General features: G+C 41.7%; 1 pseudogene; it reads right to left on the bottom strand.

Moving 5' to 3' along the window:
* Positions 1–79,914: 79,914 nt before the first annotated feature.
* On the bottom strand, positions 79,915–143,912 carry LOC102393756 (annotated as a pseudogene).
* Positions 143,913–144,179: the final 267 nt, after the last annotated feature.

Genomic DNA, 144,179 nt, shown 5'->3' with positions numbered 1-144,179 from the left:
GCAACTAGAAATTCAAGAAGAAAAATGGAATAGACCTCACAATTGCCAGGGCAAAACTATCTGCTGGGCACAGAAGGTATTTTCAGGCACAGAAATTCTTCCAGTGTGAATGCTAGACAAGTCTCCATTTGAAAATATATATATATATATAAACTATAGCTTGAACCTCAGCAAAAAAAGAAATTCATCTGAAAAGGAGAGAATGGAACACTGAAAACTATGATGAAGAAAGAACTCCATAAACATATTGGAAAATCCAAATATGTATTAAATAATAACATTAAAGACTGATCTGGATAGATTTTTAAAAGGTGGTAAATCTAAAATATTAGGAAGCAGTAACTATAGAAGATGACAAGACTTTATAGGGAACAAAGTCTGAGAGTCTTATATTCTGTGGGACCAGAACTGAGATATCTATTGTGTTAAATAATCAAGTTAAACAGTAAAAAAATAATCTCTCAAAGAATAGAAATGGGATATATAGCTTCCAAAGCAGCTGGAATAATATGGGAACAAATAAAAGTTATTAATAAAATGGAAAATGGGGAAGGAGATGGGCAAGGGAGTCAAGAAGATGTTGGTGAGTAAACATGTAACAATCATGCCAGGTGAGCAACAGCAAGGACAGGTGTGGGATGGGGGAGGCTGTCTCATACAGTACCTAGGTAAATTCCAGTTCAGTGTAATATGGTGGTCCTGGAGCCTCACGGAAGGGCAGAAAGGAAAGGCCCAGGTGACACAGCAATGTGCAGATGCATTGGCCCATCACATGAGTTTGATTCACATCTCCTCTCAATACAACCGTCCTTTCTTCCAGCTCTTGTCCTTTTTTCCAACCAGCACATTGCCTCTGGGCATCTCTGCAGACCCTTCAGGGTCCAGTCTATTATTGCTGGGTCCACAATCAGTTTAGATTGATGGATAATTAAGCCAGTCTGACCCAAGACAGCATGGTATGTTTTCCATTTTTCAGAGGAGATGAGCCACAGACAACATAAATTGACTGTCTATTCTCTGTTCATCTCTGATTTCTGGGGGCTGTACCACCCATGAAGTTTTAGAAATGTATGCCAAATGTGGACGAAAAGCAAAGAACTATAGAGCCTTTGGTGAGAGAGGCCTGTGAGAGAAATGGATTCCTTTCTGCTCACATTTTCAAGTAGTTATAGAATTTAAAAAATGTTTTTAAACACATGAACTCTATAACCCAGATAAGGTACAATCTGTTCCTATTTTAGGATGCCATTTGAAATCTATTCCATCCTGGGTCCATTTCATCTTATCTATTTGTTTCTTTCCTTTGAAAAGAGCCAAAACAGAGGCTGAAATAAGCACTTCTCTGCCTGACCCTCTTTTCTTGCCTTGCAGAAGATAGGTCCTGCAGCCTGGTGTGAAAAGAAAAGAAACTCAACCTTCAGTGGAAAGAAGTTAGACTCCTGGGGAGAACTCTGAGGTGGATTTAAAGAGACAGCCTTGACAAACCTCTGTAGGTTCTGAGTGATCCACCACAGTGACTGAAGGCACACAGCACTGGGGGTACGTGGTAATTAATGCCCTGGAGGAGGCTCTACATGTCAGCTCCCTTTCAGCATTTCCATATGAGCCCCACTGGCCTTCCCTGTGCTCCTGCCTGACTGGAGGACTCAGCAATTTGCTCTTTCCCCAGAGACAAACTACAAGCTTCTCCGTCATAAACCTTAAATTTCTCTCTTGCATGCCCTTGTTCTCTCCCTCCTTTCCTCCCTCCCTTCCTTCCTTTAAATTGTATTTTATCGTGGTAAAAACAGTTAACATGGGATTTCCCTTTTAATGCGCTTTCCACTGTACAATATAGTCGCTGTCTCAGGCATGAAGCTGTGCAGCCCGTCTCCAGAACTCATTCATCCTGCTTTCCTGAAACTTTATGCCTCTTGCTTAGAGATTCCCCATTCCCCCCACCAGCACCCAAGGGCCTGGCAGCCACCCATTCCACTCTTTGATTCTATGAATTTGACTACTTTAGATCCCTCATGTAAGTAGAACATGCAACATTTGTCCTTCTGTAACTGGCTTATTTCACTAAGCATAGTGTCCTCAAGTTTCATCCTTGTGGTTACATATTGCAGAATTGCCTTACTTTTTCAGACTGGATAATACTCCATGTATCTATATACCATGTTTTCTTTATCTACCCATCTGCTGATGGACATTTAGGTTGTTTCCACACTGTGGCTGTTGCGAACAGTGCTGCAGTGAACATGGTGTGTAGAAATCTCTTCAACATCCTATGGAGAGGGACTTCTCTGGTGGTCCAGTGGTTAAGAGTCTACCTTGTAATGCAGGGGACACAGATTTGATTCCTGGTTGGGGAACTAAGATCCCACATGCTTACGATCAACTAAGCCTGCAAGCCTTAATTACTGGGCCCGCAAGCCACAACGAGAGCATCAGTGTGCTGCAACAAAAGCTCCTCATAATGTAGCAAAAGATTCCACATGCTGCAACTAAGACCTGATGCAGCCAAGTAAATATTAAAAAAAAAAAAAAAAAAAAAGGCCCTGTTTAGAACAGTATGGGGGTTCCTCACAGGATTCAAAATAGAACTACCATGTGATCCAGCAATCCCACTTCTGGGTATTTAATCCTCTTCATTTTTTGTGTTTAAGCACATTTTCAAAATATCTTCATTTTTTTCCCCATAAGAAATGCCTCATACTTAATTCTCGTTTAGTATTATGAATGTTTTCCGAGCTCCTACTTAACATCTTCATAATACAGCCTCAGCTGGGAGCTTGTGAGGAACTGAGGAACACAGCACCCAGCCAGCCCACCCTGACAAAGTCTACATTTTCACATTCATTTCACTGAATCTACCTCTAAGAATGAAACCTCTCAGATCTAAAATAGTTGGCTGGTGCTTATTAAGCTACCACTGCTTTCCATTTGTTTTTAAAGGGACCTAGAAATTCCTGAACTGTTTTCTTTTTGATTTGTGGTCTTTCTTCTAGCTGTTTAGGAAGGAGCTGGCCATAGGCACTTTGCTTGCATATTGGCCAATTAGTTCCCCATCCTCCACATTATGCTCCTGATTTCCTCAAGGCAATCATGCCATTAGCCTCCACACAGTCAATAAAAAATAACATCAGGCCATTGAATAGAGAGGGTGAGCAGGAAACGCCTCTCCACAGGGCTGTCTTCATTTCCCTGCAGAAAAGTGTCAACATGTTTACAGAGCTGGCTGTGCATTACAAAGCACATCTGCTGACTTGAGTTCTTTTGTCCCTTCTGAATTCTACGGGTATTCAGAGGACATAGTGTGAATTATACAGGACTTTTTCCCTTTTGGACTAGAGTGCTTACAGAAAATTTGCCAGCTCCATTGCTGGCAATAAAAGCACATTTTTCTCTGTGTAGGTCGCAAATGATACAGTCTGAAATTCTGTCCTAAGCGCCAAAAATAGAGAGAACAGGCCAAGCCAAGATAAGCAGATGTCTTTCCCCCAAATCCCAAACAACGTACTGAAACTCTGGAACTTAACACAAAGTGTGTGATGGCTAGAGTATTACTCCTGTCAGATTCTCTGTTTATAGACCTGGGCAGGGGACATATACCCCTTATTGCATGTGATATATGCACACCTTAAATACTGTTTTTTTAATTTAAATGTTTGCCATTAAGTTATTTTGCAAATGCGGAGCTTGTTATTGAAATAAATCTTATGATAACATCTCTTTATAAAGCAATACATCTTTTATGTTTATTTGACTGTAAAATCAATATAAGAAAATTTTGGGAAGTGTCAAAATGATAAAAACTAATCATCTGCCGTCTCCTAATTCAGATGGGACTCATCTCAGTTATGCTTTTTTCCCTAGCTTCTGTGTACTAGATGTACATATTTTACTTAACTGAAATGATGCAATTGACTAGTATCAGGTTTTTCTTTTCCCCACTGCATTTCATTATATCGCAAATGGCATCCATTTTTTTCACTATTATACGTCGACCTTGTTCTGTGGGAGTAAGTGTGATGAAGAATTTGAACCCCCCCAGCCTTCCTCACCTATAATTAGTTCCCAACAGAAGCAATGGGTCAGCATGGTCATTTCATGCACATACTGACAACACCCAGCAGGGCACCAGGAAATATTTGGCTGCAAATGAAAAGACCTCCCATCCTTTTTAAGTCTTCTGTAAAATAAGCTTCTTAAATTCCCAAGAGAATTATGCTAGGCCAGAGAATTCCTTTATTGTTATTACTGCACAATATCTCATGTCCTATCTGAATGTTTGTAATTTTTATATTTTGAGTTTATTTCAATGGGCCAGTGGCTGTGGCATAATGCTTTCTAGTTCCTGTTTGTACGCCTTCCTCTGTTTCATAAGAATGGCCTCTTATGAACCTTCCCACTTGGTATCTTCTATGTGGAATGTGCATGAGTCAGGTAATTTTCACAGAGCAGGGATTTTAGAAACCAATGTGGCAAACACGGTGCAGTTACTATTTTGTTGCTAAATTGAGGTTTAAGCGCTGATTTCCTGTAAAAGATCCCAAAGTGGAAAGAAAAATTCCAAGAGCTTCTCTGGTGGCTCAGTGGTTAAAAGTCCTGTGGGTTTGATCCCTGGTCTGGGAGGATCCCACATGCCATGGGGCAGCTGAAGAAGGAATTCATAGGGCCTGGATTCCATCTTAGGCCTGTTCATGCTGATCATGCTCAGCCACCTTTCCAATGGACTCTGAACTCTGTGTTTAGTCTCAGTGAAAACAACAACCAAAGGATAAGACCCCCTCCAGACAGGGGAACCTTGCAAATCATATCTAGGTTACTCATCGCCTAAGAGAAAACATACACTAATCACCCCTTCCTCCAGACAGGCCATAAATTTTTCCATATCAATTGGAGTGTAACCTCGGGTTTATTGATTATTGGCTAATCATTTGACTGTTTGAGCACATGAGCACATAGCACGTGAATGATGGGGTTATTGGGATTGTATTTTCCTTGGTTTATGTAAGTCTCAAGGAATTTGGAGTGGTGGGTTCAGACATGTACACATGGGGTAGAAAAGATTTTCACAAATGCTGGTCAGGGTCCTTGGCTAAGAGGAGACTCTGCCTTGGGCCCGCTGGTGTAATAAACTACACTCCACTATCTGCATTGTCTTTCTGAGTGAGTTTGTTTCCTGGAACGCTAGGCTACAACACAGCTAAGCCTGTGAGTCAGAACTACTGAGCCAGTGCTTCAGAGCCCCTGAGCCTCAACAAAAGAAACCTCATTGCTTGGGCAACGAGTAGCCCGAGCACCACAACTCAGAGTAGCCCCCAACTGCCACAGCTAGAGAAAGCCCCCATACAGCACAAAGACCCAGTACAGCCAATAAATAAATAAGTAAATGAAAATATCCACACTCTTGCATTGGCCATTGGGAGTTAATGTGTGAGGGGCACTTCAACCTGATTTCCTACAGAGGGGAGCCAATTAAAAACAGAAAGACAAGACTCTGGATCTTCTTTGTTGTTGTTTAGTCACTCAGTCATTCCAACTCCTTGCGACCCCAAGGACTGCAGCACACCAGGTTTCCCTGTCTATCACCTGCTCTACATGTCTATCGAGTTGGTGATGCCATACAACCATCTCATCCTCTGTCGTTCCCTTCTCCTCCTGCCTACAATCTTCCCCAGCATCAGGGTCTTTTCCAATGAGTCAGCTCTTCACATAAGGTGGCCAAAGTATTGGAGCTTCAACTTCAACATGGGTCCTTCCAATGAATATTCAGGACTGATTTCCTTTAGGATTGACTGGTTTGATTTCCTTGCCATCCAAGGGACACTCAAGAGTCTTCTCCAACACAGCAGTTCAAAAACATCAATTCTTTGGTGCTCACCCTTCTTTATGGTTCAACTGTCCCATCCATACATGACCACTGGAAAAACCATAGCTTTGACTACATGTATCTTTGTTGGCAAAGTAATGTCTCTGCCTTTTAATACACTGTCTAGGCTTGTCATGGTTTTTCTTCCAAGGAGCAAGTGTCTTTTAATTTCATGGCTGCAGTGACCTTTAGCAGTAATTTTGGAGTCCAAGAAAATAAAGTCTGTCACTGTGTCCATTGAATAGCATCACCGACTCAATGAACATGAATTTGAGCAAGCATGATTTTTGTTTTTTGAATGTTGAGATTTTTTTTCCCCCTCCATGGGAGAGAAATTCTTTTTTTTTAACTTAAATTTATTTATTTTAATTAGAGGCTAATTACTTTACAGTGTTGTATTGGTTTTGCCATACATCAACATGAACCTGCCACGGGTGTACACATATTCCCCATCCGGAAACCCCCTCCCACCTCCCTCCCCATACCATTCCTCTGGGTCATCCCAGTGCACCAGCCCCAAGCACCCTGTATCCTGCATCGAACCTGGACTGGCGATTCGTTTCTTATATGATATTATACATGTTTCAATGCCATTCTTCCAAATCATCCCCCCCTCCCTCTCCCACAGAGTCCAAAAGACTGTTCTATACATCTGTGTCTCTTTTGCTGTCTCGCATACAGGGTTATTGTTACCATCTTTCTAAATTCCATATATATGCATTAGTATACTGTATTGGTGTTTTTCTTTCTGGCTTACTTCACTCTGTATAATAGGCTCCAGTTTCATCCACCTCAATAGAACTGATTCAAATGTATTCTTTTTAATGGCTGAGTAACACTCCATTGTGTATATGTACCACAGCTTTCTTATCCATTCATCTGCTGATGGACATTTAGGTTGCTTCCAGTCCTGGCTATTATAAACAGTGCTGCGATGAACATTGGGATACACATGTGTCTTTCAATTCTGATTTCCTCGGTGTGTATGCCCAGCAGTGGGATTGATGGGTCATAAGGCAGTTCTATTTCCAGTTTTTTAAGGAATCGCCACACTGTTCTCCATAGTGGTTGTACTAGTTTGCATTCTCACCAACAGTGTAAGAGGGTTCCCTTTTCTCCACATCCTCTCCAGCATTTATTGCTTGTAGACTTTTGGATTGCAGCCATTCTGACTGGCGTGAAATGGTACCTCATTGTGGTTTTGATTTGCATTTCTCTGATAATGAGTGATGTTGAGCATCTTTTCATGTGTTTGTTAGCCATCTGTATGTCTTCTTTGGAGAAATGTCTGTTTAGTTCTTTGGCCCATTTTTTTATTGGGTCACTTATTTTTCTGGAATTGAGCTGTAGGAGTTGCTTGTATATTTTTGAGATTAGTGGTTGGTCAGTTGCTTCATTTGCTATTATTTTCTCCCATTCTGAAGGCTGTCTTTTCACCTTGCTTAGAGTTTCTTTTGTTTTGCAGAAGATTTTAATTTTAATTAGGTCCCATTTGTTTATTTTTGCTTTTATTTCCAATATTCTGGGAGGTGAGTCATAGAGGATCCTGTTGTGATGTATGTCGGAAAGTGTTTTGCCTATGTTCTCCTCTAAGAGTTTTATAGTTTCTGGCCTTATGTTTAGATCTTTAATGCATTTTGAGTTTATTTTTCTGTATGGTGTTAGAAAGTGTTCTAGTTTCATTCTTTTACAAGTGGTTGACCAGTTTTCCCAGAATCATTTGTTAAAGAGATTGTCTTTTCTCCATTGTATATTCTTGCCTCCTTTGTCAAAGATAAGGTGTCCATAGGTGTGTGGGTTTATCTCTGGGCTTCCTTTTTTTTCCATTGATGTACATTTCTGTCTTTGTGCCAGTACCATACTGTCTTGATGACTGTGGCTTTGTAGTAGAGCTTGAAGTCAGGCAGGTTGATTCTTGCAGTTTCATTCTTCTTTCTCAAGATTGTTTTGGCTATTTGAGGTTTTTTGTATTTCCATAGAAATTGTGAAATTATTTGTTCTAGCTCTGTGAAAAATACTGTTGGTAGCTTGATAGGGATTGCATTTAATCTATAGATTTCTTTGGGTAGTATACTCATTTTCACTATATTGATTCTTCCAATCCATTAACATGGTATATTTCTCCATCTATTAGTGTCCTCTTTGATTTCTTTCACCAGTGTTTTATAGTTTTCTATATATAGGTCTTTAGTTTCTTTAGGTTGATATATTCCTAAGTATTTTATTCTTTTCGTTGCAATGGTGAATGGGATTGTTTCCTTAATTTCTCTTTCTATTTTCTCATTAGTGTATAGGAATGCAAGGGATTTCTGGGTGTTGATTTTATATCCTGCAACTTTACTATAGTCATTGATTAGCTCTAGTAGTTTTCTGGTGGAGTCTTTAGGGTTTTCTATGTAGAGCATCATGTCATCTGCAAACAGGGAGAGTTTTATTTCTTATTTTCCAATCTGGATTCCTTTTATTTCTTTTTCTGCTCTGATTGCTGTGGCCAAAACTTCCAAAACTATGTTGAATGGTAGTGGTGAAAGTGGGCACCCTTGTCTTGTTCCTGACTTTAGGGGAAATGCTTTCAATTGTTCACCATTGAGGATAATGTTTGTTGTGGGCTTGTCATATATAGCTTTTATTATGTTGAGGTGTGTTCTTTCTATTCCTGCTTTCTGGAGAGTTTTTATCATAAATGGATGTTGAATTTTGTCAATGGCTTTCTCTGCATCTATTGAGATAATCATATGGTTTTTATTTTTCAATTTGTTAATGTGGTATATTAAATTGATTTGTGGATATTGAAGAATCCTTGTATCCCTGGGATAAAGCCCACTTGGTCATGAGGTATGAACTTTTTAATGTGTTGTTGGATTCTGATTACTAGAATTTTGTTAAGGATTTTTGCATCAGTGTTCATCAGTGATATTGGCCTGTAGTTTTCTTTTTTTGTGGGATCTTTGTCAGGTTTTGGTATTAGGGTGATGGTGGCCTCATAGAATGAGTTTGGAAGTTTACCTTCCTCTGCAATTTTCTGGAAGAGTTTGAGTAGGATAGGTGTTAGCGCTTCTCTAAATTTTTGGTAGAATTCAGCTGTGAAGCCGTCTGGCCCTGGGCTTTTGTTTGCTGGAAGATTTCTGATTACAGTTTCAATTTCCGTGCTTGTGATGGGTCTGTTAAGATTTTCTATTTATTCCTGGTTCAGTTTTGGAAAGTGTACTTTTCTAAGAATTTGTCCATTTCTTCCACGTTGTCCATTTTATTGGCATATAATTGCTGATAGTAGTCTCTTATGATCCTTTGTATTTCTGTGTTGTCTGTTGTGATCTCTCCATTTTCATTTCTGATTTTATTGATTTGATTTTTCTCCCTTTGTTTCTTGATGAGTCTGGCTAATGGTTTGTCAATTTTATTTATCCTTTCAAAGAACCAGCTTTGGCTTTGTTGATTTTTGCTATGGTCTCCTTTGTTTCTTTTGCATTTATTTCTGCCCTAATTTTTAAGATTTCTTTCTTTCTACTAACCCTGGGGTTCTTCATTTCTTCCTTTTCTAGTTGCTTTAGGTGTAGAGTTAGGTTATTTATTTGACTTTTTTCTTGTTTCTTGAGGTATGCCTGTATTGCTATGAACACTCCCCTTAGCACCACTTTTACAGTGTCCCATAGGTTTTGATTTGTTGTGTTTTCATTTTCATTCATTTCTATGCATATTTTGATTTCTTTTTTGATTTCTTCTCTGATTTGTTGGTTATTCAGCAGAGTGTTGTTCAGCCTCCATATGCTGGAATCTTTGATAGTTTTTCTCCTGTAATTGAGATATAATCTTACTGCATTGTGGTCAGAAAAGATGCTTAGTATGATTTCAATTTTTTTTGAATTTATCAAGGCTAGATTTATGGCCCAGGATGTCATCTATCCTGGAGAAGGTTCCGTGTGCACTTGAGAAAAAGGTGAAATTCATTGTTTTGGGGTGAAATGTCCTATAGATATCAATTAGGTCTAACTGGTCTATTGTATCATTTAAAGTTTGTGTTTCCTTGTTAATTTTCTGTTTAGTTGGTCTATCCATAGGTGTGAGTGGGGTAGTAAAGTCTCCCACTATTATTGTATTATTAATTTCCCCTTTCATACTTGTTAGCATTTGTCTTACATATTGTGCTCCTATGTTGGGTGCATATATATTTATAATTGTTGTATCTTCTTGGATTGATCCTTTGATCATTATGTAGTGATCTTCTTTGTCTCTTTTCACAGCCTTTGTTTTAAAGTCTTTTTTATCTGATATGAGTATTGCTACTCCTGCTTTCTTTTGATCTCTATTTGCATGGAATATCTTTTTCCAGCCCTTCACTTTCAGTCAGTATGTGTACCCTGTTTTGAGGTGGGTCTCTTGTAGACAACATATGTAGGGGTCTTGTTTTTGTATCCATTCAACCAGTCTTTGTCTTTTGGTTGGGGCATTCAACCCATTTATGTTTAAGGTAATTATTGATAAGTATGATCCCATTGCCATTTACTTTATTGTTTTGGGTTCGAGTTTATACACCGTTTTTGTGTCTCCTGTCTAGAGAATCTCCTTTAGCATTTGTTGGAGAGCTGGTTTTGTGGTGCTGAATTCTCTCAGCTTTTGCTTGTCTGTAAAGCTTTTGATTTCTCCTTCATATTTGAATGAGATCCTTTCTGGGTACAGTAATCTGGGCTGTAGATTATTTTCTTTCATCACTTTAAGTATGTCTTGCCATTCCCTCCTGGCCTGAAGAGTTTCTGTTGAAAGATCAGCTGTTATCCTTATGGGAATCCCCTTGTGTGTTATTTGTTGTTTTTCCCTTGCTGCTTTTAATATTTGTTCTTTGTGTTTGATCTTTGTTAATTTGATTAATATGTGTCTTGGGGTGTTTCACCTTGGGTTTATCCTGTTTGGGACTCTCTGGGTTTCTTGGACTTGGGTGATTATTTCCTTCCCCGTTTTAGGGAAGTTTTCAACTATTATCTCCTCTAGTATTTTCTGATGGTCTTTCTTCTTCTTCTGGGACTCCTATGATTCAAATGTTGGAGCGTTTAATATTGTCCTGGCGGTCTCTGAGATTGTCCTCATTTCTTTTAATTCGTTTTTCTTTTTTCCTCTTTGATTCATTTATTTCTACCATTCTATCTTCTACTTCACTAATCCTATCTTCTGCCTCCGTTATTCTACTATTTGTTGCCTCCAGAGTGTTTTTGATCTCATTTATTGCATTATTCATCTTATATTGACTCTTTTTTTGTTTCTTCTAGGTCCTTGTTAAACCTTTCTTGCATTTTCTCAATCCTTGTCTCTAGGCTATTTATCTGTGATTCCATTTTTATTTCAAGATTTTGGATCATTTTCACTATTATTATTTAGAATTCTTTATCAGGTAGATTCCCTATCTCTTCCTCTTTTGTTTGGTTTGGTGGGCATTTATCCTGTTCCTTTACCTGCTGGGTATTCCTCTGTCTCTTCATCTTTTTTATATTGCTGAGTTTGGGGTGGCCTTTCTGTATTCTGGCAGTTTGTGGAGTTCTCTTTATTATGGAGTTTCCTCACTGTAGATGGGGTTGTATCGGTGGCTTGTCAAGGTTTCTTAGTTAGGGAAGCTTGTGTCGGTGTTCTGGTGGGTGGAGCTGGATTTCTTCTCTCTGGAGTGCAATGAAGTGTCTCATAACGAGTTATGAGATGTCAGTGGATTTGGAGTAACTTTGGGCAGCCTGTATATTGAAGCTCAGGGCTGTGTTCCTGTGTTGCTGGAGAATTTGAGTGGTATGTCTTGCTTTGGAACTTGTTGGCCCTTGGGTGGTGCTTGGTTTCAGTGTAGGTTTGGAGGCGTTTGATGAGCTCCTATCGATTAATGTTCCCTGGAGTCAGGAGTTCTCTGATGTTCTCAGGATTTGGACTTAAGCCTCCTGCTTCTGGTTTTCAGTCTTATTTTTACAGTAGTCTCAAGACTTCTCCTTCTATACAACACCGTTGATAAAACATCTAGGTTAAAGATGAAAAGTTTCTCCACAGTGAGGGACACCCAGAGAGGTTCACAGCATTATATGGAGAAGAGAAGAGGGAGGAGGGAGTCAGAGGTGGCATCATAAGAGGAGAGAGCAAGCTAGCCAGTAATCTCTTCCTTATGTGCGCTCCACAGTCTGGATCACTCAGAGATGTTCATGGAGTTATACAGAGAAGAGGAAGGAAGGAGACACAGGTGGCCATGAGGATAAAAGGGGGGAAATGAAAAGGAGAGAGACAGATCCAGCCAGTAATCAGTTCCCTAAGTGTTCTCCACCATCTGGAACACACAGAAATTCAGAGAGTTGGGTAGAGAAGAGAAGGAGGAGGGAGGAGACAGAGGCGACCTGGTGGAGAAAAAGGAGAGTCCAAAGGGGGAGAGTCAAGCCAGTAATCTCGCTCCCAAGTAAAAATGGGTACTGAAGATTGGGTTCTTAAAGGTACAAAATTAATAACAAATACCAAAAAGCAAGATTAAAATTCTAGAGTAGAGGTTGGATTTTAAAACATATAATATTAAAGAAAAGAAGAAGGAAAAAAAAAAACAGTCACAAAAATTATTAAAAAAATATATATATGAAGTTTGCTTTAAAAAATACTTTTTTTTTGAAAAGTAATAGTAGGTTATAAAAATGAAAATTAAAGGAGTAATAGAGGACTTAAAATTTTAAAAAGTTAAAAAAAAGAAAAGAATGATCGTAAAAATAGTAAAAATATATCTAGGACTTTCTCTGGTGTTGTTGTGGGCAGAGTGGGGTCAGTTCATTTTCAGATAGTTCCTTGGTCTGGCTTATATTTCTCAAGATCTATAGGCCCCTTTCGGAGAAGGCAATGGCACCCCACTCCAGTACTCTTGCCTGGAAAATCCCATGGATGGAGGAGTCTGGTAAGTTGCTGTCCATGGGGTTGCTAAGGGTCGGACACGACTGAGCGACTTCACTTTCACTTTTCACTTTTATGCATTGGAGAAGGAAATGGCAACCCACTCCAGTATTCTTGCCTGGAGAATCCCAGGGATGAGGTAGCCTGGTGGGCTGCCGTCTATGGGGTCGCACAGAGTTGGACAGGACTGAAGTGACTTAACAGCAGCATAGGCCCCTTTCTATGTAGTTGGTACTAACTACAGGGTTTTAATCTATTGCACCTGTCACTTCCAAGGTGGTTCCCTCGGTTTTAGCTTCTTCTGTTTGCTAGTCTCTTCAGTGTCTGATTTCCGCCCTGACACAAGGAGGGTGGTGGTGGACCGTTTTTTTTTTTTTCTTAGGCTCACTTGTTCAGTCGCGCTGTGGGGAGGAGGGACGCTGCAAACAAATAACACTGGCATGTGCTCACAGTGTCTCAGCCGCAATGTGCATGCACCCTCCCTGCCCACACAGCTCAGGCTCTAGGTTGCTCTGCCTGGAACCGTCCGAGGCCGGCCCTGGGCTGCATGCACTTCCCAGGTCTAAGCCTCTCAGGTTCAGGCACTCGGGTAGTCCTCAGAGGCGCAGACTCCGTTGGGCCTGCGTTTTGTGCCCTTCCCAGCTCCAAGCAGCTTGGGTAATGAGGTGTTTGGCGAGCACAGTCACTACAACTTATCGCCTTTCCCATCCCTGCCACTCGGTTTTCTGGGTGTACAACCGGCGCACCTTCTGAGGTGGATGATGACTCTCCAGAACCCCAAGAAGTCTTAGTTAGCAAAGAAGCCTGCTTGCAGTTTGGTAGATAATGTCTCTTTGGGGCTGTGCTTGCCCTCTTCTGGCTCTGGCTGCCTGTCACCAGAGGGGGATGGTCTGCAGCCGGCTAGTTCTGTTCAGCCCTTTGTTCTGTGTGCGGGCCTGGCGGTGTCTTAGGGCTTTTTGTGTGGTAGCTATCCCACAGTCTGGTTTGCTAGCTCAAATTAATTGGCTTTGATTACCCTCGGGGCATTCAGGTCCGATCCTTACTCTAAGCGATGCAGCTCACGCCTCCCTGCCCAGCTCCTGCTTGCTAGTGGCGGGTGCAGGCATCTGCACTGCTTCTCCACTGGGGGAGTTACCACTGGGCTCATAATCTGTGGGTTTTAATTATTTACTTATTTTCATCCCTATTATGTTGCCCTCTGTGCTTCCAAGGCTCACCACAGACTCGGCAGTGAGAGTGTTTCCTGGTGTTTGGAAACTTCTCTCTTTTTAAGACTCCCTTCCCTGGACGGAGCTCCGTCCCTCCCTCTTTTGTCTCTTTTTTTGTCTTTTATATTTTTCCTACCTCCTTTTAAAGACAATGGGCTGCTTTTCTGGGCACCTGATGTCCTCTGCTGGCATTCAGAAGTTGTTTTGTGGAATTTACTCAGTGTTTAAATGTTCTTTTGGTGAATTTGTGGGGGAGAAAGTGGTCTCCCTGTCCTATTCCTCCACCATCTTAAAATATAATCTCTGAATGTTGAGTTTTAAGCCAGCTTTTTCACTCTCCTGTTTCAATTTCATCAAGAGACTCTTTAGTTCCTGTTGACTTTCTGCCATAAGGGTGCTGTCATCTGCATATCTAAGGCAAATGATATTTCTCCTGGTAATCTTGATTCCAGCTTGTGCTTCATCCAACCCAACATTTCTCATGATGCATTCCATATATAAGTTAAATAAATAGGGTGACATTATACAGCCTTGACATACTTCTTTCCCAGTTTGGAACCAGTCCGTTGTTCCATGTCCGGTTTTAAATGTTGCTTCTTGACCTGCATACAGGTTTCTCAGGAGGCAAGTGAGATGGTCTAGTATTCCCATCTCTTTAAGAGTTTTCTGCAGTTTGTTGTGATCCACACAAAGGCTTTAGCATAGTCAATGAAACAGAAGTAGATGTTTTTCTGGAATTCTCTTGCTTTTTCTATGATTCAACAGATGTTGGCAGTTTGATCTCTGGTACCTCTGACTTTTCTAAATCCAGCTTGAACATCTGGAAATTTTCAGATCACATGCTATTGAAGTCTGGCTTGGAGAATTTTCAGCATTACTTTGCTAGCATGTGAAATGAGTGCAATTATTCGGCAGTTCGAGCATTCTTTGGCACTGCCTTTCTTTGGGATTGGAATGAAAACTGATCTTTTCCAGTCCTGTGGCCACTGCTGAGTTTTCCAAATTTGCTGGCGTATTGAGTGCAGCACTTTAACAAAATTATCTGGACCTTCTTATGAGGTAGTCATTTGCTGGAGGCGCTGAAGTGAGGCATCCACACTCTTCTATCTATGAGGCAGGTTTGAGCTCCTTTCATCTAATTTAAATCCTTGAGGAAACTGTGTCTTCCTAGGCATGGAATATATGCCTCAGGCAGTGAGCCTCTTGTGGCAGTGGCTCTGAATATCTTGCCTCTTTTCCTCATTAAGTAGTGGAGTGTTTGTGTGTATGTGTGTGTGTGAGAGAGAGAGAGAGACAGAGAGACAGAGATAACACACTTGGAAAAAAGCACACACAAAACAAATGTAGGATTCAACAAAAATTTCTCTGCTGCTGCTGCTAAGTCACTTCAGTCGTGCCCGACTCTGCGACCCCATAGGCGGCAGCCCACCAGGCTCCCCCATCCCTGGGATTGTCCAGGCAAGAACACTGGAGTGGGTTGCCATTGCCTTCTCCAATGCATGAAAGTGAAAATTGAAAGTGAAGTCGCTCAGTCATGTCCGACTCTTCGCGACCCCATGGACTGCAGTCCACCAGGCTCCTCCATCCATGGGATTTTCCAGGCAAAAGTACTGGAGTGGGGTGCCATCGCTTTCTACTAAAAATTTCTCAGGAGCACGTAAATCCAAAAATAGAATGCTTCCACAACACCCCAAACCTCCTTCCAGTACCTTCCCTCCTTCAGAAATGATGCTTTACTTAGTTTTCTATTGCTATTATAACAGATCATAACAAACACAGTGGCTTGAAATAGCATGTTTGTTATCTTATAGTTATGAAGCTCAGAAGTCCTAAAATCACGGTGTTGGGAGAACGACCTTCCTGTCTGGAGGCTCTAGGCGAGGATCCATTTCTTTCCTGTTCCAACTTCTAGAGGCCACTTGCATTCCTTGGGTCATAGCTCCTTCTTCATATGTAAAGCCATTGCCATGTTCAGTTGAGTATTTTTCACATGACATCATTCTGACTCTTTCTGTTGCAACCTCTTTGATTCTGACTCAGTTGCCTCATTTTTTTCACGTTTAGGACCCTTGCAATTATATTGGGCCTGTGGAATAATTCAGGACAATATCCCCACCTGGGGCTCCTTAACCTTAACCACATCCACAGCGTCCCTTTAGCCATATTTATATATGCACAGATGTTGGAACTTTAGGGCATGGACATCCTTGGGGAGCTGTGGTTCTGCCAACTGCATTAACACTATCCTAACTTTTTTGCATTATAGTTTGTGTTGTCTGAAATTACACTGTAAGCTCTTTTTTGTGTCTGCATTTTCCCCCCTCAACATGATGTGAGATTCATTCTGTAACTCTAGTTCATTGATTCATTATTATAGTATTCTACTGTGTAAATACACCACGATTAATGTATACATTCTAAGTGGACGGATGTCTGAGTTGTACCCAGTTCTGTGCTTTTATTTGCACTGCACGTTTTGAGCCTGTGTTTTGATGTTTCTATGAGTGGCATTACTAGAGAATGTGGTGAGAGAAAACATCACAACTGATGTGCACATACACCCTGATTTACCTGGGACAGTCCTGACTTATGCCTGCTGTCCTGACATCCTACCTGGTTAGAGCCTCCATTTGCTCTCCAAAATATTCACTAGCTATAGTGAATACTTATTTCCAGCTCAAAGAAATGATGCCAGATAGTTTCCAATTTGATGATAATTTATGCTCCATATCCTCCCCAACACTTATGATCAACCTCTTTTCTATAAATTTACACTTCCCTGGTTACTAATAGAGTTGAGAACCTTTTCATACATTACTGTCCATTTGGAACAATACATCTTTTGGGAAATCCCAGTGTGAATCACTTGACTATTTTTCACTTGACTCATCTGTCTTCTTATTGATTTGTTAGGAGTGCTTTTGATATTCTGGGTATGATTATTTTGTGGGCTACATGAATTACAAATATCTTCTCTCAGTCTTTAGCTTGCTTTTTCACTCAATCTGAATGTACTTTGAATTATCAATCTTTTCTTGTATGATTAGCCCTTTTTGTGTCCTATTTAGGAAATATTATCCCACCCCCAAGTTCATGAAAAAGTCTTCTTTTATTACTTTCTTGATGATTTATTGTTTTGCCTTCTCTACTTAGGTCTACAATATACTGAAACTTGATTTTTGTGTTAGGAGGGTCAACTTTAATTTTTTTTTTCTTCTAAAGGATATGTAGTTGACAGCACCATTTATTTAAAATATTATCCTTTTTTCATTGTTTTGTATACCAGGTTTTCAAAAATCAAGTGTTACAATATGCACTGGTTTATTTCTCGGCTGTCTATTCTGCTTCATTAGTTTATTTATCCTCTGTCTTAACTACTGCAGCTTTATAATAAATTAAGAGTTGACTCATTGGAAAAGACTCTGATGCTGGGAGGGATTGGGGGCAGGAGGAGAAGGGGATGACAGAGGATGAGATGGCTGGATGACATCACAGACTCAATGGACGTGAGTCTGAGTGAACTCCGGGAGTTGGTGATGGACAGGGAGGCCTGGCATGCTGCGATTCATGGGGTGGCAAAGAGTCAGACCGACTGATCGACTGAACTGAACTGAACTGAACTAAATGTGCAAAAGGAAAGTCTCCCTCATTTTTTTGTTTGTTTTTAGAGTGTCCTAACTGTTCTTGACTCTTCATTTCCATTTAGATTTCAGAATTATATTATCAATGACCTTCAGGAAATTTGCTGGGATTTTAATTGAGACTTCATAAATGAGTTTAGGAAGAAATTACAAATGTAAGTATTTTTCCAGTATGAGGTTTTTTTGAAATAAAGGGAAAAATGTCAGTAATATCTAAAATACTCCAATTCTGAATCACTAAAAGAAATCCTGACTTTTCACACAAATCCATGAATGTCATGATATTGGTATTTAATGCTTGGAAGTCTAGTTTAAGAGTGACTGTACTAAGCCATTTACAGAGCATTGCCCTTAACATTTTTTTAAACAAATTAAGAATATATATATTTTTTTCTCAATGAAAAAGGAATCTGGAAGTAGACAGCTGCTGGCAATGGTTCAGAATTTCCAGGTCACAGTTTGTGTCTCTGTCATTCTCTTGGTTTTTCTCTCATGGTCACAAGAGTGTTGCCAGGCTCTATGCATCTCAGCTGCATGGCAGGAAGGACAAAGAGGGGGAAAAGGTGGCACCAGCAATGTCTGCTCTGTTAATAGGGATGCTTTTCTCCACCCATACTATCTGCAACAGGTAAACATGTTCCTCTGCCAGAAAAGTTGTCCTTTTGTAGTAGTGGTGGATGAGTGAGACTGTAGTGGGGAGATGATGTTGAGTGAGCCTCTCCACAGAGTCAGTCTCAACTTTTAAGATTTGGGCCAGGTCTCTGGTAGACACCACAAAGAAACATGATATTAGAATGAGTGGTAGTGCTATGATCACTGAAAACTATCATTTCCTTTTAAGTCTTTTCAAAAAATTTTAGACTCTTTTACCAGAAGTGAAAAGTTAAAAGTTTCTTGGTTCTTTATTTAAATTTAATTTGATCCACCAGAAATTTGCATTTGGAATTTGCTTCTGATACTCCAAAAACAGAGAACTTCTTATATTTATCTGTTATTCACCACAAAATCAGCATAACAGAGTCCTAGATAGAAGAGAGAATCAGTAAACATTTATTGATTTGCATTGATATAGAAGTAGGGCAAGGAAATGATGCCTTTGATAATGACATTGGATAAAAATGGCCAATGGGAAGCATAAAAACTATATAAAGTGGCAAACAAAATGTAGATCAACTAGTTTCTCAGTGCTCAGGTAATTGATCATCAGCATAGCACTTCCCATCTTTTCTCCCCACCTCTCATTTCAATCAAGGATTTGGTCTCATGAGTAGCATCTACTTCAAAGAATAAATCTTCCCTCCACAGAGCAGGGTATAAACAGGCAGGACTGGAGTGGGACTGGGGTTCACACTGAGTTTTCAACATGTTTTTCACGCCAGCTTCTGGAGCACAAGGATGATTTAGATTGCATATTCCACAACAACACTGAGAGGGAGTGTTTGCCTGGTGGTAACATGGAGTCAAGTGTGATATCTCAAAATTCTCTGAGTTTTTTCATGAAGTGGATAAATTGATGGTGGTGATTTTAAACTGAGCATGAGTTTGTGATGAGACAGAATTGATTAATTTTAAAAAGAAGAGAAAGGCCACAAGGGAAGAAGGAGGAAAGGAAGGAAAAGAGGGAAGGATGGAAGAAAGGCAGAAAGAAAGAAAGGAAAAGGGAAAAAATCATAGCTTAGAATTGAGGACCTTGACTTCCTTTTCCACTTTCATCAGTAACTGTAAAAACTTTAGGTTGACTTTCCACCTCCCAATGCCTGAGTTGAAGCAGGAGCAGGAGCACTTCTTTCTGAATTTATTCAAAGAAAGCAATGCCATGAACTACTTGAAGGATACAGATTTATTGAATGACTGACTGCATATCCCTATTGTTTTTGCTTTGTATCCCTCTAGTTTAGCCAGATCCTCAGATGTGTTCTACGGCTGCAGGCTGTATTGCTTTATCAAAGATGACCTATTTCTAAGATCTGGGCTATGAGCCAGGGTTCAGTAAAATGTAACTCAAGGGGAAGAGTCTCATTCCTCCTCTTTGTTTCATTTGGGTCAGGCTGTAAGTGGCATCTAAGGCAAAGAGAACACATTTATCTGCTGTGCTGCTAGCCTTGGAAATAGAACTAATGAGGAACCCTAGTCTACTTAGGAGCCAATGGGACATTTCCATTATGCAGTCACTCACTGGTTTCTTCCTAAACCACCCATCTGATTTTTTATTTTCCTTGGCCCCATATCCCCTTATGGCAGAAAGTGAAGAACTAAAGAGCCTCTTGATAAACGTCAAAGAGGAGAGTGAAAAAGCTGGCTTAAAACTCAACATTCAAAAATCGAAGATCATGGCATCTGGTCCCATCACTTCATGTCAAGTAGATGGGGAAACAATGGAAACAGTGACAGACTTTATTTTCTTGGACTCCAAAATGACTGCAGATGGTGACTGTAGCCATGAAATTAAAAGATGCTTGCTCCTTGGAAAAAAAAGCTATGACCAACTGAGACAGCATATTAAAAAGTAGAGATGTTACTTTTCTGTCAAAGGTCCATCTAGTCAAAGCTATGGTTTTTCCAGTAGTCATGCATGGATGTAAGAGTTGGACTATAAAGAAAGGTGAGCACCGAAGAATTGATGCTTTTGAGTGGTGGTGTTGGAGAAGACTCTTGAGAGTCCCTTGGACTGAAAGGAGATCAAACCAGTTCTCCTAAAGGAAAACCAGTCTTGAATGTTCATTGGAAGGACTGATACTGAAGCTGAAACTCTAATACTTTGGCCACCTGATGCGAAGAAGTGACTCCTTGGGAAAGACCCTGATGCTGGGAAAGACTGAAGGCAGGAGGAGAAGGGGACGACAGAAGATGAGATGGTTGGATGGCATCACCTACTCAAAGGACATGCATTTGAGCAAGCTCCAGGAGTTGGTGATGAACAGGGAAGCCTGGCTTGCTGCAGTCGATGGGGTCACAAAGAGTCAGAAAAGACTGAGCAACTGAACTGAAGTGAACAGGCCCCATATCAAATTTCAACTTCTCATCCTTCAAGCATCCTTCTCATCCTGTTTTTACCTTTTCTTTCCTCTTCCCATCAATCTCTTGAGTTCAGTGCCCCCTTTTCCCCTGTCTTTGGTCTTTTTTTCCTTCCCCTTCTTCCTCATGGCCCTTACTCTTGGTTCTCTGTTTTTCTCATTTGCTGTTTGATCTCTGTTTGTGTCTTACAGCAGCTAGTATCTTTCATGAACTTTAAAGGAAATGTGGAATCTCAGAATCATCAGAGACCTCTGGAAACATTTAAATCAGCCTCTACCTGGTGCTATGGAACAAGAACCAAAAGATCATGAAGCTCAGACAAGCATCATGAAGACAGGCCACTGGAAGGATTATAATAATGAATCAAAGTTGTGATTCATGAATTTGTTCATTAATTCCCCTTACTAAATACTGATTGAGTCCTGCTTCTTCCAGACTCTGTACCAGGCACTGGAATACAGAAATGAAGAGATCATTTCTTTTGGAAGGGTGTTAAGTTTGTTGTTAATGTGGCATTTTTCTGAGAGTTATCCAGTTAATTCTCATGCTTTTTAAATAAAGAAAGGCAATAGGTGTGGGATGTAACATTGACAAATATGGTCATTAAATGATTTCAGCAAATGCCCAATGATTTGATCATTATCACAAGCAACAAGAAACAATTCTAAGCCAGAAAGTTTGTAATTAAATTAGGATAGAGGAGATCTAGGAGGGATACCAATTGAATTATATTCTCTCACAAGTGACCTGAGGTCACCTTCAGAATTTTACATAGAATTCTTTATATGACTTTTTAAATAATGAGTTAAGACTTTCTACAAGTCATTAAATATACTCATATGATATAGCCTTTATCCATCTTTTGAAATCTTTAGAAAGGTCTGAAATGAACCTGGACTCAGATGGTCCTACTATTGTTCCAGAGAAAGTAACTTTTTTTCTTTCTTTTTTTTTAATTGAAGAATAGCTGTTTTTTTTTTTTTTAATTGAAATATAGATCTGATAGAGTGCCTGAATAACTATGGATGGAGGTTTGTAACAGTGTATAGGAGGCAGGGATCAAGACCATCCCCAAGAAAAAGAAGTGCAAAAAGGCAAAATGGTTGTCTGAGGAGAAAAGAAGAGAAGTGAAAAGCAAAGGAGAAAAAGGAAGATATACCCATTTGAATGCAGAATTCCAAAGAATAGCAAGGAGAGATAAGAAAGCCTTCCTCAGTGATCAGTACAAAGAAATAGAGGAAAACAATAGAATGGGAAAGACTAGAGATATCTTCAAGAAAATTAGAGATACCAAGGGAACATTTCATGCAAAGATGGGCAAAATAAAGGTCAGAAATGGTATGGACCTAACAGAAGCAGAAGATATTAAGAAGAGGTGGCAAGAATACATAGAAGACCTATACAAAAAAGATCTTCATGACCCAGATACTCACGATGGTGTGATCACTCACCTGGAGCCAAACATCCTGAATTGTGAAGTCAAGTGGGCCTTAGGAAGCATCACTACGAACAAAGCTAGTAGAGGTGATGGAATTCCAGCTGAGCTGTTTCAAATCCTAAAAGATGATGCTGTGAAAGTGCTGCACTCAATATGCCAGAAATTTGGAAAACTCAGCAGTGGCCACATAACTGGAAAAGGTCAGTTTTCATTCCAATCCCAAAGAAAGGCAATGCCAAAGAGTGCTCAAACTACCACACGATTGCACTCATCTCACATGCTAGTAAAGTAATGCTCAAAATTCTTCAGGCCAGGCTTCAACAATACATGAAGTATGAACTTCCAGATGTTCAAGCTGGATTTAGAAAAGGCAGAGAAACCAGAGGTCAAATTGCCAACATCTGCTGGATCATCAAAAAAGTGAGAGAGTTCTAGAAAAACATCTATTTCTGCTTTATTGACTATGCCAAAAGCCTTTGAGTATGTGGATCACAACAAACTGTGGAAAATTCTGAAAGAGATGGAAATACCAGACCACCTGACCTGCCTCTGAGAAATCTGTATGCAGGTCAGGACACAACAGCTAGAACTGGACATGGAACAACAGACTGGTTCCAAATAGGGAAAAGAATACATCAAGGCTGTATATTGTCACCCTGCTTATTTAACTTACATGCAGAGTACATCATGACAAATGCTGGGCTGGATGAAGCACAAGCTGGAATCAAGATTGCCAGGAGAAATATCAATAACCTCAGATATGCAGATGACACCACCCTTATGGCAGAAACTGAAGAAGAACTAAAGAGCCTTTTGATGGAGGTGAAAGAGGAGAGTTCAAGCTCAACATTCAGAAAACTAAAATCATGGCATCTGGTCCCATCACTTCATGGCAAATAGATGGGGAAACAGTGAAAACAGTGGCAGACTTTATTTTCTTGGGCTCCAAAATCACTGCAGGTGACTGCAGCCATGAAATGAAAAGACACTCCTATGAAGGAAAGCTATGACAAACTTAGACAGCATATTAAAAAGCAAACTCATTTGGTTTTTTAGAACAGATATTCATGGGCCGATGAGTCACTGTCCTTCCTCCCACATGCTGCTGTTTTCTGTGGTTTCAAAGGGCATCTGTACATCCATCTGATGCTTCACTAGGAAGTAGAGGACAGCCAAGAGAGGACAACACAAAAAAAAGAAGAATGAATTGTATGGTACAAAAGGCTATATGTCAGTGAATAAGATATTAGCACCATTTTGTAAGGTTAAATGTTATTTGTTTAAAGTCTACTGTGACAAGCATGTGGAAAATAGATGAAGAATGAGTAATTTAAAAGGATTTCAAGACAAGCCCCAATAGAACCTAGCAGCATAGATGTGGAAATGGAAAGAAAAATGAAGATGAGGATTTAAGGAAGTTAAGTCAGCAGAAAGGAATTAAAAGTGAGAAAAAGGAAACATAAGTTCTTAAATTAAAATGATTTAATAAAAGACTAAGTCCTAACAGTGATGTTTTGCTTACTCTGTGACTCCTATTATAAACCAATATAATGAATGAGCTCTCACTGACATAGTTGTTTCAGCTTTGATGTAGTATCTGTGGTATTCAGAACACTCTGTCAGATCCCACAAAAAGGAAAGGAAAATACATTCTTCTTGTACTTTACTGAATCTCCAATATGGAGAGAGAGGGGAAGAAGAAGCAGAGGAAGAGGAGAATGAAAATCAAAAGAGGCATGAAACATTTAGTGTTTTTGCATGTTGTCACATTTTAATCCTCAGCCCAAACACACAACTAACTATGTTATAGTTGGCATTATTGAGGTATAATAAACTGATATTAAGCTGCACAAATTTAAATTGTACAAATTGATGAGGCTGATAAAACAAGCTAAATTTATATTATGAGCATATCCATCCACAGAAATTTCTTCATGTTTCTTGGTAAACCTCCTCTTGCCTCTTCTAGCAATAAATTCCCCCTTTCCCATGAAGGCAACTTCACCTTCATTTTGTCTTATGGATGCACCATTATTTTATCTGTTCACCTCTTGATGGGCATTTGGGCTATTTCAAGTTTAGGTCTATTATAAATAAGCTTCTATGAATGTTTCTGCATTTTTTTTTATGTGAGCATTTGCTTTCATTCTTCTTGGGTAAATGTCCAGGAGTTGAATTTTTGGGTCATAGGGATCGGGCATATTGACGTTTTTAATAAATAGCCAGAATCTCTTCCAAAGTAGTTATTTCATTTTTCATTCTAATCAGCAATGTATGAGGAGTTTCTGGTTGCTTCACAGCCTGCCTACACTTGCTGTAATCAGTTCCCTCTATTTTTGCACTTATAGTGAGTATGTAGTACTATCTTTGTGTGATATTTATTTGCTTTTCCCTATGATTTATGATGCTGAGCATCTTTCCATGTGCATGTTGGCCATTTGTGTATCTTCCTTGGTGAAGTATTTGCTCAAATATTTTGCTCACTTTTAATTGGGATGTCTTCTCTTATTAGGTTATGAGTTCTGCATATATTAAATAAAAGATTTTTAGATACAAGTTCTGTGAACTTGGATGAACTTTTCATTTTTTGACTGTATCTTTGAAGAGCAAAAATTTTAAAAAACTTTGAATAAAAACAACTTACTGATTTTTTTCTTTTATCATTTGGACTTTTGTATTGTATCCACTAAATCTCAAATTCACAGTTACTAAAATATTCTCCACTCTAGTGGCAGAAAGTGAAGAGGAACTAAAGAGCCTCTTGATGAGGGTGAAGGAGAAGAGTGAAAAAGCTGGCTTAAAACTCAACATTCAAAAAAAAAAAAAAGATCATGACATCTGGTCCCATCACTTCATGGCAAATGGAAGGGGGAAAAGTGGAAGCAGTGACAGATTTTATTTTCTTTGGCTCCAAAATCAACTGTGGATGGTGACTGCAATCAGGAAATTAAAAGATGCTTTCTCCTTGGAAGGAAAGCTATGACAAACTTAGACAGCATATTAAAAAGCAAAACATCATTTTTCTGACAAAGGTACATATAGTCAAATCTATAGTTTTTCCAGTAGTCATGTATGGATGTGAGAGATGGGCCATAAAGAAGGATGAATGCCAAAGAACTGATGCTTTTGAATTGTGGTGCTGGATAAGACTCTTGAGAGTCCTTTGGACTGCAGGGACAGTCAGTCCTAAAGGAAATAAGTCCTGAATATTCATTGGAAAGACTTATGCTGAAACTAAAGTTCCAATACTTTGGCGACCTGATGCAAAGAGTGGACTCATTGGAAAAGATACCGATCGTGGGAAAGATTGAAGGCAATAGGAGAAGATGGTGGCAGAGGATGAGATGGTTAGATAGCATCACTGACTATCAATGGGCATGAGTCTGATCAAACTCCAGGAGATAGCGAAGGACAGGGAAGCCTGGCAAGCTGCAATCCATGGGGTCTCAAAGAGCTGGACATGACTTAGCAACTGAACACCACCACCAACAACAACATGATATTGTCTTTTTTTTCTTCAGGAAATATTGTAATTTGAGCTCTTAAATTTGAGTCTAATGTCAATTTTGAGTTAATTTTTGTATACAGTGTTGTAAGGGCCAAAGTTTAGTTTTTATTTTGATGTCCATTTTTTCCAGCACCATTTACTGGAAAGATTATCTTTTCCCTATTGAATTACCTTGGTATTTTTGGTCAGTCAATCTCAATCAGTTGATGATTTCCATCTCTTGAATGATGGGACAGATAAATGTTTCTGTATTTCTTTTTCTAAGCACAGCTTAAAACTCAGCAAAGGTAACATGATAGTTAGTTACTTGAGTTTTATTTTTGCCTCATATATCCCAGACTAAAAACTAGAGATGCTGGAAACCCAGAAACACCAACTGTCACAGAAAAACCATGAAAGAAAACTTTATTTCTAGGCAAAGAATTAGAACCTTGCCAGAACAAAAACTTTGAGAAAATAAACACTCTACTGTGGCCACACACTACAAAATTAAAAAAAAAGAAAAAAAAAGTGAGGCCCCAACCCCTCCATCACCAGCAAATATAGAATGAAGAGTCTAGGTCTCCTCACTTGCATTCCAACTACTCTTCCCCTACCAGAGTGGTGTCAGGACGGCCAAGCAGGGATCCAGCTCGCCACTCCCCCACAGTGTCAGTGGAGACCATACAGAGAGCCTAGACTTCCACTTTGCCTCATCCAGTGCTGAGGAAGCAACTCTACCCCTCCACACGGGGCTAGCATCAGAAACAGCCTAGATAAAAGTCAGAACTTTCACAGATGTTCAGTGGTATGAAGGCCACATCCACACATAGTTTCAGTGGAGGTCACAGGAGAGTCAGTAACAAGATGTCCCTCTCCTTCCCAGCTAGGGATGTATGAGTAGAAGCCTGAAGGCCTCTGGTACTCCCACAAATAGCCTACAATAAGGGGTAGTCATTTCCTTAGGCATCAGTGGAGTCCAGGTAATAAATCTGGATTTTTCTCCAATCTGACAGGAATAAGGTGGCTGCCCTTCTTCCCTTGCAAAAGTGATGTTAAAGAAAGCTAGTTAAAATAGAAAGTTTAAATAAGATCCACAGTTTCATGATAACCAAAATATCCAAGTTTCAATAAACAAATCACTTATACCAAAAACCAGGAATATCCCAATAGCAGAGTAAGAAGGAGACAGAAAAGAATCAATGAACTTGATGACAGAAGAGAAGAAATTAACAGTACAAACAATATAGGGAAAAACAGATTGAAAAAATAAAAATAAAGCCTCATGGACATTTGAGACTATAAGAAAAATAATTTCAATCTTTGTGTCTTTAGAGTCCCAGAAGAATATAATGTGGGTGGGAGAATTAATATCTGAAAATTTTGTAAACATTGAACACTATAAACATTGAGATTCATTAAATGGAGAGAACCTTAAGCAGGATAAACCCAAATTAGTCTATGCCAAGTCATACCACAGTGAAACAATAGAAACTGAAAAACAAGGAAAAAATCTTGAAAGCAATCAGAGAAAAATGATGCATATGTGTAGGGGAAAGCAATTCAAATGTTCAAAGATTTCATTTCATATCGGAAACCACAGAGGCCAGGAGGAAGTGGTGCAACATTTTTCCAGTACTAAAAGAAAAATGTTTTAAACCCAGAGTTGTATATCCAGTGAAAATATTCTGAAATGAAGGGAAAACCATTCTCATAAGCATGAAAGAAGCCATCTCCATAATATAAAGTGTGAACCACTAAGTTGTGATATAGAAGCTGCAGCAAGTTATCCAGAAGATCTAGCTAAGATAATTAATGAAGGTGGCAACACTACACAACTGATTTTCAACGTAGGTGAAACAGCCATCTAATGGAAGAAGATGTCATCTAAAATTCATAGTTAGAGAGGAGAAGCCAATGCCCGACTTCCAAGCTCCAAAGGACAGACTGACTCTCTTGTTAGGGGCTAAAGTATCTGGTGACTTAAACTCAAAGCCAATGTTCATTTATCATTCTGGAAGTCCTGGGACCCTTAAGAATTATGCTGAATCTACTCTGCTAACTTGGCCTATGTGCTCTAAATGGGACAACATAACCCAGATAACAACACATCTGTTTACAACATGGTTTACTGAATATTTTAAGCCCACTGCTGAGATTTACTGTTCAGTAAAAAAGATCCCTTTCAAAATATTACTGCTCATCAACAGTGCACCTAGTCACCCAAGAATGCTGGTGGAGATGTACAATGAGATGAATGTTGTTTTCATGCCTGCTAACACAATATCTATTCTGCAGCCCATTAATCAAAAAGTAATTTCAACTTTCAAGTCTTATTACTTAAGAAATACATCGCATAATGCTGTAGCTGCCGTAGACAGTGGATCTGGGCAAAGTCTATTGAAAATCTTCTAGAAAGGACTCATCATTCTAAATGCCATTAAGAATATTTGTGATTCATTGGAAGAGGTCAAAATATCAACATTAACAGGAGTTTGGAAGAAGTTGATTCCTACCCTCATGGAAGACTTTGAGGGGATCAAGACCTCAGGGGAGGAAGTAACTGCAGAGGTGGTGGAAAATAAAAGAACTAGAATTAGAAGTGGCATCTGAAGATGTGACTGAATTGCTGCAATCTAAAGATAAAATTTTAATTTTCTTTTTATGGATGAGCAAAGAAAGTTATTTCTTGAAATAGAATTTCCTTCTGATGAGGATGCTGTGAAGTCAACGGAATGACAACAAAAGCTTTAGAATATTAACTAAAATTAGTTGACAAAACAGCAACAGATGTTGAGATGACTGACTCCAATTTTGAAAGAAGTCCTATTGTGGATAAAATGTGATCAAACTGTATGAAGTGAAGTGAAGTGAAGTCGCTCAGTCGTGTCCGACTCTTTGCAACCCCATGGACTGTAGCCTACCAGGCTCCTGTGTCCATGGGGTTTTCCAGGCAATAGTACTGGAGTGGATTGCCATTTCCATCTCCAGGAGATCGTCCCACCCCAGGGATCGAACCTGGGTCTCCCTCATTGTAGACAGACGCTTTACCATGCTGCAAAGAAATCATTTGTGCAGCAGACTTCACTATTATCTTATTTTAAGAAATTGTCACAGCTACCCAAACCTTCAGCTGCCACCACCCTGATCAGTCTGCAGCCATCAACATCAAGGTAAGATCCTCCACCATTAAAAAGATTATGACTTGCTTAAGGCTCAGATAGTTAGTACACTTTAGCAATACAATATTTTTAAATTTGTATATATACATATATATATATTTTAGACATAATGCTATTGTGCACTTAAGTGACTGCAGAATAGCATAAGCACAACTTTTGTGTGTACTGGGAAAACAGAAACATTCATATGACTACCTTTTCTGCAATACTGGTTTTATTTTGGTGGTCTGCACCTGAAGTGTAGCTGTGTGGTTTTTGACCACAAGAGAAAGGAACTATAAATCAATAACAGAGAGGTAACAGGAAAACCTCAAGTCATAGAAAAAACTAGCACACTCCTCAATATTCTGCTGGCTAAAGAGGAAATTTCAGACTTCCCTGAAGTTGTGACTGAATTGCTATAATATAAAGATAAAATTTTAATTTTCTTCTTATGGATGAGCAAAGAAAGTGATTTCTTGAAATAGAATTTACTTTTGATGAGGATGCTGTGAAGTCAATAGAATGACAACAAAAGCTTTAGACTATTACCTAAAATTAGTTGACAAAACAGCAACAGATGTTGAGACGATTGGTCCAGTGGATCAGAACCTGCCTGCCAATGCATAGGTTGGTTTCCTGGTCTGGGAAGATTTCACATGCTGTGGGGCAACTAAGCCTGTACGCCACGACTACTGAGCCCACGTGCCCTAGAGCCAGTGCTCTACAACAAGAGAAGCCACCACAATGAGAAACCCACGCACCACAACTACAGAGTAGCCCCTATTTGCTGGGTGCAACTAGAGAAAAGCCTGTATGCAGCAATGAAGACCCAGTGCAGCCAAAAATAAATAAATAAATATTTTATAAAAGAAGAAATTTTATAGATATTTTAGAAATACATTGAACTTAATATAAACGTTGGAGAAGGAAATGGCAACCCACTCCAGTATTCTTGCCTGGAGAATCCCAGGCAATCCCCTCTGGACAGAGGAGCCTGGTGGTCTACAGTCCATGGGGTCGCAAGGGTTGTACATGCCTTAGCAACTAAATGAAATGAATAGAAGTGAAAATAGAACACATCAGAATTTGTGAAACTCAGCTATTCAGCAAGAAGAGAGAAATTTATATCACTAAATACTTTGAGAAGAGGAAAAGTCAAATTAATAATGTAACCTTCCACTTTAAGAAATCACGTTTGTGATTTCTTAAAATAAGCTCAAAGTAAGCAGAGGTATTGTTCACGGGGTTCTCAAGGCAAGAATACTGAATTTCTTTGCCATTCCCTTCTCCAATGAACCACGTTCTGTCAGACTTCACCACCATGACCTGTCTGTCTTGGGTGGCCCCACATGGCATGACTTAGTTTCATTGAGTTAGACAAGGCTGTGGTCCGTGTGGTCAAATTGGCTAGTTGTCTGTGATTGTGGTTTCAGTCTGTCTGCCCTCTGATGCCCTCTCAGTGCCTGCCGTCTTACTTGGGTTTCTCTTATCTTGGACGTGGGGTATGTCTTCATGGCTGCTCCAGCAAAGCGCAGCCACTGCTCCTTACCTTAGATGAGGGGTATCTCTGCTCGGCCGCTGCCCCTGAAATTTGGAAAACTCAGCAGTGGCCATGGAAAAGGTCAGTTTTCATTCCAATCCCAAGAAAGGCAATGCCAAAGAATGCTCAAACTGACGCACAATTGCACTCATCTCACATGCTACTAAAGTAAGGCTCAAAATTTTCCAAGCCAGGCTTCAGCAATACGTGAACCATGAACTTCCAGATGTTCAAGCTGGTTTTAGAAAAATCAGGAGAACCAGAGATCAAATTGCCAACATCCCCTGGATCGTTGAAAAAGCAAGAGAGTTCCAGAAAAACATCTATTTCTGCTTTATTGACTATGCCAAAGCCTTTGACTGTGTGGATCACAACAAACTGTGGAAAATTCTGAAAGAGATGTGAATAACAGACCACCTGACCTGCCTCTTGAGAAATCTGTATGCAGGTCAAGAAGCAACAGTGTGAACTGGACCTGGAAGAACAGACTGGTTCCAAATAGGAAAAGAAGTATGTCAAGGCTGTATATTGTCACCCTGCTTATTTAACTTCTATGCAGAGTACATCATGAGAAACACTGGGCTGGAAGAAGCACAAGCTGGATTCAAGATTGCCAGGAGAAATATCAATAACTTCAGATATGCAATGACACTACCCTTATGGCAGAAAGTGAAGAAGAACTAAAGAGCCTCTTGATGAAGAGAAGAGGAGAGTGAAAAAGTTGGCTTAAAGCTCAACATTCAGAAAACTAAGATAATGGCATCTGGTCCCATCACTTCATGGCAAATAGATGGGGAAACAGTGGAAACAGTGTCAGACTGTATCTTTTTGGGCTCCAAAATCACTGTAGATGGTGACTGCAGCCATGAACTTAAAAGACGCTTACTCCTTGGAAGGAAAGTTATGACCAACATAGATAGCATATTGAAAAGCAGAGACATTACTTTGCCAACAAAGGTCCGTTTAGTCAAGGCTATGGTTTTTCCACTGGTCATGTATGGATAAGAGAGTTGGACTGTGAAGAAAGCTGAGCACCGAAGAATTGCTGCTTTTGAACTGTGGTGTTGGAGAAGATTCTTGAGAGTCCCTTGGACTGCAAGGAGATCCAACCAGTCCACTCTAAAGGAGATCAGCCCTGAGTGTTCTTTGGAAGGAATGATGCTAAAGCTGAAACTCCAGTACTTTGGCCACCTCATGCGAAGAGTTGACTCATTGGAAAAGACTCTGATGCTGGGAGGGATTGGGGGCAGGAAGAGAAGGGGACGACAGAGGATGAGATGGCTGGATGGCATCACTGACTCGATAGACGTGAGTTTGAGTGAACTCCAGGAGATGGTGATGGACAGGGAGGCCTGGCGTGCTGCGATTCATGGGGTCGCAAAGAGTCAGACACGACTGAGCGACTGAACTGAACTGAACTGAACTGACTCCTTGGGAGGAAAGTTATGACCACCCTAGACAGCATATTAAAAAGCAGAGACATTACTTTGCCAACAAAGGTCCATCTAGTCAAGGCTATAGTTTTTCCAGTAGTCATGTATGGATGTGAGAGTTGGACTGTAAAGAAGGCTGAGCGCTGAAGAACTGATGCTTTTGAACTGTGCATTGGAGAAGACTCTTGAGAGTCCCTTGGACTGCAAGGAGTTCCAACCAGTCCATCCTAAAGGAGACTAGTCCTGGGTGTTCATTGGAAGGACTGATGTTGTAGCTGAAACTCCAATACTTTGGCCACCTGATGCTTTGGTGAGCATCAAAGAGGTGACTCATTTGAAAAGACCCTGATTCTGGGAAGGGTTGAGGGCAGGAGGAGAAGGGGACAGCAGAGGATGAGATGGTTGGATGGCATCACCAACTCAATGGACATGGGTTTGGGAGGACTCCAGGAGTTGATGATGGGCAGGGTAATCTGGCGTGCTGCGGTTCATGGGGTCGAAAAGAGCAGGACACGACTGAGCAACTGAACTAAACTTAAGCAGAAGTAGAAAATAATAAAGATAAAAAAAGATATCAATAAAATTAAAACAGAAAAACTGGGAGAACCAAAAGAACCAAAATCTGATACAGACCGTATGAAACTACCACAACTTACCCAAAGTGAGGTAATTATTTGAATAGCCTTATTACAGAGTCAGACATGACTGAAGCGACTTAGCATGGATGCATGCATTGGAGAAGGAAATGGAGAGGAGCCTGGTGGGCCTCCATCTATGGAGTCATACAGAGTCAGACACGACTGAGGCGACTTAGCAGCAGCAGCATTGCTATTAAGAAAAATAAGCATAATTTTCAGTTCAGTTCAGTTGCTCAGTCGTGTCTGACTCTTTGTGACCCCGTAGACTGCAGCATCCCAGGCTTCTCTGTCCATCACTACCTCCTGGAATTTGCCCAAACCCATGTGCATCAAGTCGTTGATGCCATCCAGCCATCTCATCCTTTGTTGTCCCCTTCTGTTCCTGCCCCCAGTCCCTCCCAGCATCAGGGTCTTTCCCAAGGAGTCAGTTCTTTGAATCAGGTGGCCAAAGTATTGGAGCTTCAGCTTCAGCATCAGTCCTTCCAATGAACATTCACGACTGGTTTCCTTTAGGATGAACTGGTTGGATCTCCTTGCAGTCCAAGGGACTCTCAAGTCTTCTCCAGCACCACAGTTCAAAAGCGTCAATCCTTTGGCACTTAGCTTTCTTTATAGTCCAACTCTCACATCCATACATGACTACTGGAAAAACCATAGCCTTGACTAGACGGACCTTTGTTGACAAAGTAATGTCTCTTCTTTTTAATATGCTGTCTCTGTTGGTCATAGCTTTTCTTCCAAGGAGCAAGCATCTTTTAATTTCATGGCTGCAGTCACCATCTACAGTGATTTTGGAGCCCAAGAAAATAAAGACTGTCACTCTTTTGCCATCTATTTGCCATGAAGTGATGGGACCTGATGCCATGATCTTTGTGTTTTGAATGTTGAGTTTTAAGCCAGCTTTTTCACTCTCCTCTTTCCCTTTCATCAAGAGGCTCTTTAGTTCTTCTTCAATTTCTGCCATAAGGGTGGTGTCATCTGCCTATCTGAGGTTATTGATATTTCTCCAAGTAATCTTGATTCCAGCTTGTGCTTCATCCAGCCTGGCATTTCACATGATGTACTCTGCATATAAGTTAAATAAGCAGGTGACAATATACAGTCTTGATGTACTCCTTTTCCTATTTGGAACCTGTTGTTGGACATGTCCAAATAGGACATGGAACAACCATGTCCAGTTCTAATTGCTGCTTCTTGACCTGCATACAGATTTCTCAGGAGACAGGTAAGGTGGTCTGGTATTCCTATCTCTTGAAGAATTTTCCATAGTTTGTTGTGATCTACACAGTCAAAGGCTTTAGTGTAATCAATAAAGCAGAAGTAGATGTTTTTCTGGAATTCTCTTGCTTTTTCTCATAACTTTAAACATCCCCAAAACAAATTTCTAGGTACAGATTATTTCACTGCAGAATTCTACTGAAAACTTGATGAAGAAATAATACCAATTCTACACAATATTTTTTAGAAACTTTGTTAGCTTATATTATAAAGCCAGTGTTGTCTTGCTACCAAAACCAAGCAAACACAGCTCAAAAAGAAAGTTATGGGCCTATATCCTTCATGAATATAGATATAAAAATTCTTTTAAAATTATCAAATGTATTTCAGCAATATATAAAAGCATTATAAGCTATAACCAAGAGGGAGTTATTCCAGTGATGCAAGGTTTGTTCAATATTTGAAAATTATCATATCAATAAGCTAAAGAAGAAAAATCACATGATCATGTCATATCAGGCAAAAAAGCATCTGACAAAATTCAATACACTTGTTACAAATCATCAGAAATATAGGAATAGAGGGGAACTTCTTCAACTTATTAAAAATCATCTACAAAATGTTGCAAGTAATATCATCTTTAATGATGAATACTGAATTCTTTTTCTAAGGTTGAGAACAAAGCAAAGATGTTCACTCTTGCCACTGCTGTTCAACATAGTACTCAAAGTTCTAGCCAGCTCAATAAAGCAAGAATAAGAAATTAAGGCTATGTACTTCAGAAAGGGAGAAATAAAACTGTTCTACTTGTGTAAGACATTGTCTATATTGTAAATCTCAGAGAATATACTACACAGTCCTAGAACTGAGTTCAGTGAAGTTGTAGGGCATTGCAAACATAAATTGATGAATAGAAATTCTTAAAATTTATTTATTTTTAAATCTGGGAAATACCTTGTTAAAAATATGAGAAGGTGAAGTAAAGACTGGAGAATGTATTCCCAAATCATGTATATGACAAGAGAATCATATCTAGAATATTTAAAATGCAATACTTAAAGATAAAGAAACCAGTCAGGAAATGAGCAAAAGACCTGAAGAGACGTTTCACTTAAAAAGATATTCAAATTATATATAGATGGCAAATAAGCACATAAGATGTTCAACATCATAAACTATTAGGAGCTTCCCTGATTGCTCAGCTGGTAAAGAATCCGCCCACAATACAGGAGACCCCAGTTCAATTCCTGGGTCAGAAAGATCTGCTGGAGAAGGAATAGGCTACCCACTCCAGCATTCTTGGGCTCCCCTTGTGGAGCACCTGGTAAAGAATCTGCCTGCAATGCAGCAGACCTGGTTTCGATCCCTGGATTGGAAAGATCCCCTGGGCAAGGGAAAGTTTACCCACTCCAGTATTCTGGCTTGGAGAATTCAGTCCATGGGGGTCACAAAGAGTCAGACACGGCTGAGCGACTTTCACTTTCATCATAAGCTATTAGGGAAATGAAAATTAAGATCACAATTAGATATCAAATACATACTTATTGGGCTTCCCAGGTGGCAGTAGTGGTAAAGAACCTGTCTGCCAATGCAGGATACACAGGAGAGGTGGGTTTGATCCTTGGGTTGGGAAGATCCCTGGAGGAGGGCATAGCAGCCCACTGCAGTATTCTTGCCTGGTGAGTCCCATGGACAGAACAGCCTGGTGAGCTAGGGTAGCAAAGAGCTGGACATAACTGAAGCAGCTTAGCATGCATGCACATACATACCTATTAGAACATCTAAAGTAAGAAAAAAAAAGTGACAATACCAAACCCTGCAATTCATGCAGAGAAACTGAATTTCTCATATGTTGCTGGTAGAAATGCAAGATAGTACAACTACTATGGAAAACACTTTGACAATTTCTTTAAAAAATTGATATATACTACCACACAATGCTTAGGATTTATCTCAAAGGATTGAAGACGTATTTACACAAAAATCTGCACATAATTGTTCTTAACAATATTACTATATTGTAATAGCCCCAATTTGGCAACAATCAAAATATTTCTAGTGGGTGAATAGCTAAACAAATTAGAGTAAGTCCATACTATGGAATACTACTTAGCAATAAATGGAATGAATTATTGATATAGTAACTTGGATATATATCAAGCACATTGTGCTGAGTGAAAAAAGCCAACATCAAAAGGTTACACACCATATAACACCATTTATTAATATATCACATTCTTGAAACGAGAGCGAATTATAGAGATAGCAAACAAACTACAGGTGAGGAAAATATAGAAAAAAAAATCATCTTGGTAGTAATGGAAAAATTCTGTCTCTTGTATGTGATAATGGTTATGGAAATGCACATATGCAATAAAATGACATGGATTATATGCTCACATCATATCAATGTCAAATTCTTGGACTTTTTTTGCACTGTAATCATGTAAGATATGACCATTTGGGGAAATTGGGTTAATGGTACATGAGATGTTTGTACTGCCTTTGCAACAGGGTACACATTTTAGCTACACAATGAATAAGTTCTGAGCAACTATAGTTGATAACACTGTATTGTATAATTGAAATTCCCCAAGGGAGTAGAATTAAATATTCTCACCAAAGATATATAGTGATGGATGTGTCAACTAAGCAGATGAGATGAATCCTTTCATAATGCACACATGCACTGAAAAATCACAATGTACGTTTTAAATATCTTATAACTGTATTTGCCAATTATATCTCAGTAAAGCTAAAAGTATAGAAACAAGCAACATTGCATTATAAAATTAGAAAATTATGCAAGAAAAAATCAAAGATACCAATATTACAGAATTAAAAATATCATGATAACAACTTCTCAAGAGATTTTAATTTAATTGTTGACATTCAAGTAATGAACTAAGGGTATAAATTTTAGAAAAAATATATATAGCCTTTTTTGTTGTTGGTAAAACTTTGTATATGGAGTTGATAGGTTTATATTATATAGTTAATATCAAAGAAAGGCCAATTTTATTTTTCCAGTTGTGGCTTTCTGCTTTAATTTTGGATTATTCCTAACTTGTATATGTTTCTCACTTTACTGGGTTTAAAAATACAAAATAAAGTAAATAAAATAAAACTCTAATACTACATTTAAATAAAAGGCAGATTGTTCAAAAAAAGTAAATCAGACTCAGCTCTCAGTTCCACCACCATCCTGACCATTGATTTAGCAGAGACTCAGGAACTGCTTTGCTAATTAAAGTCTGAGAAGCACTATGCTCATTGTCCACTGTGTTGTTTCTATCAATTCCATATTCACTGCGTATGACACTACACATGAGATAGAGTTGGTACATTAAAGTATGAATGAAAGTCGTTTGGAACAGAAGATCTTGAAAAAAGAAATGGAGATGGTTTGAAATTTTATATTTTTGGATACTTGTGTAAAAGTGCTTGACTAAATCTTATGTTTTGTAAAGAGGTCTTGGTGACATTCTTTGCTGGTGGGAGGTAAGAATTGGGTAGGTGAGCAGGTGGAACGTGGCACCTACTCTGACAAAAGCAAGAACAGCCCTGCTGTTTTACATTTCTGGCTTTCACACATTGAATTCTTCACTTTGGCTTCTATGACTTCAGAGGAGAAATCCATTGTTAGTCAGATTGTTTTCCCTTAAAAGCAACATGTCATTTGCTTTGAAGCTTTGAAGATTTCTCTTTGTCTTAGGTTTTCAGACATTTAATTATGATGTGTCTTGGCATGTCTTTGACTTTATCTTACTTGAGGTTCATTCAACTTCTTGAATCTGTAGGCATGGGCGACTGACAAATGCCCCCCATCCAAAAAATATCTATGTCAAACCTTGGGGAACCAGTCAACAACACCTTAATTTGAAAATGCATCTTGTCAGGTAAAGCAAGATGATTGGCCAAGGGACTCCTGGAAGAAATGCCTCACATAAATGATTCAAACAGCCATGAGGGCACGACTCTTTCTGAGTCCACTATATGTGCTATTCACATGTACTATTTTCCTCCTAATAAACACTTGACTTGTTTCACTGCTTCCTGTCTCTTTATGAGAATTTATTTCTACAAGGCTGCTAGGTCAAGGCCTTGTCACTGGCTACTGGTCTTGGAGGTCGAGTGGCTAGGACTCAGCACTCTCCTGCTGTGGCCTGAGTTTAATCTCCACTCTGCTATTAAATTTATCTGGGTAGGTTTTTATTTTAGTTATTATATTTTTTCAGTTCTGTAATTTGCACCTGATACTTTTAAGATAACTATTTCTTTTCTGTAATTTTCCATTTCTTTCAATTTGTTTCAAGAGAATCAGTAAATGCTTATTAAAGCATCTTCATGATGTTTGCTTTAAAATCCTTGTCAGAGAACTTCAACATTTGGCTTTGGTCTGTTGATTGCCTTTTCTCATTCATGTTGCTGTCTTCCCAGTTCTTAGTTTGATGCATGACTTTCACTTGTATCCTAGCCTTTCGGGATATTATATTATGAGACTTGATCCTACATTATCATCTTTTTAGCAAGTATCTTGCCTGTAGAGGTGCAACACAGAGGTGCAACATCCTCCTGGGTGTATGTACTCATCTTTCCACTGAGCCCTGCCAATGCTTTACTACAAAAGTGGAGCACACTGACTCACTTGCCTCCCTGTGGGGATGTAGGTGAAAGTTCAGCCTTCCTTCTGCTATTGACCCCTTCTGGGTGAAACATTGGATGACACACCAGCACATTGCCTCCAAGTTGAGGAAGTGGTGGTATAAGCTCAGTCCCTGCTGGCCTGAGGGGAGGGAAGCAGAGGGCTGACTCACACTGTTGGGGTGCCAGTCACTCAGTTGTGTCCAACTCTTTGTGACCCCATAAACTGCAGCTCACCAGGCTCCTCTGTCCATGGGATTCTCCAGGCACGAATACTAAAGTGGGCTGCCATTCCCTTCTCCAGGGGATCTTCCTGACCCAGGGATCAAACCCAGGTCTCCTGCTTTGCAGGCAGATTCTTTACTGTCTAAGTCATCAGAAAAGAGACAGCTTATTCTGAAGAGATTTTGGTGAGGGAAATTGGTGTCCACCTGTGTCTCTGGTAAGAGAGTGAGCTCACCATTCAGCCCCATGACAGGGGGATTGTCACCTGCTCCATGGTACAGGGAGTAGGTGGGAGACCAACTGAAGCCAGGGAAGGAGCAGTTCTCTCCCTTGGCACTTGGTTGATGGAGGATGGATAGTGCCAAATGATTTTCCAGCCTTAGCTCAGCCTTCCTGGCTTGGAGGGCCAGTCTGCTCAAGGCTCTCTGTGTCTGTGCTTGCAGTGGCTCAGGGGAGGCTCTGCAGCCCTACCAGGATGCTGGGAAGCAGCAACACTTCTCCTCCCACTTGCCAGTCTTCCCAGGTGCATTTGTTGGTTTACATCCAGGGATTTACAGTTGTGAGGGGAAGACTTGGCAGCAATGGGGTTGCTCTGCTTTGGTGGGACCAGAAGTAATCAAGTACTGACATTTAAAAATTCCATCTGGGACTAAAATCCTCAGTCTTTGACATTTCAACTGGGTTGGAAACAAATCCCTTTCTTCATTCACGGCATTCTAGAACTCTTGGTCTTTGTGCTGCGATCCCAGATTGGCAGTGGGGGCAGTGGGTGGTTTAGATTAGAATGTCCAGCTCTACCTCCTGGTCTCCCACTTACTTGCCCATGACTTTAGGCAAGTTACTTAACCTATCTTTACCTTAATCTCCTCATTTGTAAAATGGGGATAATAATGTTGTTAAAAAATGCTTGATAGTGTAAGTATTATAGCTTAATTGCCATTATTATGATTGTTTCTTGTCCTTTTTGTGTGTTAGTCGCTCAGTCGTGTCTGACTCTTTGCGACCCCAAGGACTGTAGCCCACCAGGCTTCTCGATGGAATTGTCCAGGCAAGAATACTGGAGTGGGTTGCCATTTCCTTCTCCAGAGGAACTTCCCAACCCAGGGATTGAACCCTGATCTCCTACATCACAGGCAGATTTTAAATCTGAATACTTTCTTCCTTTCAGATCCTCTTCTTTTAATTCCATGACGCTCTAGCCTCTCATTCCGTTACTACTTTGCCTCTTTCATCTCTAAACTAACACAAGGTCTGAGCTAGGAAGTATCAGGTGAAATAAAGCATGAAATCAAGAATATTTTATTGTCAGAAGCAAGAGATTCTCAAGAACAGCCTGGAAATTGATGGTGGGTCACCACCTTTATCCACTTGGATGTTTGTATTGAACAATGAACCTCACAAAGACATTTGACATAAACAAATAAGTTTTTCATCTTTATAATGTTTTCTAAAACAGACCTTCATAAATACCTTTCAAATTTTTTGTCCACTCAGCAAAATCCAGAAGTCTTCCAGAAGTGAGTAGCTAAGTGAGAATTCATCATTTCTCAGGAACCTTCATAAATGACTGCTCAGTAAATGCTGTGGAGGGAAATATGTATTTGGACTTTCCTCCATCAGCTGTGATGAGTGATCTACAGGAAGCTTTTAGCCCAGAGGTTTAGCTTAGCTATTTTAGAGGTATTAAAAGTAAACCATTTGCATAATTTTTTTCATACACTTATAAGAGCCAGTATTCGCCAATTTCTTCTTAAACAAAATTTTTTTATTTTTTAAATTGAAGTATATGGAATTGTTTCCTTAATTTCTCTTTCTGTTTTCTCATTATTAGTGTATAGGAATGCAAGGGATTTCTGTGTGTTGATTTTATATCCTGCAACTTTACTATAGTCATTGATTAGTTCTAGTAATTTTCTGGTGGAGTCTTTAGGGTTTTCTATGTAGAGGATCATGTCATCTGCAAACAGTGAGAGCTTTACTTCTTCTTTTCCAATTTGGATTCCTTTGATTTCTTTTTCTGCTCTGATTGCTGTGGCCAAAACTTCCAAAACTATGTTGAATAGTAATGGTGAAAGTGGGCACCCTTGTCTTGTTCCTGACTTTAGAGGAAATGCTTTCAATTTTTCACCATTGAGGATAATGTTTGCTGTGAAGTATAGTTGATTTACAATATCATGTTAGTTTCAGGTGTACAGCAAAGTGGTTCAGTAATGCATATATATTTATATTTAGATTAATTTTCTTTATAGGCAATTAAAAAATATTGAGTACATTTCCTCGTGCTGTACAATAGATCCTTGTTTGCTATCTACTTTATATATAGTAGTGTTTATATGTTAATTCAAACCTCCTAATTTATTTATCCTTCTTCTTTCCCCTTTGGTAGCCATAAGTTTGTTTTCTGTCTATAAGTTGATTTTTGTTTTGTAAAGAACTTCATTTGTGTCATATTTTAGATTCTACATATAATATTTGTCTTTCTCCTCCTGGCTTGCTCCACTTAGTATGATAATCTCTATCATATTAATAAACTTTTCATCTGTGTTCCTGCAATTGGCATTTTTTCATTCTTTTAAACTAAATTCTTATTCTCATGTTTTTGATTATGGGAAAAGCAATGGCCCAGATACTTTTTAAAGCCAAGTTGTTTTCTGCATATAATTGATGTGCAGAAATGGGCCTTTTGTATCAGTATAAACAAAATGCAATAGGGTATTTCAGAATCCATCTTTAACATACTGGATGAAAGACCAGAGACTATATAGCAAGTTCCATTGCTCTTTTGGGAATAAGCATTAGAATGCACCCATGTTAGCTCCTTCTATCAGCTTATTGAAAAACTGCTACCATCGGAACAGAACAACAGCATTTGGAGGTATAAGAAAGTTCTGGAAACTTCTAGGTAGGAGTGAGTTTATAGGGAAGGCTTCTTTGCATCCACTCATAGTGGCAGTCTCATCCCTCTCTTCTTGCCATACCTCACTCTTTTTTGGAAGAGGGCTCTTTAATATTTTAGAATTATAAAATATGTTCTTTTGAAATATTAAAAAAACAAAGCAACAGATAAAACTATTTCAGTGGGTTTGGTGTGTGTCCTCTATTCTTTTTTTTTTTTTTTTCATTTATAAACTTATCATTTTGTATTCAGGTATAGCCTGGAGAACCCCTAAGGACAGAAGAGCCTGGTGGGCTACAGTCCATGGGGATCACAGAGAGTCAGACATGACTGAGCGACTAAGCACAGCACAGTACACAGCTGATTAAAAATGTTATGACAGTTTCAGGTGAACAGCAAAGGGACTTGGCCATACACATACATGAAGTCTCCCGGGACTCCTAGGAAAAAGACAGGTGATGTTATCCTCAAATGGACATCTCAGCAGAACCATATTTCCCTGGTGAATATACCTTGAAATAAATCTTACTTTCCGTAAGTCTTATTTTCTGTAAATTTTACTTTACGTCTCTCCCTAGAGCTGCTAGAATATTTCTCTGAACACAACTGCTTCTTGATACCTGCTAAGCATAGCACAGTACCCTGTGGCCACACTGGTGAATTCTTTGCATTTCTAGCATTTCCATACCTTCTAGGGTAGTTTCACAGGCTGTGATGTGGGTAGTCACACAGGTCCACCATAGGTTTAAAACTTTCCTGTCACCATCTTCAAATTCTTAATAATTTTTGATGAGGGGAGGGTGGTTCTCTACCTCTTTCACTCTGCATTGGGTGACACAGATTTCTTAATTAATTTTTGGCTGGGTCTCACTGCACGCAGGCTTTCTCTAGTTGTGGCAAGCAGGGGCTCCTCTCTAATTGTGGTGCATGGACTTCTCATTGCAGTGGCTTCTCTTGTTGCAGAACAGGGCTCTAGGGCACACGGGCTTCAGTAGTTGTGGCTTTCTGGGCTTAGCTGGTCTGCAGCACATGGAATCTTCCAGGACCAAGAATCTTCCCAAGTCCCCTGCATTGGCAAATGGATTCTTAACCACTGGACTGTGCCATACAAATTATGTACCCAGCTTGACAGTCTGTGTTTTCACACATCAAGATCATCTGTCTTTAGCAGAATTATTGCCCATGTGTTTCCAACACTCATGCATCTGGAGACCAAATATCCCTCCATCAGTCTTTCCTTTTAGTCATTAAATTTCTGGAGAATAGAAAGTACAAAATGGTTTGCCACGTTATCTTCAAATTCTGCCAGAGTCCTCCACCCAGTCTGGCCTCATACACAGCTGGAAGTAGGAGCAAAGGCTCCTTGGCATCTTTATCTGCTGGCTGTTACCAACCCTGCATTCTGTAACTGTAACCCTCCTGCCAACCCCCCACCGACATACAACTTTCCTCTGCTTTCTAGGTCCCTAGATCTAGTAATATAATATCTAAAAATAAAATCTGACTTGTTGGAAACACAGTCCAAAACTCTTTAGGAAATTCCCTCCCAGTCCATCGGTTAGGACTCTTGTGCTTTCACTGCGGAGGGTGTCCTCCCATCCCTTGTTGGGGAACTAAGATGTTACAAGCTGGGGAGGGTGTGGCCAAAAATTATATACCTATAAAACATTTTAATTTATAGGCCATCTCAATCTATCCCCCCAAACTATCACTTGTTCGATCATGCAAAAGGGTAGCAAATTCACAAAACATTTCCAAATGACCTTAGAGGACATGACACAATTCGGTTTTGTTTGCCCTATCGATGATATTTGACTTGGACAGTTAAGTTTCCACTGCAGATCACAGCCAAAAATGTGGTGTGTGGGCCTCCAGGTCAGGCAGGGGCAGAGCTTGTCCCCCGATCTGAGTGCTGGGGGGACGCCTTCGGACACAGTAGGGGGAGCCCCAGGAGGCGAGAGGGCGAGGGGAGGGGACGGCTTCCACCTATCAAGGGCACCTCCGGGTGGCCGATGGACCCCTGCCTGTAGGAGCGAGATCGATAATGTGGCAAACGGAGTCCCTCGGCTGGGGAGGGCGAGACTCCTAGAGCTGACCCTTCCTGGGAAAGCCCAGCCCTACACCTCGGGCAGGGCTCCACTGGGAGAGAGCCCTTCTAGTCCCCGGCGCCCCTCCCTCTGAGTCTGATAAAATCTCTTTAAAATGAACTGACAATACTGACCCTCTTAGGCAGCTTGCACGTTCACTGGGGCCCGAGGGAGCGGACAGAGCTACGGAAAGCCTTCTCTGGGAGGGGAGGGTCTGCGTCCTTGCGGGGCTGGTGGGACACGCTCGGGAGGCATCACCGGCACCGCCGCGCGGACCGCAGCGCTGAGGGGCGGCATCACCGGCACCGCCGCGCGGACCGCAGCGCTGAGGGGCGGAAAATAGCAGCGCCAGCGGCTGGCGCCTGGGAACACCAAGGACGCAGGGACCGCGCGGTGTCGGCCCAGCTAGTGCATCCGGACTGGCTTGAGCCAGTAGAGGAGTGCTGGGGCCGAGCGCGGACCAGCCTTGGCCGTGTTAGTGCCCGGAATGCGCAGCCTTCATTATGGGTTTCACAAGCTAATTCGTGGCTCTTGTATTTATGGATTTCGAAATTTGTCTGGAAAGACAGATACCAGAAGACCAAAAAGAGCCCCGTCTGACTTCTGAGAAGTCACTCCCCACCATCCCCACAGTTTAAACACACACAGGACTCCAGGAAAAGACCGTGGGATTTAAATGGAGTGGATGCAGAGTGGGGTGAGAGAGTACAGTCCAAGAAGTGCTGTATTCTGTCCCCTCTTTAAGAAAGCTTGTGGGGTGGAGGAGTAACTTTCATTTAGGATAGCTTGTCTGCCTTTGAGGACATTCCCGGATGTGTGGGGATTTTATGTAATTTTTGGAACAGAGGCTGCCTGAGAGAACATCCCCTTGAATCATGGACACAGAGGGGTGTGTGTGTGTGTGTGTGTGTGTGTGTGTGTGTGTATTCACACAACAATTGGGGCTGCAGCAGAGGATTCTAGGTTTTCTTTCAGCTACCTAATTTGTGGCTCTGAGCAGCATGTTCATATTAGTGATTCCAAACTGAGAAACTGAAAATAGAAAGGGACAAAGACCGGATCATATAGTAAAAATAAAACTCGGACCCGCAGCTTAACTAACCAAGGTCCTGGTGGACTGGGACCAGCCCAAGAAGCAGCCTGCTCTCAGTCAGACTTGCTGGAGTCCAGACTGCCATCTCTAGTTACTGTGACAACCCAGGAAGGTGAACAACTTCTGTAACAATCAGCTAAAATTGGCCAGGCCTTGATTAATAACTGGCGGTTTCCTAATTTTTGTCCCCAATTCCAATTCAGAACCATCCAGAGAAAACCAAATATGTACCCCTATGCAACCACACAGTACACCCCACTTCCAGTGAACCCAGCCCCAGTCCCCCCAGGCCAATAAGGCACCCCTGAAGCTCTCTCTGTTTTCCACTATAAACTCTTCTCCTCTTCTGCCTGCCTTTGAGTCTCTGGCAAACTCAGATGATGGTGAGTCACTGACTCCTTTGCTTTTCTCATTTGGTTGGTCTTCACTTATTTTCTCAAAGCCTGCAGCTGAAAGTCTGGAACATAGTCATCACTTGGTGTTCTGACCCACCTCCATGAAGTTGGTTAAGAGTCTGCCTGTAGTGCAGGAGACCTGGTTTTAATCCCTGGGTCAGGAAGTTCCCCTGGAGAAGGAAATGGCAACCCACTCCAGTGTTCTTACCTGGAAAATCCCATGGAGAGAGAGCCTGGCAGACTATAGTGCATGGGGTGGCAAAGAGTCAGACACGACTGAATGACTTCACTTTATGCATGGTAGAGGGTTTCCCCCATGGGACTACTTGTAAAGAATCTGCTTGCCAATGCAGGAGACATAAGAGATGTGGGTTCAATCCCTGGGTAGGGAAGATCACCTGGAGGAGAACATGGCAACCCACTCTGGTATTCTTGCATGGAGAATCCCAGGGACAGAGGAGCCTGGCAGGCTACAGTCCATAGGGTTGCAGAATGTTGGACACAACTGAAGTTACTTGGTACACATGCATGCACGTATGGTAGGAAGCCACATATTGCTTGATTTATCATAAGAGATATAATACTTATGGAGATGTAAAAGGCACAAGAAAGTTAGCCGTCTGCCAATATTTAGTTAGAGGCTTCTGCTGTATGCCAGACACAAGAGTGAATGCAGAATGAATGACCTTGCTCTGTCCCACCACTATGCTTACGGTGTTCAGTCTCTAAGGGCTGCCGATGTATAAACAACTGTTAGACCTCAGCCTCCCAGCAGCACAGACAGAGGGTGTTGGGTGGGGGGGTGGTATTGGGGAGTTCCTGAAGCCTTCTCCAAGGGAGTGGTGCCTGTGTGAGATCTCAGAAGATGCTCAGGAAGAGTCATGCTGGAGAAGAGTCAGCTTGTGAGAAGTGAAATTTGTCATTCATAAAACCAGTTTCTTTTTCAGTTTGTCTTGCCTTTATTAAGGTTGCAAATAAATACTCCAAACTTGGTGGGCTCAAGGAGATGGGGCAGCCCTGTTGTCTAGGGCATTCCAGGAAAGAGGACACTTCTCTGTCAGAACAGACCCTCTCCTGGAGACCCCTGATGAAAGGGGACCAAGAATTCCAGAATGTCTAGATCCTGCCCTGGATGTGAAACCCCAGAAATGGGTTTCAAGGGACTATGAGGAGCTCTGGTTCTTTATGTGTCAGCCTAGAAAGAATTTAGTGAGAGGCAAAGTCATGGGGTCACAAAAAGCTGGAAAAGACTGAGCAACTAACACTTTTCACTTTTCAAAGTGATAGATAAGAAGTGACTTATTAGAATAGGATACATTTTGAGGTTTACAAGTGGATCAGCAGGAGAATGCTACCCTGAAAACTTAGTGAGCTACTATTTTATAATCAAAGGAAAACTGGGGAGGGGGAGAGGGCTACCTTCTTCCTCATTGTTTTTGAAATAAATTTTTATCAGAATATAGTTGCTTTACAATATTATGTTAGCTTCTGCTGCACAGCAAAGTGAATCAGTTATGCATAAACATATGCCTACTGTTTTGTAGAGTCCCATCCCATTTAGTTCCTCAAACTAAATTGGAGCAGAAAAAGAGTCAAGAACCACTGATTAAGGTGCTAAAGCAGAGAAAATAAAATATCTGTCAGAAACCATACGAATAAGAAATATGTCTAGTGATGTGTTACGAGGAGGTGGAACAGTGCTTCCCAAATCCTGGAAAATAAGGCTCTTTTCAGGGGCTGCTTGTACACATTTAGACTCAGGGATCAGGACTGTGAGTCGTGGGACATCACTCAAGGACAGCTTCATGAGGGAGCTGGAGTGAACACATTCCCCAAGGAGGCAGCTTGGAGCGGGCCTTTGGCTCAGGACTGGGACCATGCCTGACCTGCCCAGGACTGGTCAGGTTGGGTTCCTCAAGCTGCTTCTGTGTCCTCCCAATCTCTTCTAGCTCCAGGAGCTTCTGATCCCAGCTGCCAGGTTGCTGGAATAGCCAGTTGTCCCTCAAGTCCCCACTCTGTATTGCTACCACTGCTCCCTTGAATCAGAGGGCACTGGCTATGTTTCCACTTTCCTGGCTGAGCTCAGCTCCTGCCAAGGATCTGAGTAACCCTCCTTCTCCCCAGTCTTTTTTGGCAGTTTGGATTTCCTGTTTCTCCCTGTCTTTTCCTTGTGGGCTAGGAAAGCTGGTGAAAAACATCCCTGCTTGGATGAAAGAACTACAGTGGCAAGGGGATTCTAGAATAGGGCATCTTCCCACTCAGCCATCTTTGCACCTTTTCCCTGGATCATTTCAGATTTTCTTCCAGTAGGAAGTGTGTGCCTGCAAAGGTAGTGGCGGGTTGTGCTTTGCACTCACGAGGAGGACGCAGGGAGCATGATGATTCTGCTGCCTCAGCAGGAGGTGCACCAGCACTGGGGGCTGTCTGGCCTGCAGAAAAGTCTCAGGCACCTGCTGCGTTTTCCATGCCTAGACAGGAATGTGCACAGAAGCACAGAGGTCTGTGGGCTGCTGCCTCCATGTGTCAGGGAAGTGCGTGGGCTCATGAGTATGCACACAGCAGGCTAGGCAGTGGGCATCCAACATACATAGTGTGTGAGGCAGTGTGCTGAGATCCAGGCAGACTGCCCATAGTTAGAATGTGGCCTCAAGCAAGGAAACTGACTTGACCCCTGGTCCTTTTACTGCCATCTGAAGATAGATGGTTATGTGTGTGTGTGTGTATGTGCATATTTTATTTATATGTGTGTATGTGTGTTATATACACATACACACACATATATTTCCATACACATGTGCTATATATGTGTGTATATTATTTGTGTATACATATATATATATATATACACATACATACATATATATAGGCTTACCAGGTGGCACTAGTGGTAAAGAACCCACCTGCCAATGCAGGAGGCATAAGAGAAATGGGTCAGGACGATCCCCTGGAGGAGGGCATACAACCCACTCCAGTATTCTTGCCTGGAGAATCCCATGGACAGAGGAGTCTGGTGGGCTACAGTCTATGGGATCACAAAGAGTGATTGAAGCAACTTTGCAGGCAAGCATATATATCTGTGTGTGTGTGTCTTTTAATTAAAAACAAAACTCCAAAGAAATAGTCCCCAGGTGCCAGTCCCTGTGTGGTGCCCAGCACTGATGAAGTGTTCATGGGCCCCTGTCAAAACAGACAAAGCAGGACAATGGAATTGCTGAAACAAAATATAGCCATGTTGAGATTATGTCCTCCTTACTTTTTGGTGGTAAAATATTCTTTCTCTAATCAAATGGTGGTGACACTAAAGGATATTTAAAAAAAAATTAAGTTCTTATTGGCAAAATTAAAAGATACCATTCACCCCCTTTTAATATGCTGCTTTGTGAAAATACAGAAACTACTAATGTGATGGGTAAAATTCTATTGGGGGTAATGTGTTTGGATTTTATACTGTCTAGTTCTTGAGGCCAGGGAAGTTTGTTTGTTTGTTTTTTGAAGCAAGTCTTTACTGAGGCCCCTTCTGCAGGAGGAGGGTGGTGAGAACAAACAACTGATTCCCTTGCTGCTTGCTCCCTGAGTGTTATCTTGAATGGAGAGGATTTTCTTCATGTGACCTATGGCCTTGGGATTCAGAAGTGTCCCAACAGGATGGTCCCATGTTTGCCCTTCAAATTTCACGAGTTCCAGGCTAGTGGATATATTGAATTTTCAGTGTATGGTTTCTGCATCTTATGATGCAGAACTTGGATTCTCTCCTGTAAATGATACCAGTTTGGGATTTTGATTTCTGTGAGGTGACATTTTTTAAATTTATTTTTTTATTGAAGGATAATTGCTTTACAGAATTTTGTTGTTTTCTGTCAAACCTTAACTTGAATCAACCATAGGTATACCATATACCCTCCCTTTTTGAAACTCCCTCCCATCTCCCACCCCATCTGACCCCTCTAGATTGATACAGAGCCCCTGTTTGAGTTTCCTTAGCCATACAGCAAAATCTCATTGGCTATCAATTTCACATAGGGTAATGTAAGTTTCCATGTTACTCTTTGCATGCATCTCACCATCTCTTCCCCTCTCTCCATGTCCATAAGTCTATTCTCTGTCCATAAGTCTATTCTCTATGTCTCTTTCTCCATTGCTCTCCTATAAATAAATTCTTCAGTACCATTTTTCTAGATACCATATATATGTGTTAGAATATGATATTTATCTTTCTCATTCTGACTTACTTCACTCTGTATAACAGGTTCTAGGTTCATCCACCTCATCAGAACTGACTCAAATGCATTACTTTTTATGGCTGAACAATATCCATTGTGTATATGTACCACAACTTCTTTATCCTTTCATCTGTTGATGGACATCCAGGTTACTTCCATGTTCTAGCTATTGTAAATAGCACTACAATGAACAAGAGGATATATGTGTCTTTTTCAATTTTGGTTTCTTCAGAGTGTATGCCTAGGAGTGGGATTGCAGGGTCATATGGTGGTTTTATTCCTAGTTTTTTAAAAGAATCTCCATACCGTCTTCCACTATCACAGACAACTAGCTAATCTGATCACACAGACTGCAGCCTTGTCTAACTCAATGAAACTAAGCCATGGCATGTGGGGCCACCTAAGATGGACGTGTCATGGTGGAGAGGTGTGACAGAATGTGTTCCACTGGAGAAGGGAATGGCAAACCACTTCAGTATTCTTGCCTTGAGAACCCCATGAACGGTATGAAAAGGCAAAAAGATAGGACACTGAAAGATGAACTCTCCAGGTCAGTAGGTGCTCAATATGCTACTGGAGAGGAGTGGAGAAATAGTTCCAGAAAGAATGAAGAGATGGAGTCAAAGCAAGGCAATGCCCAGCTGTGGATGTGACTGGTGATGAAAGTAAATTCCAATTCTGTAAGAGCAATATTGCATAGGAACCTGGAATGTTAGGTCCATAAATCAAGGCAAATTGGAAGTGGTAAAACAGATGACAAGAGTGAACATCGACATTCTAGTAATCTTAAACTAAGACAGACTAGAATGGGTGAATGACCATTATATCTATGACTGTGAACAGAAATCCCTTAGAAGAAATGGAGTAGCCATCATAGTCAACAAAGAGTCCGAAATGCAGTACTTGGATGCAATCTCATAAACGACAGAATGATCTCTGTTCATTTCCGAGGCAAACCATTCAATATCACAGTAATCCAAGTCTATGCCCTGACCAGTAACCCTGAAGAAGCTGAAGTTGAACAGTTTTATGAAGACCTACAAGACCTTCTAGAACTAACACCCAAGAAAGATGTCCTTTTCATTATAGGGGACTGGAATGCAAAAGTATGAAGTGAAGAAACACCTTGAGTAACAGGCAGATTTGGCCTTAGAGTACAGATTGAAGCAGGGCAAAGGCTAATAGAGTTCAGCCAAGAGAACGCACTGGTCATAGCAAACACCCTCTTCCAACTATGTGTAGAGAAGACTCTACACATGGACATCACCAGATGGTCAACACTGAAATCAGATTGATTATATTCTTTGCAGCCAAAGATGGAGAAGCTCTATACAGTCAGCAAAAACAAGACCGGGAGCTGACTGTGGCTCAGATCATGAACTCCTTATTGCCAAATTCAGACTGAAATTGAAGAAAGTGGAGAAAACCACTAGACCATTCAGGTAAGACCTAAATCAAATCCCTTAAGACTATACAGTGGAAGTGAGAAATAGATTTAAGGGACTAGATCTGATAGACAGATTGCCTGATGAACTATGGAATGAGGTTCATGACACTGTATAGGAGACAGGAATCAAGACCATCCCCAAGAAAAAGAAATGCAAAAAAGCCAAATGGCTGTCTGAGGAGGCCTTACAAATAGCGGTGAAAAGAAGGGAAGTGAAAAACAAAGGAGAAAAGGAAAGGTATACCCATTTGAATGCAGAGTTCCAAAGAAAAGCAAGGAGAGATAAGAAAGTCTTCCTCGGCTATCAATGAAAAGAAATAGAGGAAAACAATAGAATGGGAAAGACTAGAGATCTCTTCAGGAAAATTAGAGATACCAAGGGAACACTTCATGCAAAGATGGGCTCGATAAAGGACAGAAATGGTAGGGACCTAACAGAAGCAGAATATATTAAGAAGAGGTGGCAAGAATACACAGAAGAACTGTACAAAAAAGATCTTCACAACCAAGATAATCACGATGGTGTGATCACTGACCTAGAGCCAGACATCCTGGAATGTGAAGTCAAGTGGGTCTTACTTAGAAAGCCTCACTACAAACAAAGCTAGTGGAGGTGATGGAATTCTAGTTGAGCTATTTCAAATTCTAAAAGATGTTTCTGTGAAAGTGCTGCACTCAATATGCCAGCAAATTTGGAAAACTCAACAGTGATCACAGGACTGGAAAAGGTCAGTTTTCATTCCAATCCCAAAGAAAGGCAATGCCAAAGAATGCTCAAACTACCGCACAATTGCACTCATCTCACACGCTAGTAAAGTGATACTTAAAATTCTCCAAGCCAGGCTTCAGCAATACATGAACCATAAACTTCCAGATGTTCAAGCTGGTTTTAGAAAAGGCAGAGGAACCAGAGATCAAATTGCCAACATCCGCTGGATCATCAAAAAAAGCAAGAGAATTCCAGAAAAACATCTATTTCTGCTTTATTGACTATGCAAAAACCTTTGACAGTGTGGATCACAATAAACTGTGGAAAATTCTGAAATAGATGGGAATACCAGACCCCCTGACCTGCCTCTTGAGAAACCTGTATGCAGGTCAGGAAGCAGCAGTTAGAACTGGACATGGAACAACAGACTGGTTCCAAATAGGAAAAGGAGTATGTCAAGGCTGTATATTGTCACCCTGCTTATTTAACTTATATGCAGGGTACATCATGAGAAACACTGGGCTGGATGAAGCACAAGCTGGAATCAAGATTGCCAGGAGAAATATCAATAACCTCAGATATGCAGATGACACCACCGTTATGGCAGAAAGTGAAGAAGAACTAAAGAGCCTCTTGATGAAAGTGAAAAAGGAGAGTGGAAAAGTTGGCTTAAAGCTCAACATTCAGAAAACTAAGATCATGGCATCCAGCTCCATCACTTCATGGGAAATAGATGGGGAAACAGTGGAAACAGTGAGAGGTTTTATTTTGGGGGGCTCCAAAATCACTGCAGATGGTGATTGCAGCCATGAAATTAAAAGACACTTACTCCTTGGAAGGAAAGTTATGACCAACCTAGATAGCATATTGAAAAGCAGAGACATTACTTTGTCAACAAAGGTCCATCTAGTCAAGGCTATGGTTTTTCCAGTAGTCATATATGGATGTGAGAGTTGGACTATAAAGAAAGCTGAGCACCAAAGAATTGATTCTTCTGAACTGTGGTGTTGGAGAAGACTCTTGAGAGTCCCTTGGACTCCAAGGAGTTCCAACCAGTCCATCCTAAGGGAGATAAGTCCTGGGTGTTCATTGGAAGGACTGAAGTTGAAGCTGAAACTCCAATACTTTGGCCACCTGATGCGAAGAGCTGACTCATTTGAGAAGACCCTGATGCTGGGAAGGATCGAGGGCAAGAGGAAAAGGGGATGACAGAGGATGAGATGGTTGGATGGCATCCCAAACTCGATGGACATGAGTTTGAGTAAACTCTGGAAGTTGGTGATAGACAGGGAGGCCTGGCGTGCTGCGATTTATGAGGTCGCAAAGAGTCGGACACGACTGAGCAACTGAACTGAACTGAACTAAATTGCTAGGTGCATGGGTTTGTTTCTAGGCTTTCTATCTTATTCCATTTGTCTACATTTCTGTTTTTGTGCCAGTAACATACTGTCTTGATAACTGTAGCTTCGTAGTATAATCTGAAGTCAGGAAGGTTGATTCCTCCAGCTCCCTTCTTTCTCAAGAGTGCTTTGGCTATTCAGCAGCTTTTGTGTTTCCATATAAATTGTGAAATTTTTCTTTCTAGTTCTGTGAAAAATGCCATTGGTAATTTGATAGGGATCACATGGAATCTGTAGATTGCATTTGGTAGTCTAGTCATTTTCACAATATTGATTCTTCCTATCCAGGAGCATGGAATATCTCTCCATCCGTTTATGTCATCTTTGATTTCTTTCATTAGTATCTTATAATTTTCTGTGTACAGTTGTTTTGTCTCCTTAGGTAAGTTTATTCCTAGATATTTAGTTCTTTTTGTTGCAATGGTAAATGTGACACCCGTGGCGGATTCATGTTGATGTATGGCAAAACCAATACAATATTGTAAAGTAATTAGCCTCCAATTAAATAAATTTAAATTAATAAATAAACTAAAATTGTGATTGATTCCTTGATTTCTCTTTCTGATTTTTCATTGTTAGTATATAGAAATACAAGTGATTTTTGTGTATTGATTTTTTATCCTGCAACTTTGCTAAGTTCACTAATTAGCTCTAGTAATTTTCTGATACTACCTTTAAGGTTATCTATGTACTGTATCATGTCATCTGCAAACAGTAAGAGCTTTACTTCCTCTTTTCTGATCTGGATTCCTTTTATTTCCTTTTCTTCTCTGATTGCTGTAGCTAGGACTTCCAGAACTATGTTGAATAGTAGTGGTGAAAGTGGACACCCTTGTCTTGATCTAATGGGGAATGCTTTCAGTTTTTCACCATTAAGAATAATGTTTGCTGTAGGCTTATCATACATGGCCTTTATTATGTTGAGGTAGGTTACTTCTATGCCCATTTTTTAAAGAGTTTTAATCATAAATGGGTGCTGAATTTTGTCAAAGGCTTTTTCTGCATCTATTGAGATTATAATATAGTTTTTATCTTTTAATTTGTTAATACGGTGTATCACATTGATTTATTCAAGTATATTGAAGAACCCTTGATTCCTGGAATAAACCCAACTTGATCATAGTGTATAAGCTTTTTTATGTGTTGCTGAATTCTGTTTGCTAAATTTTTGTTGAGGATTTTTGCATCTATGTTCATCAGTGATATTGGCCTGTAGTTTTCTTTTGTGTGTTGTTTATGTTGTCTTTGTCTGATTTTGGTATCAGGGTGATGGTGGCCTTGTAAAATGAGGTTGGAAATGTTCCTTCCTCTGCAATTTTTTGAAAGAGTTTTAAAAGGATAGGTATTAGCTCTTCTGTAAATGTTTGATAGAATTCTCCTGTGAAGCCATCTGGTCCGGGGCCTTGGTTTTCTGGGAGATTTTTGATCACAGTTTCAATTTTAGTGCTTGTAATTGGGTTGTTCATAATTTCTATTTCTTCCTGGTTCAGTCTTGAAAGATTGAACTTTTCTAAGAATCTTTCCATTTCTTCCATATTATCCATTTTATTGCCATATAGTTGTTCATAATAGCCTCTTATAATTCTTTGTATTTATGCATTGTCTGTTGTAACCTCTCCTTTTTCATTTCTAATTTTGTTGATTTGATTCTTCTCTCTTTTTTTCTTGATGAGCCTGGCTAAAGGCATACCAATTTTGTTTATCTTTTTAAAGAAACAGCTTTTAGTTTTATTAATATTTACTATTGTTTCTTTCCTTTCTTTTTCATTTATTTCTGCTCAGATATTTATTTCTTTCCTTCTACTGATTGCACAGCTTTTTTGTTCTTCTTTTTCCAGTGGTTTTAGGTGAAAAGTTAGATTTTCTATTTGATGTTTTTCTTGTTTCTTGAGGTAGGGTTGTATTGCTATAAACTTCTCTCTTAGAACTGCTTTTGCAGCATCCCATACATTTTGAGTTGTGTTTTCACTGTCATTTGTTTCTTGATTTCTTCAGTAATCTGTTGGTTATTTAGAAACCTGTTGTTTAATCGCCATGTGTTTATGTTTCTTACAGTTTTTTCCCTTGTAATTGATATCTAGTCTCATAACATTGTGGTCACAGAAGATACTTGATATGATTTCAATTTTCTTAAATTTACTGAGGTTTGATTTGTGACCAAAGATGTGGTCTAGCCTTGAGAATGTTCCATGTGCACTTGAGAAGAAGGTGTATTCTTCTGCATTTGAATGTAATATCCTGAAAATATCACAGAGATCCATCTCATCTAATGTATAATTTAAGTACTTATGTTTCCTTATTAACTTTGTTTTGATGATCTGTCCATTGGTGTGAGTGAGGTGTTAAAGTCTAGGGTTAGGATGGGGAGAGAGGTGGGAGGGGGGTTCAGGATGGAGAACACATGTACACCCGTGGCGGATTCAGGTCAAGTATGGCAAAAACCACTACAGCATTGTAAAGTAATTAGCCTCCAATGAAAATAAATAAATAAAAATAAATAAAATAAATTCTTTTGCTAAAAATAAATAAATAAAATAAAATACTTCAGAAAAAAAATGAATAAATAAAGTCTACTATTAATGTGTTACTGTCAATTTCTCCTTTGATGTCTGTTAGTGTTTGTTTTATGTATTAAGGTGCTTCTATGTTGAATGCATAGATATTTACAATTGTTATGCCTTCTGCTTGGATTGATCCCTTGATCATTATGCAGTGTCCTCCCTTATCTCTTGTAATCTTTTTTATTTTAAGGTCTATTTTGTCTGCTATGAGGATTGCTATTCCAGCTTACTTTTGCTTCCCATTTGCATGGAATATATTTTTCCATCCTCTCACTTTCAGTCTATAGGTATTTTAGGTCTGAAGTGGGCTTCTTGTAGACAGCATATATATGGGTCTTGCTTTTGTATCCATTCAGCCAGTCTGTGTCTTTTGGTTGGAGCATTTAATCCATTTATATTTAAAGTAATTATTGATATATATGTTCCTATTGCCATTTTCTTAACTATTTGAGGTTTATTTTGTAGATATTTTTTCTTCTCTTGTATTTCTTGACTATATAAGTCTTTTTAACATTTGTTGTAAAGCTGGTTTGGTGATACTGAATTCTCTTAATGTTTGCTCATCTGAAAAGCTTTTTATTTCTCCATCAATTTTGAATGAGATCCTTGCCAGGTACAGTAATCTTGATTGTAGATTTTTTCCTTTCAGTACTTTAAATATATCCTGCCATTCCCTTCTGGCCTGCAGCATTTCTGCTGAAAGATCAGCTGTTAAGCATATGAGGTTTCCCTTGTATGTTACTTGTTGCTTCTTCCTTGCTGCTTTTAATATTCTTTCTTAGTGTTTAGTCTTTGTTAGTTTGATTAGTATGTGCCCAACATTCAGAAAACGAAGATCATGGCATCTGGCTCCATCACTACATGGGAAATAAATGGGGAAACAGTGAAAACAGTGTTAGACTTTATCTTTTTGGGCTCCAAAATCACTGCAGATGGTGACTGCAGCCATAAAATTAAAAGACGCTTACTCCTTGGGAGGAAAGTTATGACCAACCTAGATAGTGTATTCAAAAGCAGAGACATTACTTTGCCAATAAAGGTCTGTCTAGTCAAGGCTATGGTTTTTCCAGTGGTCATGTTTGGATGAAAGAGTTGGACTGTGAAGAAAGCGGAGCGCCAAAGAATTGATGCTTTTGAACTGTTGTGTTGGAGAAGACTCTTGAGAGTCCCTTGGACTGCAAGGAGATCCAACCAGTTCATCCTAAAGGAGATCAGTCCTGGGTGTTCTTTGGAAGGACTGATGCTAAAGCTGAAATTCCAGTACTTTGGCCACCTCATGCAAAGAGTTGATTCATTGGAAAAGACTCTGATGCTGGGAGGGATTGGGGGCAGAAGGAGAGGGGGACGACAGAGGATGAGATTGGCTGGATGGCATCACTGACTCTATGGACGTGAGTTTGTGTGAACTCCGGGAGATGGTGATGGACAGGGAGGCCTGCCGTGCTGCGATTCATGGGGTCACAAAGAGTCAGACACGACTGAGCGACTGAACTGAACTGAACTGGCATGTTTATCCTTGGGTTTACCCTGTATGGTACTCTTTGTGCCTCTTGGGCTTGATTGACTATTTCCTTTTCCATGTTGGAGAAATTTTCAACTATAATCTCTTCAAAAATTTTCTCATACTCTTTCTTTTTCTCTTCTTCTTCTGGGATCTCTATAATTCAATGTTAGTGTGTTTGCTATTGTCCCAGAAGTCTCTGAGACTGTCCTCAGTTCTTTTCATTCTTTTTACTTTATTCTACTCTTCAGAAGTTATTTCCACCATTTTATCTTCCACTCATTGATTCATCCTTCTGCCTCAGATATTCTGCTATTGATTCCTTTTAGAGTATTTTTAATTTCAGTAATTGTGCTGTTTGTCTCTGTATGCTTATTCTTTAATTCTTCCTTGCATTATGGATCTTGTTGCATCATTTTCCTTAGATTCTGGTCAACCCTCCATTTTTGTAAGGTCTCTCGCCTCGTAACTTACATCAAGCTTAACTTATATTAAGACTTGCTTCTCAGAGAGTTTGCTCATCCTGTCTGTGTGGCCCTGGGGGGATATCCTGACTCTCAGAGCCACCATTTCCAGTCATGCATTTGGGTTAATTGTATCACCTGATGAGTTTATCTTAATGATTGGATGAGACAGTATATCTGAGAATTCTCTATATGTTAAAAATGCTCGTAAATTGGAATGCAAACTGAGACAACTACTTTGGAAAGCAGTTTGGGGAATTTTTAAAAATAAAACTAGACATCCTCATACTGTACAATGTAGCAATTGTGCTCCTTGGTATTTACTCAAAGGAGCTGAAAACCTATGTCCACACAAAAACCCACAACTGAATGTTTGTATGTTTTATTCATAATTGTCCAAAACTTGAAGGCAACCAAGATGTCCTTCAGTAGATGAAGAGATAAGTAAACTGATGCATGCATGCATGCTAAGTCTCTTCAGTCATGTCTGACTCTTTGGGACCCTGTGGACCATAGCTCACCAGGCTCCTCTGTCCATGGGATTCTCCAGGCAAGAATACTGAATTTGGATGCCATGCCCTCCTTCAGGCATCTTCCCCTCTTAGAGACTGAACCCACATTTCTTATGTCTCCTGCATTGGAAGGCAGGTTCTTTACCACTAGTGCCACTTGGGAAGCCCACATACATTCAGATAATGTAATATTATTCAGTGCTGAAAACAAATGAGCTATCAAGCAGTGAAAAAGCATGGAGACTTGAATGCATTTTACTAAGTGAAAGAAGCCAGTTTGAAAAAACTTTAAATGATTACAGCCCTATGACATTTTGTTAAAGGCAAACTATGGAGAGAGTGAGAAAGATCAGTGATTGCCAGGAGTTGGGGGGAGAGATAAATAGATGGAGCATAGAGAATTTTTAGGACAATGAAACTGCTTTGTAGGATACTATGATGGTGGATACATGGAATCATATATTTGTTGAACCCATAGGATGTACTCCACAAGAGTAAACCCTAATGTAAACTATGGACTTTGAGTGATAATTATGTGATACTGTTGATTCATGGATTGTAGCAAGTGGTGGGGGATGCTGTTAATGTGAGACACTATACATGTGTGTGAGTAAGAGGCATATGTGTACAGAAATTTCTGTATCTTCCCTTCAGTTATATGGTGAACTTGAAGCTGATCTAAAAAATAATGTCTCTTAACTTAGAAAATATGCAGTGCTGGTTAATTATCATTGTTTCATCTCCACGATGAGGGATTGAACTCAGGGACACAGATGTGAGCCAAGAAGGGGAGTGGCAGATGTTGGAATAGCATCCATCACTGGGACTCTGCCCTATAGGCTCACATGCTTCCAGCCCAGGAACAAGATCCAGGGCTCAGATTCATTCAGCCTCAGATTTCACACATGGCACACCTGGCTGGACACCTGTCCAGTGTGCCTGACTCTGGGGCAACCCTGGAACCATGCAGCTGTGACCCTTGAATGGCTTGTTCATGTTTCTGGGACCATAACTTTACCTACACCACGGACAAGGCAAATCCTCTTGCATACCCTTCCTGCCCTGGGGTCAGCAGCGTCCTGGCAGGAAGTGGCCAGCCAGATTTCTTCTCACAAGTGGCTCAGCTTAATGTCTCTTGTCTGTAGTTTATACAGACTAATAAATAAATATATAAACCATATCATCATTAATAACAAAACTAATTTTTTAAATACTTTCTTTTAAAAGACCAATATAACAGTAGATAAGGAGGTATCAGAAACTCCGTATGCACAATGCTGAAATAAATGCAAATTGACCCAAGTGGATTGAGCTAAAAAATTAAGATGTGGTTCAGTTCAGTCATTTAGTCGTGTCCAACTCTGCGATGCCACAGACTGCAGCATTGCAGGCCTCCCTGTCCATCACCAACTCCTGGAGCTTGCTCAAACTCATGTCCATCGAATTGGTGATGCCATCCAACCATCTCATCCTCTGTCGTCCACTTCTCCTCCCACCTTCAATCTTTCCCAGCATCAGGGTCTCTTCCTAAGAGTCAGTTCTTCACATTAGGTGGCCAAAGTACTGGAGTTTCAGTTTCAGCATCAGTCCTTCCAATGAATATTCAGGACTGATTTTCTTCAGGATTGACTGGTTGGATATCCTTGCAGTCCAAGAGACTTTTAAGAGTCTTCTCCAACATCACAGTTCAAAAGCATCGATTCTTTGGCGCTCAGCTTTCTTTATAGTCCAACTCTCACATCCATACATGACTACTGGAAAAACCATAGCTTTGACTAGGGAGTGGGAATTCTAGAAGGACCCACGAGAGCTCTTAAATCAGTGTTCTGTGTGTTTCTATGTGAGTTGTCAGCTCTGTGGAGGAGACTGAAGTTTGCAAGCTCATTTCCAGTCATCAAACTGGCAGACTATCCAGACGAAGGGGAACGTGAGGGCAACATACATGAGGCAGTGCCAGTGTGGGGACAGCTGAACCTGATAGGAATTAAATGAGTAATTCTGGAGAGATAAGAGTTCTTTCCATGGTCCTAAATTCCACTACATAACCATTACTTGATACACCATCTGGAAAGCACATCACAAAATCTTGCTCCTTTTAAGCTTGGTTTGCACATGCATACATGTATTTCTGAAGATAGCGGGGGAAAGCAGATATATGGGAGAATTCCAAAAGGTGATTTTTGCCTGCTCTCTATTGCATATTTTCTTGGCAGCATTGTGAATATAGTATACCACTTGTACAGAAAGTCATTGTCGTTGGATAGAACTGAACATTGGCATGCACATATAGAAGGTGGACGATGTTTCCAGGTGCTGTGCAGATAGCACACACTCAACCAAGCCTACAGTCATTATGTCTTCATAAGGAGGGACACCTTTAAATCTTTATTTAGGAAATTGGATTCATTGGCTGCTCACGTAAAGAATAATTTGAAGAATAACTGAATTACCAAGAACACCAACATACAGCATTCAGAGAAATGGGGCCAGTGACTGCTTTGAGGACCCAGGGTATATTTCTGAGACACATGGGCCTACCACACAATTGCACTCATTGCTCATGCTAGCAAGGTCATGCTCAAAATCCTCCATGCTAGATTTCAACAGTATGTGAACTGAGAACTTTCAGATGTTCAAGCTGGATTTAGAAAGGCAGAAGTGCCAGAGATCAAATTGCCAACATCTGTTGGATCATAGAAAAAAGCAAGAGAATTTCAGAAAAACATCTACTTCTGCTTCACTGACTATGCTAAAGCCTTTGTGTGGATCACAACATACTGTGGAATATTCTTAAAAGAAATGGGAATACCAGACTACCTTATCTGCTCTCTGAGAAACCTGTATGCAGGTCAAGAAGCAACAGTTAGAACCAAACATGGAACAACACACTGGTTCCCAATCAGGAAAGGAGCATGTCAAGGCTGTATAATGTCACCCTGTTTATTTAACTTATATGCAGAGTACATCATGCAAAATGCCATGCTGGATAAATTACAAGCTGAAATCAAGATTGCCAGGAGAAATATTAATAACCTCAGATATGCAGATAACACCACCTTTATGGCAGAAAGCAAGGAGAAACTAAAGAGCCTCTTGATGAAGGTGAAAGGGAAGAATGAAAAAGTAGGCTTAAAACTCAACATTCAAAAAAAGATGATGACATCCTATCCCATCACTACATGGCATATAGATGAGGAAACAATAGGACAGTGAAAGATTATTTTCTTGGGCTCTGAAATCACTGTTGACAGAGACTGCAGCCTTGAAATTAAAAGATGCTTGCTCCTTGGAAGAAAAGCTATGACAAACCTAGACAGTGTATTAAAAAGCAGAGACATCACTTTGCTGACAAAGGTACATCTAGTCAAAGCTATAGCTTTTCCAATAGTCATGTATGGATGTGAGAGTTGGACCATAAAGAAAGCTGAGCCCTGAAAAATTATTGCTCATTTTGAACTGTGGTGTTGGAGAAGACTCTTTAGAATCCCCTGGACTTCAAGGAGGTCAAACCAGTCAATTCTAAAGGAAATCAACCCTGAATATTCATTAGAAGGACTGATGCTGAAGCTCTAATACTTTGGCCCCCTGATGTGAAGAGTTGACTTATTGAAAAGGCGCTGGTGCTGGGAAACATAGACGGCAGGAGGAGAAGGGGACGACAAAGGATGGGATGGTTGGATGGCATCACCAGCCCAAAAGACATGAGTTTGAGCAAGCTCTGGGAGATGGTGAAGGACAGGGAAGCCTGGCATGCTACAGTCATGGGGTATCAAAGAGTCAGACACAACTGAGGGACTGAACAACAGGGGCCTGTTGCCAGGAGTCTTATTTAAAAGATTCCTCAGAATAGGCCAATGTGGGTGCCAGCAAGATCTGTCTTGGAATACTTAGGATTATGCTCATACTTTCATGGCCAAAGCTGTCCATTTCTGGATGCCAGGCTTCTGTTTGAAACTTGTCACTGTGACCTGAAGACAAAGCTGGATTTTGGCTGCTGTCAGTCCCACATAGCTGTGTTTTTCTCCTTGCTTGAGAAGCCAGAAATGTATGCACACCTGAGCTCTAGACATCTTGAAAAATTTCCTCAAGGAAAATTTTCCTTGAGTGAAAATGATAGCGGTTACTTCAGTTAAGATATAAGATATTTTTACACAAGTACCCTGATGTTCATTGCAGCACTGTTTACAATATCCAGGACTTGGAAGCAACCTAGATGCCCATCAACAAATGAATGGATAAAGACATTGTGGTATGTGTATACACACACACACACACACACACACACACACACAAAGGGATATTACTTAGGTGTAAAAGGGAATGAATTTGAGTCAGTTGAACTAAGGTGGATGAACCTAGAGCCTGTTATACAGAGTGAAGTACATCAGAAAGAGAAAAACAAATATCAAATATTAACACATGTATATGGAACCTAGGAAAATGGTGCTGCAAGGCAGCAATAGAGACATAAACATAGAGAACTGACCTGTGGACACAGCAGGAGGAGAGGGTGGGACAAACTGAAGAGTAGCACTGAAACATGTACATCACCATATGTAAAACAGATACCCAGTGGGAGTTTGCTGTATGATGCAGGGAGTTCAACCTGGTGTTCTGTGACAAAATTTTCAAGTTATTGAACCAGCTTATTTTTCATCAAAGTATGAAAGTGTAACTTGCCTCAAATCTTCACCAATACTTGGTATTGTCAAACTTTGCATTTCACTGATGAGTAATGATAGTGAAAGTGAAAGTGAATGTCGCCTAGTCATGTCCAACTCTTTGCAACCCCATGGACTATACAGTCCATGGAATTCTCCAGGCCAGAATACTGAAGTGGGTAACCTTTTACTTCTCCAGGGGATCTTCCCAATCCAAGGATTGAACCCAGGTCTTCTGCACTGCAGGCGGATTCTTTACCAGCTGAGCCACAAGGGAAGCCCAAAAATTCTGGAGTAGGTAGCCTATTCCTTCTCCAGTGGATCTTCCTGACTCAGGAATCAAACTGGGGTCTCCTGCATTGCAGGTGGATTTTTTACCAACTGAACTATGAGGGAAGCCTGATGAATAATGATGATGAACATTGATTTATATGATTATTGGGCATTTGGATATACTCTTTTGTAAACTGCATGTTCAAGTTTTTTGCCCATTTTTACTTGAGTTGTTCATACTTTATTATTTATTCATAGGAATTATTTATATATTCTAGATGAGTCTTTTATCATGTTTATTTATTGCAGATATATTCTTCCATTTGTCTTGACTTTTCCTTTTCTTGATGATGTCCTTTGTTGAACAAAAGGTCTTCATTTTGAGAGTCCAAATTGCCAGATTTTTCTTTTGTGGTTTGTGCTTTCTATATCATATTTTTAAAGTCTTTACCTATTATAGCATTATGAAATTCTACTATACTTTCTCCTAAAATTTAGATTTTTTTAGTTTTTATGCTGAGATAAATGATCCATCTTGAATTAACTTTTGTTTAAAATGTGAGATAGGAGTTGAGGTTTATTTTTCTCAAACAGATAGCTAATTGGTTTATTTATTAGAAACACCATCTGTTTCTGACTGACTAGCAGTGAGTGCACGTTTGGCATAAGTCATGTTTGTGTCTATTTTTGGACCGTGTATGGGTTATGCTTTTCTCTATCCATCTTCCCTCCACTACCACTCTATCTGAATGCCTGTAACATCATATTGATGTATGGCAAAACCAATACAATATTGTAAAGTAATTAGCCTCTAATTAAAATAAATAAATTTAAATTTTAAAAAATCTTGAAATTCCTGAATTTGCTTTTCTTCTTTAAGTGTGCTATTTCTTCTAGTTCCTTTGCATTTTCACATATATTTTAAAATTAGTTTGTCTATTTTCTTCACAAGAACAAAAACTAGTAGGATTTATTTGAATTCATCAAGCAATATGGCAAAAATTGAAATCCTAACAATCTGATCTTCTCAATCTTATGAACTTGGAATAGCTCTCCATTTATTCAATCTTTTTCATTTCTTTCACTGAGATTTTCTAGTGTATTAGGAAATTCTCCAGAGAAACATAACCAACAGGATGTGTGTGTGCACACATTCACACACATATAAAGATGTTTATTTTAAGGAATTGACTCATGTGATTGTGAAGCTTGGTAAATCCAAAAATTGCAGGGTTGCAGTTCAAACCCAAAGACAGTCATCTGGCAGAATTTCTTCCTGCTCAGAAGTCAGTCTTTGTTTTATTAAGGCTTCGATTGACTATATGAGGTCCACTAACGTTATGGCGTGTAATCTGTTTTACTCAAAGTCTATCAATTTAAATGTCAGTTTCATCCTAAAAAGGCCTTCAGAGAAACATCCAGCTGTTTGATCAAATATCTGAGTAGTATGATCCATCTAAGTTGACACAAAATTATCCATCACAATTTCACCCATTGTCAACTTGGCACTCATATGAATCTCCTTAAACATGTCATTGTTGTTGTTCAGTTGCTCAGTTGTTGTCTGACTCTTTGTGACACCATGCACTGCAGCATGCCAGCCTTCCCTGCCCTTCATTATCTCTCGGAGTTTGCTCAAACTCATGTCCCTTGAGTTGATGATGCCATCCAAACATCACATCCTCTATCATCCTCTTCTCCTCTTGCCCTCAGTCTTTCCCAGCACCAGGGTGTTTTCCAATGAGTCAGCTCATTGCATCAGGTGGCCAAAGTATTGGAGCTTCAGCTTCAGCATCAGTCTTTCTAATGGATATTCAGGATTGACTTCTTTAGGATTGACTGGTTTGATCTCTTTGCAGTCCAAGGGACTCTCGAGTCTTCTCCAGGACCATGATTTGAAAGCATCAATTCTTTGGTGCTCAGCCTTCTTTATGGCCCAACTCTCATATCCATACATGACTACTAGAAAAACCATAGCTTTGACTATACGAACCTTTGTCGGCAAAATGATACATTTGCTTTTTAATACACTGTCTAGATTTGTCTTATCTTTTCTTTCAAGGAGCAAATAAATGTCTTTTAATTTCATGGCTGCCATCACCATCCACAGTGATTTTGGAGCCCCAAAAAATAGTCTGTCATTGTTTCCATTGTTTCCCCAACTATTGGCCATGAAGTGATGTGATTAGATGCCATGATCTTCGTTTTTTAAATGTTGAGTTTTAAGCCAGTTTTTCACTCTCCTCTTTCACCTTCATCAAGAGGGCCTTTAGTTACTCTTTGCTTTCTGCTATAAGATTGGTGTCATCTGTATATCTGAGGTTATTGATATTTCTCCCAGCAATCTTGATTCAAGCCTGTGACTTACCCAGCAAGGCATATTGCATGATATACTCTGCAGATAAATTAAACAAGGAGGTGGTAATGTACAGCCTTGACCTACTCCTTTCCCAATTTTGAACCAGACTTGCCAAAGCAATCAGGAAAAAACAAAAAACAAAACAAAAATATAAAGCTGGAGGCATAACCATTCCAGACTTCAGACAATGTTAAAAAGCTACAGTAATCAAAACAACATGGTATTGTCATAGAAATAGACATAATGATTAATGAAACAGAATTGTTGTTGCTTTTTAGTTGATAAGTCATGTCGACTGTTTCACAACTACATGGACTGCAGCCCTCAAAACTCATCTCTCCAAGGGATTTCCCAGGCAACTGTACCAGAGTGGGTTGCCATTTTCTTCTCCAGGGAATCTTCCTGACCTAGGGACTGAACCTGCCTATCCTGCAATGGCAGGCAAATTCTTTACCACAGAGCCACCAGGGCACAATAGAATGTTAGTCAGCCATAAAAAAGAACGAAATACTGAAATCAGCAATATGGGTGGAAATAGAATTATCATGCTAAGTGAAGTAAGTCAGACAGTAAAAGACAAATATATTACTTATCTGTAGAATCTAAAAAATAATTCAAGTGAACTTATTCACAAAACAGAAACAGATGCACAGACATAGAAAACAAACATGGTTCGGTTCAGTTCAGTTCAGTTCAGTCGCTCAGTCGTGTCCCACTCTTTGTGACCCCATGAATCGCAGCACGCCAGGCCTCCCTGTCCATCACCATCTCCCGGAGTTCACTCAGACTCACGTCCATTGAGTCAGTGATGCCATCCAGCCATCTCATCCTCTGTCGTCCCCTTCTCCTCCTGCCCCCAATCCCTCCCAGCATCAGAGTCTTTTCCAATGAGTCAACTCTTCGCATGAGGTGGCCAAAGTACTGGAGTTTCAGCTTTAGCATCATTCCTTCCAAAGAAATCCCAGGGCTGATCTCCTTCAGAATGGACTGGTTGGATCTCCTTGAAGTCCAAGGGACTCTCCAGAGTCTTCTCCAACACCACAGTTCAAAAGTATCAATTATTCGGTGCTCAGCCTTCTTCACAGTCCAACTCTCACATCCATCCATACATGACCACAGGAAAAACCATAGCCTTGACTAGACGGACCTTTGTCAGCAAAGTAATGTCTCTGCTTTTCAATATGCTATCTATGTTGGTCATAACTTTCCTTCCAAGGAGTAAGCGTCTTTTAATTTCATGGCTGCAGTCACCATCTGCAGTGATTTTGGAGCCCAAAAAGATAAAGTCTGACACTGTTTCCACTGTTTCCCCATCTATTTGCCATGAAGTGATGGGACCAGATGCCATGATCTTTGTTTTCTGAATGTTGAGCTTTAAGCCAACGTTTTCACTCTCCTCTTTCACTTTCATCAAGAGGCTTTTTAGTTCCTTTTCACTTTCTGCCATAGGGTGGTGTCATCTGCATATCTGAGGCTATTGATATTTGTCCCGGCAAACTTGATTCCAGCTTGTGCTTCTTCCAGCCCAGCGTTTCTCATGATGTACTCTGCATAGAAGTTAAATAAGCAGGGTGACAATATACAGCCTTGATGTATTCTTTTTCCTATTTGGAACCAGTCTGTTGTTCCATGTCCAGTTCTAACTGTTGCTTCCTGACCTGCATACAGATTTCTCAAGAGGCAGGTCAGGTGGTCTGGTATTCCCATCTCTTTCAGAATTTTCCACAGTTTATTGTGATCCACACAGTCAAAGGCTTTGGCATAGTCAATAAAGCAGAAATAGATGTTTTTCTGGAACTCTCTTGCTTTTTCCATGATCCAGCGGATGTTGACAATTTGATCTCTGGTTCCTCTGCCTGTTTTAAAACCAGCTTGAACATCTGGAAGTTCATGGTTCATGTATTGCTGAAGCCTGGCTTGGAGAATTTGAGCATTACTTTATTAGAGTGTGAGATGAGTGCAATTGTGTGGTAGTTTGAGCATTCTTTGGCATTGCCTTTCTTTGGGATTGGAATGAAAACTGACCTTTTCCAGTCCTGTGGCCACTGTTGAGTTTTCCGAATGTGCTGGCATATTTAGTGCAGCACTTTCACAGCATCATCTGTCAGGATTTGAAATAGCTCAACTGGAATGCCATCACCTCCACTAGCTTTGTTTGTAGTGAGGCTTTCTAAGGCCCACTTGACTTCACATTCCAGGATGTCTGGCTCTAGATGAATGATCACACCATCATGATTATCTTGGTCATGAAGATCTTTTTTGTACAGTTCTTCTGTGTATTCTTGCCACCTCTTCTTAATATCTTCTGCTTCTGTTAGGTCCATACCATTTCTGTCCTTTATCGAGCCCATCTTTGCATGAAATGTTCCCTTGGTGTCTCTAATTTTCCTGAAAAGATCTCTAGTCTTTCCCATTCTGTTGTTTTCCTCTATTTCTTTGCATTGGTCACTGAGGAAGGCTTTCTTATCTCTTCTTGGTATTCTTTGGAACTCTGCATTCAGATACTTATATCTTTCCTTTTCTCCTTTGCTTTTCACTTCTCTTCTTTCCACAGCTATTTGTAAGGCCTCCTCAGACAGCCATTTTGCTTTTTTGCATTTCTTTGCCATGGGGATGGTCTTACCAAAGGTCAAAGAGGGAAAGGGATGAATAAATTAGGAGTATGTGATTGACAGATACACACTACTAAACATAAACAGGAAGGACTTACTGTATAGCACATAGAATTACATTCACTATCATAAAATAACCTATAATGGAGAAGAATCTGAAAAAGAATATATATATATATTCACATATATTTAAAAAACTGAATCACTTTGCTGTACACCTGAAACTAACACAATTTTGTAAATCAAATATACTTCTTTTTCTTTTAATTTCTTATTTATTGATTGTTTGCCCTTATGTACAATATGAATAGGAAAAGCAGAATAAAAACTTTCATTCTTTCCCTTTATTCCAAAAGAATGAACTGGCCTCCAGGCATCAACAAAATGAGCCCAGAATTTTGTTATTGTTGCTACTATTATAATCCTTATGATTTAAAGGATTTAATGAATTTGATTTGTTTTTAGCCTGTAGCATTATTAGCTTTCTTGACTACAATTCTCTTATCTTGTCCATTGGAAGCCTCTTCAGACAGACTCTGAGTCTTTTTGGCATGACCCTAGGAGGCTGAAAGTTTCCTTGCTTTCTGCTCATCTAATACACTTCCTTCTTCAGTTCAGTTCAGTGGCTCAGTTGTGTCTGACTCTTTGTGATCCCATGAACTACAGCTCGCCGGTCTCCCTGTCCATCACCAACTCCCGGAGTTTACCCATACTCGTGTCCATTGAATCTGTGATGCCATCTAACCATCTCATCCTCTTTTGTCCCCTTCTTCTGCCTTCAATCTTTACCAGCATCAGGTCTTTTCAAATGAGTCAGCTCTTCTCATCAGGTGGCCAAAGTATTGGAGTTTCAGCTTCATCAGTCCTTCCAATGAATATTCAGGACTGATTTCCTTTAGGATTGACTGGTTGGATCTCCTTGCAATCCAAGGGACTCTCAAGAGTCTTCTCCAACACCACCATTCAAAAGCATCAATTCTTTGGTGCTCAGCTTTCTTTACAGTCCAGATCTCACATCCATACACGACTACTGGAAAAGCCATACCTTAGACTAGAAAAACTTTTGTTGGTAAAGTAATGTCTCTGCTTTTTAATATGCTGTCATGGTTGGTCCTAGCTTTTCTTCCAAGGAGCAAGCGTCTTTTAATTTCATGGCTGCAGTCACCATCTGCAGTGATTTTGGAGCCCCCCCCCCCAAATAAAGTCTGTCACTGTTTCCATTGTTTCCCCATTTATTTGCCATGAAGTGATTGGATTGGATGCCATGATGTTAGTTTTTTGAATTTTGACCTTTAAACCAATTTTTTTCACTCTCCTCTTTCACTTTCATCAAGAGGCTCTTTATTATTTTTTTATTATTTTTTAAATTTATTTATTTTTTCCCTTTCTTTTTTATTATTATTTTTTGCTGAAATATTAAAAAAAATTTTTTTAACTTTACAATATTGTATTGATTTTGCCATATATCAACATGAATCTGCCACAGGTATACACGTGTTCCCCATCTTGAACCCTCCTCCCTCCCCCCTTTTACTTTACAATATTGTATTGATTTTGCCGTACATCAACATGCATTTGCCACCAGTGTACACGTGTTCTGCATCCTGAACCCCCCTCCCACCTCCCTCCTCATACCATCCCTCTGGTTCATCCCAGTGCACCAGCCCCAAGCTTCCTGTATCCTGCATCGAACCTGGACTGGCGATTCGTTTCTTATATGATATTATACATGTTTTAATGCCATTCTCCCAAATCATCCCCTCCCTCCCTCTCCCACAGAGTCCAAAAGACTGTTCTATACATTTGTGTCTCTTTTGCTGTCTCGCATACAGGGTTATTGTTACCATCTTTCTAAATTCCATATATATGTGTCAGTATACTGTATTTGTATTTTTCTTTCTGGCTTACTTCACTCTATATAATAGGCTCCAGTTTCATCCACCTCATCAGAACTGATTCAAATGTATTCTTTTTAATGGCTGAGTAGTACTCCACTGTGTATATATACCACAGCTTTCTTATCCATTCATCTGCTGATGGACATCTAGGTTGCTTCCATGTCCTGGCTATTATAAACAGTGCTGCGATGAACACTGGGGTACACGTGTCTCTTTCAATTCTGGTTTCCTCAGTATGTATGCCCAGCAGTGGGATTGCTGGGTCGTATGGCAGTTCTATTTCCAGTTTTTTAAGGAATCTCCACACTGTCCTCCATAGTGACTGTACTAGTTTGCATTCCCACCAACAGTGTAAGAGGGTTCCCTTTTCTCCACATCCTCTCCAGCATTTATTGCTTGTAGACTTTTGGATCGCAGCCATTCTGACTGGCGTGAAATGGTACCTCATTGTGGTTTTGATTTGCATTTCTCTGATAATGAGTGATGCTGAGCATCTTTTCATGTGTTTGCTAGCCACCTGTATGTCTTCTTTGGATAAATGTCTATTTAGTTCTTTGTTCCATTTTTTGATTGAGTCGTTTATTTTTCTGGAATTGAGCTGCAGGGGTTGCTTGTATATTTTTGAGATTAGCTGTTTGTCAGTTGCTTCATTTGTTATTATTTTCTCCCATTCTGAAGGCAGTCTTTTCACCTTGCTTATAGTTTTTTTTTGTTGTGAAGAAGCTTTTAATTTTAATTAGATCCCATTTGTTTATTTTTGCTTTTATTTCCAATATTCTGGGAGGTGGGTCATAGAGGATCCTGCTGTGATGTGTGTCGGAGAGTGTTTTGCCTATGTTCTCCTCTAAGAGTTTTATAGTTTCTGGTCTTATGTTTAGATCTTTAATCCATTTTGAGTTGCAACAAAAAGAATAAAATACTTAGGAATATATCTAACTAAAGAAACTAAAGACCTATATACAGAAAACTATAAAACACTGATGAAAGTAATCAAAGAAGACACTAATAGATGGAGAAATATACCATTTTCATGGATCAGAAGAATCAATGTAGTGAAAATGAGTATACTACCCAAAGCAATCTATAGATTCAATGCAATTCCTATCAAGCTACCAACGGTATTTTTCACAGAGCTAGAACAAACAATTTCACAATATGTATGGAAATACAAAAAACCTCGAATAGCCAAAGCAATCTTGAGAAAGAAGAATGGAACTGGAGGAATCAACCTGCCTGACTTCAGGCTCTACTACAAAGCCACACTCATCATGACAGTATGGTACTGGCACAAAGACAGAAATATAGATCAATGGAACAAAATAGAAAGCCCAGAGATAAACCCATGCACCTATGGACACCTTATCTTTGACAAAGGAGGCAAGAATATACAATGGAGAAAAGACAATCTCTTTAAGAAGTGGTGCTGGGAAAACTGGTCAACCACTTGTAAAAGAATGGAACTAGAACACTTTCTAACACCATACACAAAAATAAACTCAAAATGGATTAAAGAGGCTCTTTAGATATTCTTCACTTTCTGCATAAGATTGGTTTCATCTGCGTATCTGAGGTTATTGGTATTTCTCCCAGCAACCTTGATTTTAGCTTGTGCTTTATCCAGCCTGGCATTTTGCATGATATACTCTGCATATATGTTAAATTAACAGTATGACAATATACAACCTTGACGTACTCCTTTCCCAATTTGGAACCAGTCTGTTGTTCCATATCTGGTTCTAACTGTTGCTTCTTGACCTGCATACAGATTTCTCAAGAGGCAGGTAAGGTGGCTTGGTATTCCCATCTCTTTAAGAACTTTCTACAGTTTGTTGTGATCCACACAGTCAAAGGCTTTGGCATAGTCAATAGAGCAGAAGTTTTTCTGGAGCTGTCTTACTTTTTGGATGAGCCAACAGATGTTGGCAATAGGATCTCTCGTTCCCCTGCCTTTTCTAAATCCAGCTTGAACATCTGGAAGTTCACGGTTCATGTACTGTTGACGCCTGGCTTGGAGAATTTTGAGCATTACTTTACTAGCGTGTGAGATGAGTGCAATTGTGCAGTAGTTTGAGCATTCTTTGGCATTGCCTTTCTTTGGGATTGGAATGAAAACTGACCTTCTCCAGTCCTGTGGCCACTGCTGAGTTTTCCAAATTTGCTAGCATATTGAGTGAAGCACTTTCACAGCATCATCTTTTAGGATTTGAAATAGCTCAGTTGTAGAAAACATATAACCCCAAAGTCAAATTTGTAAAACACACTAAACTGAGAACAATCTATTGTTTATTTTGTATTCAAAAATATAAGCTCACATATACATACATACCTATATATTACATGTGATATGTGTATATTTTACCTCTACCCTGACCAGATAAATGAAGCATGCTACATGAAACAGATTTTTTCCATCTTTCTTTTCCCTTAAAAAATATATCCTGGAGTTTACTCCCCAGCATAATCTCTTTTAATAGTAAGACAGTACTCCAATTTCTGTATGAACAATCAATTTATATGTCAGGATTTGGATGTACCACTCAGCTAGGACTCATTATATCCTATTCAAAGCCTGAGGTTCCTTTGGCACATAGAGAGGTCAAAGGCAAGCTGCAAGTCTAGGCACAGGTTTATTTATGTCCACTTCTCTCTCACCCTGGAAGTGTTGGCCTTTAAAGCCCTGACTCTATGTCAATATGGTCTATTTGCAGTCGTATTTTCGGAGGCTTGGAGTTTTGACTTGAATTCCTTCTGACCTAAAAATCAGTTTTCTTGCTGTTTGTGTATAGAGAAGATTCCCAGGGGAAAATACCTCTGAGTCTTTGGCTTACCTTTTCTGTTTTTTTTTTTTTTTTTTTTGTCTTCTTTTAAAGTGTGGTGTGAATGGTTCTTTACTCTCTAGTTAGCTCTTGGATGGGGCTTCCCAGGTGGCACTAGTAGTGAAGAACCTTCCCGTCAATGTGGGAGACATAAGAGATCTGGGTTCAATCCCTGGGTTGGGAAGATACTCTGGAGGGGGGCATGACCACCCACTCCAGCATTCTTCCCTGGAGAATCCCCTGGACAGAGGAGGCTGGTGGGCTACAGTCCATAGGGTCACAAACAGTTGGACACAACTGAAGTGACAGCATGCCCACATATATGTAACTTTTGGATGCTTTTAAGATGATATATTTTAGCATCATCCAGATAGTTTAGTTTTTCCTAGAACAAAAGCTGGTCTGAATTGCTCAGTTTATCATTGCTAGAACAATTTATTACTTCCATAGTTGGGAAAAAATAAACAGAAGAATTTATAATAATTTGGGATATAAATGTCAGTTCTGACTATGGATGCTGAATCAAAAAAGTCATGTTAGCATTATCATCTTCTCCCTTTGTGTATGGGCTTCCCAGGTGGTATGATGAAAAAGAATCAGCCTGCCAATGCAGGAGATGCAAGAGATGTGGGTTTGATCCCTAGGTCAGGAAGATCCCCTGGAGTAGGAAACGGTCCTACTCCTGTATTCTTGCCTGGAAATTTCCATGGGCAGAGGAGCCTAGTGAGCTACAGTCCATGAGGCTGCAAAGAGTAGGACACACATTAGCAACTGAGCACTCTTTGTCTGTATAGTTCTTTTCAATCACATAAGTTTAAGCACCTTAGAAAATAAAGCTTCTGTGTGAGCCTTGGGATGTTCCAAAAGCAGTTACAGGTTAATGAACCATGATTTGTAGGGAGGTACTGCAGATATTTTTAAAGAAAGTCTTCCAATACATCCAAATCTCATTATCCAAAGCTGAGAGAGACTGCAGAAGCAAGGCAGAGTCTCAGAGCCCAGCCATCATTTCTCATATAGAGAAGTGAGGGAATGAACAGATACATAGAAGGAACAAACCAGAGATCACTTGTTTCTAGGCCTGAACTTCGCAAAAAGGAGCCCAGTGCTACATGTGACCTGAGTGGTCGCTGGGAGAACATCAAGGACAGTTTACATGGACTATGCATGCAGTTATCATGTGCCCAATTGTGCACCTCATTTTCTACACTAAGGCCCTCTTCAGGAGATGCCGTAACATTTGATACAAAAAGTCATGTGGATGACCTCTGCAGAAGGGCTTTTTGTCCAGTGCTTCTGTCCCTGGACCAGAGTGAGGTGAGAGACATGGGCCCGCAGTGTAGCCAGGTGTCTTCCAGGAGAGCTTAAGGGAGTGTTATCAGCAGGTGCTGAGGAGGGAGGAAGCACGATGAGAATGGAACTGAGTCAAGCCCCATCTGTCCCCACCAGTATCCTGGGCACCATGGACCCCAGCAGCAGACACTCAGCCTTGTTCCCTAGACCTGAATTTCCATGCTATGATGGTCCCCAGGGCTGAAAGAGCACTGACAGCCAGGGGTCAAGAAGAGCAGGAAAAGTAAGGCAAAACTGTGTCTAATTTTGTTGAAAAGAGATGCAGGGCCCCATCTGGTCTTTGCTGCTGATTCTATATGGCAGAAAAAGTGGCATGTGAAGGGCTTGTGGATGGTGCAGCATCTGTGTGAACAGAAGCTCCTCTGTGTGACTCCAGCTATTATCCACGTGGTAAGCAATGGAGTGAAAATTAAAACAGTGGAAGAAGGCCATGTTGGTGTTTGTGATCTAGTCTTGCCTCAGGAGGAAATCCCTCTCATGCTGAAGTGACTTCTGTTTGTAGTCCTCCTTCTCAGCCACCCAGGTCCTGCTTGGTGATTGCTGCTGTCCATGGAGAATCAGAGTTCTGTTGGGATGGTATACAGGTCAACAGCTCCCTAAGCACTCTGTCTGGAGAACATCTTAACCTCAGATTCTCAGATCCTAAGCTGGGTGAGCAAAGTATCTCTTGTTGTTCAGTCCCCAAGTTGTGTCCGACTCTGTGACCCCATGGACTACAGCACACCAGGCTTCTCTGTCTTTCACTATCTTCCAGAGTTTGCTCAAACTTATGTCCATTGAGTCCATGATGCTATCCAACCATCTCTTTGAATATTTTAACGTTGCCCTTCTTTAGGATTGGAATGAAAACTGACATTTTGCAGTCCTGTGGCTACTGCTGAGTTTTCCAAATTTGCTGGCATATTGAGTACAGCACTTTAAGAGCATCATCTTTTGGGATTTGAAATAGGTCAGCTGGAATTCCATCACCTCCACTAGCTTTGTTTGTACTAATGCTTCCTAAGGCCCACTTGACTTCGCACTCTAGGATGTCTGGTTCTAGGTAAGTGATAACACCATCGTGGTTATCTGGGTCATTAAGATCTTTTTTGTATAGTTCTTCTGTGTATTTTTGCTCTCTTTTCTTAATATCATCTGCTTCTGTTAGATCCATGACATTTCTGTCCTTTATTGTGCCCATCTTCACATAAAATGTTCCCTTGGTATTTCTAATTTTCTTGAAGAGATCTCTAGTCTTTCCCATTCTATTGTTTTCCTTTATTTCTTTGCATTGTTCACTTAGGAAGGCTTTCTTATCTCTCCCTGCTATTCTCTGGAACTCTGCATTCAGATGGGTATGTCTTTCCTCTTCTCCTTTGCCTTTTGCTTCTCTTCTTTTCTCAGCTATTTGTAAGCTCTTTTTTAGCCAACCACTTTGCCTTTTTGCATTTCTTTTTCTTGGAGATGGATTTGGTCACCACATCCTGTACACTGTTATGAACCTCCATCCATAGTTTTTCTGGCACTCTATCAGATCTAGTCCCTTGAGTCTATTTGTCATTTCCTTTGTATAGTCGTAAGGGATTTGGTTTAGGTCACACCTGAATGATCTAGTGGTTTCCCCTACTGTCTTCAATTTAAGTTTGAATTTTGCATTAAGGCGTTCATGATCTCTGGATGACTCTATTTTCCAGAGTGAATAATTGATTTTCTCCTATTTGCAGAGGCAGGCTGCTGGCCTTCCCTGTCCTGTCCCTGGGTTTTAGGACCACCCCTAGATCATGTGGAGGCCTGGCTGATCGTTCCCTACCTTCCTGCTGCAGACAGCTTTCAGAGTGTCTGCTGGCATTGGAACCCACTGATTCCAGAGAAGGAGATACTTACAGGACATATACATACATGCAAAGCTATCCATTTACCTATTAGATGCTAGCTTATCTCCATTTCTTTTATTTTCTTTGTTATTTTTTTTCCTCCTTCAGATTTCAGTTTCTTCTCCTCCTTCACAAATCCTTTTTTCAGCAACATAAAAGAGTAAATTCCCTCAGACTAGTCTGAGTAAAAACCAAAAAAGAATTTTAAAAAAGAGAGACTGGCCCAGTTTCTGACATGCTGAGTTCTCTGTGTCATCATTAAAAAAAAAAAAAGGAAAAAATGGCCAGTACAACGTAGAGAGTTGCTTTCTCAAAGTCGGCGTGATTTCTCCCTGAGTTAGCATATCTGAACCAGTATCTAAAATTTACCTATTTTCATCCTATTAATAACATCTCTGGAATTTGTACATTGCTGGATCTGGCAGCTTTGATGAATGTTTTTGTCATCTGTTCTATTGGTTCTTATAATTCACTGTCCATCTGCCTGGACTATTCCCTGCAGATTGGCCCACTTTGGAAGCATTTACATGGGTTGTAATGAAGATTATGCACCATTCACTGAGATGCTGGCCTCAGAAACTGGGATCAAGAAGCTGCTTCACAGATTCTATTTACCTGAGGAAAATGTGACCTTAACTGAAATGTGTAAATTGTCCTTGTGATTTCTTTAATATTATGTATAGAAATTTCATCATACTTTTATTTGCCACACTTAAAGGTTAGGATTATTATCAATAAACTTAAAAAAACATGAAATTACCAGAAAATCCATCAATTCCACTTCTAGGTATATTACCACAAAGCTTTAAAAGCAGGAACTCAAACACATTTGCACGTTTATGTTCATAGTAGCATTACTCACAATAGCCAAAAGAAAATAATTCAGAAGTTCATCAAAAGATAAATGGATAAACAAAATGGGGTATATACATACAATGGAATAGTATTCAGTCTTAAAATAGAATGGCACATGCTACAGCATGGATTAGCCCTGAGAACTTTATGCTAAGTGAAAAGTAGCCAGTCACAAAAGGACAAATATTGTATGATTCCATTTATACAAAGTACCTAGAGAAAACAAACCCATAGAGATAGAAATCAGAATGGTTGCCATGGGCTGGGGAGTGAGAAGAAAATGGGGAGTTGTACATTAATGAGTACAGAGTTTTAGTTTGGGAAGCTGAGAAGTTGGAAGACAGATGGATGTTGGTGATAGTTACATGACAAAGTGAATGTCATTGCTAAAGAAAACTTAAGAAGCTAAAGTGCTAAACTGAAGCTTCAGGGTTATTTTGATTCAAAAACATCTTGGAATCCATATCTGCACTGTTTCACCACCTAGAACAGTGGTGATGTTCATGGATTTTTCAGTGAAGTAAATTACCATAGTTCTAACATCCAGACACAGATGGAGGAGTATGGAAGATCTTCAACATGGCTACAACATGACCTCATTGTATTCTTGGGGCTATCAAACCCAATTTGGCACAGTTTTAAAAAGGGAAATATTTTAGTCAAGTTAAAATATTCTTGATGAAAATGTCTACACTAAATCCAAGTGCAGCTTTGTTTTGACTTCTAGTTTATAGGAGAGTGTCAAATGATGCCAAAAATGACATCATCATCAAATCCAGAACTTGGACATTTCATGAGGCAATTGTCCTAGTCTCTTCCAAATATTACGATCAAAAAGGACTGAGAAGATGCAGTCACCAAATACAACATGTCAATCTTGGTTGCATCTACATTTTTTTTTTAATTGAGCTATAAAAAACATTTCAGAGAGGGGGTGGTCCCAAGATGGCGGAGGAATAGGGGAGACCGCTTTCTCCCCCGTGAATTCATCAAAAGATCATTTGAATGCTGAGCAACTTACACAAAACAACTTCTGAACGCTGGCGAGGACACCAGGCACCCAGAAAGGCAGACCAATCTCTTCAAAAGGAGGTAGGACAAAATATAAAAGACAAAAAGAGAGACAAAAGAGTTAGGGACAGAGACCCGTCCTGGGGAGGGAGTCCTGAAGGAGAAGAAGTTTCCAAACAGCAGGAAACCCTTTCACAGGCAGGTCTGTGGGGAGTTTTGGACTCTCAGAAAGCAACGTAACTGGGAGAAGAAAAAAACTACAGAATACACGCCTAACCACAAGGGCCAGTGGAGAAGTAGCCCAGACGCTCGTGTATGCCACCTGGGAGTGGGGGCTGGACAGAGAGGCATGGGCTGCATAATCAGTGCTTAGGATAAGGACTGGCCCTGAGTGCCCTGAGGACAATCTGAGGGAGCTAATGTGAGACAGCAACCCAAACTGTGGGATTGCCAGAGAGAAAAGAAAGAGAACTTTCCTGCAAAAGGCTCTAACGTGCACACTGGCCTGCTCACAGAATGAAGGATTGCTCCAATACCAAAGAAGAGCTAGCCAGCTGCATACAGGCCCCTCTCCCACCCCCCCCCCCACCCCTGCTGGAGGCTGAGAGGTAGGAGAGTGACACCCAGAGCTAGAAGGCAAGGGGCTGCTGCAATCTCAGCCACAGAGACTGGCATCCTCCACCAAACTGTGAGCAGGCTCCCAGTTGCTAACCACATCTTCCTGGATGGTTGACATCTGCCAGTAGGGTCACAGCCTGAGATCAGCTCCCCAGAGGAGACACACAGCACATCTGAGGCAGTGCTCTCATGGAGCACCCTGGAAACAAAATGGCTGGGACTGGGGAGGTGATTAAGATGCAGGGACCACCTGCGACAGTGTGCTCGCCAAGCACCTGGTCACCTGAGCTGCTTGGACCTGGGAAGGGCACAAAACGCAGGCCCAACTGAGTCTGTGCCCTTGTGGAGTACCCAAGAACCTGAACCTGAGTGGCTTAGACCTGGGAAGTGCACGAAACCCAGGGCCCACTTTAGACAGTTCCCCTGCAGAGCAACCTGGAGCCTGAGCAGTGTAGACTGGGAAAGCACACGCCCTGTGAGTGGGAGCAAACCCACTGTGGCCAAGACACTGCGAGCACTCCCCACACATGCCAGTGATATTTGTTTGCAGTGTTTCTCCCTTCCCACAGCACGGCTGAACAAGTGAGCCTAAATAAGTGACCACCTTTGCCCCCTTGTGTCAGGGCGGAAATTAGACACTGAAGAGACTTGCAAAAAGAGGATCCAAAATAAACAAAGAAGGAACTGCTATGGAAGTGACAGGTGCGACAGATTAAAACCCTGTCATTAACATTGACTAAGCATTGGAAGGAGCCTATGCTTGAAAAAAAGCACAAGCTGAAACAAGGAACTGTCAAACTGAATTGATCCCATACCGCCCAAAACAGATCCAGAGAAATTCCTAGATATATTTTTACTATTACCACTTTTTAATTTTTTAAAAATTTAAGTTCTTTATTACTCCTTTAATTTTCATATTTATAACCTATTACCTTGCAAAAAAAAGACCCTATTTTTTTATGATGCTACCTATTCAATTTGTTAAAATTTAAAATAAACAAAATAAGCAAGCTTATGCTCCAAACTTATGCTGCTCATGTGGAAGACACAATAGAGACTGCCTTGCAATAATAAGTACAAATTCTTGCTACAGAGATGGAGAAATAAAAGGACAATTCCAGTTGCCAAAAGAAAATTCACTTTACACATTTTATTTACAGTTTTGTACACTGTCTTAATATGAATGGGACTGCCTTTCTACTTGACCCAATTTTTTAACCAAAACAAAATAACCTAAATAATACAAAGTGTTAAAATACAGCATAAAGATATAAAAACAGACATACTAATTCTAATTAGGAATGAATTATGATGTTACTTTTTTTTATAATCCACAATTAAGTTTAGGAAATCACAAAAACATAGATCACTGATTTGAATGGAATGCATAAATTTTTAGTAAAGTGTTGTAGTTAAGTTACAAAAGAAAATTACCAAAGAATGCACAAAATTGATGTTTATTCCACCTTTGTGTCATATTCCTGGATCCTTCACCAATATTACATGAGAAAGAAAAACTAAAGCAAAACAAATGAAAAACTGAAATCAGAATCACTAATTTTATCAGTGGGAAAAAAATAAATTAAAATCTAGAAGCCATCAGCAATGCTGTAAAAAGAAACAAAGAAAATTGCCAGAAAACTGTAGGCATCATACTCTTTCAAACCAGCAAAATATGCTCCTGCATACAATAGAACATAAACAAAATCATTGTCTTGTCAGGAATAGAAATGAAAGCTCTTTTTCTTTCTTTCTTCTTCTTTTTTTTTTAATAGTGTAGATGGGTCAAATGTGTTTGTAATGGTTAATTCTATTAAGCTATTACAGAGTGGAACAGGAACACATTTATGGATTCTGGGGATGACGTGTACTGTAATTCTTTGATTGGGATAATGGACACTCAAAAAAAAAAAAAAAAGAAAGAAAGAAAGAAAGAAAAGAAAATATGGACACAGAAGTACAAGACAAAGACAAATGAGACTTCTCTTGTATCTTAGCCACATTTAGATGGAAGTCAAATTTAAACGCAGTCCACGCTTCTTTTGAAGAGGATTTGGTTCGGCTCCAAAATTTCGATTGCTTGAGGCAGTCTCCTGTGAGAATACTTAGAAGGTGTCTTCTTAAACGACAAACATATTTTTAATGGTGGAGCCACTCTGAGTAGCTGTGCCTGCATAGGACTGATAACCAATCACTGTCTTTGGAGGAAGTCCCAACCTTTCCTTGTGCACCTTCTCTATGTGTATAGCAGCTTCTCTGTTTTCACATTCAGTAGTCTATATTGCTACTTTATCACCTTTAGCTCTAACATTAACAATAACTCTACATACATCATCACTGTAGCCATCAAAAGATTCTCCAATAAGGCACAGCAGTGTCTCTAGCCACAAACAATCGAGGTCACTTCGTCTCTGCTGTTTGTTCAGAGTAATTAGCTGTCATCCTCCTCGTTTGTTTTTCTCATCTTCCCACATAGACTCAATACCATCCTTTAAAAGTGAGTCATCACAGCCAGGCATTAAATTACTAGACAACTGGATATGGTTGTACAGAGCCCAAAAGTCGTCAACAATATCAAACTTAGAGATTAATCAAAGGTTTGCTAGCCAAGTTTTGCTTTTATCATTTTTTAAAAACCACAGCACCCATCTGTTCTGTAAAGGGTGTTTAATATAGTGTTCTGGGTTAGCAACCTCCTGATTAGATTCTGTTTTCTCTTCTACTGTAGGTGGGGGATTTGGAGTAGGGGTGTTTTCCTAAATTGGGAGGGAAGCCAGTAGAAGAGATAAAGAGAAAATCAAATGGAAAATTAACTTGAAAAGTTAAGTATCTATTTTCAATAAACTGTGTCTGTGAGATCTTCCAGACGGTAAAGACTCGGAAGAACAGACAGATCTAGACCCATTTGCATTCTCTGAGGCATGCACACAGAATAGAAAGGATGAATGAACGGAAGACAGGCACGTGTGAAACCCAGCAGGTCCTGCTGGCAACCACACAGGCAGCAGCTCTCCATAGGCCTCGCTCCTCCCCCAAAAATGACCTTATTTTTAATGTAAATTTCATATATATATATATATATTTTTTTTTTTTTACAATTTTTGTGATTGGCTTTGTTTTGTATTTTTAATATTGTATTTTTGAGAGTCTAAACTCTACTCTAGATTTTTAATCTTTGCTTTTTGGTATTTGTTATCAATTTTATACCTTTAAGAATTTAATCTTCAGTATCCATTTTCACTTAGGGGTATGATTACTTGTTTGATTGCTCTCTCCCCTATTGACTCTCCCTTTTCTTCCCCAAGTCACCTCTATCTCCTCTCTCCCCCTTCTCTTGTCTACTTAACTTCGTGAATCTCTCTGGGTGTTCCAGGCTGTGGGGAACACTTAGGAAACTTATCACTGGCTAGATTGGGCTATCCTCTTTTGACTCCCCCTCTTCTCCTGATCACCTCTATCTCCTTCCTCCCTCTTCTCTTCTCCATGTAACTCTGTGAACCTCCCTGGGTGTCCCTCACTGTGGAGAATTGTTTCACCATTAACCTAGAAGTTTTATCATCTGTGCTGTGTGGATGGATAAGCCTTGAGGCTACTGTAAGAATAAGACTGAAAGCCAGAGGCAGAAGGCTTAATTCCAAAACTTGAGAACATCAGAGAACTCCTGATTCTAGGGAACATTAATAGACAAAAGCTCACCCAAAAGCCTCCATACCTACACAGAAACCAAGCTCCACCCAAGAGCCAACAAGTTCCAGAGCAAGACATACCAAGCTAATTCTCCAGCAGAGCAGGAACACAACCCTGAACATTAAAAGAAAGGCTGCCCAAAGCCATGCCAAAGCTATAGACACCCCAAAACTCACTACTGGACATTTCATTGCACTTCAGAGAAGAGATCCAGCTCCACCCACCAGAACGCAGATGCAAGCTCCCCTAACCAGGAAACTTTGTCCAACCCCAGCTACAGGGAGCAGGCTCCACGATAAAGAGGAACCATGAACTTCCAGCCAAAGAAAGGACATCCCAGATACAGAAATCTAAACAAAATGAAATGTCAGAGAAATATTTGGCAGGTAAAAGAACATGATAAATGCCCACCAAACCAAACCAAAGAGGAGGGGATAGGGAGTCTACCTGAAAATAATTCAGAATAATGATAGTACAGATGATCCAAAATCTTGCAAACAAAATGGAGTTACAGATAAATAGATTAGAGACAAGGATTGAGAAGATGCAAGAAATATTTAACAAGGACCTAGAAGAAATAAAGAAGAGTCAGTCAATAATGAATAATGCAATAACTGAGATCAAAAGCACTCTGGAGGGAAACAACAGTAGAATAACTGAGGCAGAAGATAGGATAAGTGAGGTGGAAGATAGAAAGATGGAAATAAATGAAGCAGAGAGGGGAAAAAAAGAATTAAAAGAAATGAGGACAACCTCAGAGACCTCTGGGACAATGTTAAATGTCCCAACATTCGAATCATAGGAGTCCCAGAAGAAGACATAAAGAAAGGGCATGAGAAAATACTTGAGGATATAGTAGTTGGAAACTTCCCTAAAATGGGGAAGGAAACAGCCACCCAAGTCCAAGAAACCCGGAGGGTCCGAGACAGGATAAACCCAAGGCGAAACACCCCAAGACATGCATTAATCAAATTAATGAAGATCAAACACAAAGAGCAAATGTTAAAAGCAGCAAGGGAAACGCTACAAATGACATACAAGGGGATTCCCATATGGATAACAGCTAATCTTTCAATAGAAACTCTTCAAGCCAGAAGGGAATGGCAGGACATACTTAAAGTGATGAAAGAGAAAAACCTACAACCCAGATTACTATACCCAGCAAGGATCTCACTCAAATATGAAGAAGTCAAAAGCTTTAAAGACAAACAAAAGCTGAGAGAATTCAGCAACCATGAAGCCAGCTCTTCAACAAATGCTAAAGGATCTTCTCCAGACAGGAAACACAAAAAAAGTTTTATAAACTCAAACCCAAAACAACAAAGGAAATGGCAATGGGATTATACTTATCAATAATTACCTTAAATGTAAATGGGTTGAAAGCCCAACCAAAAGATGAAGACTGGCTGAATGGATACAAAAACAAGACCCTTATATATGCTGTCTAGAGGAGACCCACGTCAAACCAAGAGACATAGCAGACTGAAAGTGAAGAGTTGGAAAAACATATTTCATGCAAATGCAGACCAAGAGAAAGCAGGAGTAGCAATACTCATATCAGATAAAAGAGACTTTGAAGTAAAGACCATGAAAAGAGACAAAGGAGGACACTACATAATGATCAAAGGATCAATCCAAGAAGAAGATATAACAATTATAAATACGTATGCATCCAACATAGGAGCACCTCAATACATAGGCAAATGCTAGCACATATGAAAGAGGAAATTAACAGTAACACAATAATAGTGGGAGACTTTAATACCCCACTTGCACCTATGGATAGATGAACCAAACAGAAAATTAGCAAGGAAACACAAACTTTAAATGATACAATAGACCAGTTAGACCTAATTGATATCTATAGGTCATTTACCCCCCCAAAAACAATGAATTTCACCCTTTTCTCAAGTGCACACAGAACATTCTCCAGGATAGATCACATCCTGGGCCATAAATCTAGCCTTAGTAAATTCAAAAAAGTTGAAATCATTTCAAGAATCTTTTCTGATCACAATGTAGTAAGATTAGATGTCAGCAACAGGAGGAAAAAACTATTAAAAATACAATCATATGGAGGCTATACAACCTGCTTTTCAATAACCAACAAATCATGGAAGAAATCAGAAATGAAATAAAAATTTGCATAGAAACAAATGAAAATGAAAACATGACAACCCAAAACCTGTGCTGCTGCTGCTGCTAAGTCACTTCAGTCGTGTCCAACTCTGTGAGACCCCATAGATGGCACCAGGCTCCTCTGTCCCTAGGATTCTCCAGGCAAGAATACTGGAGTGGGTTGCCATTTCCTTCTCCATCCAAAGCCTACGGGATTCAGTAAAAGCAGTGCTAAGGGGAGGATTCATAGCAATACAAGTTTATCTCAAGAAACAAGAGAGAAAACAAATAAATAACCTAAACCAACTAGAAAAAGAGGAAATGAAGAACCTCAGGGTTAGTAGAAAGAAAGAAATCATAAAAATTAGAGCAGAAACAAATGAAAAAGAAACAAAGGAAACTATAGCAAAAATCAGCAAAACTAAAAGCTGGTTCTTTGAGAAGATAAAGAAAATAGACAAACCATTAGCCAGACTCATAAAGAAAAAAGGGGAGAAGAATCAAATCAACAAAATTAGAAAAGAAAAAGGAGAAACCACAACAGACAACACAGAAATACAAAGGATGGTAAGAAACTACTATCAGCAACTATATGCCAATAAAATGGACAACTTCAAAGAAATGGACGAATTCTTAGAAAAGCATAACCTTTCAAAACTGAACCAGGAAGAAATAAAAAGTATTAACAGACCCATCACAAGCACAGGAGTCAAAACTGTAATCAAAAATCTTCCAACAAACAAAAGCCCAGGACCAGATGGCTTCAGAGGTGAATTCTACCAAAAATTTAGAGAAGAGCTAACACCTATCCTACTCAAACTCTTCCAGAAAATTGTAGAGGAAGATAAACTGCCAAATTCATTCTATGAAGCCACTATCACCCTAATACCAAAACCAGATAAAGATGCCACAAAAAAAGAAAACTACAAGCCAATATTACTGATGAACATAGATGCAAAAATCCTCAACAAAATTCTAGCAAACAGAATCCAACATCATATTAAAAAGATCATACATCATGACCAAGTAAGCTTTATCCCAGGCATGCAAAGATTCTTCAATATTCACAAATCAATCAATGTGATATACCACATTAACAAATTGAGAGATAAAAACCATATGATTATCTCAATAGATGAAGAGAAAGCCTTTGACAAAATTCAATACCCACTTATGATAAAAAAAACTCTCCAGACAGCAGCTATAGAAGGAACATACCTCAGCATAATAAAAGCCATATATGATAAACCCACAGCAAACATTATCCTCAATGGTGAAAAATTGAAAGCATTTCCCCTAAAGTCAGGAACAAGACAGGGGTGCCTACTCACTACTACTATCCAACATAGTTTTGAAAGTTTTAGCCACAGCAATCAGAGAGGGAAAAGAAATAAAGGGAATCCAGATTGGAAAAGAAGAAATAAAACTCTCCCTGTTTGCAGATGACATGATCCTTTGCATAGAAAACCCTAAAGACACTACCAGAAAATTACTAGAGCTAATCAATGAATATAGTAAAGTTGCAGGATATAAAATTAACACACAGAAATCCCTTGCATTCCTATACACTAACAATGAGAAAACAGAAAGAGAAATTAAGGAAACAATCCCATTTGCCATTGCAACAAAAAGAATAAAATACTTAGGACTAAATATACCAAAAGAAACAAAAGACCTATATACAGAGAACTATAAAACACTGATGAGAGAAATCAAAGATGACACAAATAGATGGAGCAGAACATAGAGCAGAAATAAATGAAAAAGAAACAAAGGAGACTGTAGCAAAAATCAGCAAAACTAAAAGCTGGTTCTTTGAGAAGATAAAGAAAATAGACAAACCATTAGCCAGACTCATCAACAAAAAAAGAGAGAAGAATCAAGTCAACAAAATTAGAAATGAAAAAGGAGAAATCACAACAGACAACACAGAAATACAAAGGATCATAAGAAACTACTATCAGCAACTTATATGCCAATAAAATGGACAACTTTTATTGTCTTTTATACACCATGTTCATGGATCAGAGGAATCAATATAGTGAAAATGAGTATACTACCCAAAGCAATCCATAGATTCAATGCAATCCTTATCAAGCTACCAATGGTACTTTTCACAGAACTGGAACAAATAATTTCACAATTTGTGTGGAAATACATAAAACCTCGAATAGCCAAAGAAATATTGAGAAAGAAGAATTGAACTAGAGGAATCAATGTGTCAGACTTCACATCCTACAAAGCTACAGTCATCAAGACACTATGGTACTGCCACAAAGACAGAAATATAGATCAATGGAACAAAATAGAAAGCCCAGAGATAAATCCACGCACCTATAGACACCTTATCTTTGGCAAAGGAGGGAAAAATATGCAATGAAGAAGAGACAATCTCTTTAATAAGTGGTGCTGAGAAAACTGGTCAACCACCTGTAAAAGAATGAAACTAGAACACTTTCTAGCACCATACACAAAAATAAACTCAAAATGGATTAAAGATCTAAATATAAGACCAGAAACTATAAAACTCCTAGAGGAAAACATAGGCAAAACACTCTCTGACATAAATCACAGCAAGATTCTTTATGACCCACCTCCCAGAGTAATGGAAATAAAAGCAAAAATAAATGGGACCTAATTAAACTTAAAAGTTTTTGCATGATGAAGGAAAGTATAAGCAAGGTGAAAAGACAACATTCAGAATGGGAGAAAATAATAGCAAATGAAACAACTGACAAGGAATTAATCTCAAAATATACAAGCATCTCATGGAGCTCAATATCAGAAAAATAAATGACCCAATCAAAAAATGGGCCAAAGAACTAAACAGACATTTCTTTAAAGAAGACATATAGATGGCTAACAAACACATGAAAAGATGCTCAACATCACTCATTATCAGAGAACTGCAAATCAAAATCACAATGAGGTACCATCTCACCGCAGTCAGAATGGCTGCTATCAAAAAGTCTACAAACAATAAATGCTGGAGAGTGTGTGGAGAAAAGGGAACTCTCTTACACTGTTGGTGGGACTGCAAACTAGTATAGTCACTATGGAGAACAGTGTGGAGATTCCTTGAAAAACTGGAACTAGAACTGCCATATGACCCAGCAATCCCACTGCTGGGCATACACACTGGGGAAACCAGAATTGAAAGAGGCACGTGTACACCAATGTTCATCGCAGCACTGTTTACAATAGCTTGGACATGGAAGCAACCTGGATGCCCATTGGCAGAGGAATGGATAAGAAAGCTGTGGTACATATACACAATGGAATATTACTCAGCTATTAAAAAGAAGTCACTTGAATCAGTTCTAATGAGATGGATGAAACTAGAGCCTATTATACAGAGTGAAGTAAGTCAGAAAGAAAAACACCAATACAGTATATTAATGCATATATAGGGAATTTCAAAAGATGGTAAGGATGACCCTATATGCGAGACAGCAAAAGAGACAGATGTAAAGAAAAGACTTTTAGACTCTGTGGGAGAAGGCAAGGGTGGGATGATTTGAGAGAATAACATTGAAACATGTATATTACCATATGTGAAATAGATAACCAGTCCAAGTTTGATGCATGAAACAGGGCACTGAAAGCCAGTGCTCTGAGAAAACCCAGAGGGGTGGAGTAGGGAGGGAGGTGGGATGAGTTTGGGGATGGGGGACACTTGTACAGCCATGGCTGATTCATGTCAATGTGTGGCAAAACCACCACAATATTGCAAAGTAATTAGCCTCCAATTAAAAAAATACATTAATTAGAAAACATTTTAGAGACAACTGGTAAATGCTAATATGTAGAAGATATTAGATGATATTAGGGAATTGAAGTTAAGTGTAAGTATGCTGTTGAAGGAATACCAGACCACCTTACTTGCCTCCTGATAAATCTGTATGTAGGTCAAGAAGGAACAGTTAGAGCTTAACATGGAACAACAGACTGGTTCTGAACCGGGAAAGGAGTACTTCAAGGCTGTATATTGTCACCCTGCTTATTTACCTTTGGAGAAGGCAATGGCACACCCCACTCCAGTACTCTTGCCTGGAAAATCCCATGGATGGAGGAGCCTGGTGGGCTGCAGTCCATGGGGTGGCTAAGAGTCAGACATGACTGAGCGACTTTACTTTCACTTTTCACTTTCATGCAATGGAGAAGGAAAGGGCAACCCACTCCAATGTTCTTGCCTGGAGAATCCCAGGGATGGGGGAGCCTGGTGGGCTGCCGTCTATGGGGTCACACAGAGTTGGACATGACTGAAGCGACTTAGCAGTAGCAGTATCAGTAGCAGTTATTTAACTTATGAGCAGAGTACATCATGTGAAATGCCAGGCTGAATGAAGCACAAGCTGGAATCAAGATTGCCAGGAGAAATACCTATAATCTCAGATATGCAGATGACACTACCTTTATGCCATAAAGTGAAGAGGAACTCTTAATGAAAGTGAAAGAGGAGAGTGAAAAAGCTGACTTAAAACTCAACATTAAAAAAACTAAGATCATGGCATCCGGTCCCATCATTTCATGGCAAATAGATGGGGAAACATTGGAAACAGTAGAGATCTTTTTTTTTGTTGTTGCAGGGATCTCCTAAATCACTGCAAATGGTGGCTGCAGCTATGAAATTGAAAGACACTTGCTCCTTGGAAGAAAAGTTATGACCAACCTAGACAGCATATTAAAAAGCAGAGACATTACTTTGCCAACAAAGGTCTGTCTAATCAAAGCTATGGTTTTTCCAGTAGTCATGTATGGATGTGAGAGTTGGACTATAAAGAAGGCTGAGCGCTGAAGAATTGATGCTTTTGAACTGTGGTGTTGGAGAAGACTCTTGAGAGTTCCTTGGACTACAAGGAGATCCAACCAATCCATCCTAAAAGAAATCAGTCCTGAATATTCGTTGGAAGGACTGATGTTGAAGCTGAAGCTCCAATCCTTTGCCCACCTGATGTGAAGAACTGACTTCTTAGAAAAGATACTGATGCTGGGAAAGATTGAAGGCAGGAGGAGAAGGGGACAACAGAGGATGAGATGGTTGGATGGCATCACCAACTCCATGGACATGAGTTTGAGCAAGTCTGGAAGTTGGTGATAGTCAAGGAAGCCTGGCATGCTGCAGTCCATGAGGTTGCAAAGAGTTGGACACGACTGAGTGACTGAACTGAACTGAACTGATGCAGTTGTAGTCATAGAGAATTATTTTTTTTCCCCAAGAGATGCATACTGAAGAGGTAAAGTAGTGTAATGTACTTTCTAATAGGTCCAAAAAAAGTGCAGCTAGGTTAGATAGAGAAGTTCACATGACAAAGTGTGGAATATTGAATATTGTTGGTGGATATGTGAATGTTCACTGTAGTAGTCCTTCAATTCTTCTTTATGTTTAAATTTTTCATAATAAAAATTTGGGAGGAAAATTGATTACATTTACCATCATATAGTCAACATAATATTGCTAGGTAGTCAAGTCCAGGTTTGTTTTTGGCCTCCTGAGGAATCTGTTTGTTGATATAAAAAGGAACTTCATGAACAGAAATCCAATTTGAGCAAGAGAAATGAAGCTCACAAGCAAGTTCCCATGTTAAATTTTGAAGCTCAGAAAAACAACCACAAAAAGAGAATTTAGAGTATGTAAAGGTAGGGCTACTCTCACTTCAAGTCTGAATGGGAAGAGATGCTAACCCAGAGCCCTGTCATTAAAACCTATAGTGGACTGAGCCTTCACCATGGTCAGCACAGAGGGGCACCTTTCTTGGGCAGTGCCTGAGAGGGAGGGTGCAGAGCAGAGTGTAGGCTAGATCTCTGCAGTTTCACCAGGACTGATCTAACACAGTTCTGTTACACTGTTGGGGACTTTTTGCACACACTAAGTTGGCATTTTCCTTTAATTTACCACAAATTTCTGACCTGAAAAAAAAATGTAACTGGAGAAACGCCAATTAGGGTGGATGAAAAAAATATTTTCAATGTGCAGTCTTGATTCTTGAAGAAACATAATGCATCTTTAAGCAACATGACACGCCTTCTTTTCTGCCCTGCCCTCCCTCCACCCCTGCCTACCTGGCCTGACCACCCTGCTCAATGCGCCATGCCACTCCAGCTTTCCCAAGTTTTCTAAACTGGTCTGAAGGCACATATCCTGTCCAACCCTCCAACTACCCTTTCTGCTCCATGTCCATCTGGCCTACCACTTCCAGGGCAATTTTTCTAATATGTAACACCAACCATGTGTTCTCTCCTTCTTAAAATACTCCTAAGAGTTCCCATCACCCCTTCAGAATGAAGCCTAGCTCCTCACTATGTCACACCAGACTCTTGCCTCTCAGTTCAGTTCAGTTCAGTTCAGTCACTCAGTTGTGGCCGACTCTCTGCGACCCCATGGACTGCAGCACACCAGGCCTTCTCTTGCCTCTGCCTCCTCTGAATTTCTAATTTCACCTCTTCCCTTGGTTTTCCCACCTCAGCTCTACCAGACTAGCCTGTCTCCCAGCTGAAGGGTGTTTCCTTGTGTTTTTTCCTTCTCTTCTTCCTCATAATAAGTATTTACCTAGCACTGACTGTGTCCTCATCCCATAGGGACTAAGGAGGGACTGGACAAGGTAAATGGGGACCTGACTATCTGCAGGTGATCAGATAAGAATGGAGAAAGTGTTTGAGTGTTTCCTTTGCTGGAAGCTCCTTGTCTCCCTCCTCTACCTGAGGAAGGCTCATCTTCTTCTGTGGCATTTCCCTTGACCTTCCTCCCCTCCACATATCCTTCCACACACTCCAGAAACTTCAGCTGTCTCCAACCCTTCCTCCCATGTTTGGGACAGTTTGCATCTTTCCACCACAAACGTAGCCCCATCGGGATCAGGATTTCTGTCTCATTCACCAAGGAAGGGAGTGTGTCTCGCAGGGACCTAGTGACCTGTGCCATTGGGACATGCTGGTAAATCCTTAGAGAGGACTTAGTTTCCACAACAGTGAGACTTAGATGCAGCCGTGGGAGTGTGAATGTGGGAACAGGACCCAGTGGGCTCTGTGCTGGAGACTGACTGGACCAACACATTAGTTCACTAAATTATGTGGCTGGTTGATGGAAAAATTAAGGGAGAGTTTTGGATTTCCTCCCTGGTGCCCATCAAGTACAGTCATCTCTCAGTACCCACAGAACCCTCTCCCCCCACCCTCACTCCTGAAGATGCTAAAATCCATGCATATTCAAACTCCTTTTATAAAATGATATGATATTTGCATGTAATCTGTGAACATCCTACCATATATTATAAACTGTCTCCAGATTACTTATCTAGGATGGGCACAATAAAGGACAGAAACAGTAAGGACCTAACAGAAGTGGAAGAGATTAAGAAGAGGGTAACAATACACAGAAGAACTATACAAAAAAGTCTTAATAACCCATATAACCACAATGGTGTAGTTACTAACCTAAAGCCAGACATCCCAGAGTGTGAAGTCAAGTGGGCCTTAAGGAAGCATTACTATGAACAAAACTACTGGAGGTGATAGAATTCTAGTTAAGCTATTTCAAATCCTAAAAGATGATGCTGTACTCAATATGCCAGCAAATTTGGAAAACTCATCAGTGGCCACAGGACTGGAAAAGGTTAAAAAGGTCAGTTTTCATTCCTATCCCCAAAAAGGGCAATGCAAAAGAATGTTCAAACTACCATACAGTGGCACTCATTTCACATGCTAGCAGGGCTATGCTCAAAATCTTTTGAGGTAGTCTTCAACAGTACGTGAACTGAGAAATCCCGGATGTACAAGTTGGGTTTATAAAAAGCAGAGGAACCAGAGATCAAATTGCCAACATTAATTGGATCATAAAGTAAGAGAATTCAAGAAAAAAATCTACTTCTGCTTCACTGACTATGCTAAAGCCTTTAACTGTGTGGATCACAGCAAACTGTGGAGAATTCCTCAAGAGATGGGAATACCAGACCACCTAATCTGTTTCCTGAGAAACCTGCATGCAGGTCAAGAAGTAACAGAACTGTACATGGAACAATGGACTGGTTCAAAATTGGGAAAAGGGTATATCAGTGCTGTATATTGTCACCATGCTTATTTAACTTATATGCAGAGTACATCAAATGAAATGCTAGGCTGGATGAAGCTCAAGCTGGTATCAAGATTTCCGGGAGAAATATCAACAATCTCAGATATGCAGATGATACCACTTTAATTGCAGAAAGTGAAGAGGAACTAAAGAACTTCTTGGTGAGGGTGAAAGAGGACAGTGATAGAGCTGACTTAAAACTCTACATTCAAAAAACTAAGATCATGGCTTTCTGTCCCACCACTTCACAGCAAATAGAAGGAGAAAAGGTGGAAACAGCACCAGATTTTATTTTCTTGGGTTCCAAAGTCACTGCGACTCTGACTGCAGTCATGAAATTAAAATATGCTTGCTCCTTGGAAGGAAAGCTATGGCAAACCTAGACAGGATATTAAAAAGCAGAGACATCACTTTGCTGAGAAAGGTTAGTTTAGTCAAAGCTATGTGTTTTTTTCAGTAGTTAGGTATGGATGTGAGAGTTGGATCATAAAGGAGGCTGAATGGGGAATAACTGATGCTTTTGAATTGTGGTGTAGAGAAGACTCTTAATCCCTTGGACTTCAAGGAGATCAAACCAGTCAATCCTAAAGGAAATCAGTCCTAAATAATCCTTTGGCCACCTGATGCAAAGAGGCAACTCACTGGAAAAGACCCTCATGCTGGGAAAGATTAAATGCAAAAGGAGAAGGCGGTAGCAGAGGATGAGATGGTTAGATAGCATCATAGACTCAATGGACCTGAATCTGAGCAAACTCTGGGAGACAGTGAAGGACAGGGAAGCTTGGCTTACTACAGTCCATGGGATCTCAGAGTTGGAGATGAAGAATTGATGCTTTTGAACTGTGGTGTTGGAGAAGACTTTTGAGAGTCACTTGGACTGCAAGGAGATCCAATCAGTCCATCCTAAAGGAGTTCAGTCTTGGGTGTTCATTGGAAGGACTGATGCTGAAGCTGAAACTCTAGTACTCTGGCCACCTCATGTGAAGGGTTGACTCATTGGAAAAGACCCTGATGCTGGTAGAGATTGGGGGCAGGAGGAGAAGGGGACAGAGGATGAGATGGCTGGATGGCATCACCAATTTGATGGACAGGAGTTTGAGTGAACTCCGGGAGTTGGTGATGGACAGAGAGGCCTGGCGTGCTGTGATTCATGGGGTCACAAAGAGTCGGACTGACTGATCCACTGAACTGAACTGAATTGAACTTATGACTGAACAGCAACAACATAACTACTTATAACATCTGATACAATGTAAATACTATGTAAATAGTTGTAAATATAATGCAAATAACTGCTACATGTGGCCAGTTTTGCTTTTTGGAACTTTCTGGCCTTAGTTTTTTTTTCCAGAATACTTTTGATCCAAAGTTGATTGAATATGCAGAGAGGAATCCACAGACTCCAAGGGCCGACTGTACTTCCATCCCCTTGCCCTGCTCTATTATTTCTCAAGCACTGACCACCTTCAACACAGCAGATCATTGATCGTCTGTCTTCTCTTTGCAAAAAATAGATCTTCACAGGTAGGAATTTTTATTTATTTTTTGTTGTTACTGTTAACTGGGGGTATCCTGAGTGTCCACAGTTGTGCCTAGCACCTAGTAGGTGCTTAATAAATATTCCATGAGGAAATGAATGTCTGTGTCTTAATCCCTTTGGGCTTTATAACAAAATGGCACAGAGTGGATGACATAAACAACAGAAGTTTATTTCTCATGGTTCTGGAGGCTGGGAGTCCAAGATTAAGGTGTGGGTGGGATCTTGGTCTGCTGAGAGGCTGCATCCTGGTTCATAATCTGCACCTTCTTGCTGTATCCTCACATGGAGTGGCTGAGACATCTCTCCGGAGCCTCTTTTATAAAAATCCAATCCCATCCCTGAAGGCTCCATCCTTATAGTTTAATCACCTCCCAAAGATCCCACCTCCTAATGCTATCATCCTTGAGCATTTGGATTTAGCATATGAACTTTGAGGAGAGAGAAAATTCAGATCATAGCAGTATGAAAATATAATCTGAGTTTGGAAATACCTTCAGACACTTTGGCCGCACCAAGAAGGATCCCCATCCAGGTGCGCTCTGCTCATGGCTCAGGCTGTGATGGGCTTTGTGACTGCAACTCAGAAGCAGAAGCCAGTGGGGATGACAGACAAGGACGTGGTCACTCTGGTTTCCTCTTAGTTCATATTCATGGTGTGGCTGCATCCCTTGAAAACACAGGATGGTGAAGTTTGTCAATAACTTAGATTCCTGGGCCTGGCCATCTACATCCCACTTCTATCCAAGGATGGCACAAGAACACCCAGTGTTTCCTGCAGCTTCCCCCTGCTCTGTGATTCCTTGTCCTTCCTCTCCATTAGGACCTGTTTCCTGTTCTGTATACTGTTAAATGTCCCCAACGAGCCAGTCTGTCCCTGCTATCCTTGGAAGACTGGGAGGATAGGAGCAAGGCCCGCGATCAGAGCTGGCCCTGTTGCCCTGAGGTGGGGCATATGAAGGGGGAGCACCTCCTGGACCAACAAGGAAATCAAGCACAGAGGCACTCCCTCCCCAAAGAGCAGCAGGAACCTCCAACCCCTGACTGCCTCAAATGCAGGGGTTTCCCTCTCTAGGGATGGTGCCTAGTGGGTGTCACACTGCCTGCCCCCAGCCCCTGCAAAACTGGGAAGAGCAAAAAGCTACGTCCAAACACAAAGACAGTCCTTGTGGAGTCCTCACCACATAGTGTCACTTTTCCCCAGAAGTGGGCTGAGTTTTCTTGGATGGTTCGGGAGACTGACTGTGCTCATCTCAGCCCAAACCCATCTTCAGGGACCTCCTGTTGTAGCTTGATATAGGCCACAGTGGAAGTATTTACACCACAGAAATTGGCAGATGCTATATATAATCAGAGCCAGTTTCTCAGAGAGTCCCAGTTAAAAAAGCATGTAAGGTTTCATGGCCAACTCTGTGCAGTCGCTACATGATAGTGGAGTGACAGTGAAAGGCATCCCCACAGTAATTCTCCCAGGTCACAGGTACAGATCAGGATTCTGATGGACAAATGGGAACATGTACCTGTCTAACTCTTTACCAGGTTTGTAATTATTATTTCAAAGCAAAATAATCTTTTAGCTGCACAGCACCCCTTCATCTGGAAACTTGGAAGATTTTTCCTTATTGAACTGTGTATAATTTTCCCAAGTAAATGTATTTGAATAAATGTTTATTAGAATAAACTCCTAAGAGAGTAATTCCTGGGCAGAGGGTATAAACATTATTAAAGTTCTAAATACATGTGATCAAATTGCTTACCCAGAAGCTATCAACATATACACTCTCCTTGCAGTCAGCCCAATTCACCAATGCCTCTCCAGCCCTTGTAATCAGCACAGAGAGAACATTCTCCAGTCACCTCCGTTCATCCCTGTGTAGGCTCTGCTTTCCAATTAAGCTGGATAGATTCTGGGAAACGAGCAGATTCTGTCCCTCTGACCTCCGTCTGCTCCTCTGCTTCTGTGTTCCTCCCATACAGAGGCTGTCCCTTTCTCTCTTCTGCCCAACTCTCTCTCTTCTGTGAGTGCTGCAGGCACCTCACAAGCAGCTGTCAGCTTGTTGCAACCTCACATGTCACATAGAAACATACAGATGTAAACTACAATATATAAAATAAACAAAAGTGAGGCCCTCAGGATGGCAGAGAAGACATGAAGATCCCCTTCCTTCCTACAAATGCATCAAAAATACTTCTGCATGTGGAATAGCTCCTACAGAACACCTCCTGAATGCTGGCAGAAGACCTCAGACTGCCAAAATGGTAAGATAATCTCCACATAACAGGGTAGGGTAAAGAAATTTAAAAAAATAAAATGAGAGAGAGAGAAAGAAATCCAGACAGAACCTGTGCCTCTAGGAGGGAGCTGTGAAGGAGGAAAATTTTTTGCACACAAGGAAATCCCCTCACTGGTGGGGACAGGGGGAAGTTTCAGAGCCTCAGAGGAGTGAAGCAATAGGCATGTGGAGAGCAAAGCAGAGAAAATTCTGCATAGATGTTGGTGCTAACCAACACCCCTCAGCATGAGACATTTGTTTGCATGCCCGCCAGGGTGGTGGGGGCTGGGTGCTGAGGCATAGACCTTGGAGGTCAGACCCCAGGGAGATGACGGGGATTGACTGCTGTGAAGACAGCCTGGGGGTGCTAATATAACACACCTGAGGGAGTCCAAGGAAAAGCCTGGGCTTGCTGGAGAGGCAGAGATCACTGTCGTGGGGTGCATGGAAAGGGTGGGCCAGCCCAGGAACCTCTAACTCCGTGCACTCACAGACAGGAGGGCACCATCTACATAGGCTCCAGAGGTGGTACAAACTTTGGCTGCTATCTCCAAGTTCAGAGGAGGGCAGGACACCTGCCTCGGCTTCCACAAACCTGTGAGCAAGCTCAGGTCACCACCCACAGCTTCCTAGAAGCCTGCAGCCTGGCACTGCCATGCATCCTATGGTCCAGGTACGACTCCCCCAGGAGAACACGTGGCCCACCTCAAGCTGTAGCAACTCCCTGGCAGCCTCTGCCACCACAGGCACTCCCCACATGTTCCGACTGGGACTGCCGCATCACTCACTCTGCCTGGCCTGAATGAGCCACCGAGCCCCAGGCAACCACAGCTTTCACCCTCTCATCTGGGTAGGGAACAGCCATCAGAGGACAGCACACAAACAGAGGCGGATCCAAAACTGAAACTGAGTTCCGGAAGTATGACCAAGGAAGAGGAAGAGTCTCGTGTGCAGCTGCGGGAGCAACAGGTTAAATTTCCGCAATTGGCTTGGTAAACTCTACATCTGTGAGCTGTGTGCTTGGTCGCTCAGTCTGTCATGTCCAGCTCTTTGTGACCTCATGGAATGCAGCCAGTCAGGCTCCTCTGTCCATGGGATTCTCCAGGCAAGAATACTGGAGTGGGTTGCCATGCCTCCTCCTCCAGGGGATCTTCCCAACCCTAGAAAATGTGTGTTCTCACATTTGAGGCTATGAACTTTGGGGGCAATTGCAGATTTTGGAGTCAAGCACATGCTGGCATAAGGCCAGATCAGAGCCTGAGCTGGCCCCACGTTGTGCACAGCAGGTCCAGAGACCTTCCTAGAAATACTGAAGGACTTCCTGGGTAGGCACATTGGGTAAGGCTCACTGTAGGGGTAAGGGCACTGAGAGCTGAGGCTACAGGAAAATATTCTTCTTCCTACTACTCTCTCTATATATGTGTTTCCATTCTACTGATGTTCTTTTTATTATTCTTTTAATCTTTATTTTATTTCCATTTTATTTCTTATGCTGTAATTTTAAAATATATTTTAATTTTACTTTTACTATTTCTACTGTACTTTTTGGTTATATTGCCTTTTCCCATTTTTTTCTTTTTTCTTTTGTTTGAATCTTATTTTAACTATATTTTATATTTTCCTATTTTTACTGTACTTCTTTGATGTTTGGTAACTTTTCCTTTTGTTTCCATCTCTCTTTTGGTTTTAGATTTTTTCCTTTTCATTGTATTTTTGCTTGCTTTATGTTTTCTTTGCCCTTTTTAAGTTTGTTTTCTGTGTTTGATTTCCTCTTTATTTTTTGTTTTTTTGCTAGTTGTTTTTAGTTTTGTTTCCCTTTCTCAGCTGTCTTATTGATTTGATTGCTCTCTTCTTTTTTGTTTCCTCTTTTATCTTTCTTATTTTTTTTTTCCTCTTCTTACTTTTTCTGAGTGTATTTCTTTGTGTGTTTTTGGCTGTTTAGTTTTTCTTTTACCATTTGTCTTGGGGTTTTCTCTCTCCACTTTGTTTGTTTGTTTATTTGCTTGTTTATTTTTTTCTTCTTCTTCTTCCTTTTCTTTTGTGCTGTGTGGTTTGCAAGGTCTTGGTGCTCTAGCCAGGGGTTAGGCATGAGCCTCCAAGGTGGAAGACCTGAGACCAGAATGTTGAAGCACCAGAGAACTCCCAATGGCACAGAATGTTAATTGGTAAGAGCTCTCCCAGAAGCCTGTATCTCAATACTAAGACCTAGCTCCAACTAACAGCCAGCAAGCTCTAGTGCTGGATGCCTCATACCAAACAACTAGCAAAATAGGAATGCAACCCTGCCCATTAGCAAAAAGTCTGCCTAAAGCTATACTAAGCTCATAGACAGCCCAACCCAAAGCACACCACTGGATGCAGCACTGCCCAACAAAGAGACAAGATCCAGGTCCACCCACCGGAACACAGGCACAACTTCTTGCCACCAGGAAGCTTACACAAGGCTCACTGGGGGCAAACACCACAAGCAAGAGGAGCTATTACCCTGCAGCCTGCAGAAAGGAGACCCCAAACAGTGAGTTAAACAAAACGAGAAGATAAAGAAATATGCAGCAGGTGAAGGAAAAAGGTAAAAATCCACGAGACCAAACAAATGAAGAGGAAATGGGCAGTCTACCTGAAAAAGAATTCACAGTAATGATAGTAAAAATGAACCAAAATCTCAGAAATAGAATGGAGGCACAAATAAACAAAATGGAGGCACAGATTAAGAAGATACAAAAAATGTTTAACAAGGACTTACAAGGACTCAGTCAGTCAGTCAGTTCAGTCACTCTGTTGAGTCTGACTCTTTGTGATCCCATGGACTGCAGCACACCAGGCCTCCCTGTCCATCACCAACTCCTGGAGTTTACTCAAACTCATGTCCATTGAGTTGGTGATGTCATCCAACCATCTCATCTTCTGAGATGTATGAAACTAAAGACAAATAATCATTGATGAACAGCACAACAACTGAAATAAAAAATACAGTAGCTGGAACCAATAGCAGAATAACTGAAGCAGAAGAATGGATAAGTGAGATGGAAGATAGAATAGTGAAAATAACTGAAGCAGAGTAGAATAAATAGAAAAGAATGAAAAAAAGTGAAGACAGTCTCAGAGACCATTGGAACAACATTAAGCACACCAACTTTCAAGTTATAGGGGTTCCAGAAGAAGAAGACAAAATGAAAGGGTATAAGAAAATATTTGAGGAGATTATACTTGAAAACCTCCCTAAGATGGGAAAGTAAATAGCCACACAAGTCCAGAAAGTCCCACACAAGATAAATCCAAGGAGAAATATGCCAAGACACTTAATAATCAAACTAACAAAAATTATACACATATAATAATATTAAAAGCAGTGAGGGAAGAGCAACAAATAACATGCAAGGGAATCCCCATAAGGTTAGCAGCTGATCTATTAGAAGAAATGCTGTAGGATAGAAGTGAGTGGCAGGATATGCTTAAAGTGATGAAAGGAAAAATCCTACAAGCAAGATTATTTACCAAGCAAGGATCTCATTCAGATTCAATGGAGAAATCAAAAGCCTTACGGACAAGTGAAAGAGAATTCAGCATCATCAAACCAGCCTTATAACAAATGATAAGGAACATAGGAGAAGGAAAAGAAAAGGAAACAGAAGAAAAGGAAAAGACTTAAAAAAACAAACCCCAAACAATAATGTCAATTATAATAGGATCATATATATCAAGAATTACCTTAAATGTAAATGGACCAAATGCCCCAACCAAATGACAAAACTGACTAAATGAATACAAAAACAAGACCCATACATACACTGTGCACAGAGACCCACTTCAGACCTAGGGGCACATACAGATTGAAAGTGAGTTATGTAAAGTTTAAAAATAAAATAAAATTTAAAAAAAATTAAAAAAAAAAAAAGAATGAATTATCTAATATAAAGAAAAAAGAATTTTTTAATTAAATAAAAAAGGAAGAAAAAAATGAAAAAAAAAAAAAAAAAAGAAAGTGAGACATTGGAAATAGGTATTCCATGCAAATGGAATTCAGAAAAAATTGGAATAGCAATACTCATATCAGACTTTAAAGTAAATACTGTTACAAGAGACAATGAAGAACACTACATAATGATCAAAGGATCAATACAAGAAGAAGATATAGCAATTAAAAATATACATACACCCAACATAGAAGCATATATAAGTTATATATGCTTAATATATATATATATATATATATATATATATATAAGCATAAATAAGCAGGGTGACAATATACAGCCTTGACATACTCCTTTTCCTATTTGGAACCAGTCTGTTGTTCCTTGTCCAGTTCTAACTGTTGCTTCCTGACCTGCATACAGGTTTCTCAAGAGGCAGGTCAAGTGGTCTGGTATTCCCAGCTCTTTCAGAATTTTCCACAGTTTATTGTGATCCACACAGTCAAAGGCTTTGGCATAGTCAATAAAGCAGAAATAGATGTTTTTATGGAACTCTCTTGCTTTTTCTATGATCCAGCGGATGTTGGCAATTTGATCTCTGGTTCCTCTGCCTTTTCTAAAACCAGCTTGAACATCTGAAAGTTAATGGTTCACGTACTGCTGAAGCCTGGCTTGGAGAATTTTGAGCATTACTTTACTAGCGTGTGAGATGAGTGCAATTGTGTGGTATATTGTCAAGGCTGTATTTAACTTATTTAACTTATATCACCCTGCTTATTTAACTTATATGCAGAGTACATCATGAGAAACGCTGGACTGGAAGAAGCACAAGATGGAATCACAATTGCTGGGAGAAATATCAATAACTTCAGATATGCAGATGACACCACCGTTATGGCAGAAAGTGAAGAGGAACTAAAAAGCCTCTTGATGAAAGTGAAAGAGGAGAGTGAAAAAGTTGGCTTAAAGCTCAACATTCAGATAAACGAAGATCATGGCATCTGGTCCCATCACTGCATGGGAAATAGATGGGGAAACCGTGGAAACAGTATCAGACTGCAGATTTCACTGCAGATGGTGATTGCAGCCATGAAATTAAAAGACAGCTACTCCTTGGACGGAAAGTTATGACCAACCTAGATAGCATATTAAAAAGCAGAGATATTCCTTTGCCAACAAAAGTCTGTCTAGTCAAGGCTATGGTTTTTCCAGTGGTCATGTATGGATATGAGAGTTGGACTGTGAAGAAAGCTGAGTGCTGAAGAATTGATGCTTTTGAACTGTGGTGTTGGAGAAGACTCTTGAGAGTCCCTTGGGCTGCAAGGAGATCCAACCAGTCCATCCTAAAGGAGATCAGCCCTGGGTGTTCATTGGAAGGACTGATGCTGAAGCTGAAACTCAAATACTTTGGCCACCTCATACAAAGAGCTGACTCATTGGAAAAGACTCTGATGCTGGGAGAGATTGGGGGCAGGAGGAGAAGGGGATGACAGAGGATGGGATGGCTGGATGGCATCACTGACTCAATGGACGTGAGTCTGAGTGAACTCCAGGAGTTGGTGATGGACAAGGAGGCCTGGCATGCTGCGATTCATGGGGTTGCTAAGAGTCGGACATGACTGAGCAACTGAACTGAACTGAACATAGAAGCACCTCAATACATAAGGCAAACATCAACAGCTACAAAAAGGGGATTTGACAGTAACACAATAATAGTGGGGAACTTTAACACCCCACTTACACCAATGGATAAATCATCCAGACAGAAAATTGACAAGGAAGTGCAAGCCCTAATAACACATTAGACCAAATAAATTTAATTGATATATACAAGACATTCCATCCAAAAGCAGTAGAATACACTTTTTTCTCAAGTGCACATGGAACAAGCCCCAAGATAGATCACCTCTTGGGACACAAATCAAATCCCAGTAAATTTAAGAAAATCCAAATCATATCCAACATCTTTTCTGACCACAATGCTATGAGATTAGATATCAGTTACAGGAAAAAAAATCTATGACAAACACATGGAGATTAGCAATATGCTTCTAAATAACCAACAGGTTACTGAAGAAACCAAAGGGGAAATAAAAACATACCTATAAACAAATGACAACAAAACATAATGACCCAAAACCTATCAATTCAGTTCAGTCACTCAGTCATGTCTGACTCTTTGTGACCCCATGGACTGCAGCACGTCAGGCCTCCCTGTCCACCACCAGCTCCCAGAGTTTACTCGAACTCATGTCCATCGAGTCAGTGATGCCATCCAACTATCTCATCCTCTGTTGTCCCCCTGTCCTCTTGCCTTCAATATTTTCCAAGATCAGTGTCTTTCCCAAGGAGTTAGTTCTTTGTATCAGGTAGCCAAAGTATTGGAGTTTCAGCTTCAATATCAGTCTTTCCAATGAATATTCAGGACTTATTTCCTTTAGGAGTAACTGGTTTGATCTCTTGCAGTCCAAGGGACTCTCAAGAGTCTTCTCCAGCATCACAGCTCAAAAGCATCAGTTCTTTGGTGCTCAGCTTTCTTTATAGTTCAACTCTCAAATACTTACATAACTGCTGGAAAAACCAGAGCTTTGACTAGACAGACCTTTGTTGGCAAAGTAATGTTTCTGCTTTTTAATATGCTATCTCCATTGGTCTTAGCTTTTCTTCCAAGGAGCAAGTGTCTTAATTTCAGGGCTTCAGTCACCATCTGCAGTGATTTTGGAGCTCCCTCACCCGCCAAAAAAAGTCTGTCACTGTTTTCATTGTTTCCCCATCTATTTGCCATGAAACGATGGGACGAGATGCCATAATCTTAGGTTTTTGAATGTTGAATTTTAAGCCAACATTTTCACTCTCCTCTTTCATTTTCATCAAGAGACTCTTTAGTTCCTCATCAATTTCTGTCATAAGGATGTTATGATCTCCATATCTGAGGTTATTGATATTTCTCCTGGCAATCTTGATTCCAACTTGTGCTTCATTCAGCCTGGCATGTCGCATGATGTACTCTGCATATAAGTTAAATAAGCAGGGTGGCAATATACAACCTTGACGTACCCCTTTCCTAACTTGGAACCAGTCCATTGTTCCATGTCCAGTTCTGTTGCTTCTTGACCCACATTCAGATTTCTCAGGAGGCAGATATGCCTTGGTACCTTTCTCAGTACCTTTCTCAGGAGTCTGGTATTCCCATCTCTTGAAGAATTCTCCACAGTTTGTTGTGATCCACACAGTCAAAGTCTTTGGCATAGTCAATAATGCAGAAGTAGATGTTTTTTTCTGGAACTCTCTTGCTTTTTTGATGATCCAGCAGATGTCAGCAATTGGATCTCTGGTTCCTCTGCCATTTCTAAATCCAGCTTGAACATCTGGAAGTTCTTAGTTCATGTAATGTTGAAGCCTGGCTTGGGGAATTTTGTGCATTACTTTACTAGCGTATGAGACCAGGGCAATTGTGAAGTAGTGTGAACATTTTTGGCATTGCCTTTCTTTGGGATTGGAATGAAAACTGACCTTTTCCGGTCCTTTGGCCACTGCTGAGTTTTCCAAATTTACTGGCATATTGAGTACAGCACTTTCACAGCATCATCTTTCAGGATTTGAAATAGCTCAACTGGAATTTCATCACCTCCACTAGCTTTGTTCGTAGTGATGCTTCCTGAGGCCCACTTGACTTTGCATCCCAGGATGTATGGTTGTAAGTGAGTGATCACACCATTGTGAGTATCTGGGTCATGAAGATCTTTTTTGTACAGTTCTTCTGGGTATTCTTGCCATCTCTTCTTAATATCTTCCGCTTCTGTTAGGTCTGTACCATTTCTGTCCTTTATTTTGCCCAGTTTTGCATGAAGTGTTCCCTTGGTATTTCTAATTTTCTTGAAGAGGTCTCTAGTCTTTCCCATTCTATTGTTTTCTTCTATTTCTTCCCAATTTATCATTATTCTCAAAGCCTATGTGACGCAGCAAAAGCAGTTCTAAGAGGGCAGTTTGTAACAATACAATTATACCTCAAGAAAGCAAAAAGCATAAAGCAACCTAACTTTGCACATAAAGCAACTAGATAAATAAGGACAAAAAACCTCAAAGTTAGTAGAAGGAAAGAAATCATTAAAAAGCAGAGCAGAAATAAATTAAAAAGAAATGAAGAAAACAGTAGTAAAGATCATTAATACTAAGAGCTGTTTTTTGAGAAGATAAATAAAATTGACAAAGCATTAGTCAAACTCAACAAAAAAGGGAAAAGACTAAAATCAATAATATTAGAAAAGAAAAAGAAGTTACAGCAGACCACGCAGAAATAAAAGGATCATAAAAGACTATTGAGAGCAACTATATGAGAATAACAAGGACAACCTGGAAGAAATGGACAAATTCTTATAGAAGTACAACCTTCAGGACTGAACCAGGAAGAAATAGAAAATATGTACAGATCAACCACAAGCACTGCAGTCAAAACTGTCATCAAAAATCTTCCAACAAACAAAAGCCCAAGACCAGATGGCTTCACAGGTGAATTGTATCAAACATTTACAGAAGAGCTAACACCTACCCTGCTCAAACTCTTACAAAAACTTGTAAGGGAGGAACACTCCCAAACTTATTCTATGAAGCCATCATCCTGATACCAAAACCAGACAAAGATGCCACAAGAAAATTACAGACCAATATCACTGATGAATGTAGATGGAAAAATCCTCAACAAAATTCTGACAAACAGAATTCAATAGCACATTAAACTGGTCAATCAACATAATTAATTGGGTTTATTCCAGGAATTCAAGGATTCTTCAAAATACACAAATCAATGCTTGTGATTTATTAATATACTATTAATGAATTGAAAAATGAAAAACATATGATAATCTCAATATTGCAACAAAAATGCTGAAAAAGCTTTTGACAAAGTTTAATACCCATTTGTGATTTTTTAAAAAGTCTCCAAAAGTAGGCATAGAAGGAGCCCACCTCAACATAATAAAAACCATACATGACAAATCCACAGAAAACATTATTCTAGATAGTGGAAAACTGAAACATTTCCTCTAAGATCAGAAACAAGACCAGAGTGCCACTCTTGCCACTGTTATTCAATATAAGTTTGGAAGGTCTAGCCATGGCAAGCAGAGAAGACAAAGAAATACAAGGAACCCAGACTGGAAAAGAGGAAATAAAACTTTCACTATTTGCAGATGACATGATACTCTACATCAGATCAGATCTGTCGCTCAGTGGTGTCCGACTCTTTGCGACCCCATGAATCGCAGCACACCAGGCCTCCCTGTCCATCACCAACTCCCGGAGTTCACTGAGACTCACATCCATCGAGTCAGTGATGCCATCCAGCCATCTCATCCTCTGTCCTCTCCTTCTCCTCTTGCCCCCAATCCCTCCCAGCATCAGAGTCTTTTCCAATGAGTCAACTCTTCGCATGAGGTGGCCAAAGTACTGGAGTTTCAGCTTTAGCATTATTCCTTCCAAAGAAATCCCAGGGCTGATCTCCTTCAGAATGGACTGGTTGGATCTCCTTGAAGTCCAAGGGACTCTCAAGAGTCTTCTCCAACACCACAGTTCAACAGCATCAATTCTTCGGCGCTCAGCCTTCTTCACAGTCCAACTCTCACATCCATACATGACCACAGGAAAAACCATAGCCTTGACTGGACAAAACTTTGTTGGCAAAGCCAAAGTCTCTGCTTTTGAATATGCCATCTAGGTTGGTCATAACTCTCCTTCCAAGGAGTAACCGTCTTTTAATTTCATGACTGCAGTCACCATCTGCAGTGATTTTGGAGCCCCCAAAAATAAAGTCTGACACTGTTTCCACTGTTTCCCCATCTATTTCCTATGAAGTGATGGGACCAGATGCCATGATCTTCATTTTCTGAATGTTGAGCTTTAAGCCAACTTTTTCACTCTCCTCTTTCACTTTCATCAAGAGGCTTTTGAGTTCCTCTTCACTTTCTGCCATAAGGGTGGTGTCATTTGCATATCTGAGGTTATTGATATTTCTCCCGGCAATCTTGATTCCAGCTTGTGTTTCTTCCAGTCCAGTGTTTTTCATGATGCACTCTGCATATAAGTTAAATAAGCAGGGTGACAATATACAGCCTTGACATACTCCTTTTCCTATTTGGAACCAGTCTGTTGTTCCATGTCCAGTTCTAACTGTTGCTTCCTGACCTGCATACAAATTTCTCAAGAGGCAGATCAGGTGGTCTGGTATTCCCATCTCTTTCAGAATTTTCCACAGTTTATTGTGATCCACACAGTCAAAGGCTTTGGCATAGTCAATAAAGCAGAAATAGATGTTTTTCTGGAACTCTCTTGCTTTTTCCATGATCCAGCGGATGTTGGCAATTTGATCTCTGGTTCCTCTGCCTTTTCTAAAACCAGCTTGCACATCAGGAAGTTCACGGTTCACATATTGCTGAAGCCTGGCTTGCAGAATTTGAGCATTACTTTACTAGCGTGTGAGATGAGTGCAATTGTGCAGTAGTTTGAGCATTCTTTGGCACTGCCTTTCTTTGGGATTGGAATGAAAACTGATCTTTTCCAGTCCTGTGGCCACTGCTGAGTTTTCCCAATTTGCTGGCATATTGAGTGCAGCACTTTCACAGCATCATCTTTCAGGATTTGAAATAGCTCAACTGGAATTCTGTCACCTCCACTAGCTTTGTTCGTAGTGATGCTTTCTAAGGCTCACTTGATTTCATATTCCAGGATGTCTGGCTCTAGGTCAGTAATCACACCATCATGATTATCTGGGTCATGAAGATCTTTTTTGTACAGTTCTTCTGTGTATTTTTGCCATCGCTTCTTAATATCTTCTGCTTCTGTTAGGTCCATACCATTTCTGTCCTTTATCGAGCCCATCTTTGCATGAAATGTTTCTTTGGTATCTCTGATTTTCTTGAAGAGATCTCTAGTCTTTCCCATTCTATTGTTTTCCTCTATTTCTTTTCATTGATCGCAACTGGGCATGTACCCTGAGAAAACCACTATTCAAAAAGACACAGTACCCCAGTGTTCACTGCAGCACTATTTACAATAGCCAGAACTTGGAACCATCCTATGTGTCCATCAGCAAATGAGTGCATAAAGAGATTGTGGTATATATATATACACAATGGAATATTACTCACCCATAAAATGGAATGAATTTGAGTCAATTGAAATGAGGTAGATGAACCTAGAACCTGTTATACAGAGTGAAATAAGTCAAAAAGAGAAAAACAATATGTTAATGTATGTATATGGAATCTAGAAAAATGGTACTGATGAAACTATATGCATGGCAGAAATAGAGACACAGACGTAGAGGAGGATGGTCTTATGGACAGAACAGGAGAAGGAAAGGGTGGGACAAATCGAGAAAGTAGCATTGACATATATACCACCATATGTGAAACAGATAGCTAATGGTAAGCTGCTATATAACACAGGGAGCCCAGCCTGATACTCTGTGATGACCTAGAGGGGTGAGATGGGAGTGGGAGGGAGGCAGACTCAAGAGGGAGGGGATATATAGATATGAATTATGGTTGATTTGTGTTGTACAGCAGAAACTGGTACAGTATTGTAAAGCACCTATCTTCCAATTTTTAAAAGTAAGTTATAAGGATTTATTGTATTCTTAAAGAGATGGGAATACCAGACCACCTGACCTGCCTCTTGAGAAATCTGTATGCAGGTCAGGAAGCAACAGTTAGAACTGGACATGGAACAACAGACTGGTTCCAAATAGGAAAAAGAATACATCAAGGCTGTATATTGTCACCCTGCTTATTTAACTTATATGCAGAGTACATCATGAGAAACGCTGGGCTGGAGGAAGCACAAGCTGGAATCAAGATTGCCGGGAGAAATATCAATAACCTCAGATATGCAAATGACACCACCCTTATGGCAGAAAGTGAAGAGGAACTCAAAAGCCTCTTGATGAAAGTGAAAGAGGAGAGTGAAAAAGTTGGCTTAAAGCTCAACATTCAGAAAATGAAGATCATGGCATCTGGTCCCATCACTTCATGGGAAATAGATGGGGAAACAGTGGAAACAGTGTCAGACTTTATTTTTGGGGGCTCCAAAATCACTGCAGATGGTGACTGCAGCCATGAAATTAAAAGACGCTTATCCTTGGAAGGAAAGTTATGACCAACCTAGATAGCATATTCAAAAGCAGAGACATTGCTTTGCCAACAAAGTTTCATCTAGTCAAGGCTATGGTTTTTCCTGTGGTCATGTATGGATGTGAGAGTTGGACTGTGAAGAAGGCTGAGCACCGAATAATTGATGCTGTTGAACTGTGGTGTTGGAGAAATCTCTTGAGAGTCCCTTGGACTTCAAGGAGATCCAACCAGTCCATTCTGAAGGAGATCAGCCCTGGGATTTCTTTGGAAGGAATAATGCTAAAGCTGAAACTCCAGTACTTTGGCCACCTCGTGCGAAGAGTTGACTCATTGGAAAAGACTCTGATACTGGGAGGGATTGGGGGCAGGAGAAGGGGACGGCAGAGGATGAGATGGCTGGATGGCATCACTGACTTGATGGATGTGAGTCTGAGTGAACTCCGGGAGTTGGTGATAGACAGGGAGGCCTGGTGTGCTGTGATTCACGGGGTCGCAAAGAGTGGGACACGACTGAGCGACTGAACTGAACTGAACTGAACTGAACAGGGAATATAGCCAATATTTTATAAGAACTATAAATGGAGTATAACCTCTACAAAACCTTTCTGTTTTGTTGACAGAAAACAACAAAATTCTGAAAAGCAAGTATCCTTCAATTAAAAATAAATAATTTAAAAAAGAAAAAAATCATAAATAGCTATGCTATACACCTGAAACTTATATAATACTGTATATCAACTATACCTCAATATTAAATACAAATAATTTTTAAAAGTAAAATAAACAAGCTATAAGGAGGTGATGTATAGTACAGCAAATATAACCAGTATTTTATAATAACTAAGTGAAGTATAATCTTTAAAAATTTTTGAATCACTGTATTTTATACCCGAAACTAATATTATATTGGAAATATACCATACCTCGATTTTTAAAACTATGGGAAAGGGTAAATTGATGAGGGAAACGTGTGATCTTCATTTTGATGGGGCTGACACATAAAAAATATCCCTGTGACAAATCTCCTGACTCTCATCTACATTGCAGGAAATGGTGAGTCCAGCACACTCAGCAAACAAACCCTGAAGTACAATGCTCTTCTGTTTAAAGCTCAGAGATGCTTTGGAGACTGCCCAGCACCCTCCACCTATTCTAGCACCTACCTTTGCACATTAAGTGAAGGTGGCAGACATCTGCATCTCTGCCCAAGGCTTTCTCTCATCATCCCTCTGGCACGGCATGGATGTACCACAGGAGGGCTGTGATGGGTAATCTCCTAGCCAGGACCAGCCTTCCAGGGGTTCTCACATTCAGAAGGACCCTGCTCTGGGTTCAATGCTTTTCTGTCCTTGTCATGAGATTAGAGTAGCTCTATCCTTGGGCTTTTGTAAGCGAAAGTGATGAGGCCTGAGCAGAGGAAATTCCCATGGGATATGTGATCCCCACTGTCGTTCCTTGCTTCCTCAGTTTCCACAGAGCTTTCCCAATGGCCCACGAGCCCAGAATTTAGGGGTCCAGGATGCTGGGAGAGAGTAAGTACAAGGTTAAGTGTGTCACGTCCCTGACTGAGTAAAGAGGTGCCAACAGTCCAGGAGGTCACATTTTCTGATCATATCACAACTTGCTTCTTCTGCAGAGAGCAGATTCAGGAGCAACTAGGGAACAAACCCTATCGCATCCTTTCTTACTCTTGCTACTTCCCATATTAGCCAATTGGTTATGCTGACAGTGAAGAGACAGAAGGAAATGGAAAGATATGCCAACCCATCTCTCCTTTAGGGCAGTCTTTATTCATCAGTGAGCCAAAGGTAGCCAGTGGAGGGTGGAAGGAATGGATGAAATAAACCCAGATGAGTTAGTTTTATGTGGCCACCATTCTGGTAAGAGATATAAATGTGTTGTGAACTACCAAATACAAATTGCATAATTTTGATTATTCTGTATGAGTTAAATGCTGATATTTGCATTTAAAGCCTTGCATAGGATAAAGATGAACATTAAAATTTATGGTAATAATTTACAATGCTTCCTCACCCCTTGGTTGGAATAACTTTGAGGTGTCTTTACCACTGTGGGTAGAGATCCTTATTGAGATAAGCTCCAGCTGTCCCTGTGATTATTTGCTTGATTATACCCCACTCCCCACTCTCCCACCCTCTACCCTGGAGACTGTCTTTCCTCCCTTTTGACTTCCCCACCCCCTAGCAGTCTTTTGTGCATCAACTCCCCAAAACACTACCTGCACTTAAATCCTTGAATCAGGGTCTCTTCCACAGAATCCATGAAGAAATGTTTCTCTACACAAGACTTCTGCAGGGATGTCATCTCTGTAATTTTGCTTTGGCCAGTAAGTCCTTGATAAGCCAATAGATAGATAGCTTTTGTATATATCTTCTCAACTCACTTTGGAACTTACTGTAGATCAGACAGGCCAGGACTGCAGTGTTTTTTGAAAGTTTGTTGACATTTTAAAGGAAATGTTATGTTGCTAGTTTTAGAAGTACTGAAGTCTACATTCAAAATTTTTTTTTTTTTTTGCGAATGTCAGGAAATCCCAAAATAAATACCCTTTCATCATTTCATCACTTTTTGGAACTTGTAAAACACCTGAAAGACTTTGTTAGCCTCGTGAGGCCTTGAACTTCAATGGACATAGCCAAAGTTAAAGCAGTTCAGTTCAGTCATTCAGTCGTGTCCAACTCTTTGTGATTCCACAAACTGTAGCAAGCCAGGCTTCCCTATCACCAACTCCTGGAATTTACTCAAACTCATGTCCATTGAATTGGTGATGCCATCCAGCCATCCCTGTCGTCCTCTTCTTCTCCCATCTTCATTCTTTCCCAGCATCAGGGTCTTTTCCAAGGAGTCAGCTTTTTGCATTAGATGGCCAAAGTATTGGAGCTTCAGCTTTAGCATCAATACTTGCAATGAATATCCAGGACTGATTTCCTTTAGGATGGACTGATTGGATCTCCTTGCAGTCCAAGGGACTCTCAAGAGTCTTCTCCAAAACAACAGTTCAAAAGCATCAGTTCTTCAGCACTCAGCTTTTTTATAGTCCAATTCTCACATCCATACATGACTACTGGAAAGACCAAAGCTTTGACTAGATGGACCTTTGTTGGCAAAGCAATGTCTCAGTTCTTAATATGCTGTCTAGGTTAGTCATAGCTTTTCTTCCAAGGAGCAAGCATCTTTTAAACTCATGTCTGCAGTCACCATCTGCAGTGATTTTGGAGCCCAAGAAAATAAAGTCTGTTACTATTTCCCCATCTATTTGCCATGAAGTGATGGGACTGGTTGCTATGATCTTTGTTTTTGAATGTTTTGTTTAAAGCCAACATTTTTACTCTCCTCTTTAACTTTCATCAAGAGTCTGTTTAGTTCCTCTTCACTTTCTGCCATAAGGGTGATGTGATCTGCATATCTGAGGTTATTGATATTTCTCCCGGCAATCTTGATTCCAGCTTGTGCTTCAACCAGCCTGGCATTTTGCATGATGTAGTCTGCATGTAAGTTAAATAAGCAGGGTGACAATATGCAACCTTGACATAGTCTTTTTCCAATTTGGAAGGGTCTCAGCTGAGAAGAACTGAAAAAAGTGAAGCAGAGCCTGTATTAAATGTGGGTGGACCTGTTGTGCCATGATGGACATAGGCCAGAGAGATCTCTTTATCTTTTGTAGATCTTCTGGAGAAGGGAAAGGCTACCCATGCCAGTATTCTGGTCTGGAGAATTCAGTCCATGGGGATCACAAAGAGTTTGACACAGCTGAGCAACTTTCACTTTCACTTTCATCATGAGCTCTTCAGTTCAGTCTCGCAGTCACGTTCGAGTCTTTACGACCCATGGATTGCAGCACACCAGGCCTCTTTGTCCATCACCAACTCCAAGAGTTTACTCAGGCTCATGTCCATTGAGCCAGTGATGTCAACCAAGCATCTCATCCTCTGTCATCCCCTTCTCCTCCCACCTTCAATCTTTCCCAGCATCAGGGTCTTTTCAAATCAGTCAGTTCTTCACATCAGGTGGCCAACAGACTGTGTGGATCACAACAGACTGTGGAAAAGTCTTCAAGAGATGGGGATACCAGACCACCTTACCTGCCTCCTGAGAAATCGGTATGCAGGTCAAGAAGCAACAGTTAGATCTGGACATGGAAAAAGGGACTGGGTCAAAATTGAGAAAGGAGTATGTCAAGGCTCTATATTGTCACCCTGCTTTTTTAACTTATATGCAGAGTACATCATGCAAAATGCTGGGCTGGATGAAGCACAAGCTGGAATCAAGATTGCAGGAAGAAATATCAATAACCTCAGATATGCAGATGTCAACACCACTCTTATGGCAGAAAATGAAGAAGAACTAAAGAGCCTCTTGATGAAAGTGAAAGAGGAGAGTGAAAAAGCTGGCTTAAAACTCAACATTCAAAAACGAAGATCATAGCATCCAGTCCTATCACTTCATGGCAAATATATGGGAAAAATGTGGATACAGTGTCAGATTTAATTTTCTTGATCTCCAAAATCAACGTGGATGATAACTGCAGCCATAATTTAAAAGACACTTGCTTCTTGGAAGAAAAGCTATGACCAACCTAGACAGCATATTAAAAAGCAGAGACATAACTCTGCTGGCAAAGGTCCATATAGTCAAAGCTAGTTTTTCCAGTAGTCATGTAAGGATGTGAGAGTCAGGCCCTAAAGAAGGCTGAGTGCTGCAGAATTGATGCTTTTGAACTGTGGTGTTGGAGAAGACTCTTGAGAGTCCCTCGGACTGCAAGGAGATCAAACCAGTCAATTCTAAGGGAAATCAACCCTGAATATTCATTTGAAGAACTGGAGCTGAAGCTGAAGCTCCAATACTTTGGCCACCTGTTGTTTTGAGCTGACTCATGGGAAAAGACCCTGATGCTGAGAAAGATTGAGGGCAAGAAAAGAAGGGGGTGACAGAGGATGAAACGGTTTGATGGCATCACAGATTCAATGGACATGAGTTTAAACAAACTCAGGGAGATAGTGAAGGACAAGGAAGCCTGGCATGCTGCATTTCGTGCGGTCACAAAGAGTTGCACACTACTGAGCAACTGAACAACAACTGCAACATATATATATATATATTATTCCCAAATTTCTAATTTAATCCTCCCACCCACCTGTCTCCTTTGGTAACCATAAGTTTCTTTTCTATGACTGTGAATCTGTTTCTGTTTTGTATATAAATTCATTTGTATATTTTTAGATTCCACATACAAGTGATATCATATGATATATGTCTTTCACTGACTTACTTCACTTAGTATAATCATTCCAGGTCCATCCATGTTTCTGCAAATGGCATCATCTCATTCTTTTTTAGTGGTGGTTTAGTAGCTAAGTCATTTCTGACTCTTGCAACCCCATGGACTGTAGCCCGCCAGGCTCCTCTGTCCATGGGATTTTTCAGGCAAGAATACCGTAGTAGGTTGTCATTTCCTTCTCCAGGGGGTCTTCCCGACCCAAGAATTGAACCTGGGTCTCTTGCATTTCAGGTAGATTCTTTATGGACTGAGCTATGAAGGAAGCCCAACTTTATCCATTTATCTTTCGATGGACATTTAGGTGCAATACTCTTCTGAGATTTGAGACCTTGGCCTTGCCGCATGGTTTAACAAGCACCCTCCTCCAAACTTGCTTTTTCCTTTGTGTCAAGTGGAGAACCCACAGTCCAGCCCTAGACTTTCTGACCACCTTCTCTGCATTCGAGTATCACGACCAGGGCCCTGCTCCAGCAGCACCAGACCCTTCCTTGCAGAAACGTGAGGACTTGGACATGTTGACTGTAAGGTCCATCTCCAGTGGAAGTGAGTTGCGACTTGAGCTGACTATTCCAGGCATTTCCCTGAACCTCTTTAGGTTGAAATTAACAGCTGATGATTTGAAAGTCATCCCCAAAGTGCAGCCTAATACCCATCAGCCATGTGGGATAAGCAGACACGGCCCTCCCTGTCACTGTTCAGATGGGCTCCCTGCATGCTCTGAAGCTCATTCTCTCACACCAAGTTCATTTCCTTAACAGGCACTCCTGCCTTTCACTAACCTGTCTGTGGCGATTTGGAAACATTCCAGCTTAGAAGGAGGGTTATTTATGCTTCCCTGTGGGCTTAGAGCAGAGATGGGACCAGGCAGCAGGCATGAGAAATGCCTCATCTAGTAGTCCACAGCAAATCTCACGAGGCAATGTAGCAAGAGAAGACAAAGTGTTTTTCTGTTCTGTGCAGAAAGCCCGTCTATGGACAAGAAGCATGTGGAGAGCTTGGTGGAAGCTGGATGTGTCTGGGGAAAGTATGTCTGGGTTCAAGAGCTTAGGAAATGCACCATTCTGTGTCCCCTGCTGTGTGCCAGGCTCTTTACTAGGACTTGGGAATGTAGCGATCACAGTGACAAAAGCCTTGTAGGCTTCTCAGTCTGAGACAGTCAGACTTACAGATGCATATGAGCAAGCATGTATCTTAGGAATACGAAATACAGTACTGAGAAAGGGACTGTTACGTCTACCCAGCACTCTGCCCATTTAGGTTCTTTGGCCCTAAGCATAAGCACTCCCCTACTTCTTTTATTTAGGGATCAAAAATTTATATGCATTTGATTGTGCTCATGTGAGGTCACTAGAATAGTCACATTCACAGAAGCAGAAACCAGCTAGTGGTTACCAAGGGCTGGGAGAGCAAAGAATGGAATTTGTGTTCAATGGGGATGAATTTCAATCAGAGAAGATGCAACCTTTAGAGAGATGGCTGGAGGGGATGGCTGTACAACAGTGTGAATGTACTTAAACTCATTACAGCATACACTTTAAAATGATTCTGGTGGTAAACTTTATGATATATGTATTTTGCCACAATTTAAAAATAAAAAATATATTCTAAAAAAGCCATGGGAAAAATAAAACATTTTTTAAAATTTTAAGAGGAAAGAGTGATTTTCCGAGGTGGCAAATCTGCCAAGACCATGATCAGATTGCCCTGACCAGGGCCCAGGCTGGCAGCAAGGCTAAGCTGTTCTGTGCATGGGTGTGGGCTCAGTGGCATAGACATCGGGCTTGTCAGTCTGTCTTCTCTTCTTTCCAGAGAGTCTCAGCCACAGCCCGCTCCCCCTCAGAGGTACCACCAACCCCCATGAGTGTTGAAGAAGATACTCCCATGTCTGGGACCTGAGAGTTTTTCTGCCTTTCACTAACTTGGGCCTGGGGCCACCCTGAGAATGCTGCCCAGCTCCTAGGGGTCCTGCCCACTCTGAAGCCAAGTTCTCTCCATCCTGGCCTGTGTGTTGGCGGCAGACTCTCAACAGCTATTGGTGCCCACAAGCTTCCTGTTCACCTGCTGCTGGCAGGTGAACCAAAAAGGAGACTCGGTCTCTGAGTAAATGGGAAATTGCAAAAAGGGTTAAGTGGAGAAGTATTGAAAGTGGTTTGGCAATGTGGGTTGAGACAATGAGTGTTTTCGAGTTTGGCAGCATTGTGTTTTCTTGAGCAAAGACTCAACATGGTGGCTGAGGTCACTTTCAAGGACCAACCTAGTGCAGTTGCAAGCCAAGCACGAGTTTGGTTAGGACTCTTAGCACAGCATTAGAGCAAATACTTTGTGCTGTAGGGAGTTCACAGTTCACAGCTGAGAGCAGCTGTGGTGGATGATGTCTCATTGGAAGATGCTGCTAAGTGGAAATGTTTCCTTTCTTGCCTGGATTCTTCTTGAAGCTGCTTCCAGGGAAATAGTCTTACAGGATTCTGACTACAAGTTCTATGTGAACCACCTTAGGCAAATAGTCACAGGGATACATACTGGGAAACAAGGGGCTGGTAACTCACAGCAAGCAAAGTGTAAAAAGGGACAATGTCCAGACCTGGGAAGGGGACAAGATGGTCTATAGGACTGAAGGTGCTGGGCAGGGGCTCGCTGAGGGTCTAGCTGTGAAAGGCACAGCAGATTCATTTGGAGTCTGTGTTTACATCTTTTTTTAACGTCTTTTTAAAATTTAACTATAGATGGTTAAAAGACCCTTGTTCCTTGGAAGTTCCTCAGACGGTCCCTGATGAGCTCCCACAATTGTTGCTGCCTCATTAGCACATGCATGCTCAATCGTGTCCAACTCTTTGTGACCCTGTGGACTGTAGACTCCCAGGCTCCTCTGTCCATAGAACTCACCAGGCAAGAATTCTGGAGTGTGTTGTCATTACCTAGACAGCATATTAAAAAGCAGAGGCATCACTTTGTCAACAAAGGTCTGTATTGTCAAAGCTATTGTTTTTCCAGTAGTCATGTACACTTGGTGAGAGTTGGGTCATAAAGAAAGCTGAGTGCCAAAGAACTGATGCTTTCAAAATGTGGTGCTGGAGAAGTCTCTTGAGAGTCCCTTGAACAGCAAGGAGTCAAACCAGTCAATCCTAAAGGAAATCAACCCTGAATATTTATTGGAATAACTGATACTGAAGCTGGAGCTCCAATACTTTGTCCATCTGATTTGAAGAGCTGACTGATTGGAAAGGACCCTGATTCTGGGAAAGATTGAAGGAAAAGGAGAACGGGACAACAGAGGATGAGATATTTAGATAGTATTACTGACTCATTGGACATAAATTTGAACAAACTCTGGGAGATAGTGGAGGACAGAGGAGACTGGCGTGCTACAGTCCATGGGATCACAAAGAGTCGAAAACAACTTAAGTGACTGAACAACAGCAACAAATAGGTGATTTATTATATTGTGTTAGTTTCAGGTGTACAGCAAAGTGATTCAGTTGTGTGTGTGTGTGTGTGCATATATATATGTATATTCTTTTTCATTATTATTATAAAATATTGTTCCCTGTGTTATACAGTAAGATCTTGTTGTTTATCTATTATAAATATAATAGTGTATCTCTCGGAGAAGGCAATCGCACCCCACTCCAGTACTCTTGCCTGGAAAATCCCATGGGCGGTGGAGCCTGGTAGGCTGCAGTCCATGGGGTCGGGAAGAGTCGGGCACAACTGAGCAACTTCACTTTCACTTTTTACTTTTATGCATTGGAGAAGGCAATGGCAACCCACTCCAGTGTTCTTGCCTGGAGAATCCCAGGGACAGGGGAACCTGGTGGGCTTCTGTCTATGGGGTCTCACAGAGTCGGACATGACTGAAGTGACTTAGCAGCAGCAGCAGCAGTGTATTTCTCAACTGAGCGACTTTCACTTCACTTCACATGTGTATATTGGGCTTCCCTTGTGGCTCAGCTGGTAAAGAATCTGCCTGCAATGCTGGAGACCTGGATTTAATCCCTGGGTTGGGAAGATCCCCTGGAGAGGGGAAAGGCTACCCACTCTAGCATTCTGGCCTGGAGAATTCCATGGACTGTACAGTCCATGGGGTCGCAAGGAGTAGGACACGATTGAGCGACTTTTACTTCACTTCACTTCAATGTATCTATTTACGTGTCTGTTATTTTTAAACTCATAATTTGTCCTTCCCCTCCTCACTTTCCCCCTTGGTAACCATGTTTGTTTTCTATGTCTGTGAGTCTGTTTCTGTTTTGTAAATAAACTTATTTGCATTATTTTTTAGATCCCACCAAGTGATATATCGGAGAAGGCAATGGCACCCCACTCCAGTACTCTTGCCTGGAAAATCCCATGGACAGAGGAGCCTGGTAGGCTGCAGTCCATGGGGTCGCTAAGAGTCGGACATGACTGAGTGACTTCACTTTCACTTTTCACTTTCATGCACTGGAGAAGGAAATGGCAACCCACTCCAGTGTTCTTGCCTGGAGAATCCCAGGGACAGGGAAGCCTGGTGGGCTGTTGTCTATGGTGTCGCACAGAGTCGGACATGACTGAAGTGACTTAGCAGCAAGTGATATATTTGTCTTTCTCTGTCTGACTTACTTCACTTGTATGATAATCTCTGGGTCCATCCATGTTGCTACAAATGGCAGCATGGCATTCTTTTTTATGGCCAAGTAATATTCCATTGTATATATGTACCACATCTTCTTTACTCATTTACTCATCCATGAACACTTGGGTTGCTTCCATGGGTTTACATTTGAGCTCATGGGGGAAATGGATGACTCAGCACTTTCCTGTACTCACCATTTGTCATCTGCTTCACTGTGATTATATTGCAAAAAAAGGCTTCTCCCACTTTACTTTGCTTAGAATTGAATCCAACAAATGCTTTTGTGAGTCAACTGTCAGGAACTTATCAAGGAAGCATAAAACTGGGGCTTCAGGGCACATGGATACCTCTGAACAGGCCTGGGGAGCATCATTTGCTGTGTCCCAGGACATGCCCTGCATCCTTCCTTCTTTCATCCTAACTTCTCCTACCCATCGTCTGTTCCTTCCAACCTGGCTGCCCTCTTTCCTGACACTCTTCATCACTGGCCCCTCCGACGTCTGAGAAGGGGACAGACAAGAAGAAGGAAGGCCTCGCTCTATAGAGAACAGGGATGGGGGACTGGAGAGGAAAGCCCAGAGCAGGAGCTCCAGCAGAAGGAAGCAGAGCTTGGGGCTATGGGAAAGGGAACCCACAGTTGAGGGACAGTGTGGGGTGGGTACAAGTTGGTGTACATGTCTTTGGTTTCAGGTCCAGCATGGCTCAGAGACTGAGGGTGGAGTGGAGAACAGCTGAGTTCAACTCTGGGGTAAAATGACCATAAACCCTGGGGCATGCGTGCGAAACTTGGCTTCAACAGAAGCAGTATTTGCTTTGCCCATCTGGTGTTACTCGGTGTTGTCTGTGGCCTTATGCCAGCTCTGCACGATCTGTCTGGCACTCTGGATCACTGGGTCACCTCTGTGGCCTCAGACTCATGGCTGATGACATGAACTGCTGCCCCCAAGGAAGTGATGACTCTGAAAAGTCACCCCTGCAGGAAGGTGGCTTTGAGCCCCAGCCTCGTCCAGCAGTGACTGAGAGGCAGACTGCAGGCTCACAATATCAGCCATCTTCCCTGCCTGTTTAACTGACTAAGCAGTAGGGTGAGGCCTCCAATGTAAGGCAAGGGACAAGGGGGGAGACATGAGATTCTAAAGGTTAAGATAGTTTGAGATAAGCATAGTCTGGACACAATTTAGTTCTCTTAATTTCCTTCTTTCCCTCCCCAAGGTGGTATGACTTTAAGAAAACCCTTCAAACTTACATTGCTGAAGTTTCAGAGAAAACTATTTCTAAGAACACTTCGTAAATATGAATGAGGATACCAGGTGAATGGTCTTGCAGTCTTCATAGACTCACAATCTGCATCTATGAACAGTTGTGGAGCAAACGGGAGTGCCCAGTCTTCCCCCAACCCCCACCTCCGGCCAACCACTGCCCTCTGCAGCTTGGTGCAGAGCTTCTCTTCCACTTCAGAATCAGTGTCACTCCAGGTGTCCTGAGTGGCACAAATCTGAAACATGGAGTGTGAGCAGCTAGACCGTGGCCTATGAGGGGATGCTGCTGTATGATGATTCCCTCTCCGAACAACCAGAAGTTAACAGAGGATCATCATCGTAAAGGAACAAAATGTTAATGAATGAAATAAAAATGTGTCAGCCTAGGTGGTTATACTGTCTGACTCCAAGGGATGACATGACAACTTTGAGAATACCTTAAACTTCAGGATGAAATGATGAGGGCATGTAAGTGATAGTGAACCATTAACTTTTGCTTTATGATTTTTCTTTTGTTTACTATGTCACTTTTTACAAGAAATATGCTTTGTTAAATTAAAAAAAAAAAAAGGAAATTGGAAGAGAGAAAAATGACCTCAAATTTTTAAAAGAAAAACAGAAGGAAAGGTGAGGTGACATGATTATGAATTGCCTAGGGAGGAAGACTCTCCAGGCAAGAACTTGGAGGACAGAGGAGCCTGGTGTGCTACAGTCCATGGGGCACAGAGTTAGACACAACTTAGCTGCTTCTGAAAAGCAACAACAAGGAGGAAGGTGGGGACAACCAGAGACCTGAGGGCAACCTCACCCGGAGTGAGTCTGCGGCTTCCAATCCAAGCTGCAGAATGCATTTTGCAAAGTTGCATAGGTTCAGCACAGAGGTGGTCTTCAAGACAAGCTTGTCCAAATTTCGAGGTATGAAACCTCATGTTTCTCATTATCTCAGGATTCACAGGGAGTTCCCAACACAGCTTGGCACCCCCATCTGAACACCCAGCACTTCTCCTAGGCAGCCTCTGAGAGTACGGCTGAGGTCACACAATGACCAGAAAGCTCTTCTGGGGCCAGACCATTCCAATGGCAGTAGCAGGTGGACCTCCTCTGTGCTGGGTAAGTGGTACCATTCTTTGACTAAATTTTATTTGTTTCTTCTTAAAGGAGAAGTAATTGGGTGCTAAAACTTATAAATGAGCTGGGGGAAAAGTGTGGGTTCACCTGATGATTTGGGGCCTGAAAACATTAGCCCTGTCTCCTACAGCATGTTAACCACTGTTCCAGAGCTAAGGCAAGTAATCCGGCCTCTCTGAGACCTCCTGGTAAAAGTGCCTTCATGATACTTTCTCCTTCCTGAGGTGGGGGAGTCAGGCCACAAAACTGACTCTTCTGTTGACTTCACCCACTGCAGAAAACAGTATGATTTTTAACCTTAATTATTTTTAAAAATTATTTTTCTTTCTGAATACCAATGTAATATCTCTTGAAAAAATTCATGGGAAAGAATTTATGTGAAAAAAATTCACCTGTAATCTCCCCACCCACTAATAACCACTGTTCACTTTGGTTTTCTGCACACACATATTTATGTATTTGAGCATATTTGAAGACAAACAGTAGCTGACAATATAGCAACTGCTTTTCTAAACTTGGCTTTCACCGGGCAGCATGCACTTTAGTATGAATGATCTCACTGTTCACTGTATAGAGCTGGGAAACAGAAAGAAAGGCTCAGAGAGGGAAAGAAACTTGTCTCACGCAACCAGAATTTCCACCCAGGCCTATCACCAGGCTTTCAACACTTGTACCCTGTCGTCATGGCTGTAGAGTTTTTGTCTCCCACCCAACAGTGGAGCAGCCACCCCTCTCTAGGACTGTGGACTCATGGAATCCTTGAGTAGGATGAAGAGCTGGGAGGCTAGAATTTCCCTCCTCCCAGCTCCATGTAAGAATCTGTGTGTTGTTAGCAGGGCAGAGCCACTTCGCATTGCCTGAGTGTATGTGTTTATGTGTGTGTCACTGTGTGTACAGGTACTGTGAGGTTTCAGTCCAAATATTCTTCAGCCCCTTTGTAAAAAGGAAGTTCTCCCCTATACCGTGCTCACCACTGGTGGCTGGATCTGTCCTCTGTGACATTTTGAGATGAAGAAAAAGAGAAATGGCATGAAAATAAGGAAAGGACCAGTTTTCCATCCAAGTGCTCTGGTAGGCAGGTTTCCTTGGTGGCCCAGCAGTAAAGAATTCACTGGCAATGCAGGAGCTGCAGGAAATGTGGGTTCCCTCCCTGGTCGGGAAGATCCCCTGGAGGAGGGCATGGCAACCCACTCCAGTGTTCCTGCCTGGAGAATCCCCTTAGACAGAGGAACCTGGCAGGATCAGTTCATAAGGTCGCAAAGAGTGAGACACGACTGAAGTGACTCAGAATGCAGGCATGTTCTGGTAAGTACTTTGGAATCTCCTCCATGTGATGGAGGAGACTCATTCTAGAAGAAAGCCAACCACTCCTGCCGTGGATCCTGGGCTGCGCTGCCTGAATCCTTGCATCGAGGCTCACTGCATGACCTCAGGGGAGCTGAGGGCAGTCGGCTTCTAGCCTTCAGCCCCTTGGCAGCAGGGCCTCCCAGCTTGGTAACTCCCCAAAGGCTTCACCCCGCTGCATAGCCCACGTCCTGCTGCAGGTCTAGGCCCTGCCACCTCCTTCCCATTGGGATGACAACAACCTCTACAAGCCCAGAGCACCCAGGACCACTGTGCTGCTCGACTTCTTCTCATCCCAGCTCCTCCTCTCCTGATCCAGCTTCCTGTCTCTCCTGCCCAGGCGATGCTCCCAAAGTTTTCCCTATCTGACTCTACCCCAGAGCTGGCTTCCTGGGAATCCAGCAGCTATAGCCATCTGTCCTAGAAATGAGGAGGAAATACTTTTTTTTTTTTTATTTATTTGTTTTAGTTGGAGGCTAATTACTTTACAATATTGTAGGGTTTTGTCATACATTGATATGAATCAGCCATGGGTTTACAAACATAAAAATACAAAATATTGAAAAAGAAGAGGTACATGTATATGTATAACTGAAATCACTTTGCTGTACACTTGGAACTAACAAAACATTGTTAATCAACAATACTCCAAAGCAAAATAAAATTTAAAAGCAAAAACAAGTGTTCAATTTATACTACTTAACTATATGCAAAAAAGTATTCAGTATACAAAATATATTTACACAGAAGTATAATGTTTAATGTATATACATAAATATTTAAAATCTGTATTTATATATTGTGTATTTATTTATATAAATTATATACTTAGTAGGAGCTCTCTTATCCAACACATATAAGACAAGTAGCTTTTAAGTAAAGAGCCAAAATCATTTAATCATATATTAAAGTAAAAATCATTATAAGTGTGTGTGTGTGTGTGTGTGTACACTCATGCGCACACAAACATACATATATACTGCTGCTGTTGCTGCTGAGTCACTCAGTCGTGTCCAACTCTGTGCAACCCCATAGACCGCAGCCCACCAGGCTCCCCCGTCCCTGGGATTCTCCAGGCAAGAACACTGGAGTGGTTTGCCATTTCCTTCTCCAATGCATGAAAGTGAAAAGTGAAAGTGAAATCGCTCAGTGGTTTCCAACTCTTAGCAACCCTATGGACTGCAGCCCACCAGGCTCCTCCGTCCATGGGATTTTCCAGGCAAGAGGACTGGAGTGGGGTGCCATTGCCTTCTCCAATACATATATACACATGTATATAAATGTATATATATGTAACCATATGTATGTGTATATATATATATATAAAACACCTGTACACTCATGCCTACACAAATACACATATACATGTATGCATATAAATGTGTATATATGGAAGTGTATGAATGTATGTGTGTATATATATATACACATAACACATGCATATGCATATATACATATGTGCTAAATTGCTTTGGTCGTGTCGAACTCTGTGCGACCCTACACTGTAGACCACTAGGCTCCTCCATCCATGGGATTATCCTGGCAACAATACTGGAGTGGGTTGCCATTTCCTCATCCAGGGGATCTTCCCAACCCAGGGATCAAACTCACATCTCTTGAGTCTCCTGCATTGGTGTGTGTGCTTAGTCGCTTCAGTTGTGTCCGACTCTCTGGGACTCTATGGACTAAGGCCTGCCAGGCTCCTCTGTCCATGGGATTCTCCAGGCAAGAATACTAGAGTGGGTTGCCATTTCCTTCTCCACCTGCATTGGCAGGCAGGTTCTTTACCACTAGCACCACCTGGGAAGCCCTATATATATATACACACATATATACGTCACATATATATGTGTGTGTGTGTATGTATATATATATATACATATATATATGTTAATATATAGTCAAGGACGGGGAAGCCTGGTGTCCTGCAGTTCATGGGGTGGCAAAGAGTCAAACACAACTTAGCAACTGAAGAAGCAACAATAATATATATATATATGTATAACATTTTATTTTAGCTTGAAATTTAAATATGTAGATGTACATGCTGATCATCTGATTTGATAATTTTCAATCCACATTTCCTGTCCAAAGCACACACAGCCATAACGCATTTCAGCTTACTTAAAGTGATGTGAGAAACTTAAGACATTTGCACACGATTTTAACACAGACTCCTATGGATTTTTACTCCCTCTCCCATCTTTGAAGAGTTCTCCCATGCACACATAATGAAACATTATTTTCTTTTTCATGATTTACAATTACTGAGTCTTTCCAAAGCTTTGGAATTGTTTTTCATAGAAACTACCACTCTCTTTTTCCACTCTTATGTCATGGCATTAGGTAATATTTAATTAAAAGTACACAGTAATATCAAAGCACACTGCAGCTGGACAGCAAAGCTGCCAACTCCAGGGAGACACGAGTCTTGAAGAATGATTCAAGGGCCTGGGGATCTCAACAGCAACCCATGGATTTCCTGAGGGGAGGTGGAGGCAGGAGAGCCCAGTCATGGGGTCTAGGCTTGTGATAGGGAGGGTTGTGACAGTCCAGGTTGTGATCGTGAGCTAAACTCACTCAGGGCTGGATGGCTACCCACTACAACGTCCTGTATGTTTTAAACACAAGCACATGCTTCCTCCTTTTATTAGGCACATGCTGGTTGGTTCCTGCTCTGTGCTGGGTACCAGGAACACAGTCCCGCAAAATGCAAATTCTACACCCAGCAGAGACACACAGATGCATGGAGGCCAACCCCTATAACCTGCTCATTTCAAGCAATATGACAGGTACTGTAAGAACACACAGGTTGGGAGTTAACAGCTGGTCCACAGGGATGAGGCACCTATTCCCTCTGGATCCTTCAGAGTGAGGAGGAGTTATTGGAGGTGGGTAATACAGGGAAGCACTTCTTGGCAGAGACATACGGCAAAGCTGCTGACGTGTGCAAGGGCTCATGCCCAGGGATGGCCAGCAGCCCTGCATGACTGGAGCCCAGGACATGACTTCGGGCCCAGAGGGGAGACGGAAGGAGCCTGGGAGCAGGTGGGCAAGGATGTGGGTTGGAGCATCACGCATTTTCTCTTCACACATTTGTGTATTTTTGCTATGAAACAAACAATAGTACTTTTTACCTGAAATTTTTAATTTTTTTAAAAAAATTATTTAAGTATAGTTGATTTACAATGCTGTTATTTCAGCTGTATTGCAAAGTGACTTAGTTATATATATATATATATTTATATTTATATTCTCTTCCATTATGGTTTGTTACAAAATACTGAATATTGTTCCCTGTGTTATATGGTAGGACCTTGTTTATCTTGAGGTATTTTTAACATGCAGATGTAATCCACCTAGAATTTATTTTGTGTGTCAGAAGGAAAGGCATCATGCTTTTTAGCACCATCTTCTCTGTTCCCTCACTCGTTACAAAGGTAGGTCCAACATTTACCTGTGATCCTGGTTCCACACAGGGTCTGCATCATAAGGCTCTGGGGAATGGCTCACACCAAAGTTCCTGCGCTGTGCAGTGAGAGGTTCCACACAGGGTCTGCATCATAAGGCTCTGGGGGTGGCTCACACCAAAGTTCTTGCTCTGTGCAGTGAGACACCATTGCACGCGTAGGAGAACAGAGTGGACCCTACAAGCACTGGCAAGTGTGTGCGCAACCAGAACACTCATGCACTGCTGGTGGACACATAACAAGTTATAGCGTTTTGTAAAGTCATCTGGTGATCTCCCAAAAAGTTAAACCATATGAGCCAGCCATTCCACCCCTAGGTACTTACCCAAGAGAGAAGAAACCTTTGTCCTTGCAAAGACTTAACGCACAAATGTTCACAGCAGTACATTTGGATAGCCTAAAACTAGAAATGTTGCAAATGCCTGTCAAGAAATGAATGAATAAAGTCATATCCACACAGTAGACTACTACTCAACAATAAACAGGAATGAATTATTGATACATGTAAGCTCATGGGAGAAAAACATCTCAAAATAATTAAGCTGAGAGAAGTGAAGAGAATATAAAAATGTCATGCCATAATTCCATTTATATAAAATTCTAGAAAATATAGAAAGCAGATCACTGGTTTCTTTGGACTGGAGGAGAGGAAGGAAGGGAACAAGAATAGGATTGCAGAGGTGACAGAAGAAACTTCTGGAAGAGATGGTTCTGTTCACTGTCCTGTTTGTGCTGAACTTTCATGGTTTACAAATTTTACAGTTTGTATACTTTATATGTGTGAAGCTTATTGTACACCAATTATACCTGAATAAACTCTTGAAAGAGACACTGTGTCTAATCCATTTTTGCACAGCATATACCAGGATAAAGTTTCTCAGTCAGGGGTGTTTTGGAAAGAACTTTATTTTAATTTTAGATTATACGATAGAAATGTATCCTTGAGTCACGCTGTTGGTGTTCAGTTGCTCAGTCATGTCCAGCTCTTTGTGACCCCGTGGACTGCAGTGTACCAGGCTTCCTTGTCCTTCACTATCTCCCAGAGTTTACTCAAACTCATGTCCATTGAGTCAATGATGCCTTTCAACCATCTCATCCTCTCTTGGCCCCTTCTCCTCCTGCCCTCAATCTTCCTCAGCATCAGGGTCAGTTCCAATGAGTTGTCTCTTCACATCAGGTGGCCAAAGTATCGGAGCTTCAGCTTCAGCATCAGTCCTTCCAATGAATATTCAGGGTTGATTTCCTTTAGCATTGACTGGTTTGATTTCCTTGCTGTCCAAGGGACTCTCAGGAGTCTTCTCCAGCACCATGATTCGAAAGCGTCAGTTCTTCAGCACCCAGCCTCCTTTATGGTCCTACTCTCACATCTCTACACGACTACCGGAAAAACAATAGCTTTGATTATACAGACTTTTGTTGGCCAAGTGATGTCTCTGTTTTTTAATAAACTATCTAGGTTTGTCATAGCTTTCCTTCCAAGAAGCAAGCGTCTTTTAATTTCATGGCTGCAGTTACCATCTGCAGTGATTTTGGAGCCCAAGAAAATAAAGTCTTTCACTGTTTCTATTGTTTTCCCATATATTTGCCATGAAGTGATGGGACTAGATGTCATGATCTTCATTTTTTGAATGTGGAGTTTTAAGCCAGCTTTTTCACCCTCCTCTTTCACCTTCATCAAGAGGCTCTTTAGTTCCTCTTTGCCTTCTGTCATTAGGGTGGGATCATCTGCATTTCTGAGGATGTGGGAAAGGCAATTTTTTTATTGTACTTGTTTTCTGTTTTAAATTAAAAAAAATTTTTTTTATTCATGTGTATCATAAAGAATTTACAAGAAGCATATACTTGTGGCCTAGGAGCTGCCACAGATGGGCAGGCTTAAACAGCAGAAGGATACTGCCACACAGTTCTGGAGGCCAGGAGTCTGAGATCAAGTTATGACCAGGGTTTGTTCTTTCTGAGACCTTGGTCTGCCAACAGCCTCTTCTCCCTGTGTCTCTCTCCATCTCCTTCCCTTTGTGTGCATTTTCTCTTTCTCTTTGTGTGGTGTTCTTTATTGTTAACAGTCATATTGGTTGAGGGGCCCATCCCACTCAAGTGTGACCTCATCTTTGCTAATCACCCTGGGTCACTGCAGACAAGATTCTCAGGTATTGGCAGTAAGATTTCTATACATAAATACAGACAGGGAGAAAGTCAACTCATAACAAAGCTCCACCTCATATTTTCATTGTTACAAAGCAAGAAAGGAAGAATTTAAAAAGCTAGCCTGTTTTTTTTTTTGTTTGTTTGTTTTTGTTTTTTGTAAACTGTAAGCCTGCTGCAGTCACTTGGGAACCCAGCAGGCAGCACAAGAATCTTCTGTTGGGATTTTTGTGCATCTCCTCAGCTGGTCCACCTGCTGCTCCTCTGGGCTGCACTCTATAACTATGGGGCACAGATTTTCACCAGGTTGGGCCTTACAGCTCTGCTACTTTGGGCTGGACCTTTGTAACTCTTTGCACCTGCTCCTGTAGGCAGGGGTCTGTGGGTGTGTACAGGTAGAGCTGCTTTTATTATTTCTGCTTACTTTAGTCCTTCCTCTGGCCAAACCAGCATCAAGTTGTCCACATGAATGAAACCCACTGGAACAACTGTTGGAGATCTGCATTCAAACTTTGAATCACTCTGAAGACTGCAACTCTTCAGAATGAATTTTGTATTTCGAAGCCTAATAATGGTGAAAATGACGTACCCTTCAGGAGAGAGAGGTTTTCCCCTTGATGTGGCCCTCACGTGGTGACATGGGGTGAGTGTCTTGCCACCGCTGCAGGAGGCAGTCCCAGGGGCCTGTGGAGAGGAGGATCCTGGGAGGAGAGGAATAACTGGCAGAACTGCCCCAGGGCTTCTCTGCTGCATTGTCCTCATGGGGCTCTTCTTGGAGGGACTGTGAGAATCACAGGGTAGGGACCTTCTCAGGCCCTGATGGTTGTGTTAACTTCACATGGACACCTTTGCACGAGACGCCTCACACCTGATGGTTTGTAATGGATTTCATTCATTCATCAGTGATTCTATCTTCAACATCCTGACTGCCTAGCTCAGACAGCATTGGGTTGGAAAAACATCCTTTACTCCTGCAATTAGCACTCTCCCAGAACACTTGTTGACCTAAAAAAAATTAGTCACAACCTAAAAGTTGAGAGTTATATTTTATTTGGTGGGAATTTTTAGGGCTTCAAGTCTAAGAGAGAACATCTCACATGACCTTGAGAAAACTGCTACAAGGAGGTGGAGGGGAGGAGTCAGATTATAAATGCAGAAGTTTGCAACAAAGGGCAGGTTGTCTGAACATCGAAAGTATTTTTGTGAATTAAATAAAACTAGATTTCTGAAGTGAAGGAATTTAGCCCTTTTCTATGTATGGGAAGATGCAAGAGTCTGGACTCACAGAAATCATTCCTTTTATATGCTCTTTGGCTGTCTGTAGCCAGCCTCCTGTGCTTCTTCACTTCCTGAGCTCCTCAGTGCTCACTGTAGGGAGTGGCTGCAGGCAAGAGCGGCTGGATCACAGGAGGGCTAGCATCGCTGATGACTGTGACATCCTTGCTTACTGATACAGCAAGAAATGCTCCATTTCTCATACCTACCAGCCTTTTCTTTATATCAACCTACTTTTATTGAATATTCTCCCCCCAACTTTAATACTACTGTCATAAATGGGATTATAGTTCTTGCTTCTTCTGTCTGCCCTTTGTTGGATGAGAGGCTTGCGGAAGCTTCCTGATGGGAGGGACTGGCTGTGGGGAAAACTGGGTCTTGCTCTAGTGGGCTGGATCAGGCTCAGTAAATTTTTAATCCAATTGTCTACTAATGAGTGGTGCTATGCTCCTTCCCTGTTAGTTGTTTGGCCTGAGGCAACCCAGTCCTAGAGTCTGCAGTCTCTATAGTAGGGCCACTGGTGACCTCCAAAAAGGACACACACCTCCTGTCCCCACAGCGGGCCGCTTCCACCCACGCCCCTGCAGGAGACCTTCAAATACTCACAGGCAAGTCTGCCTCAGTCTCATGTAGGGTCACTGCTCCTTTCTCCTGGGTCCTGGTGCGCACAAGATTTTGTTTGTGTCTTCCAAGAGTCTCTGTTTCCCCCACGCTTGCATAAGTGCTGTAATCAAATCCCACTGTCCTTCAAAGTCAGATTCCCTGGGGATTTCCAGTCCCTTTGCCGGATCCCCAGGGCCTAGAACCTTCACACCAGTGCAAGGACTTCTTTGGTATTATTGTTCTCCAGTTTGTGGGTTGCCCACCCAGTGGGTATGGGGTTTGATTTTATCATGATTGCACCCTTCCTACCACAAATGTAATAAATAGACATAAATGGTCATAATGGAGTCATAAATGCAGGCTGGCACATTCAAATAAAAATGTTGGTATAGCCCTGAAAGGTCATCCCCAATGGCTCAAGTGGTAAAGAATCTACCTGCAATGCAGGAGACACGGGAGATGCCGGTTCAATCCCTAGGTCTGGAAGATCCTCTGGAGCAGGAAATGGCAACCTACTCCAGTATTCTTGCCTGGGAAATTTCATGGAGAGAGGAGCCTGACGGGTTATGGTCCATAGGGTCGCAAAGAGTCAGGCGTGACTGAACGACTGAGCATGCAAATATGCCCTGAAAATTAACTTGTGTACAAGTGGCAGAATGTACACCCTACTTTGGCCCTTCTCAGGGATTCGTAACCTTTTATAAGGAGGTTTTTTTAAATGAAAAGAAACAAAAAATGTGTGCACTTTCCCTAGACAGCGATTGTTCTTTCATTACCGGCCAATTGAGAAAATATAGAACAACCAAGATATTCTGAATTCAGAATGGGTGGGCATTACATTCATGACAAAAGCAGTGCAGGCTGAGGAAAGCCTTGCATATTAGCTGCTCTGAAGTCCCCTGACACTCTGGAGCTCCTGGCTCCTCCTCATTGTGTGGTCTTAGCATGCTTGCCTTTTTTTCTGGTTTCAGGTCCCAGTCTGTGAAATGGGGGTAAGAATCCCTGCTTGCATGTTACCTCACAGATGATGTTTTTGTGAAGATAAAATTAATTAGTGCTAACGAAAGGAGGAAAACAAAACTTATTAAATGCAAAATATAAAATTATAAGCCTTTCCGTAAAATGTCAGAGGAAAACTAGGCCCCTGGGAAGAGGATGGGAGAGAAAATGTGGGTGGGGGAATGGAGGTCAGAGGCGATGGAGACCCTGACCCATGGGCGCTGCATGACCTGCAGGCTCAGATGGCTGAGATTCAGACAGGACTCAGCTCAAGTGAGGTTACCAGGCAGGTCGCAGGAAGAAGGAGGAGACCACGTGGCCCAGTGCAACCTCTAGGATCCTGAGGTCAGCTTTGGCTTGGGGTTCTGGGCGTGGAGGTACTAGGGGCACCTGGCCTCTCTGCAGACCTGTCTGTTTGGGGATGGGGAAGGGGGAGGGGAAACAGGTCAAGGCTGCATGCGGGGCTCCTTTTCCTTCTTTGTGAAAATCCACTGGGACTGGCCTCGCTGCCCTGTGGCTGTCAGGAGGGATGCCAGGGTGAGAGGAAGGCCAGGGAACAGCAGTGGGGATGGAGCCTGCCCCAGGCCCCACCCCTGCAGCTCTAGCCAAGGAAAGGGCTGTGACGGCACGCCCGCTTTGTGTCTCAGGCTCCTTTTAAATCTGTGCTCCTTTGGAAGGCTAAAGCTGTCAGCATGGTTCATAAAAGCCTCCGCTTGGACAGTATCAAGAACTAAATAAAAGTTCCTGGGCAGGATGGTATTATACAGCTCTTGGTATTATACAAACCGAGACCAAAGGTGACTTTGAAATAATAGGAAGTGACAATCAGGCAGGCAGGAAGGGCCTTATAAGTAGATTAGAAGGCTTCCAGTGCGCTTATCTTAGCTTTTCTGGTCCATAATAGAGACAACATAATAGTGCTTGGTGCTCCAAAGCAAAAGACAATGTCTTTCCTTGACCTTTCCCCCCTCTTTTTAGCTCAAAAGCTCAAGAATAGGTAAAATCTGAATTTCTGAGTTTCCATAATGAGTACAAAACTCCCTTTAGAAAAATTCTGCATGCATGTGTGCTAAGTCACTTCAGTTGTGTCCAACTCTGTGCGACCCTATGGACTAGGCTCCTCTGTCCATGGGGTTCTCCAGGCAAGAATATTGGATGGGTTACATCCCCTCCTCCAAAGGATCTTCCCAGCTGAGGGAAGGAATGTATTTCTCTTGGTCTCCTGCATTAGCAGGTGGGTTCTCTACCACTAGCGCCACCTAGAAAACCTATCATACATAACAAGGGCTCCAGTGTGACCCCATTGGTCACCAAGGAAGTGACAATCAGGCAGGCATGGGGGGCCTTATAAATAGATTAGAAGGCTTGCAGTGAGCTTATTTTAGCTTTTCTGGTCTATAATAGTGACGATGTAATAGCATTTGATGCTCCGATGCAAAAGACAATATCCTTCCTTGAATTCAGGATCTCACTATTGGCCCAGTGTAGAGGTCCTGGTTCGGAGAAGGCAATGGCACCCCACTCCAGTACTCTTACCTGGAAAATCCCATGGACGGAAGAGCCTGGTGGGCTGCAGTCCATGGGGTTGTTAAGAGTCAGACACGACTGAGCGACTTCACTTTCTCTTTTCACTTTCATGCATTGGAGAAGGAAATGGCAAGCCACTCCAGTGTTCTTGCCTGGAGAATCCCAGGGACGGGGGAGCCTGGTGGGCTGCCGTCTCTGGGGTCACACAGAGTCCGACACGACTGAAGCAACTTAGCAACAGCAGCAGAGATCCTGGTTAAAGGACAGCTCTGTTGGAAAAATGTAGAGCAACACATCTGCTATCCTGATGCTCATCTATGAATCCCTGCTTCACACAAGTGCACACAATGGGCGGGTCCTGGAGGGGAAGCTGAGCTTTGCAGTCCAGGAGCAGGACAAGCTACACGTCCACCACCTTGCAAGGAACCAATGGGGCAGCAGACTGCGGGGTCACACAAACCCTTGCTATGCCTGATAGGGTGTCCATTTGAGATCAACCAAGAAGGCAGCAGCAGATTTTTTTAAGTCACCACCAATTTCCCTAAGTACACATTTTAGGTGCCAAGCTGAGAAGGATGGTTTGGGAGGCAGGGCTGCCCAAGGGAGGGACTTCTGCCTGTGAAGGGGCAGGTGTCTGATTGCTGACAGTTCTGGCCGCTCCCACACTTTCATCTTTGTGGCTGTAGCTGGGCTTCATGGTCCAGAAGGGAGACCGGCTCTAGCACAAAGATTGCATGGATCTTGTTTGGGTTGTTTTTGCAGTAGGAATCCAACATTTTAATTACAAAATCTTTTATATTTTTCCTGAGTACACCCTGTGACCCTAGAAGAGTCGTGGGAGTTGAGTGGCTACTGTTTTCAGAATTTGTCCACCATGGAACCTAACCCAGGAGCCACCTTTTTCAAAGCTGAGTACTGGAACTCCTGGGAAGCAGACTCAGGCCAGCCCTGGCCAGGCACTCAGCACCCTCCCTGGCAGGGCCTCAGGGCACTTCTGGGCAGAAGGGTCTTGCTCTGCATTCTCCCCCACCCATCTCTGTCCGCTTAAGTCAGTTAAGGAGCCTGAGCCCTGTAGGGCCAGAACCACCCCCTTAGGCAGACCCTCAGCTTCCATGCACACAGGGCCCAGTTCTGTGGTCTCTTATGGGGTTAGTGCAGAGCCTCTGGAGACCCCAGGCATCGCCTTTGTGTTCTTCCGAGAATGCCATTCACTGACTGCCACAGGGGGCCTCAGGAAGCACGTGTGCACCGGATGGCAAGTGGTTTCTCAATGTAGTCATCTGGGTGACTCGTGGTGAGTGTGTCAATGTGGGTGAGCATATGTGTCCACGTGGTTGTGCATATGTGTGAGACAGGGCGTGGCCGAGACAGTGCATATGCCAAAACACTCTTTCATTTTTTTTCTTTGGCCATCCAGAAAGGCTGCCTTCTCCTCACACAGGTGGGTGGGGTTGAATCTCTCACCAACAGCCTGACGTTCTAGAAGATGGCCACAGGGAGGGTGGGCACAGATCCCAGGGTGCACAGTCTTTCTTGCGGCACATCCTCCTGAGCCTCTGCGGCCCCCGCTGGAGGTGGACAGGCCTCCTAGTCTCCTGTGCTGCCTGGGGAGGCTGGCATCTGTAGCTGAGTCCCGAGTCCCTGAATGGCCTCAATCCCATCACCCAGACCACAGGACCTAGGGGAAAGGCACGTGTTGCCTCTTTCCTGTGACCCTGGTCTGGTGTTCCTGGGAGGCCACCAAATCCAGAAGGCAGGTGTGGTTGTGGGGTCCCTGGGTATGTCCCTCCCTCTTGAAAGTCCTGTTTGTCCTCCTTCAGGATAACTTGTCCTCTGAGAGGGGCCGAGGTTCAGGCTCCCAGAGCCACAGGTCCTGTCCCCAACCCGAGAACAGTCCCGGCAGGACTGTGGCTTCTGCAGGTTGGACACTGTTGCCAGCATCGATGGTTCCCTTTCCAGTGGTCTCAAGAGGGAAGACTCACAGCATCAGGGCAGGGAGGAGGCTAGGGCAGAGTCAGCTCAGGGACATCCCTTCGAGTTAAGGCCCAGCCTCGTGAGGGCCAGCCGGCCCCAGGGTCACACACCTGCAGCCAGCGTGGGAGCCTCTTCCCTCCCAGTGCTGCCACAAGCCAACAGCCATTCCTGACCCCACCTTTCCCCTCATCGCCACCTGAGCCCTCTGAGAACACCCCCGCTTGAAGCACTGCTGTAGTGGTCATTTAATCATTACATCTGGATACCAACTGGAGAGGTCAGCAGCATATTTAGGAATCGCTATTTAGTGTGTATGACCGTTGACAAATTAATGAAAACATACCCTTCACCCAAAGCAGGGGAAGGGCTGAGGGAGGGGATGGGCTGTCAGGGGCACCCTGAGCTGGCGCCGGTCCCGACACTGCCTGAGCACCCACAGGTGTCCCATGCCCACCCTGGGGCCCTGGCTCTCCTCCCAGCAGGTCCACGGCCCCAGGGCGCAGGCAGAGGACAGAGGAGACTTACTGTGTTGCTTTGCTCCCTGGCTTCCTGAAACCTACGTGTGCGCCTGCTTTGAGCTCCCCCTCATCACCGTCTGTTTCTGAAGAAGCAGCAGAATTGCTCCTCTTTAGAGCTGCATTTCTCAAACTCCACATGCAAACTCACCACCGGCGGAAAGGTAGATGATGATCCAGCAGGTCTGGGTGGTCACAGAGTTCCACCCCAGTGGCTGACAAGCTCTCAGGACAGTGATGCTGCACTCCATGGGGTGCACTTCTCACTGGGGCTGCACCTATAATCCTGGTGACCAGGCTGCACCCCTTCCCTCCAATTACATGCAAACCTCTGCAGCAGCCAAAGGTCAAGAGCTTTTAGAACACCAATTTCAATGGACTATTACCTTTTCCCTGTGCGGGTGTATGGGTGTCAAGGAGAGCACCAGGCCTGCTGACTCAAGAGAGCCCCTGAGCAAACACAAGACAGGCTGGTCTGTCAAAGTGAAGAGCATTTTTTGGTCTTCCCCTGGCACTTGCTGTTTTCAGAGAAGCTGTGCTGGCTGGGACACAAGCTCCCACTTCCCTGAGTCTCCACGAAGCCTCGCTTCAGCTTGCTGCCACCACACATGTCCTCCCCAAGATGTGCTCACTTGGGACCACTGGTGTCTAGACTTGGAGAAGAAGAAATAGACCTCTGTAAGAAAGGGAAACCATCGCTGGGAAATTTCCAGTGATGGGGAGTTGCCAGGTATGGAGGAATCAGTAGCTTCTCGCTGAAGCCACAATCTGTCAAGTGATACAGGACAAATGAGCCTCCCCTTAATGCCAACAAGCACAGGAGTGGGCGCCTTTGTCTTGGGCTTGGAGAGGCAGCTCTCTTTCCTTTGCTGAGACACTAGGGCTGACTGAGAAAAGAATGCAGCTGTTACTTCCTTCCTCCAAGGTCTCAACCATGTCAGCCTCGAGTTCTTAGGGCTCTTTTCACTCTCATGCAGAGGGAGGCTGAATGGTGAAGAGAGAAAGCATCTCTGACTCTGGAACGGGAGCCCTCACCCTGGTCCTGGATCTTCATGTGACTCCTGTGTGCACCTGGGTGGTGGGTTCACTTTGTGCTTCAGCAAACTTACCTGTAAGATGAGGATGAAAATCACAGTACCACCACCTGTGAATGTGTGGTGACGACTTCCAGAGGACCCCACACTGGTAGAGCTGTCTCCACTCTCTTGGGAGGTGCCTCACAGCCCACCTTCTGTGGGTGGGAAGGCAGCCCCTTGGTGTTGCTGAGCACCCCCTCCCAGGCAAGGCAGTGGCCAGCCTTCCTTTCCCACCACCCCCCTGCCCACCCACAACAGCACCTTTCCAGCTCTTCTGGTCTCTCCTGGGCTCCACAGCTTAGGTGGCAGCTTCCCACACATTCCCCCCTCCTCCCCCATTCAGAGGCAGTCTCTCGGAGTGTAATGTATGAGGCACACACATGTTCTATCTATGATGGGTAATTTTATGTGTCAACTTGGTTGGGCCATGATACCCAGACATTTGATCAAAACACCAGTCTAGATGTTGCCGTGAAGGTGTTTTTTAGATAAGGTTAGCATTTAAATCATGTCCAGCTTTTTGTGACCCCATGGACTGTAGCCTTCCAGGCTCCTCCGTCCATGGGATTCTCCAGGCAAGAATGCTGGAGTGGGTTGCCATTTCCTTCTTCATTTAAATTAGTAGACTTTGAATAAAGTAGATGTCCCTCTTTGGAGTGAGTGGGCCTTGTCCAATCAGTTGAGGCCTCAAGAAAGATCAGGCTGACCGTCCTTAAGCAGAAAATAGTTCAACCTTCAGAAGGTCTTTGGACACGAACTGCAGCATCAACCCTTCCCTGCACCTCTAGGCCTGCCCTGTGGATTTCTTTTTCTCTCTCTCCCCACCCCTCCTTCCATCCTGTTGGATCTATTTCTTTAGAGGACCCTGACCAGTATCCCATCTAGAAGCAAGTGTCAGCATCATTGCAAATGTGTTCCACTGACTGAGCATATGGGGTTCTAATATCATGAAGAGTTTTTATATCTCATGTAAAATAATAAAACATAATGCAAGCAAAATCAACCAATATATTTAGCTATATTCTAATTCCTCTTCTTGGGTTCTAAAATAAATGCAAATGGTGACTGCAGCCTTGAAATTAGAAGACAACTGCTTCTTGGAAGGAAAGCTATGACAAACCTAGACTGCATATTAAAAAGCCAAGACATCGTTTTGCTGACAAAGGGCCATAGTCAAGGCTATGATCTTTCCAGTAGTCATGTACAGATGTGAGAATTGGACCATAAAGAAGGCTGAGTGCTGAAGAATTGATGCTTTTGAACTGTGGTATTGGAGAAGACTCTTGAGAGTCCCTTGGATGGCTAGGAGATCAAATCAGTCAATCCTAAAGGAAATCAACACTGAATATTTATTGGAAGGATTGATGCTGAAGCTGAAGCTCCAAAAGTTTGGCCACCTGACGTGAAGAGCCGACTCATTGGAAAAGATCCTGATGCTGGGAAAGATTGAAGGCAGAAGGAGAAGAGGGTGATGGACGATGAGATGGTTGGATGGCATCACTGACTCAGTGGACCTGAACTTGGGGAAACTCCGGGAGATAGTGAGGAACAGGGAGGCCTGGTGTGCTGCAGTTGAAGGGGTTGCAGAGTCAGACATGACTTGGCGACTGAACAACAACATATTCTAATTCACATAATCAGTATTAAAGACTTGAGAGTTTTAAGAAAACTTCTAGGAAGATTTTTAAATTTGAGAAAATTCTTTCTACTCACTTTATTTTTTCTCCTTAATTTGAAAATGAATGCAACCTCATTTTCATGTTGGACATGTTTGTCTTGTTGGCAGAAGCCAGGGTTGGGTAAGCACAAAGATGGAAGGGCTGAATAGGACAGGGTTTCTAGAACTTAGTAGGCCCTGTCTGGAGTTTGCAGGGCACCTGGGCAGATGGATATTTTTAGCCCCCAGGTGATTGTAACAGGCAATCAGGACTGAGTAAGAATCACTTCCTGGGCAGCATCTGACCTTATCTGATGCAGAAGTCCTGTGATGGAGCTCTTGACTGGATACAAGATCAAACAGGACAGTTCAGCAGATAAAACAGGGCAAGAGATGGACTCTGGAAGGTAAGAGTTTTACCTCCCATGGGAAGAGGAGTAAGAGAGAAGCAGCTGGTTCTAAGGAACAATACACAGCTCTGCTGTGTGCATGGAAGAGAAGTGTATTCCAAGTAGGTAGGGGAGAGGTGTGGACAGAGAAAGAGCAAGGTGAGGACAGTCTTAGGCTTCAGGCCCCTGCAGCAATGTCACTGTTCCATGGAGGGAGACAGTTAACTATTAACGATCTTTGCCACTGAATAAGTGCTCTCTTTTGGAGGATTATTTTTTAGCATAAATTCTGAAAGTATTGCAGAAAAGTTGTGATATATGGTGATTGTTAATGTGCCTGTGGGTTTGTCATCTTTTAAAAATTGCCATGAAGGCCTTTTTGGCAGTGGTTCTCCCCAGTTCAACATCAGGCATAGAATTGTTGCCCCACCTACTCCTTCCACAGCTGGGAGTGAACTCTTCAGCCAAGCCTAGAGGAAACACAGTCACCTGGATTTGTAGATCAGCAGACACACTGAAAAGTGGTGCTTCTGCAAATCCCCAGAGCCACTAAAACACCCCAGGTCTGAAAACCACTGAGGCAACTTTTTCCTTGATACCTGCCAAACAGTTTATTAATCACATTGCTTCCAGTTTTCGTAGTCCTCTGACCATGGGTGGCAGTTTTATGCCATTCAGTTCAGTTCAGTTCAGTCGCTCAGTCATGTCCAACTCTTTGCAACCCCGCGGACTGCAGCACGCCAGGCCTCCTTGTCTGTCACCAACTCCCAGAGTTTACTCAAACTTGTGTGCATTGAGTCAGTAATGCCATTAGATAGCTGATATATCATCCCAGAGCCTGGAGTCTGCTGTCTCCCTGATGTTGAGAGCTAAGTGGTGAGTAGAGTGATGGAGAGTCTAATGGACAGATGGATGTATGGATATACACACACACATAAGAAAGAAGGGGGACAGATAGACTGCTAGGTGAATGGATTTGGTAGTGATCTCTGTGTGGGTCCCACGAAACAGTCCATCTCCAAATTATTTAATTTCATCCTTATAGTAATTCTCCTGAACAGGTAAAGATATAATTACTTCTGATTTATGGATGGGAATACATCATGACATCTGTGTTAAGTAACTCACACAAAATCACAGCACTTGCAGGAATCAAAGCAAGGACTCAAAGGACTTTTTTTTTCTACAGTGCCTCTCAGGAAATGGCTTCTGTCCTAAACCATCTCTCCTCTCAGAGAGAGAAGGCCCACCCAGGAAAGGTCAGTGAGAAGGGAGTGATGGCCTTTCTTGATACACATGTGTTCATTTGCAACAGCCCAAGAAGGAATATGAAGATGTTTATCCACCCTAGCTTTTTCCTTCCAATCAAATTCAAGTCTTGGAGAAAAGAGATCAAACCAACAGCAAGGTTCAGTGATCGTATGGAAAGTTATGGATGATGATGAGACAAAGAAGATGCCACAAGCTGTCCACAGCTCACCATGAAGACACTGCAGTCCTTAGCTCCTCTTCCGTTTGGCCTGTGGACCTTCTCCTGAAACAGTGAGATGGACCCATGGCAGCATTCTTTTGGAGAACTCTCCTGAGCTCCATCCTCTCCAGGTCCCAGTGGTCAAAGCCAAGAGGCCTTCTGAACCCACAGTCAGGGACAGGTCTCAACACAATAGTCTTGTGGGTATATTCCTGTGAAGTTCTTTCTGTGTTTCCCACACTAAAAACAAAAGCAAAAACTGAATTTCACTGTCCTCAATCTCAATAATCTTGAATGGGGACTTGTTTATTCAACACTTTAGTTCAAGGAACATGGCATTCAGGAGAAATCAAGTCCACCATCTGTGGCAGACCATTGATGTCAAATGAACTCCCCCTTCCCTCTGGGATTCGGTCCAGTTTCTAGAGTTCCTTGTGATTTCTGCAAGTGTCTCTCAGATCTTGTCATCTCTGTGTACTAGAGATACAATAGCCAAGAATATGCTCTGTCTGCCACAGTGCCTTCTCTCCCCACCAAACCCCTCTTCCTAGGGGAATCCTCCCCACTTAACTCCAGACTGTCCGAGTTTACCAGTCCAGTGGGAGTGATCTCAGAGGGAGAGCACTGAGCAGTCCTGAAGAGAGATCTTGGTTCCCTGCCTAGAAATTAAACCTTGGTAACCTGGATGGAAACCAAGAGTCCAAGCCACTGGATCACAGGGGCTAGAGGCTAGAAGCAAAGTGGCCCTTGCTCTTGTCCCTGTTTGAAAGCACGAATGTTTCAAGGAGGCAAAAACTGTAAGTGTGAAGTAAAAGTCGTTCAGTCGTGTCTAACTATTTGTGACCCCATGGACTATACAGTTCATGGAAATCTCCAGGCCAGAATACTGAAGTGGATAACCTTTCTCTTCTCCAGGGGATCTTCCCAACCCAGGGATCAAACCCAGATCTCCCACATTGCAGGTGGATTCTTTACCAGCTGAGCCACAAAGAAGACAAGACCCAAATGGAGATGAAATATTTATAATAAATATTTGACAAAGAGCTTTTATCCAGAATATATAAAGAACTATGACAACTCAATGATAAAGAACTTAATTTCTCTTTTGAAAATTAAGCAAAAGACTTGAATAAATACTTTATAGAAGGTAGGAAACAGATAACCACTGAACATACAAATAGGTCAATATCATACATATCAGTAAAATGTCAATGACATCATGAGATACCACTTCACACCACTAGAATGTCAAAAGTTGGAAAGACTGATAACTCCAAAATCTGGCTAGGATTGAGATCAGCCTGGAAACTAACACACTACTGGTGAGAGTGTGAAATGGTACAAGCCCTCTGGAAAGCAGTTTGATGGTTTCTTACCCTATCACCCCATCTCCCAGCAGTGTTACCACATTGGTACTGACCTAAGAGAAATAAAAATACACACTCCCAATAAAAGCTGCACAGGAATATTTCTAGCCAGGTTGTTTATCATAGCTTCAAACCGGAAAAGTCCTAAATGTTCATCATCGAGAGAACTGATGACAGAATCCTGGGATGGAACACAAACCAGCAACAAGAATAGCATTATTGATACACATTAGCAACATGGATAAACCTCAACATGTTACACTGATAAGAAGTCAGACACCAAACTGAGATTCAAGAATAGACAATATTAACCTTTAGTGACAGAAATTTGTTCAGTGATAAGGGCAGGCAAGTGGGGACCTCCAGAGTATGGTTATGCCTTTACAAAAAATTAAAGAACTGTTCATTAAAATCTGTTCATTTTACTGTATGAAAAGTATACCTCAGTAAAAGCAAAAGTTGGGAGTGACCACTTGCTTCTCCTCAATTCCACGGACTACTGCAAGTCTTGGGCCCTGGGTTTAGAACAAGTTCTGCCAGCCACCCCAGGACCAGCTGGAGCAGGCTGGCCTGCAGCGGGGGCGGGGATGGGGCAGGGGGATGAGGGAGGTTGGCTACAGGCACGGAAGTTCAAAGGAGTCATGGCACCACCCTTTCTTCTTCCTCAGAGATGGGTGGGTAAGCCAACTTCCACCATGATGAGGCTTCACAGCAGCCTCTCCACTGCAGACTGGAACCCCCAGATGGAAGCCAGAACCTGGTAACCATAGCCCCGTTTCTGGAGCAGGGGAGGCGTCAGAGCCCACAGAGTGCGCTCCCTGGGTCAGGCCACCCTGGCTCCCACTCAGGGCCTCAGTCTTGGGCCAGCTGCCTGGCTGCCCCTGCTTGTCCCCGTCATCACCATGGTGGGAGCACCGGCTCCCAGGGCCCTACAGGGCTGCAGATAATGAGGGCCCTGCACATCAGAGCCCAGGCCGTGAGATGTATAGGCCTGGGCAGTGATGCTTAACACTTTCCCCTCAGCTTTCTGTTGTGCATTATTGTCAGCATCATCTTCTGTCTCTCTTCCCTCCCTCGTCCCCTTACCCTTCCCCCCTCCCCCACCTTCCCTCTTTTTCCTTCTTTTATTGTAGCTCCCAAAGGCACTCAATACACCGTTTTCAAGACAAATAGAGAGTGCCCTCCCTGTATTTGGTTCCAGAAGTTGAAGAATAAAAAATACTGTGCTCAGGACAGAGCTGTTAGGAGTGAAAAGGAAGCAAGACTTTTATTATCATAGGCACTTTTTTCGTACTCACTAAATTCAGTTCAGAGAATGTCAGCTGAGCACCTGCTCCACCTTGGGCCCTGTGCTAGCTGCCTGGAAACAAGGAGTAAATGCATTCCATCCCCTCACAGAGCTGTCAGGCCGTGTGTCGCAAGAGCCTTGAAAGCTTCCAAAAAGAACTTCGGGTGAAGAAAGCAGCTGTATGTACATCATGTTTCCTCCCTTCAACAATCCATTATGTAAGCCCAGACTTTTTTTTTAATACTTTCCATTTGTTTGAAAGTAAAAACAATTTACTTGGCAGCAAGTTTTAGACTGACTACAAATTTCCAGAAGTAATTGAGGAAGGCTTCAGAAGTTGATCAGCAAAATTAGATGGAATAGAAACTTTTGAGCAGAGGCTTTGAGATGGTGTTTATGAAGAGGACTTCTTATACTTGGAAGCCCTTCGAGTGCTGATAGTGAGAAGGGTTCTCGGCGAGGGTTGCGGGGACAGGGTTACACAGTCAGGAAGCAGCTCATTGCAATTCAGAATGAGAAGTGCCCTGTGAAGTGTGCACAAGGGGTGATGCTACTGCAAGGACGCTCAACTGTCATGGGACTAGAAGGACTTTACCAGAGGAGAACAGAGCAAGGCTGACAAGTGTTACTGGTGAGGAACAAGGCGTACTGACAGCCTCTGCTTGGCCAAACTCCCGTCGGCAACTCTGAGCTCTTCTTCAACTAGGCCCTCCCTTTGGCATGATCCTAAGGGCTGGATTTCAGTAAGGTGACTGATCGGTCAGTTAAGCCAGCATCTCCCACCCTCAACACCTGGTCACACTTGAAATTCAAGTCACCAGATTCCTCACCCCCTGCCCCACACATGCACCTCCCAAGGACTTCTCCTTCATCTGGCCCGCCCTCAGCAAGGATCTATAAGGCTGGTTTCGCTAGAATTTCCCCACCCTTGTCTCCTGTTTGTAACTGTGTCCTCTGACCCCAACAGGCCCTTGGCTGTGCTATATTCAGAACTTCACCTGGTTCTGTACTGATGTCTCCTTTCCCTTCTTGCCATAGCTCCTGAGTAAAACCTAATTTTACCATTTAACTGCTGTCCAGCTCTGTTTTTTCTTTGATGTGTCTATTGGGACAGGCTGGGCTATACCAAGTAACATCTTGAGGATTGCAGGGGCTTAAAACAACAAGGTTTTTGTATCCCTCTTAGTAACATCTACCTCACTGGCATGGGCTCTGCGGGCAGTGTCTCCTTCAGTAGCGGAACCTCGGCCTGAAGCACTGATAACAGAATGCAGTCAGGAGGCAGAGTGGTCACACCTGAGGGGGATGCATGAGTCATGGGTTTTCCCTGGGGGCTGCTCTGCTGAGCTGACCTGATCCCTTCCCCTCACATTCTGTCTCCCAAACCATGAGGTTACCTGGCCCTTCATACATGTCTGAAACCATGTGGATGGCTCAAAGGGCCTGCTCAACCACATTCCATAGATTGAACTCTGCTGTGGGATGTCCTTTAAGACAGGGAAGAGACACCAGAATTGTGTTTCAGAAAGATAATTCTGCTGGTGTCCTGGTGACAGCAGATAGGGAGGAAATCTCCACATCTCCTGTGATGCCAAGTGGAGAAATAATGATGGCTTTGAGAGACATTCCTGAGGTAAAGTGAATGGGATTCGGTGAACACCTCACCCTGTGAGTTGACAGAGTGAAAGGCTCCAGGACAGGTTGTTCGTGGAGCAGAGAGTCGTGAGAGAAGCCAGGCTGGGGTGCCCAGGCCCTCACGCCCCTTCTGGAGGGTGAGGCACCTCACCGTCAGTCCAGTCATCTCGGTGGGGGCCAAAGGGCTGGCCGTTGGTGGGGCCGAGGAGGAGGGCACTGCGCTTGAGGAGACTCAGAAGGAAGCTGGCAAGGAGAGAGCAGGGAAGAGTACCCAGGACGCTGAGGGGGCAAGGCCTCTCGGAAGCAGGGCCCAGCCTACCCTCCAGCCTGCTGGGGAGTCTGCAGAAATAGACCTGAAAAAACATCCATTTGGCCAATGATTAATTCTCGGTATATTTGCAAGAGTGATTTCAGTGCAGGGTTAGAGGCAGACATAGCAAAAATCCTGAGGTTCTTCAGAGGATTCTGAGCAGGCTCTTCTCACTCCTCGGAGAGTCCCTGCTTCCTTTCCCAAATCACCTCGCAGAGCTTCTCTCTCTAGAACTTTCCTTCACACGGTCCTCTCCAGGCCACTTGCACCCGTTTCCCTCAGCTGGTCTTGCTTCTGGAGGCCCGTGTGACCACCTATACGGGCATTCCCACACTGTCTGGAATCATCACCTGGCTCTGGAAGCCCATGTGACTGTCTGTATGGGGCATTCCCACCCCATCTGGCATCATCGCCTGGCTCTGGACCCGTGTGACCATTTGTACGCGTGTTCCCACCACATCTAGAATCATAACCTGGCTCTGGAGGCCCGTGTGACCACCTGTACGGGCATTCCCCCCCCCTCCATCTGGAGCATTATCTAGCTCTGGAGGCCTATGTCACCACCTGTACAGGCTTTTCCACCATGTCTAGAATCATCACCTGGTTCTGGAGGCCCATGTGACAATCGGTATGGATGTTCCCACCCTGTCTGGAATCATAACCTGGATCTGAAGGCCAGTGTGACCATGTGTATGGGCGTTCCCACCCAGTCTGGAATCATCGCCTGGCTCCGGACCCCTGTGACCGTCTGTACGGGCATTATCACCCCATCTGGAATCATCACCTGATTCTGGAGGCCCGTATGACTGTCTGTATGGGCGTTCCCACCCCGTCTGTCATCATTACCTGGCTCTGGACCCATGTGACCATCTGTATGGGTGTTCCCACCCCATCTGGCATCATCGCCTCACTCTGGAGGCCTGTGTGACCGTCTGTACAGGCAATCTCACCCCATCTGCAATCATCACCTCACTCTGGATGCCTGTGTGACTGTCTGTACGGGCTTTCCCACCCTGTCTAGAATCATTGCCTGGTGCTAGGGGCCCATGTGATCATCTGTATGGGCATTTCCACCATGTCTGGGATCAACAACTGGCTCTGGAGGCCTGTATGACCATCTGTACAGGCA

The sequence above is a fragment of the Bubalus bubalis genome, chromosome 20 (assembly GCF_019923935.1).
Source record: "Bubalus bubalis isolate 160015118507 breed Murrah chromosome 20, NDDB_SH_1, whole genome shotgun sequence".
NCBI classification, from domain to species: domain Eukaryota; kingdom Metazoa; phylum Chordata; class Mammalia; order Artiodactyla; family Bovidae; genus Bubalus; species Bubalus bubalis.
This window is presented reverse-complemented; position numbering and strand designations above follow the sequence as displayed.